At 39.1% G+C, this 144179-nt stretch overlaps 3 protein-coding genes and 1 non-coding gene across 11 annotated transcripts; 3 read left to right on the forward strand and 1 right to left on the reverse strand.

Moving 5' to 3' along the window:
* The first annotated feature begins 9394 nt into the window (after positions 1-9394).
* LOC131245868 (NAC domain-containing protein 21/22-like) lies at positions 9395-16353 on the forward strand. 2 transcript variants are annotated; one of them, XM_058245609.1, is made up of 3 exons: positions 9395-9565; positions 12515-12780; positions 15547-16353. In XM_058245609.1, the coding sequence occupies exons 1-3, from the start codon at positions 9397-9399 to the stop codon at positions 15967-15969; spliced, it is 858 nt and encodes a 285-aa protein (XP_058101592.1). In that variant the 5' UTR covers positions 9395-9396; the 3' UTR covers positions 15970-16353. The 2 variants fall into 2 exon arrangements, with proteins under 2 accessions (XP_058101592.1, XP_058101594.1); XM_058245611.1 differs by having other exon boundaries at positions 12515-12824; positions 15547-15906.
* An 18017-nt stretch (positions 16354-34370) lies between these two features.
* On the forward strand, positions 34371-47387 carry LOC131247005 (uncharacterized). The gene is made up of 6 exons (XM_058247452.1): positions 34371-34407; positions 45758-46019; positions 46199-46290; positions 46382-46593; positions 46720-46823; positions 47294-47387. Exons 1-6 carry the CDS (start codon positions 34371-34373, stop codon positions 47385-47387), a joined length of 801 nt encoding a protein of 266 aa, XP_058103435.1.
* Positions 43429-77407, forward strand: LOC131245869 (putative lysine-specific demethylase JMJ16). 7 transcript variants are annotated; one of them, XM_058245614.1, is made up of 15 exons: positions 43429-43809; positions 43905-43957; positions 56471-56628; positions 57090-57256; positions 57450-57754; positions 58044-58115; positions 58321-58398; positions 58517-59044; positions 59157-59384; positions 60585-60746; positions 61320-61688; positions 62251-63784; positions 63891-63994; positions 76087-76284; positions 76610-77407. In XM_058245614.1, exons 5-15 carry the CDS (start codon positions 57455-57457, stop codon positions 76952-76954), a joined length of 3918 nt encoding a protein of 1305 aa, XP_058101597.1. In that variant the 5' UTR covers positions 43429-43809; positions 43905-43957; positions 56471-56628; positions 57090-57256; positions 57450-57454; the 3' UTR covers positions 76955-77407. The 7 variants fall into 7 exon arrangements, with proteins under 7 accessions (XP_058101597.1, XP_058101596.1, XP_058101595.1 ...); XM_058245613.1 differs by having other exon boundaries at positions 43429-43957; positions 56471-56637; XM_058245612.1 differs by having other exon boundaries at positions 43429-43957; positions 57090-57247.
* A 61605-nt stretch (positions 77408-139012) lies between these two features.
* On the reverse strand, positions 139013-139119 carry LOC131247637 (small nucleolar RNA R71). Its single transcript, XR_009171913.1, has one exon. It is a non-coding gene; the product is annotated as a small nucleolar RNA R71 (small nucleolar RNA).
* Positions 139120-144179: the final 5060 nt, after the last annotated feature.

Consider the following 144179-nt stretch of genomic DNA (forward strand, 5'->3'; position numbering starts at 1 on the left):
ATTTATCACGATATTCACCACCATGATCAGAACTTACGACTTTAATCTTACTATCGAGTTGATTTTCAACTTCGACTTTATAGATTTTAAAAGCATTCAAGGCATCCAAATTTTCATTTATAAGTAGAGGTGTACACGAACCGAGCTAGCTCGGTTAGCTCTCTCGACTCGACTCAAAAAAGCTCGATTTAACTCGGTTCGAGGCTGAGTTCAAGCCGAGGCGAGCTGATTTTTTAAGCTCAAAAATGAGTTTGAGCCGAGTTCGAGCTGGCCCCAGCTCGACTTGACTCGGATCAAACTAGTTTAGTGACTCGGTAACTTTGATATTGATGTTGCTCACCAAGTGTTTGATGAAATGACTCAACGAAGTGTGGCTGGTGGCAAGGAATGTATGTATATGAAACCAATACTCTTTTTTTTTTATGTTGCTTAGAAGGTGTTTGATAAAATACCTATAAAACCATTGTTGTTTTCTTAAATACAGTGAGATTTTGAAGGTGTAGTCCAGGTGTTTGTGAAAATATTGCACAGGTGAACTTGACTCGATCTTGGCTCGAACTGGCCCGAACTATTGACCAAACCGAGCCGAGCCGGCCAGTCAGGCTCGAGGACCGAGCCGAGTTCGAGTTGAGGTCAACTAGTGGCCGAGCCGAGTCGAGCTAAGGCCAGCTCGACTCAGTTCGATTCGATGTACACCCCTATTTATAAGATAAATGTATCCAAAACGAAAATAGTCATCTATAAAAGTGATAAACTATTTATTTCCACTCCAAGATGATGTAGAGAATGGCCCATAAATGTCTATGTGTATCACCTCTAAGAGTCCTATACTCCTTATTATATGTTTCTTTCTAGGTTTGGTTTTTTACACTTAATACAATCAACACATATCTTATAGTTAGAGAAGTCTAGATAATGAAGAATCCCTTCCCGCATTAACTCGTTTGATCTCTCACGAGAGATATGGCCTATTCATTTGTACCACAATATGGAGAAGTTTTCATAGCCTATTCTTTTTTTAGATCATACTTTATTTCTATGCAGGGTATTTACATTATAGATGTGTGAGACATTCAAGTCTAGTTGGTATTGGTTGTTCACTATAAAGCTAGTATCAACAATAATTAAATAAAAGTAAATTCTCAACATTTTGTTATCAAATTTAAGCAAATAACCAAATTTGTTCAAATAAAAAATAGAAACCAAATTATGCCTTATAGAAGGCATATAAAATATATCTATTAGATCCAATAAATTACCAAACTTTAACCTAAGCCTACATACTCTCACTACCTCCACATCTACTTTAATATCATTACCTACATATACTGAGTGTTTTACATCAATTGGTGGCATGCTCTGTAACAAGTCCTATACAGAAGTACATATATGAATTGATGTTCCTGATTCTATCAAGAATCTACCAATACATTAGATAGATTAAATTCAAAATAGATCATGATAGAATTATTACCATTCCTTATGAGTCATTGCTTGTACTTGATGCAATTTTTCTTTTGATGATGCAATATTTTGTAGAAGAAACAATTATTCTTTTGAGCCCGCTTATGACTCAATCCACTCTCAGGTAGATTGTCATTCAGAAAACCTGGAGGACCTAAGGATCCATTATCAGAACCATGTTTCCTTTCCATTATATCCACGCTCATGTCCTGAGGTTACAAGATTAACATTTTGTGTCTTGCCTAGCACCTTGAGCCTTTTCTCCTCTTGGAAGCATTGAGAAAACAGTTCATCTAACGTTTATTATCTTTTTTATATTATAGTTCACAAGGAACGTATTGTATTGAGGATGTAAGTTGTTTATGACTAAGTGAACCAATTAGTCATCTTTAATTTTCAGGCCTAAAGAGTGGGTCTTAGATACCAATTCGATTTGCTCTATAATATATTCATGAATGTTTTGTTTTCCATCATAGGATGGGCGGTTTGGTTTGTTCAGTAAGAAACCCACTTTAGTCTTATTTAATTTCTTGAATCGATTTTCTATTTTGGTTAGGAAAATTTTGTCCTTATCCAAATTAGGCATAACACCCCTCATTGTCTCAAAAATCGAGGGCTTCATAATTTTGAGACATATATTGTTGGATTTGGACCATGCCTCATAACGATTAACATTTGATTCAGTAGCATTTTTAGATGGTTTTGGAGGTTTTGATTTTTTCAAGACAAGGTGTAGCTGTTAGCATTCCAGTACTATTTCTGTTGACTATTTCCATTGAATATAATTTTACCCGGTTAAGGCAGGAACATGATGCATTTGAGTTAGAATTGTGACTAGTCAAAAAATTATATTCTCACATAAGCAAATTGTTTACATAAAACCATTCATGAATAACTAAATATCAGACAATTTATCAATTCAATTGATTGACATATTTAATTGAATTACCCAGGATAAAGATGGGCCCAACTAATTAATCTTGATGAAAATCAACCACATTATCATCACTTCTCCTGTGGAAGGTAGTTATAACATGCAAGTGAGCCTCTCAACTTTACACTACCATCACTGCTCACTCCATACCATTTACGTCCCCGCTAAACAGTAATTGTCTGCATTTTCGTCACCATCCACATTGAATGTAAATGCAATTTCATGCAATCCTTTAACTTAATCCCAATATTACAAGTCCATATCTATGAAAATCTTCACTAATTGAGGTCGCTATGGTGGCTAACACAACCAAATCCAATTCCATGAATTTGGACTTAGGATTATAATTTTAATTCTACCCTCAATAGATTATCTATAAATTAGTTTGATTTAGCCCAGTAAGTAGGTGACATTGGCCGTTGAAAGACGGGTAGTATATGAGGTGAAACAAATGACCAGATTTCACTACCCATTCCAATAGTTCATGTTAGCTTTTAAAATGGGTATTGGGCTAAAAAATGGGCATCATGAGAACTTAAGACATATGATTTGTACATCATCCTTGGGTACTCCAAATTTGGTCAAAATACTTACAAGATGGGCAGTTTAGATTGAACATTTAGTTTGATTCAAATGGATGGTTAGATCTTACATACATGAGGTCCATACTATAGTGTATCCACACCCTTGATTGCCCACCTAGTGAATGGTTCAGATGGGATGCCCACATAGTACATAATGTATGGATTAGATCTATCAGCCAATACCCATAAAATTGGATACAACGTTAACTTTAAGTGGGCTTTTGGTCCATCATCGTTGCACAAGATCATGCCCATCAAAACTTTAAAAGGGTATGTGCCTACCGATGGTCGAAGCCCATTCCAAGACGCTGACCTAGCATAGGCACCAAAATATGGCCCATGGCAACAAGGACTTAACCCTCTGTAAAACTAATAGTCCACAAACCCACTAGAGATCAGAAAAGGGGCCACTGCCCTAAAAGGTTTCTCCCCCTTTTTTATAAATATGTTGGTCCTAAAAAGGCTATCGATATAAACGGGTTTAGAAACCTTAGTCATTTTGCGCTGGTTGCCAGCAACACCGTTGCTCACAATTAGACATTGGAATCGACAGGGAAGGTCGATTATGTTACTGTTATAGGTGACGGGAGATCCAAATGACGATGAAGTCGTAAGGGAGAAGCATGTCATGCTACAAAATAAAGGAATTTTAGGGAAAACCCTAACTTTAACAGCAATGAAACCCTTGCCCTCTTCACAGAAGGTCGATCATCGACCAAAATCTAGGAGGAGAGAAGAAACTAGCTTCTAAAGCTACAACGGACGATTCTGATTTTGGCTTCCACAACCCTCAATCTCTATCATCAATAAATTTGATCGTAGCGAAGCATCCTTTGAATGTTTGAGCAAAGACAGGAGGGTTGTCGATTATAATGCATATTATGCTACAATTATCGTTAATGGTCATTAACCTACACAACCACGACTAGGGCTTTAGAAACCTCTGTCTTCTCTAGTCGATAGGGCAAATCCCAACTTGGATCGACGAAAATGAGCGCTCTCTCAGGTCTGAATACCACCTTAGCACCTCCTGGTTCCTTCTTCCCTCTTTTTTTTTAAAATTTTTTTTATATTAATGGATTTTAAAACCCCTATTTTGGAAAGGGGAGAACAAAGCAAGGATCTTGATGTAATTGATATGCCAGAAATGACCACTTAATCCTTATCTAATTGGGAAAAAAAACTTGGCAATAATGACAGTCAATGCCATTGTGGTGCTGGACACCGGAAAAGGGTGCGGAATCGCACCCCATGGCCGGATCTAAGTCTAGATATACAGAGTTCGGTTTAATACCAACTGTTTAATTGTAATTTGTGAAATTGAAAGTACCATAGTGATTCAGAGATGAGGATGGATAAATCCAAACTGAAATTTCCTGATTAGGATGCCATATTTGGATTTCGAGTTGTCAAGATCCTTCACGCCTTACACCCTTTGGAGACGCACCAAGATGGTAACAAAGGCTTCGACGTGTGTAGGCTTGGGGACCCAACCCTGTTTTTATATTTACTTTGGGTGAGGAGTTTGTAACCCATCAACACTCCTCCCTTTTAGGCTCCACACGAATTTAGGATTCTTAGTCCATTTAAAACACAGTGCACATAACACAGTTATATTGCACCACTGTATGCAATTTTAGATTAATCACAACTTTAATGGGGTCCACCGGTATGCCCGATCACATATCCAACTCTTAGGGAGATCCAGACCATTGATTAATAAGCCCCACCTTATAGAGGTCTTACATAGTATTTATTTATTTTCCATCAAGGCATGAGCCCAAAAATGCGGCAAATTTAATTCTCAAGTGAACCACACTCTAGAGAAATAAGGGTGATTGAGTGCCCATCATTAAAAACTTCCTACGGCCCACTGTGTGGACGCTGGAGGGCAAATTTCCAAGGGGATGAGAGATCAACTCTCAATTTTCCAATGGTTGCCTCGCTTGAGAGCTTTCGTAAAAGGGGTAAAATGGTATAATATTTGGCCAGAGTCACCACTAACCAATTATTACGACTCTATAGTTAGTTAGACCTCATAGAAATGCTTAAGATTAAGGACTCGAAGATCCTTAACCTTAAGATGATTCGTGAGTTTATGTTCCAGAGATTCCAAATAAGGACCGCAATTATAGAGAGGAAAAGTGTTAGGCACCCACTCTGTCCGTATTGACGTACGGTCTTTACTTCACAAGATCTGACTAATTTCTAAGGAATAAGGTTAATTCTCATGTGCAAAAAATGTAATGCATGCAATGGTAGTAATGATTGACTGATCCGAATTTTTGATGGGTAGGATCCGACTATATCAGCAAGTCAAAGAACATACGTTCGAAACGATCAAGTGCAGGGTGCAAAGTATGTATGTATGTATGAGATGCTTGATGCTGTATAAATGTTTATGATAAAACGATGACTAACCGGTTAAGGTTTCTGATGGACTTGCTCCGATTATATCGGCAAGCCTCAGATCATACGCCCGCTAGTCGGATATGAGAAAACGATGGAATGCAATGTATATGCTAAAACGATGGTTAACTGGTTAAAGTTTCTAGTGGGCAAGATCCCATTATATCGGCAAGCCTCAGAGCTTATGTCCACCAGTTATATGCGAGAAAATGATGAAATACACTATAATGCTAATTTATATGAGGAGCAAGGGGGTTAAGAAGGGAATAAATGTTGCACAATGCTAATATTTGGGTTTGATGAAACTGATAGAAGCTTGAATGGTTGGATAAACGGTAGTGTCGCAAGGCTAAATTGAGTGACTCATATTTGAACTTAAGTGGCTCAAGAGGCTTGGACTCTAGTTAGGCTAGACTAAACTAGGGCTAGGCTCTCTCTCTCTCTCTCTCTCTCTCTCTCTCTCTCTCCTTGGTGGAGGGATGCTTCCCTGAAAGCCTAATGCTTTTAGGTATAGTCGGTGTCTCGAAATGAGAAGAGGAGGGGGCTATTTATAGCCTCCAACCTAGTTTTCTTGTAATTTCTAGTAATCCTAGGCGCAAAAGGTGGTTAAAGGGCTGGAATTAGAGATTGCCATATATATAACATCATCTTATGGGTTGGATGAGGTGGTAAAATGGTAATTTTGAGTACGGAGATGGGCATCAGAATAAAATACTTCAACTGCATACTTGAGGCTTGAAAAATGAGAGTTCCACATGCTTGAGGGATGTTTCCCCATAGAGGGGGAGTGTCATGTGGCCGGTGGCAACCTGGCTGCCGCCGATCCCCACTTAGACTCCCTGCTTTGACAGGCAGCATCCTTTAAGCGTGTAGAGGCCTGTTATAAAAGTTGTTGATTTGAGGTTTTGTATATTTCTCCAATTAAACTTGCTTTTTGGCTTGGGTTCGAGTTTAGTTTTGAGCTTAATCAGGTGATTTGACTGGGTTATTAGGTTGGGTAGGCTGACCGGGTGAGTTAACTCGCCGAGCCAACTTGAAGCTCTAGGGTTTTAGGTTCTTAGGGTTCAGGGATAGGCTGACTGGGTTGAATGAGCTGAGTTTATTGTTTAGAACTAGGGTTCCTAGGGTTTAGGCTTCTAAGGTTAGTGTTTAGGAGGCACATGCATGAAGGGAAAACATAAATATCAGCTTGATTCAAAACTTTTGTGCCTTAAAGAAGTTTTTAATGGGGGTGTCCAATCAGTACTATTTTATGTTGTATGGTCCACTTGAGCTTTGTATCAACTTTATTTTTAAACTCATGCTATCAAATTATTTGAAAAAATGATAAACAACATGGATAAAACACATATATTATGATGGGGCCCACAATGCTCCAAGTGTTACTAAAAGCATCATCAATAGGCAATTTGCATTTGCACATTCCTAGAGTAGATTAGGTGTGGCCCTTACCATGAGCCCACCTTGATGTATGTATTCTGTATCCACATCATCTATCCGTTTTGTCATATAATTTTGAAACTCCTCAGAGTCTACCACTGAGGTAAGGACTCAAACCCTTATTTGACATTGTATGTATTAAAGTAGGTATTGTGTTCTAATCTTACGGGCAGTAAATATGGCTCCATAATATATTCTCCCACAAGATCAGGAATATCAAGTTGGCTCGAGACTAAGAAATCAAGCTCAACCTATTTATGGTGTGAGTGTACCTCCACCTTTGCCTAGTCTATTCATGTGTGGAATTTTACCCCATGTGTGGGAGAGTCTTAAAGTCCTTTAGTGATATACCATGTGGAGGAGTGTTAAGTCCCTTGATATACATCCCTTGATACACATTGATATGAAACCTTTGCCGGCTCAAACCTATAGGGCAAGTGGTGATTTGACACAATTACTATTATCTTTATGGTATGGTCCACAAAATGATTTGGTAAAATAATGGATAGATTGTCATCCTCCGACAGCCCGGGCTTTTATAGCGAGCGCTGATTCAAAGTTGGAGTGTTAAAATCACTTGATATACTTTAATATACCATTCTCTAATGGCTATATACAGAGTAAGTGGTTATTTGATAAGGAGTGATAAAGGCACTTTATATACATCAATACACCATCATCTGATGGTTTCACCTTTATCCTCGTAATGATTTGGGCTTTTAAAGCAAGTGGTGATTTGACACGGTTAATACTATTACGGTATGGTCCACAAGATGATGTGATAAAAATACAAAAGGCCTGGATATAGCATACATACATCAAAGCCAGCTGAAAAGGGCGGGCTGCACCTAATCTGCTGCCCCTTCCACCCCACCAGATGGATGACTCAGATCGTCTCACGAAGTCATGAAGTGGAATAATCTCACTGGCTGGAGATTCTTCCTATGCATATGCATGCAAGCTAGAAACCGCTTTCATGGAGGTCTCTTTTTTTATTTCCTTTGACTAGTCAGATTTTTGTCATGCGGCTCATCCGTCGTGGAAACATTACAGATGAACGGTTTAGATCAGCACTTGGCGGGGTGAGCCCTTAATTAGCATTTCGAGGGACAAAAATCCAAATTTCAAATTTATTTCTCATGATTGCTTTGCCTAATTGATAATATGATATCTATCATCTCCACCCACTTGATGACGTGCCAACGTCTGAAAAATCTGATCCTGTATAAGCTGGGCCTCACCTGGTGAAAAAATCAGGTCAGTGTTGCATCATGAAGGTTATCCGGGTTGACAATATGGCTTATCTAATTATCAGGTGGGCCCTCCGTGAAATCAACTGATGAACGTACCAGCTGAGCCATCACACCAGTGTGGCCCACCTTTTGTGTGTGTTGGCCTGATTTTACTTGTAACCTCTTACACGGTTCTGATTCCTCATGAACTACAAACATGACATGGAGACGGAGACGGATTGGCTACTCCCCCTGACACCAGCCCCGTGGCTGATGGTCGGTGCTCTGTGGGCCCCACCATGATGTATGTGTTTCATCCATTCAGTTAATCCATTTTTACAGATCATTTTATATCTTGATACAAAAAATTATAGGGAAATAAATCTTATGTGGGCCACACCACAGGAGAAAAATAATGAATGGATATTCGCCATTAAAATCCTCCTAAGGCCCACTGTACTGTTTATTTGACATCCAATATGTTGATTTGGTCATAAAGACCCAGATGAAGGGAAAAAATAAATATCAGCTTAATCAAAAACTTTTATGGCCCCCAAAACGTTTTTAATGGTCAAAATTTATTCATCACTGTTTCCTGTAATGTGGTCCACTTGAGATTGAAATATACTTCATTTCTTTTCCCATGTCATAAAATGATATATAAAAATAGATGGACGGCATGGATGGCACACATACATCATGGTGGGCCCCACAGAGCACCGACCACCAGCCAATGGCTGGTGTCAGGGGGAGTAGCCAATCCGTTCCCCATGGAGACGCGTCGCTCGGATGTCATCTGTCAGATGATGTGTGAAGATTACGGGCAAGACTCCTGTGATAGTTCACCACCATTTTGAGAACAGTGGTGGTAACGATTTACAGCTATCCAGACCATTCAAATTGCAGGCCACGTAGGGCATGCTCATCCACAGTTGAGACAGCTACTCGATGGTCTGGATTTCTATTCAACTACGTCATTTATATGCTCGGATGATCACCACCACTTTTTTAAAATGGTGCTAGACTAACATGGGAGCCTGTTCTGATGATTAGAGAGATTTCTTGTGACCATGGTTTTCCTTGAGCCTTTGGATTAGATGAACATCTTGCCGGGAATTCTGATCTGTGCTCCGTAAATGTAGGGCTGAGATTATAAAATGGCATCTGCCACAACCTAACTAGCTACTCTTCCGTATAATTACCCAAGTTCCAAGTTCGGAACTGCTTGTTTTTATCCAACTCAGTCCCAGAACCCCTCTTGTTTTTATCCAACTCAGTCCCAGAACCTTTTCTCTCTCTCTCTCTCTCTCTCTCTCTCTCTCTCAAAACACAGATGGGATTGAGGGATGTAGAGGCCACACTCCCCCCAGGATTTAGGTTCTATCCAAGTGATGAGGAATTGGTTTGCCACTATCTACGTAAAAAAGTTGCTAACGAGAGAAGCTCACACGGGACTATGGTGGTGGTGGACTTGCACACGTGTGAGCCTTGGCAGCTACCTGGTGAGTAGCCATTAGTTCCCCCACTTATTATTATTTTAAAAATATATATATTTATGTTCTTCCCTTCTTTCTTTTTTTTCCTATTTCAATTTGTTTTTCCTTTAGAATTCAGAAATTTAATAGGTCATAACGGAGCACTGACTTGCAAGATGGACCATCCATCAAGTGGCCTGAAAATCAGCCTCTTGGGTTGTTTGTGGATGTTGAATATAGACCATTGGTCTTTTTCTTTTTTTTTCCTTTCTTCCTCCCACTGCATGTTTTTTTAACACAGTGCTTATATTTATAGCATAATCACATTAATTCATTTATCATTATTTTTTAATTATTATAAATTGAGAATTTTAACATATTTTTATATACTTAGTTAAAGAGTCAATTAAAATATTGTCTCTAAATTTAAGTAATTTTGGACAAATTTTATCCATAAGATTAAAAGTAAGAAACAACGTAAACTTTTGATTTTGAAAGAAAAATGAAATATCTCTCCATCTTCAACCAACGTTAGTGATGTCATTTCAAGACTTTCATGAAAATAGCCCACTATTACGTTCTCTTTTTTGTATGTAGCTTTTAAAAAAATAATAAGAATGGTGGAAAGAAAACATGAGTAGACGTTAGCGAATGGTGGAAAGAATACACAGCTGGTGGAAAGAACACACCACTGGACTAATGGATCCATTCAATAAATAAAGGTGGGATATACATATTCCATTACAACTTTTAGTTATAACAAAGATTTGAATTTAAACATATGATGATATCTACTTAATTATTTGGAGTAGATGTGGAGAAGAAAATGGGGTTATGTTAACATAGCTAGCACTAGCAGAAATTACTAGGGAGATGATAATTAAATAAGGCTTTGTTAGTCTACCTGCAATATTGCCGGTATGATATTCACTTTCTACACCTGTTGCACCCTTGAATGTTAGGTTATCAGCTTAAAAATAAGGCAGATCGAAAACTCAAGTAGCTAGGCTACATGAAATACAATCTGTTGCACCCTCGAACGTTAGGTTGCCAGCTTAAAAATAAGGCAAATAAAAAAGTAAAGTAGGCTACATGAAATACAATCTCTTTAGGTGTATAACCATGCATTTCTCGCCTACTCTTCCACTCTCCTCTTCCCATATAGGTTACACATGCCATGCTCCATAGTTTTTATTAAAATAAATAATCTTTTATTTCTAATATTCCCTCCTAATTTCACCACCTCACCCTCCACATGCATGTTTGATGCTCAACCCAAAGGACATAGCTTTGCTCTTTTGGATTGCAATTTGTACTAGTAGGACATGGTTAAAGGAATCAAACCGTTGATTTGATGGGCTTCATAGTACATGGCATGTGATTAAAATCTTTCAAATTTGGATAATGTTGATATATGATATTTGGCTTTCTTTGGTCTAATGGAATGGTTGCTATGTCTTCTTTCTAAATATTTCTTGGCCACCTAGTGAGAGTTTGAAGATTTCCCATGTAGGGGTTTTTCGGTGCATGGACCACTTACATTAGGTTCTATTATACGAATGGTTTGGATCATGGAGTTGGCCACACTTGTAGAAACTAAATTCTCCAATGGCACTAATATATATACAAGAGCCCTGCCTCACATGGATTACTACATGGAACATGATGTGCGGTTAGATCTTTGCACGATTCTAACAAGTGGACAATTGGTTCATTGATGTAGGATATTTGGCTCATCATGTCTCCTGCGGTTTGCTAAGTTCACATGCGTGTAAGGTGATTAGCGTACATGCAATAGGATTACTATTGACATTCTTAGTATGAAACATTACTAGTTTGTGGGAACACTACTCCCTAGTTTTCAAGAGAATCAAAACCAATCACAAACATGGTTTGAGTGAATGGGGCCCACATGACAATTAGTATAGACTATTTCGTTATCAACGTCAGACGACACACATGTCAGAGATTTTGGGAAGCGGATTGTGTGGTGTGCCACACACCACTGACATCCATGGTGTGTTGACGTCACCAAGTTCTGTGGGTCCCACCATGATGTATGTGTTATATCCAAACCGTCCATTCATTTGGAGAGATCATTTTAAGTAATTAATCCAAAAATGAGGTAGACCCAAATCTCAAGTGGACCACACCACAGAAAGAAGTGGTGATTGAACGCTTACCATTGAAAACTTCTCAGGGGCTACAGTAGTTTCGATCAATCTGATTTTTTTTTCATTCATCTAGGTTTGTGTGACCTTATTAACAGGTTGGATGGAAAATAAACATCACGCTGTGCTCTAGGAAGGTTTCAAGGTGGCATCATTATCCACACTGCTTTCAGTGATGTGGTCCACTTAAGCTTTGGGTCTACCTTATTTTTATCCTCACGACCTAAAATGATCTTGTAAAATGGATGAACGGTATGGATATAACACATACATCATGATGGGCCCACTGAAATTGGTGACGTCAACACAAGGTTGGTGGTGTGAGTCACACCACACAATCTGCTTCTGAGATCTAAGCCATTCATATACTGCGAACATGCCTTGAACCAGAAGTAATATGGTTTTGCGAAATCATACATATCACAATTGTACGGAGAAATTGACAGCTAGCGGTCACCACACATGACAGCTAGCATAGAATGTTTCATCAGCACCATCAGACGACACACACGTTTGAGATTTAGGCCATTCCAGAAGTAATGTTTTTGCTCAATCATACATATATATCACACTTCTACAAGGAAATCTAACCGTTATAAAAGAAGTCCAACGGTCAATATTCAACGTACTTGTGTGGCCTTCAATAACTATTTTGTCCCATGCAATCCGCTGTGATTTCCATATTTTGAACAATGCTTATATCTCAGTACAATCTCAACCATGCATTCATGCAACTTACATCTTTTTGATGAAATCAATGCACGAGACATGAGTATTTCATTTTCGTGATTTGGCGTGAATCCAGATGTAGCTAAACTCGGTGGGAATGAATGGTACTTCTTCAGCTTTAGGGACCGGAAATACGCCACCGGCGTGCGTGCGAATCGAGCCACGACGTCCGGATACTGGAAAGCCACCGGAAAAGATAGGCCGGTGATCGATCCGACCACACGGGAGGTCGCCGGCATGCGAAAGACTCTGGTTTTCTACCGTGAAAGAGCTCCAAACGGGATAAAGACGGATTGGGTCATGCACGAATTCCGGCTAGAAAGCCCCCACGCACCTCCTAAGGTTTCCTCACTTGATAATCCGTGCATGTCCACGACATCCATGTGGTAATTACCATTTGTTCGAGCTATGTGGAGCCCACCTGTTATGTTTATGTTGAATCTGAACCGTTCATTAGGTGAGAATCCTCATGGGTACCGTACATCCAAGAATTATTCATACTAAAACTCAGGTGGGTCACACCGTAGAGAGCAATGTATGATCATGCTGACAAATTATATATTCATTCATTTCTGTGGCCCACCTAAGTTTTGGAATTATCATGCACCTGATTACTAGTTTGGATGACATACATACAACACGGTGGACCCCACGTTCCATCTTGAAACTTATATACAGTGGGTGTCTTCTCCCACGTGTCCCCCATTGTTCCTTTGGTGTGGACCACCTAAGTTACTGCGGTGATGCACTTACATATCACGGTGGGCTCCGCACAGCCCGCACGTATGGGTAATTCCAAATGCACTCGCATACTCTTTTTTTCTTTTGGGCATATGGCATGTTAAATGCACGACCTGATGAATGGTTCGGATCTCTGATATCCCTGCCATCCAATGGTGGAATGGGTCCGCGCGTGCATGGTAACTCTGATGCCGGGCTGGTATTCTATGGAAACCCTGATTTGGCCCATTACACGGGCGCTCGCTGAATCTGCTTGGCCCTTCTGCCCCATCATGTGTTGATCCAGACCGTTCATCTTGAAGGACCTACAGTGCGTGATCACAATTGTAATTCTTGGCCGTTCATGCAATGGTTATTTAGAAACTAAACTTCTGGGTTGTTTCCAAGTCATTTTGTATGGATTATAACAACTCAGTGATTTTTCCTTCTTTTCATTTAGACCTCCTAGATGAACGGTCTCGATTATTACATAGATGGATGGATGGGGCGCATGCAAGCCTTCCTATCAGACGTCCACTTGGACCGAATTTTGCTAGTGTCGACCATCCTCACCAATCATCTAAGTGGTCCTTTCTGTTTTTAGTCCACCTCAATCAGAAATACCTACCATTCACACGATGGTGTTGAAATATGGACCACTATTTCTAAACATACTTTATATGGACGCTGGAGATCTCTGATCAGCCAGATTTTTCCCATATGGCCCATGATAGTAGGACCAAGAAGATGAACGGTCTGATTCACCATATGGCCAGCCACAAGATTCGAGCAACGGTAGCAAACCATTCTTGGATTTCAAGGTCTTTATTAATTACTAAAATGATTGGCTACCTGATCAACATTCACGTGTACGCTGTGATGGTCAGAACCGTCACATATATACAGTAACGGTCACAACAATCAAAGTATAGTCTTTTCTGTGGGCTGTACAGTGTCATTCATGATGTAGACCGTTTCAATCAACAGACCATCTCAACAAGTGGGCCCCAATGCAGCGACATATACAAAACGAACTATTTATACAAGTGGTCCGGTAGTGTTTATATTCGATCTTTGTGCGGTCCACTCTGACATTGTCAGACATTCATTCCATTCATAGTGTGTGGTCTGAGTTCTCCCTAGAATCCAAAAATCAGGTTGTCAAAAGATTAAGTGGGCCACATCATATGTGAAAACGTAAAATCATGAGTAAAACCTCCTTTGCTCTAATGGAACACATCTGATGAATGGATTGGAATTGGATGGCATATGCACGTAAATCACGCCGGTCCCTGTCATATGGCCCACCTAAGTTTCCGTCTGGGCTGATTTTTGGTACGGCCTTAAATGAAGGTTTAAAATGCCATTTTATAAATGTAAAATCCACTCTGTCAATCAGCTTCCATTCCCTTCCCTGGATTAAAAACTCGGGATGGATCCACAGATAAGATGATCCAAACCATACAGTGGTAATGAAATATATTGAATTAGATTTGCTCGTGGGGCCATCATACGGTCTATATTTCACCAAACCCATTAATTAAGTCACCGCATGGTTGATGCGGAGTGCACCTTGATGTATGCATTGTATATTTACAATGTTTTATTGACTTATTTTATAGCATGAATCCAAAAATGAAGCAAGTATAAATTTAAGGTAGACTACACTATAGGAAACTATGGTAAATGACTATTAAAAATACTTTACAAGTCACAAAAGTTGTGGATAAAACTAATATTGGTGTATTCCCTTCGTCTAAGTTTGTGTGACCTTATCAACAATTTGGATGGTAAATAATCATTTTTATGGCGCGTTCTAGAAATTTTTAACGGTGACGACTTTCAATGACTATGGTTTCTTGTGGTGTGGTCCACCTGAGATTTGTATCTACTTTTGGGCTGGTGCTGTTAAGATGTGTTGACAAAATGGATGAAGAACATAGATATACATAACACATATATTCACCCCACGGTCGGAGAGAAACAAAAATTAGCCTGATAAAAATCTTAGGTGATCCACACCATGTGAACCTAGAGCTGTTTTGGGAGCAATATTATATTGTTGTTGTAGCCCATTTGAGTTTTTAATTAAGTTTATCTTCTGTTTATACAATTCAAAGAGTGCAGAGTGGATTTTACATATGCAACATGGTGGGCCCCATGGAGCCAAGGTGTTTGCACAGGCAACATGGTGGGTCCCATGGAACTTAGGTGTTTTACACACCGGTATTGTAGACAGTTCTGGTCCCTACCTGATGCATCGGAGTGGATGTCCGACACACATCATGTGGGGCCCATCAATCTTTATCTCTCTGTCATCTCTGACTACTCTGCATCCATTTAGCCGTTCTTCGTATAGTTGCTAATCTGTCTTACAATGGTGGACAGGAGGATTGGGTGTTATGTAGAGTATTACACAAAAGCAAAGGAGAGCCGTCCAAATTCAGCCTTGAAAATGAACATGACAACATTGGGTGCTCCTCTCCATACATGGAGTCATCTCCTCCGTCCATTGGCCAAAGCATATTACACGGGTATGATCAAGATCAAAACAGGTTATTCATCAATGGCCCACATTATGATCAAGATCAAAGTACACTACTAAATTCAAGTGTTCTGCCCTTCAATTTCCTCGACTTCCCTCATGGAGTGGATGATACTCAACCAATCATGGGAACGAGTGACAGAGTTGTAGATGATTATGGATTTCTATTGGATATGGGTCCAATCTATCAAAACTTGGGGGTTGGTGGGTCCCAAAATTCAGAAGAGGAGGGGTTTGAGAATGTTAAAAATAAGGGCCTCCTTTAGAAAGTGCATTTGCTTCACACGCTAAAACAACGCACACATGTGTGAGATCCCAGCCGTGCATTATTCAGTCAGTGTCAATTCCATATCTCCAAAAATCAGGCCTACTTGATCATTAGGTGGACTGAGCGTGAGCAGTTCAAAGATAATGTGACCGTGTGGCCCCACCTGATGATCACGTATGCCTTATATATGAGAAACCACATGTCCCCTGTAAGGATCGCCTGACCAAAGGCTCAGATCTTGCACACGTGTGCTTGTGTCTGCATGTAAGATCATGAAATTCTATTCTTTTGTAGATTTGGATTGTAGAGGTGAGAAGTCACGGTGGTGTACAATATCTCAAAGGTTGGTGGTTAAATTAATACAAGATTTTAAATGTTCGAACGTCTTATTTGGACCTTTATAATAGTCCGTAGTACTACCTTAAATAATAGTGTGCAGAACCTGTGATGTGGTTGGTTCAATGGGTCCGGACCACCCAGTTGGGTCATTAGGCGTGTATCATCAAGGGTCGGGTTCAGGCCACGATTCTTGGACCCTTTTGTCACGTGGGTCAGGCCTAAAACTTCGGGCATGGTTAGGAATTTGGCATGCTGGGTCAATATCAATGGTCCATCTTATAAGTTATGCTGGGCTGGAGCATATATCATCGTCATCATTATCATCATTAATGGTATCTTTGTGATACTTATTGTGTCATTGAATGTCTAAGTATTTTAACGTCCAACAAACTGGAAGAGAAAAATCACACTCAAGTGAAATTTTAGAACCTTAGAATACCCCTCTCCAAATGGCCAATTTACAGGGGATTTGTCTCCTTGGAATAATGGGGACTTGTGGAAAACACATTTCTAGGTAATACAATTTTATCTATGGGTTCCAGGTACCAAAAAAGCATGACTGGAGAAGAGAGTGAAGAGGACTTTTAACCTTCTTAAAAATATTTTCAATTGTTAGAAATTCCTTTTTCAAAATTTTATAGTACATTTTCAGGAATGTGAACTATAAAGATGATAAATTTTGAAATTTAGGACCTATTTGTATGGAAACGTAAATTGGGGAATGTAACTGTATCAACGGGGAATATACCTATTTAGAATGGAATGAATGCATAAAGGCCGTATTTCTATAGTAAGTTATTGCTTATGATTCAAGTAGTTTATTTTAATTTTTGCTTATTCAACGAACAAGTATATTTAGTAAATAATATATCTATTAATGAAAATATAAAAACATATGTTTGGTTTTTAACATTACATAAGTACTTGTCCCTAAAGTTTGTTTGGTCCATTGTTAATATCTATTATTCATCATATATTGCAACCTTTGATGTGAACCATGTATCGTGTTGGGGCCACCTTGGTCCTATCTTCAATTTGAACTACCTATTGCATGGGGCCTACCTTCAATGTGGACCATCTAGATTGTGAGGCTCACCCTCGATGTGGTCTATCCATCAAGTGTGGCCCATGGTGGATGTGGACCATCCATTTTATTTGGACCGTCCATCCTATGAGGCCTACCTTGGATATGGGCCATCTATCATGTTGGACATTGGATTTAGGTTGTCCATCTTGAGGGCCCACCTTTAATGTGGACCGTCCATCATGCAGGCCCAACTTTGAAGTGGGTCGTTGATCATGCAAAGCCTGCCTTAGATGTGGGCCATTAATTGTTAGGGGCCGCCAACCTTCAATGTGGACCATTAGTATGTAGGGCCCACGTTAATATGGGTAATCCATCATGTGGGGCCTGCCTTCAATATCCATCATCCATCATGTGGGGCCTACCTTCGTTGTAGTTCGCCCATCATGCGGGGCCCACCTTGATGTGGGTAATCCATTATATGGGACCCACCTTCAATATCCATTGTCTATCAAGTGGGGCTTTCATTGGATGTGGGCTATTCATCATTAGGACTCGATCATTGATGTGGACCACCCATTGCGTGGTGCCCATCTTAACATGGGTTATCCATTGTGCGGGTCCACCATTAATGTTAGTTGTCCCTCATGTGGGGCCCACCTTAAATGTCCATTGCCCATCATGTGGAGCCCATCTTTAATGTAGACAGCTCAATGTATGGAGCCCACCATTAATGTTAGTTATCCATCATATGGGTCCCACCTTCAATGTCCACTGCCCATCATGTGGAGTCCATCTTTGATATGGACAGCTCAATGTATGGGCCCTACCTTTGAAGTGGGTTGTCCATCATATGGTGCCCACTTTAGATGGGGGCCATTTATCATTATGAGGCAACCTTTGATGTGGACCATATATTACGTGGGCAATGTGGATCGTCCATCATGTGGGGCCACCTTGGATGTGGTTCCATTGTGTGGGCCCCACTTTCAATGTGTATTGTCCATCATGTAAAGCCTCCCATCTATCCCACATAATATAAATGGAAAAATAAAAGAGTAAAACATTGAGAGGCAAAAAATAAATAAATAAATAGTAACTTTTATGGCACCAGCTACTTTACAACAGTGCTTACTAAACCAGCTATAAAAAATAAATAAAAAGTAACACATCAGCTCACGGTAGTTAAAAATGGTACTTATTGCGTAGTATCCAAACGGCCGAAGTGTTTGCATTTGCTCTTTATTCTCAACAGGAGAGTTCAATCTTTTATTTTTTTTCAGAAATTAAAATGACAGGAAAAAATTTTCTCTTTAATGTGCTATTCTTAATGGAAAAGTTTCAAGGAAAAAAAGCCTCCCTTTAGAGGATTGTAAATCAAACAGATGCAAATGCAATGGAAGATATTTTTAAGGTGTTTTTCTTTTTAATAAAACAAATAAGTACAAAAGATTTACTTTTCTAATGTTGTTTTTTCCATGAACTCTGGCTTATATCACATCATTTCTTTTCTTTATATTCCCTTAATTCACCTTTGATTTAAATAGGCCCTGGACTCTCATGGGAATACAAATTCAACCCCTCAGTAATGGAATCCATCGATCTATACCATTTCAAATTATTGAACTTGGCCCACTTCAAATTCGTCCATGCCTAACTCATGCTTCATAATTTTGGGTTAGGCTCAGCATCGCCCAAGCAACTAAAACCCTTAGTCCCTGGGCCTTTCTTGACAATCGGGCCGTTCGACAAGTGGGCCTCACTAGTACCCTAGGTGCACAAAGTGGGACATGGACTGCATGTTGATATTGTCATTGTAATTTGCTTTTGGTCAGTGGTCTATGGGTTTCACTATCACGTATGTGTTTTATCTTCGTTGTACATTCATCATTATTATTATTATTTCAGTTCATCTTAGGACGAGCCTAAAAAATAAGGTATTCCAGATGTCAGGTGAACTATATCACAAAAATACTTATGAGTTACAAAAGTATCGGATGATGCTGATATTTATGTTTTCCCTCCTTCTAAGTCTAGTCTGTGTACCTAATCACGGCAAATGAAAATTTATGTTGAGCTTAGAAAGTTTTAATGGTTGGCGTTTAATGACAGTTGTTTTCCTATGGTGTGGTCCACTTGAGATTTGGATTTACCTATTCTTGGGATATGCCTTATGATGATGATCCGAAATAGATGGACGGCATGGATTTTTTAAAAAAAATTGTTGTTGGGCCCACAGCGCACCGTCCAGTACATATTTATGGTGGTGTCGGCATGCAATCCGCATCAGCCTTTGGTGCGACTAGCAACGCATCCGATGAAAAAAGAAAGGGTTTTCCAATCACGAAGGTTTGCCCGTTCAATACGAGGCCCACCTTCTCGAGAGTCCAGCCGAAAGGAACCATAGTCCATGCAAGGTGGGACCCCGGATTACTGTGATGTGTGTGACTACATCCACGCCGTCCATCCGTATTGAAAGCTCATCTTAGTTCATGATAAAAAATGAAGCAGATACAAATCTCAGGTGGACCGTAATACATGAAACAGTGGTAATTGACCATTATAAATTTCTCGTGGGATAGAAAAGTTTTGGATCAAGCTGATATATGTGTCTCCTCTTCATCCAGATCTTTTTGACTTATCAACATATTGGATGGAAAATAAACAGTCCGGTGGGCCCATGAAGTTTTTAATGGTGGGGATTCAATCACTACTGTTTCCTATGGTATAGTCCACATAAGATTTTGATGTACTTTATTTCAGGGTTTATAACTTAAAATGAGCTTTCAAAACGGTTGGACAGTGTCGATATAAGGTACACATCACAGTGGGCCCCACAGTCAGGGTCCCACCTGCCTCGGTGGATGTGGGCGCGTACTGGACACTGACAAGGTCAGTAGCCAAATGGCTACTGAATTGATGTCACCAAGCTCAATGGGCCACCATAATGCATGTGTTATATCTATACTGTCCAACCATTTTTAGAGATCATTTTATGGCATTAGAAAGAGAATGAGATAGATCTAAAGTTCAAATGGACCCACCACATCAAACCATGGGAGCAGCCACACCCACTGTTGAAACATTTATAGGGCCTACCGTGATGTATTTTTGAGATCCAAGCTATTTATAAGTTAACACAGAGATAAATGAAGTAAAAACAAAAATATTAGCTTGATTGGAAACTACTGTAACCCGTAAGAAGTTTCGAACACTAGATGTCACTATCCCTACTATTTTCTACAGTGGGTCCACTTGAACTTTAGATCTATCTCATTCTCTTTGTCATGCCATAAAACGATCTCCAAAAATGGTTGGACGGTATGGATGCAACACATATATCATTAGCGATTTGGCTACCGACCTTGTCAATATCCAATCCGCGCCCGGTAGATGTGTTGTCTCACGCCTAATCCGCTCCCGTTACCCGCCACTTCATCGGACACCACGTTTGCTTACGGAAAAGAAAATTAGCTAATGTTCAGTCCATACCATCCAACTTCAAGCACCAAACATAACGCATCACACGTGGCAAAGCATCACATGTGTGAAAGATCCCTGGCATTCAACAACAACACCCTACAATGCATTTGTTATGTCCTTGAAATCAATCCAGTCCACTCAAACAAGTTAAGTAGGACATGCACATTAAATGTATACCGTTGGTTATCCTTTATTAACAGCCCATTTATTAGTACATGTGTAGCCCATTTGATAAACTGATAAGCAAATATTCCTGGATCTTGAAAACACACAATATTAATTAATCTATGAACGTCCAGGATCCTACATATATGTTAAAATTTGGCACGTGTGGTGCATCTGTCTTTGGCGCTTGAAGATGGCGTGCCTGCAAACAGTACCCGTTTAAGAAATATTGAATATCGTACGCTGCGATGCACGTGGGGGCACGCGACTTGCCTGTCCCCGGCCACAGGAAGTTCCTGTGGTCGAAAGCTATGTGGGGCCTCCAGAGATGCACGTGACAAATCCTACAGAGATGCACGTGACAAATCCAATCTGTCCATCAGTTTCTAAATACTACAATAGAACATGACAGATCAGAAATATTCAAAAATCAGGTGGACCACACCACACGAAACTTCAAGGAATGAACGTCCACCATTGGACACTTTCTGGGGGCCGCAGAAATTTATTATTATTATTATTAAAAATTATATTTGTGGCTAAAGTTTTTCTGAGATTTAATAACCCTATGAACGGTTTGGGTGGTATATAAACATCATGGTCGGCTCCTGGAATGTTTCAATGGTGGACGTTTCTATTCTCACTGTTTCGTGTGGTGTGGTCCACTAGTTTTTTGGATCTTTTTGATTTTGGAATTCCTATCCTATTATCGTATTTTGAAACTAATGGACGGAGTGGATTTTTCACGGGAATTTCTCTGTACCCCCACATAGCTTCTGACCACGGGAACTTCGTGTGCCACCGGCACAGGCAACTCGTGTCCGGGAAAAGGGTCATAAATTTCAAACTAGTTCTAGCGGTTCGGGGCATTTAAGGAATAGATGCTACAGTTGGAGTTGAGAAATCTGGAGCCCGATCTGGGCATTTTCGGAATATGCTATTTTTATTTGAAAATTTTACAATATGATACCTTACTAATACATTATTTACATGCGATACCTTATTTTAAAAAGTTTTCAGTAACCTACCTATTAATTAAAGTAATTATCATTGGAGGTTAGATTTTTTTAACAGAAGTTGGGTCGGGCTGCTAGCAAAGGTCATCAGCTTGGGTGGGGCCCACCATGATGTTTATGCGAAATTGACTGTGCGCATCAGGCGCGTTGTACCATGATAGGCGAGAGGTTAAAAAAATAGCCTCATCTAGGATTTAGGTGGGCCACAGGGATGGAAACAATGCACATGGCAATGCTCTCCCACTTAACTATCCTTTGGTGTGGCCCGCCTAAATTTTGGTGTGCATTTAATGGCTGAAGTAGTTGTCATATAATTATTATGGTGGGCTACGTAAACATCAAGGGTGGACGTCTTTCTTCCACCGAAATTATAGGTTAGCTTGATTTTTTTAATCATATGTTTAATGTGGGAGTACACATCTAAATAGTCGGATAGATTTCACATATCCACTATGGTCACCCCTTAAAAAATCAATGGTTGGCAACCATCCCCTACCTGTCTCTAAATTTTAAACCATAAATTTAAAGATTATATATATATATATTTGTAGAGATGCCACCCTTGATTTTTGACTGGGTCACCTTGATGTGTATGCCCGATCCACTTTGACCATTAATGAACATGTAATCCCATATTAAGCCAAGGAAAAAGTCAGGGACATGTGATTTAAGTCGGCCACGCCAAAGGAAATGGTTAGGAGATAAACATCCACCCTTGATTTTTACAAGGCCCATTGTAATGATTATGTAACATTTACTCCAACCATTAAATTGCACACCAAAATTTAGGTTAGGGCCCAAAATCAGACAAACTTGTAATTCAAGTGGGCCACAAGAGGGAAGAAGTTTAAAGGGTGAGCATCGCCGTACATATTGCTACCAATCGTGATGCCCAGGGAATTTATATTTTACCAAATAATGCCAAAGTGACTAAGAAGTTCCTGGAGGGTGTTTTTAGAGGGATGGTATTTAAAAAATAAAATAAAATTATACACACACACACACATACACGGAAACGCTCACCTGCGAACTAGTTAGTACGTACTACATATGAACTTTTTTGAGAACCCATCATACGTGATGTGGATCCAAAATCTGAACCGTTCATGTGAAGCAGCACCTCGTGAAACCCCCCAGGACCAAGTTTTACTTTGATCTAAAACTTTGATGGGCCATGAAAAATGAAAACAGTTTCCTCCCTTGATTTGTATTTCTCTTTGCTATGGCCCACCAGAATTTTAGATCAGGGTGAAATTTTGTTACATGGTGTTTCATGGGATTCCGCATCACATGGACCGTTCAAATTAGACACCCATGACACGTGTGCAAAGGTGCGCACGTGCGTAGGTGCGCAGGGGAGCATGACTCTCTCTCTCTCTCTCTCTCTATATATATATATATATATATATATATATATATATATATATATATATAAAGCAAAAGGTAAAATAAAATGAAGCTCACATTTATTTATTTTTTTCTTTAAAAGATGGTGAATGTTAAGACTTAAAGGGCCAAATTGTCTATACATCCAAACCTTCAAACAAGTGCACCATGATAACATCAAGTCAATTAGATTACCAAATGGGTTATGCTTGAATTCAAATATTTTGAGCCTCAAAATTAGTTCTGACATATTTTAGGTTCATTTAATAAAAATATTGGCCTGCATCTGTTAGACAGGCTGGATGTGAGATACATGCCAAGTGAGCTGACAATTTTTTATTTTTAATTTTAATTTTTCACTTTGCTGTGAAGAAAAAGCAAAGGACATTAAAATAATTTTTACTCTTAAAAAGCACCAGCAGGGAGTACGGCGCCAACATCAATAGCTCCTAGTGCAAAAATCAACCCGATCTACTATTTAGATGGGCGACAACGGTAGTTTGAATTAGATAATCCATCGTTTCCTTCTATGTAACCAATCCGATGAGTGGATCCTGTTGATTTTTTTCAACAGGTGATCTTCAAGGTGAGTGTGTTGCAAAAAATATTGATTTTTAATAAAATATATTTTAATAATAAAATAATATATAATATATAAAAAGTTATTTAGAAAAACACCGTTTTGTGGGTTTTTGGGAATAGTCCCACATTGGAAAAAGAGGAGAAGAAAAAATGGTTTATATGAGAATGGTAGAGTATTATAATATTTACCCATATAGTCCAAAGGAGAATGGACTTGCATGTTCCAGTACGTAACACTGGCGTACTTTGCACTTCGCATGTCCGCATCATGTCACAAAGGGTCACTCCTTCGCGACCATGAGTGAACCGGAGCGAGACGTGTGCAAGTCGCAGTGCGACTAAGTGGCTAAGACAGGTGACTGATTGGCAGAGAGACTAGAGGACTGGGAGAGATATCCCTCAGTATATATAGGGGACTGAAAAGAGTTGTTGCAACAGAAACCATAACAGTTGTGCCATTAGTGTAGAGACCAGCTGTAACTACTGCATGGCTAGCCCAATAGCTAGAAAACGACTAGCTGTTGTCTCACAACAGTCAGCATGCAGCAGATTAATAGTCATGCATAACAGTAAAAAACGGCCATAAAACGGCTAGTTTTCCAACAGCCAGAAATGGCTTAATGGAATTTATGTCTCTGGACCATAACCCCTAGCCACCATAGCCTATAAAAGGAGGGTTTGGATGGGTTTCCAAACCATCTCTCAACCCACTCCAGCAGACTCATACGAATTGAGATAGTCATCACTCATCTCTTATACTCTAGTGATTCTAGTAAGATAGCAAGGGTTGAACCTTTGCTTGAAGAACAGACCAACGGTGTGGTCTAGAACGGTTCAACTGAACCAGTGGCTGAAGAACTGACCAGTGTAACGATCTTCTAAAATCACATATTCTCTTCTCTTTTCTTTTTTGGGATTTTTTCTATATTGTAATTCTGTCAGATAGTGTGTACAAGAGTTCCATTTGGTGGGCCTTCGTGTTTGCTGAACGCAGACCCACACCAGGCTCGTCGTATCCTAGAAGCGATTTGCCTGTAACCTATCAGCATACTCAATCCATTTGAGTAGGGGCAAATAACGCTTTAAGGACAGCGTTTCAGACGTGCTTCAACCTGTCCTTATTCAACCTTATTTTATTTTTCGGTTTCCATTTTATATAGAAATTATATTAATCTGTATAATTTTCAACAGAGTGCACCTTTTTGGGCCGGTTGGATCTCATCCAACTATGACCCATTGGCGCCTATATGCTATTTGGTAAAATTCAAATTCTTGAGGAATTTTGTGGTAAAAAATCCTTTTAAAAATAATATATTAATGATATAATAATTTGTAATTTTTTTTTAATTTTTAATTTTTTTAAAATTTTTAAATCACACATTTAACTATTGTTAGGTGGGCAGATCACAAACATAAAAATGTATTATATCTGTTGGGGACAAAAGATACAGAGTTCGGAGACTCGGACTTAATGCCTCGGGTCGCCAAAGGATGTGTCAGATCCGAGGCATGGTTCACTAAACCGAGACAGAAGTTAAGTTGGTTCGGACGACACATCAGCGATCCGGGCATGCATCGGGCCAATCTTCTTATCGGATCGGCCAACGCAAGATAGAGCCTCATCCCGAATATCTCGGGATAAGATCCCCGACCCCGAAGCTCACGGGATCGGACGAAGACTGGAGATAGGCACGATCCTTTCTCCGTGATTCCAGGAGAGGATCCTGCACACGATATCAGGAAAAGAATCCTCGTACGATTAAAGGCTCCTGCAGCTATAAAAGAGGAACCTCCATCGTCTTGTGAGGTAAGGCTAAGATTCTTTCTCAAAACCCCTCAATACATTTAGACCCAGAATCCAGGCCTGACTTTGGCATCGGAGGGTCCCCTCTAGCCATGGTCTCCTTTGTCCTCTTCCTGTGTATACGAAGGTCTAAGAGGACGAACCAGATTTTTGCATCAATTGTAACCATTGTAATAACCGTACAAAAAGCCATCTCATATTTCTATATTGAATTCCATGGTGATGACTAAAAGGACCTCAGAAGAAGAGATCGCGATTACAGGGCCAGCGTCCCCGCAGCCCAGAACCCACCTAACAACCGCCAACGAGGAGCGACCAGAACAAGCAACAATCAGCGGGGACGCAACGATGGGCGGTTGGACCAGGAGGTTCAAGAAATTCGGTCTGATATGAATATGATGAAGCAGATGCTGGAACGAATGTATCAGCAGCAAATGCAGCCACTCCCGCATCCTCAAGGGGAGACAGCGCACGTACCGACTGCGGCGGTTGATCCTCAACCTTCCGCGCCGCAGTCTTTCCGGCCGAACCAACCCCAAGGCGAGTCAGAACCATCTCCAGCGCAGTCGGCCAATGCTTCCCTGCCCCCGACCGATCTTCGACACGAGATAGAGCGAAGAAGGCGCAACCGCCCTCCCATGGAAGGCACGGCCGAGAGCAGTGAACCTTGGAAAGCCGATATTCAAAATTTTAAAAGAGAAGTGTGGGAAGAAATGGCGAAAGAGATGGCAGACATGAAGCATGGCCGGAATATGTATTCGACCAGATTCGAAGCAAAGGCGTCCCCCTTTGTGGACTTGGTAATGAAGGCTCGGTTGCCCGAGAGGTTTCGATTACCTCAAATCACTCCTTTCACCAGCAAGACCGACCCGACGGAGCATATCGAATGCTTCAGAACCTATATGGAGCTCCACGATGCCTCGAATGCAGTAATGTGTCGGGCCTTTTCTCTTACACTGACCGATGTAGCTCGACTGTGGTTCAAACAGTTGAAACCAAAGTCCATCAGCTCATTCGTTGAGCTGAGCGACGCCTTCCTCACCAACTTCATCGGTGGAAAAAAGAAATTGAAGCCCCCTGTACATCTGAACAACATAGTTCAAAAGCAGGGAGAGCTATTGAAAGATTATATCAAGTGTTTCAATTTCGAATCCCTTCAGGTTCGAAAATATTCAGAAGAAACGACTCTCAATGCGCTCATGCAAGGAGTTAGAGATAAGTCATTCCTGGCATCTCTAGACAAAACTCCGCCCGATACTCTGGCAGAATTTATGGCACGGTCGGATAAGTATGCAAACGCCGAAGAAACGCGAATTCTGCGTGAAACTAAAACTTTGGTCAAAGAGTCGGCCAAAAAGGAAGCCGACTCGGCCGGAGGAAGGAAACGCAAGGATGATCAAGCGCATGATGAGCGAAGGTCAGGCAAACGACCAGATCGAAGATTTTTCACATATATCCCCCTGAACAAGACTCAGGAACAGGTATTGATGGAAATCAAAAGCGAAGGCTTTGTCAACTGGCCCAGTAAGCTCAGGAGTAATCCTAATCGGCGGGACAAGGATAAATACTGCAATTGTTACCGTGATCACGGGCATAACACAAGTGATTGCCGTCACCTAAAGGAAGAGATCGAACGACTCATTAAGGACGGCCGACTTAAAGAACATGTGGTTAAAGCTGGGGTAGCTGAGGGACGTCCGACCGAGAGTCAGCCTATGGAAGAAATCCGGACAATTATCGGCGGTCCGCAAGGTGGGGGCGACTCAAACAATGCTCGAAGGAATCATGCGAGAAAACTTAGTCAGCCTAAGTCCGAACTTATGATTATAGATCGGCCCCTAAAGGAGAAGAAAAGGGAAAGATATTGCATTTCATTCACAAAGGAAGATGCCTGAGGTATCTATCACCCCCATGATGACGCATTGATTGTCACCCTGACTATCGCTAACCGAAAAGTGTTCCGGATACTCGTCGATATGGGGTCATCTGCAGACGTGCTGTTTACTCAGGCGTTCGACAAAATGGGGATCGGACGATCCATGCTACGCCCAGTTCGGACCCCGTTGATCGGTTTTTTCGGAGGACAAGTACTGCCCGAAGGGATTGTCTCGTTACCACTCACTGCTAGTAGTGTCCCACATCAGGCGACGATGATGGTCGAATTCTTAGTCGTCGATCAACCCTCAGTATACAACGCAATACTCGGCCGACCTTTATTGAGTCTCCTCCAGGCCGTGGTATCCACATACCATCTTTCACTGAAATTCTCGACTGAGTCGGGAGTAGGAGTTGTCAAAGGAGACCAGCAAGATGTGAGGCGTTGTTACATGATAGCTGTAAAGGGAACCGCCGACAAAAGTCCGATCAACATATCAACGATCGAATCATTGGACCCTCGGGGCGAGAGTCATGAACGAGGGCAGCCGGTCGAAGACCTTATCTCAGTCCCGACGGTACGAATCAGATGGATCCAAGACGGTACGAATTGGCTCATCCTTACAGTCCCCCTTGAAAGAAAAGCTGATAGCCCTGCTCCGTAGGTACGCCGACGTATTTGCCTGGTGTCATGAAGATATGCCCGAGATTGACCCCTCCGTGATGACTCACCGACTCAACATCGATCCGTCATATCGACCGATCCGACAAGCGACGACCGCTCGGCCTCGAACGATACGCCATCATTGAAGAAGAAGTCAACAAACTCCTCCGGGCTAATTTCATAGAGGAAATACACTATCCGAATGGGTCACGAATGCCGTGCTTGTAAAAAAATCCAACGGAAGTGGCGAGTCCGTATTGACTATACCGACTTAAATAAAGCTTGCCCGAAGGATAGCTTTCCGCTCCCAAGGATAGACCAGCTAGTAGATAGTACCGCCGGACATGAGCTCCTCAGCTTCATGGATGCATATTCGGGGTATAATCAAATTGTAATGCATCAAACAGATAAATCAAAAACTACCTTTGTCACCGACAAAGGCCTTTACTGTTACCGAGTGATACCATTTGGTCTGAAGAATGCCGGCGCAACTTATCAAAGATTAGTTAACAAAATCTTTGCTCGGCTTATAGGCCAAACCATGGAAGTATACATTGACGACATGCTCGTCAAAAGTATACACGCGGCAGATCATGTGAATGATTTGGAAGAAATGTTTCTCATCCTACGGAAGTTTCGGATGAAGCTGAATCCGAGTAAATGTGCTTTTGGAAAGTTCCTCGATTTCTTGGTTAGTCAGCGAGGAATAGAGGCAAACCCTGAGAAGATAAAGGCTTTGATTGATATGGAATCCCCTAAAACCATTAAGGACATCCAAAGGTTGACTGGACGAGTCGCAGCACTTAATCGGTTCCTGTCCAGAGCCACGGACAAATGTCTCCCTTTCTTCAAACAGTTGAAAGGAAGACAAACAATGGGTTGGACGGAAGAATGTGAAGCGGCATTCCAACAATTAAAATCATATCTCGGTTCTCCACCTCTCTTATTAAAATCCGAATCAGGGGAGTCCCTGCTCCTTTACCTAGTAGCATCCGAGGCAGCGGTTAGCTCGGCTTTGATACGAGAATCCGAAGGAAAGCAACTGCCGGTTTATTACGTCAGCAAAGCATTATTGCCAGCAGAAACGAGATACCCAAGCTTGGAAAAAGTGGCCTTGGCTTTAATAACTTCCTCTCGCCGACTCAGGCCGTATTTCCATGCTCATACCATCATCGTGATGACCGATCTTCCGCTTCACCAGGTATTGCAGAAACCAGAAGCTTCCGGCCGACTCACGAAGTGGGCTATCGAACTGAGTGAGTTTGACATTCAATACAGACCGAAGGCAGCAATCAAAGGGCAAGCCGTAGCTAATTTTATTGCCGAGGGAACACCACCAACCGAACTTCCGGTCAACGATATGCCCCTGACCCTACCCTGCCCTATTCCCTGGAAACTGTTTGTCATTCGACGCCTGCATCGACTCCCCCACTCGACACGTGGTGCACGTCGACTGACGACAATAATGCCCTTGCTACGTGTCCAACCCTTATTGGCGGGGTGAGCGATGTGACGGCTGTCGGCGCATACGATGTCAGAAACTGAACCGTTTCCCGTCAAAGGCGACGCAGATTGCATTAAATGACTACTTATTGTCTCGGACTAAGTTATGAACTGACTCAAAACTCGCTACTCCTAAGTGTCATATGAAACACACGGAGTAAGGGGGCTTACTGTTGGGGACAAAAGATACAGAGTTCGGAGACTCGGACTTAATGCCTCGGGTCGCCAAAGGATGTGTCAGATCCGAGGCATGGTTCACTAAATCGAGACAGAAGTTAAGTCGGTTCGGATGACACATCAGCGATCCGAGCATGCATCGAGCCGATCTTCTTATCGGATCGGCCAGCGCAAGATAGAGCCTCATCCCGAATATCTCGGGATAAGATCCCCGACCCCGAAGCTCACGGGATCGGACGAAGACTGGAGATAGGCACGATCCTTTCTCCGTGATTCCAGGAGAGGATCCCGCACACGATATCAGGAAAAGAATCCTCGTACGATTAAAGGCTCCTGCAGCTATAAAAGAGGAACCTCCATCGTCTTGTGAGGTAAGGCTAAGATTCTTTCTCAAAACCCCTCAATACATTTAGACCCAGAATCCAGGCCTGACTTTGGCATCGGAGGGTCCCCTGCTCAAGCCAGGGTCTCCTTTGTCCTCTTTCCGTGCAGGTATACGAAGGTCTAAGAGGACGAACCAGATTTTTACATCAACAATATCCATGCTATCCATATGCTTTATTGGGCTAATACCCTAAAAATGGCAAATCCAGAGTTTAAGTGGACCACAATATAGGTGGTGAAATCCCGCAACGGCAAATCTAGAGCTTTATTGGATCCTTACTCTTGCTCCGGTGGTAGATTCTCAGGAGTTTCAACACCCGGTCAAGGGTTCGAGCATCCATAGGTGGTGAAATCCCACTATAGTGTGAGTGTGTGGGGGTGTGTGTGCATGTGTTAAAAAAATTATAAAAAAATTATAAAAATTATAAAAAAAAAAAAGTGGACCACACTATAGGAAACAATGAGATAATGAACCCACCCTTGAAACCTTCTTAGGGCCCACCATGATATTTATTTGCCATCCAACTTATTTATAAGGTCACTAAATGTGGATGAAGGAAAAACAGAAATATCAGCTTCATTCAAAACTTCTACAACACATAAAGAAGTTTTTAATACTGGCATTCAATCCACGGTTTCCTAGTTGTGGTCCACTTGAGCTTTGAATCTATTTTATTTTTTATTTCTAAAATGACCCAGCAAAACTGATAGACAGAGTGGATATAACAGAAACAAAAGGTTGGCCCCACATAGCTTAATGCTGAAGGAATCCTAGGCACTGCAGGCAATCAGTGTCCCTGTCATTAGTGCCCACATGCAATGTGTATACCACATCCAAGTATCCTACCCACACAAAAGCTTGGCCCCAACATGAATATCACTTGGTGCAAAAATCAACCCGATCTACTGGTTAGATGAGCGACAACGATAGTTTGAATTAGATCAGTGGCTATCCATCGCGTGACCCGTCTGTTATGCATGGCTTTAAAATTAATTGGATTCCCACGTGTGGGGAATAAATAATCCATTCAACCCACTCTTCTTGGCCCACCTTGCAAATCATCCAGTCGAGAGCTAGTTAAGAAAATTAAAGAATTTATAATTTCTATAAAATGATTAAACCGAAAAAATCAAGACAAGCTGAAGCATGCATGATTAAGATGTACTTAAAATGTTATTTGCCATTTCTCAATCATTGAGAATGTTGATAGGTTCCAAGCAAACAGCTTCTAGGATACGACAAGCTTGGGTGTGGATTTACATTCAACAAATACGAAGAACCACGAATGGAACTTTGTACACAAATTTCTGGCAGATAAATAAAAAGAAAATACCTCAGGTTCAAAAAGAGAATTAGAAAATTGTAGACCACTGTATTGGTCAATTTCTTGAGATCTTCTAAATAAGGTTCGTATGAACCTTGTTGACTGCTTAGAGTACACTTGTTTCTCATCTCTTTGGTTCGTATGTGAGTATAGTTCGAGTGTTTGTGATGGTTTGTTGAACCATCCATGCACTGTTTATATAGACTAGGGTGGCTGACCATTTTGGTCCAGGGTCATTAACTAATGTGACCGTTTTCTAGCTGTTGGTGAGAAACTAGCTGTTATTGACAGTTATTTACCATTGTGCATGTAGGATAATCGTTGCCGCATGCTAGCTGTTTAGACTCACTGGCTAGCCGTTTTATAATTGTTGGGCTAGCCACATGCAGCAGTTTCTGCATGCGCCACTAGCGCCTCTATAGTCACATTGCCTCACATACACATGCCCTCGCACCAAGCCTAAGCCCAGGTATTCTAGTGCTTCGCACTAGAACACATAAGCCCCGATACTCCATGGATCAACCAAAAAAATATAATAGTACTCCACACCTCACATATAAACTCTATTTTTTCTTATCTCCTTTCTGATATGGGAATATTCCCAAAAACACCAAAATGCGAATTATTTTTCAAAAAACACTTATACTTATGTATTTTTATTTATTTAAAATATTTTTAATCAATATTTTTTACAACAAAGCTGCAAAGGTACATGATAACAACTACATTGAGAAAATATGTTTAGTAATCAATTTGAATCATCCATTCAGGTGGACACGGCCAGGTTTGATTGTTGTTATATGGCATCAATTTGGTCTGGCAATGTTAAGCATTTGATCTACTAAAAAAAAAAACTTACGATGAAAGGCCGAAGTTTGGACGGTTGAGACCCTTAACGTTTTTGTATGTTGGGATACAAAAATTTTCTTTTGACCGTCTATTGTGTTTATACTTGGCCTAATATATATAGCTCAAATTAATGATCGAGAAGCCACCACGTATTTGCACACTTGTACAGAAGTTAGAGAGAGACATACTCTCATTGAGAAGAGATTGCATGTACCTGTTTACTAAGGACACATATCTTACCAACAAGGCCAGACATCCAGAGATGTATGCACGGCCTGAACTTAAAAGGTGGTTTTTCTATCTCATGACACATGGCATGCTCAACTCCTAGCATGTGCAAGAAGTTTTGTCAAAGACCTATTGTTACTAGACTCTCGCAAAACCAGTTAGCCCACAACATGGGCATTCCAAGACTCTAATTCGAAGAGAGATGGATCCAGAGAATATCCGAGAACCTCCAGAAGTCACAAAAAACCTAGGCAAATAAAAAGAAGTTGTTCGAAGATAGAAAGATCATCGTTCACGGTAACACAACAATTGAAGGACTCCAAAACCAAATAGGTCACATTATTGAAAAGGCTATTACCTAATCACAAAAGTTATAAAAGCTCATGCACGACCACCATCTCTATAAAAACTATAAAAGCAACATATGAAGAAGAGACCTCACACCAATTGAACCACACACAAACCTTCCATCTCTACGTTGCCTATCTCTTTTTTCCCTCATAGACGCTTATTGTTATTGGTTTAATTCTAGTTTTTTTCCAACGTTATACTATAGCAAGTTCGGAGTGTTTAGTTTAGTTTAATTTCTTAGGTTAATTTTTGTTATAGTCCACGTATAGCTATGGTTCTTTAATAGTTTAGTTTAAATATCCATGACCACATCATTGGATCCTTTGATTACTAAGTTCTCATTTGGTAAATCTTTGATCGGCTGTCTAATATTTTTCACGACTATCTAATGATTGTCTAGGTCTAGAGTACCCTCAAAACCACGGTCTTTTTTCCAGCATAAATCTGTTGGACAAGGCCAGTGGGGCCCACTGGTGGGCAATCACTAGCAAGTGGGTCCCATGAGGCTAGGCCTCTTCCGTTAGAAGTTAGATTTCAAATTCAATTTTGAATGCGGATTTAGATGAGGAGCTAGAGATAAGACCGGATAATTTCTGATCTCATCCAAACTCCCCATCCATTCCTATAAATAGGATGAGGCTCTCTCATGAAAGAATTATTAAGAAATAACGAGAGTAAAAAAGAGAAAAGTGGTGTATTGAAATTTATCCGTTTAGCTTGTCCTTGTGACAATCTAAGCTATAGATCGTAATCCGAGGCCATCTATACCGTAGAATCAGAGGGGTGATTAGACCCATCTGCTCTGGTAGTGCTTAGCGGACTGCTAGATCTTGACCATTCATCTTCGACTTTGTGGAGGTTCCATATTATGTAGACCGTCAGATTTTGAGGGCTTACTCTTCCGCACAGACTTTCAGTGGTATCAGAGCAACTCAACGATGGATCTCCGATTTATTGTTTTCATCACCAAAGGTCAGTGGCCCTTTTTTATTATATTATATATTTTATTTTAATTATACATCGATCATTTATATATTCATTAGTTAGGATAGAGAGAAATGTTCTCCCTTAGATTACTAGCGAGGCGAAAAAGAAAACGATAGCTTCCATTTTCAGGAAAATGCCGTATGCAAGCATCCACTATGCTAAGGATCGTGTGTTCACACGTACATGAAATCAAGAGAAAATAGTTGGATTTCTTCAGATTTCCTGCCCGCACATGATGGATGGCTCAGATCATAGGAATGGATTATGGTGTTGGGACACAGGCGATCGAACAAGGTTCGTTTGTTTAAACGTCATCTTAGCGGGAAAAGAAATGGGAGGAAGAATCCTCCCTTCTTTGAAAATTATCAGGTCAAACCCGATTGACCGAGCTCTTCAGTTCGATACTTCATGTGTGAACATGTACTGGTGCACACACATGTTAAAGGTGGGGTCCATTGTGATGCTTAGTGAAATCTACTCCATCCATTCACTTCGAAGGTCCCAATTAGGGCCTCTGACCAAAGATCAGGTGGGCCATACCAAGTGATTTCATGCTCGATTATCGATTTCCACAACCCGATGATTGAACTTCTTCTAGGTTTAATTAACACCAACCCACAGGGTTTTAGGGTTCAAGGACTATCTACATAATGATTAGTAGTGAGATTTAAGGCCTGGAAGTGAGTTCTTACAATCTTAGTTGCGTTTACTCCCAGCTTAGTCTTGAAGTTAATGAACAATGGATTTGGCGATTTGAGCCCCACAAATGATGTTTTCTAAGATCCACACCATCTAAGAGGTTCTATGGATTTAAATAGTAGATCTGACAGATATGAGGTAGCTCCAATGCTCGAGTGGGCCACAATTATTGGTTTTAATGCATTTACTGATAGTTTTCGACAAACCAGTGGTCGGATCTTTATCAGAGCCCATCATCAATGTTCCTAAGTGTTCCCATGTTGGTATGGATAGAATTTATCCGTTGATTTCATAATTTAATAACCTGATAGTGTGATCAAATGATGGATCGCCATACTTGAGCGTTATAGACCTGATGAATGGGGAATATGATGAATTGGGCTTTGATATCAAAGATGGAGGGTTAGATTTATCTAACAAAGACATTGAATTTTAAGAATAAGTTTCTCTGATGATGTGGGGGTCCATCTTGAAAATCAATCTCGGATAGATGACTTGATCAATGGATGAAAAGTGTTATTGACAATTAGATTGATGCATGATTGGGTTTATAGGCCGATCTAAACTCGGGTGGGTCATAAATCAAGAATAGTGGAGAAAATATTATCATGGAAATCTTCATGAGGTCCATCTCAATGGATGTCTTGAATCATCCTAATAGGCTGAGGATTTCGTTTTAATTGGATCAAATATTAAGGCCTTAAGTGGCCCACCTTTTAAGTGATTTAGATTTATTAAAGGTTGGTTGTCAGGTTAAGTATCTAAGAGTAAATGGTGAAAAAATGTCACTTTTCAATTTTGACAATTAAGATTGTAACTTTACAAATTATCAAATGATAGATCGTGGCATTTTTTACACACACATAACCTAATTAGATCTCCTTAATAACACCTGAGTAAGGAAAAGTACAGGGTGTTACAATGTCATATTTGAAGAAATATGTTTGGTAAGGATTTACCTATATGTTTTCTATCCTCTTGGTTGTTGTCCCAACTAAGTATTTTCCTTGTTTTCTAATTTAGAGGGGCAATTTATTTTATCGACTCCCTCATATGATTATTCATTTTTTGGAGGATTTGATAACTTATTCTTTTCCGGTGATCGTCTAAGAGGAATTTCTCTTTGATATGTTAATTTCTCAGTTATAATATATTTGCTTATTTTAGTTTGGTACTGAGGTGGACTGGGGCCTTTTAGAGATCAGGCATTCAAATTTCGAGTACCCCATATCTCCATAAGCATAACACGCATAAGAGGCTCTTGATCTACTTACAGAAGCAGATGAGCTGTTTTATTTAAATCATTAAAGGACTAGAGGTAGATATAAAAGTGTGACTATTAATGTCAAAACCTCTCTTATTTGTTAGTGTACTTATTTTTTAGTCATGTGAGTCTGTGTGTCAGGGAGTCAGTTGAGCCCTTAGAAGTTGAAGACCAAAGACACATAGAACATTAAGGAAGTGAAGAACAAGTAAATTGAGATGTCTTGTTGACCCTAACCTTATACTCAAAACAATCTAGCTTCTAAATGATTCATTCCTTAATAGAAAAATTTTTAATTGATCATCCATCAGCCTTAAGAGCTTATGTAAAACATGATAAATATGCTTATAGAGGTGCAAAGCTATTGTAAACCAAACTACCCAAAACAACATATTTTCGAGCAAAGCTCGATCAACCTTGATCAATCGAAGGTAAACCTCGATTGATCAAACATGGCCAAAACTGTCCAATGATTTTTCTAGCTTATTTCGATGAAGTTCGATCAATTGATGGCCCTCGGTTGATCGATCGAGAATATCGTTATTTTGCCCGTTTTATAGCTATTGCAAATCAAAATCTATATAAGTGACATTCAGGCATTAGGCATGATAATGGATTTTTGGTGCAATAGAAGCCTATATAATTCCTTATTCATATCTTCTCATCATAAGCTTCCAAAGATATAAGTCATCTTCTTGAGCTTTACTACTCCAATGGGGATTCCAATATCCATAATGAAAATGAACTTCATTCCCACCATTTTCTAAAGATTAGACACTCAAGCTATAGGTATATCCTTGTATAAATCTTCTAGAAGACCCATTTAAGTGAATCCACTTTTAAAATCAATTATCCATTAGTTGTAGAAGATTCTACCATCTTCCTATTACCTTGGTCACCTCATTAGAGCATTTCATGTAAAGTGTTTATTCATAAAGCTGAACCATCAGCATTAACGAATGTGGGAGCAATTGAGAAGCGAATTCAAGTACGAGAGAGCATTGAAGAAATATCTTAAGATGATGCATCGACGTGGCTCAATCCGGCAAGTAAAGTTGTTAATTTAGAGTTAATACACTCTTTCCTTGTTTAAGATTAAGTGTAAGAGTTTGTGACCCAAACTCGAATATATTTTTGTGTAGGACCTAAGCTCTTTTGTAGGGCCGAATTCATCAGACACAAGTGTGTATGTGTTAGTCTCCCTGGGGTGCCTGATTGAACCTTAAGGTTGATAACCCCAAGTATAGGGATGCGATGCAGTAATAACTTGGTAAGACCGAGGACGATCCACAGGGGATTTGGTGAGAATACACTAAGAACTTAAATTAAGAGAAACAGTTGGTCTGAGTTTTTAATCCAGTAGAATAGAAGAGTTATAAAATAATTATAAAAAAGACTAAGGATCCATGAATCCCCAATCAACAGATTTTGAATTTATCTTCTCACGTAAATAACTCTACTAGAATTGGATTCCAATCCGTTCTAATAAGAAGATAGCATAGTAATATTAATCAAAATACCCAACATAGATTAGAATCATGACAGGCTTGATCTCTCATAAAGATATAGGTAATCACATAAAAGAAATTTAAAAGCATCTAATGTATCTGAAGGCAACAATAGATCAAACAACTTTACAGATTGATTTCTTTCTCAATCTAAGAATTCAATCACATCCAATCACAATTCAACATAAAAAATCTTAACTTTCATTGAAAAATAAATTAACTATCAAATATCTATTAAAATGTTCATCCCTTAAGCTTAGCTAAAAGATTATTTAAGCATGACTAACATCTTAAAAAAAAACTAGTAAAATAAAATATAATCGAAAGGATTGAGAAGGAAGGATGATTCTAAAGAAGCTTTGTCACTCCTAGGTCTCTCCCCCAAACTCTAATTCATCCTTATATTAGCTTAAAACACAAATTTAAATATGACAAGTTCACACCGACTTGGTACCGACTTCAAGTTTATAAACTTATGTTATGTTTCGGTTGCACCGACAGTCACCTTCGGTCACACCGAAGTCGCATAAAGTCCAACTAAATATACCTTCGGCTGCAACCAAATTTCTCCAAATTAGGTCTGAAGTCTCTGCCTCCCTTAGGTCGTACCGAACTCTCCTTCAGTGGCACCGAACATGACTTTGGTAAGACCTTAATGTTGAGCTAAATTATTTATAAATATCACAGTTTCTTGTTGGACTGTTTTGTGCACTTCCGGTCGGACCGAACTAATGTCAGGTGAGACCAAACAATTTTTTATTTATGCTATTACATTTTGTGATTTTTCAGTCATTTCATCATCGTTTGTACTTAATTTTCTTGGATCTTGGCCATGTGAATTCTTCATTAATGACCTCCAAATATCTAAGACTTCTTCTTAAGCATGATTTTGTCTTTATTTTCCGAATTACCTCGCATATATAAAATATATGCAATTAAGTACTTTAAATGCATAGAAACTAATGCAATTAAGATGATAAATATGCAATATTTAGATATTGTCAAAGCCTCCAGTGAAAGTGTATGTAGGGCCTTAGATTAGGACCGCTAGTGGTTATTGGTTAGCCGATAGAAAACCAACTAAAGTCTCTTATTGAAACCACAAACACTGATAAAAACGTGTTCCTCCGATACGGGAATATATGTGCGTCTAGGTCCTTGTGTAGGGCTTTAAAGGTTAGGGGTAGTGTTCAAAGTATCGGTATTGTTATAAGTTTCGCTAGGTAGGGATATAGAAATAATATCGATATCACTAATAATATCATTGATAACTAGAAATGCGGGGAAACATGGGGAAAACGGTGGAATTTTTAGCAAAACTTCGGGAGATGTTAAAATGTATACATTTGCATATTTAGAAATTAAAAAAATTACAAAAAGAATGTGTATATAACAAGTTTTCATTTAATGAGGGCTTAAAAGCATGTCTTGTTGTAAGAAATTAGTCCAACCATCCCATTCGTCCTATTTAACCATCCAAACATCCATCGATGTTGCAAAATGTTAACAACACATGATATTTTATCAAAAAATCATCAACAATTGGAAATGAAATGAAAGATCGTGGTCTCAATATCACGCTTGTCGCGATATCAATAATATCGAGATATTATCAATATTATCAATGACAAATTGAACACTACATACAATACAACCATGTGCTCACGAAAAAAATTATTATTTTTCCTAATAAACAAAAATTTAAGGATATCAATACATTGACGATATTATTAAAATATCATCGATACACTTATGATACAAGCATTACCTAGAATTTACATAGTAAAAAATATTGGCAATACATTAGTGGTATTGATATATTGATAATACAAGCGGCACCTAGAATTTACATAATTGAAATTATTGGCGATTACATTAGCGATATTGATATGTTGGTGATACTTAGCGATACATTGCCAATACCTGAAATCTCTGATACCACCGGTGTTATCAATATCACTACCTGTGTTATCGGTATCACTGAGCTAAAAATAAATATAATATCGGAGATATTTAGATAATATTAGATATAATTCGAACACTAGTTAGAGGTGAACTTATTGAAAACTTATAGGATAGTGAATACCAATACATTCGAGGGGAGTGCGTCCGGTAGGAGTAGAGTAAGAAAATCGAATCATTATACATGCTTGCCTTTGTGACTGTCAATTAAGCACAATTCTACTTATGCTTATGTGATTATTTAGTTAAACTATATGATTGCTTGAATTGGATTATATGTTAGACACTTAACTAGTAAGCAAACAAAAGCTCACTATCTATTATAGACTAGTTGTTTAAATTGTTATATATTTTATAGTCTATGTGATTAGACGCACTTTGGATTGGAAGCCTTAGTATTAATTTTCCTTATTAGATGTAATTGATAAATTGTATTAATTAGGCAAATTTTTTTAAAGTGGTCTTATTCACCCCCTTAAGACTTACTTGTGATTATAAGCTCCACAAAGCTTCTGCACACGTCATGATACACAATCCATGCAATTTCAATTGGTATCGGAGAAGGTTGCTCTTAAAGAGTGTAATTACTTATAGTGAAATTCGAAGGAGCTTTATAATTATGTCATTCATGAGGGGAATGTTATCAAATGACCACCTTATTTTGATGGGTGTAACTATGTGCTAGGATGATGGTATTCTTGAGATCCTCCAATCCTATGGTTTGGGTTATCGTTGAACAAGGATTGACAATACTCATAAAATAAGTCATGATTGATGGTAGATTTGCGAGAGAACTGTTAGGTTAGAAAATTAATATCAACTTTAGTGTTTTTCTACGACATTGGATTGCTTCTACAAGTATGATATAAACTCTTAAAGTTTAGATTCCTTTAGAAATACAATCTAAACTCTTAAAGTTTATATTCCTTTAGAAATATGGTGTCTTGTTATTCAGAAATCCTGAATGATGAGATTTGTTGGTTATATATATATAATTCCACTACGCTTTCGGTTGAATTTTGTAACAACCCTAGTCCAGCCTAACCCTTTAAAATGAGAGCTAGAGTATAGCTTTAGGCATGGGCTAAAGCAAACCTTGGAACAACCCTAGACTAGCTCACTATAACTCCGACTTTGGAGTACTCATTCCCCTTACACAAGTGATTACTTGAAGTTTTTATTTTACACATAATTGGCTCATTGTAAAGGTGAAATCAATTGATATTTCCCATACATGTAGTTGTGGTTATACATTAGAGATATTATCACCCCGAGGAAATTTTAAAATTACATTATAATGTTATACTTTTATACATTAAATTCACATTAGCTATCCTTTCTTCATGAGAATATAGCTTTAAAAGTTTTATATAAAAGTAAATAACTTGGAGATCATCATTAAAAGGAAGATAGCCTTTCTTCCATACCTTTTAACATTATATGGACAACGCGTAATGACAAATCTAGACAATTTTTAATCCTGAGAGATTTTAAAAATTTGAGGGTTTTCTTGAAATATAATAAGAAAATCACCCAACATAAAAAAGTTTAAAAGTTTAATTGTATAAAAATAAATAAATTTATATATATATATATATATATATATATATAAAGAAATTCTCTCAAAGGTTTTTTATTTTATTTTATTTTTTTGTAATTTTTTCATGATTATATATCCTGATAAAATATATGATATTTGAAAATCTATGGATATTTTAAAATCCCATGATATTGAAACTATCATTTGTTGTTTTCTTTGGTGACATTGCGAGATTATCAATATCTCAGGCGATATTTGTCACACTTTCCAGAACCCTCTTCGATTGGTACTATCTCACAAAGCGGATTAGGTGAGGCCCGGCCTCACCCAAGATGGTGGGGTCATTACCGTGGGATTGCCATGGACAGACGTTGACGTATGTATTATGTATCCACACCATCCATCCATTTTTCTAGATCATTTTAGGGCATTATTCTAAAATTTAAGCAGATCCAATTATTAGGTGGACAATATGATAATAAATAGTGGTGATTGACTGTACTATCATTAAAAACTTCTTAATATTTCTGTGATGTTAATTTACCATCCAATTTGTTGATAAGGTCACATAAGCCCTGGATGAAGGGAAAAAACAAATGTAAGATTGATCCAAAACCTTTTGTGGCTCATTAATGGTCAACCACTACTATTTCTTATGGCATGGTCATCTCATAATTGGCTATGCTTCTTTTTTGGTGTATCGCCCTAAAATGATATGGAAAAACGGATGGACAGTGTGGATACATAATACATACATCAAGGTGGGCCCATGGTGACCCACCGTAATGGCCACACCGTCTTGGGTGAGGTCGATAGGATGATCCTAACCTTTTGATTGTGGCTGTAAATAGGCGGTTAAGATTAGAGATACAACAATCGTTGGTATTCAACAAGTAGAGACAATATTTGCAGCTAAGATTTCGATCCGCAAATGGTCCATCCGGGTCCAAATTACCGAACCATGGACAATAGTCCCTGAACTGAGCATGAGCTTAATTCCTCTGCTGCCCCTGGCTATCTCAATAATTACCAAATTACCTCACTGGGTATAAGTAGGGGTGCACACGGGTTAGTTCGGTCCGGTTTTGGGGTGAAATCGGAACCGAACCGTTCCTAACGATTCTGCAAATATTGGAGCCGGAACCGGACCGTTAGCATCCTAGAACCGAACCGGAACTGAACCTTGAAACGGTTCGGTCCCGGATCAGATCCACGGTTATGGGCTTTTAAAAATCCAGCACAGTTAGGTGATTTGAAAAAAAAAAAAACAAAACAAAAAAGAAGATGAAACAAAAGAAAAAGAATAATCTGCCCTAATAGCAAAAAAAGGCTAGGATCTTCCACTTGAAAGATGGGTTAGAAAACTTCAACCAAGCTTTTTAGAGTTGTACATTTGTTTCTCGTGGAAGCTCTGTTGCTTCTCCATCATTTTGACCAACAAAAAAGGACTACCTAAGAATGGGATTCCGCTGGAGGTGGCAGTGAAAACCCAGATTTTTTTTGAAGAAATGAATCCAGAGCATGGTAATCAATGCTTATGATGAACAAAACAAAATTGAATAGGTATGGGCTCAAAATTGATGGTTTTCAGGAACACACAGATCTAAATTCACTAACTACAGGTCAAAAATGATAAAAATTAAAAGAAAACAAAAATACCTTCTTTCTCCTTTCAAAGAGAGAACCCTATTCCAATATCAAAACACCGTGTTTCTGTATTCATTCTCGGAACTCATAAATTACCGTGCTATCTCACAAAAGCCCCAAAATCAACCACTTTCACAATCTCAGTCCTGTTTAAAATATTGAAGCAGAGGAATTATAAAATATATATAGAAATACCCAATTGCCTCGAAATCCTAGTTTCCAGATTCGTAGCTCGGAACCCATGTTTCAATGGAATTCTAAATATAGAAATTGCAACAGGCAACAATGATTTTAAAGCAGAATTGAGAAAACAAAAAACCCATTTTTTTTTTTTATGAATTTCCAAAACTAGCTAATATAATTGTAGCTAACCCTTGGTAGTTCAGAGGAAAATATAATACTGCAACATTTATGACCAAATTATAGTTCAAAGAAGAAAGTAAAGACTACGGTTCTACGGTTCGGATCAACGGTTCAGTTCGGTTCTACAGGACCTTAAACCGAAATTGATCCGTAATCAACAGTTTTCAAATTTTGGGAATCGGAACCGGACCGTTAGTACCCTTGAACCGGACCAAACCGAACCGATCCCATGGTTCCGGTTCGGTTACACGGTTCCACGGTTATATGTGCACCCGTACGTATAAGAAATAAAGGAGACAAATTTCAAAAGGGTAGATGAAACAGAAATAAAAGAGACAACATGATCTATGTACGCTGGAACGTACCAGAAAACAGTTTTACAGTTTTACCCTTTGTAGGGGTACCTTTTTTACCGGTTAGGGTTTGAAATCTTCTCGTTTTCTCCTTCTCTTTTTGGAAAATTCCCAATATCCCCACTCAAAGATTCCCTTTTACGCTTGCTCAGTTGTCAACTGGGTTGTAATTCTTTCTTCCTTCAAGGGCATCTTTTGCCCTTCATTTCTTTCATTGTCTCCTTGGAATTCTTGGAATGAGCTGAGGGTGGTTTTGGAAGAAGGGTGGTTTTGTTCCCAACCCATGGATTTTTGGGTACCCACAAAACCACTTTTGCTCCAAAACCAGCGGTTTTGTTTGGTGCTATCTTTTGAAACCAGGTTAGGGTTAGATCTGTTGGAATTATTTTGTTTTGACCTTTTTTTTTTTTTTTTAAATTTTTGGTAATTTTTTGGGCTTGGGTTTTTCCGAGTAGTCAATGAATTCAGCTGATTTGGGCCAATTCCAGAATTGTGTCAGCAGTCTTATGTAAGTCAAATGATCTGATCACATATGTTGAAAATTTTTAATTATTATTTATAACATCTGTTTGATTATGGATTTTTTTTTGGTGTCGATTGGATCGATGGTTTTGATATTTAGTGCGAGGAGATGTGGTATGTTGTGTTGTGTTGAAGGTTTATGTTGTTATGATGAGAATTTTATTTATGAAATCAGATGTTGATTGGGATTTGTTAGGTGGAAATTTGATTTGGGTTTGTAGGATTTTTTTGGGCGTTGATGCGCGTGCTTGTCTATTAAATTGTATTTTGGGGGGTTTCTTTAGTAGCTTGTGGCGTTTGGGCGCTTTCCTTAGAAACATGGTCTAATTTTAGGGCCTTTTTAATTTTTATTTTTATTTTCCAATAAATGAGAATATGTTATATTGGTGTAATTTTGGAGAGTTTCGGGTGTATTAAGGCGTGTTTGGTTGCACAAAATATCATGAAATTTCATGATCAATTGGTCTAATTTGGTGTAAATTTTGATGCTGTTTCTTGAAATTTGGTGTGACTTATGGTGATAAAGTCGATCCATATTTATGATTTTTAGGAGGAAATATGATATGGGTGGGGGATATTTTTGTTGTCGTCTTGTAGATGTTATATTTCTTAACTAATTTGGTTTTGGTTTTGAAACTCTGCCCAATGAGATGTGCTAGCTGGTACTGAGCCCAGGCAAAGGAGTAGGTTTGGGGGTTGATCGAGTTATAGAACCATTACGGAATGAGCCCTGAGAATTCCTGTTCTGTTTATGACTCGACTCCAAACCGTTAGGACAATGTGATGATGAAGAATTTGGTTTTGGTCTGGTATGTTTAATAGTGAGTTATAGAACCATTATGGAATGAGCCCTGAGAATTCCTGTTCTGTTTATGACTCGACTCCAAACCGTTAGGACAATGCGATGATGAAGAATTTGGTTTTGGTCTGGTATGTTTAATAGTTATTGGGCTACTTGGCTTTGGCAATGAGGAACATGATTGATAAAATCAGTAAATTTATTACAGACGCTACCATTCAAAAGAAAAAATAAAACGAAAAATTGTGCGCTTCTTGGAGAATTTTGGATGCAGATGTTGACATGTAAATTAATATTCATATTAGAGGGATTCATTATGTGTAGCATCATTTAGAAAATTTCTTTGATAGAATCAATGGCGATTATCACTCGTTGTGAGGAAACATGGTATGCTGGCAGTTTAATTTTATATATTTTGTACTGGCTTAGGTGTTAGTATTTGTTGATTATTTCCAATTTAGAGAGTAGTTTTTGTAGTTAGTTGGGTTGACAACTTTTGCAGCATTAAATATCTTAATAAAATTAGCGATATTTAGGTCTGTTACTAGGAAATTTGGTTTGGATGCTGTTAGGAGGAATTTGGGTGTGAATGTTGATATATTGGTATCCTTGCAATTCAGGAGGAATCTTTGTTGTGTATAATGTGCATGAGAATACATTTTTATTATGAGCAGAATTTTATCGACGATTTTTTTTTTTAAATCCTCAGGATGCATAGTGTTGAAACATCACTTGGGTAGGAAGAATTTTTGGATGGTCTTTACAATTTTTGTTGATTTATTTGCATTCTCAACTTTGGACTTTTGAGTTGTTGACCCTTGAGGAGGTAGGGGGCTTGGAAGTTCCTTTCACCTGGAGGAAGTTAAGTAGGTTGTGTAGAACCTAGGGGAGGATACCGATTGTCCTTTTCCAATCCTTTTGGGAAATTATTCATAACGACCCCTTTGCATTTTTTTGTTGTTGTTGTTGTTGAATTTGCTGTTTCAGCAACCCTTAATCAAGAGTTAGAGTGTACCTTTTTTGCCTTTATTCCAAAATTTCATGGTGCTGATGACGTGAAGAATTTCAAGCCCATTAGTTTGTCAGGAAGCCTTTGCAAGATTTTAGCGAAGGTTTTGAGTAAGAGGTTGAGAGTTCTATCCAAAGTTATCTCCCTCTATCAAAGTGCTTTTGTTTTGGGGAGACGGATCTTGGCTAGTTTGCTAGTTGCTCATGAATGCCTTGATTCCTGTTCGAAAGATGGGATAAAGTGAATAGTTTGTAAATTGGATATGGAGAAAGCTTACGAACATGTTTGTTGGGCCTTTCTGGATTATTTGCTAGGGAGGATGGGATTCGGGTTGGTGTAGAGAAAGTGGATTTACGGATGTGTATTGTCTGCTAAATTCTCTACCTTGTTGAATGGTTTGGCTTTTTTAAATCTTATAGAAGTCTTCAGCAAGGGGACCCTCTATCACCCTTTCTCTTTGTTATCATCACCGAAGCCTTAAGCAGATTGTTGTTGAATGGTCAATTTGCTGGTCTCTTTTTTGGTTCTCCTTAGAGGCTTTCTGTAGCTGATTTTACACTTGCAATTTGCCGATGATACTGTTCTCTTTTGTAATGCTGTAGACTTGGCGGTGGCTAACTTGAGACTGATTGTTGGGTGGTTTGAGGTAACCTCTAAGCTTAAGGTCAATGTTAATAAATCGGAAATTTTGGGTATCCATACCCCTTTGGAAGATCTTGTTGCTCTAGTCAATATTTTCGGGTGCAAGGTTGGTTCTTTCCCTTCTACTTATTTATGGTGTTTGGGGAAGCCCCCAAAGAGTCTTTGGGACAAGGTTATAGAGCTTATGGATCAGAAACGTAGCCCCTGGAAAGGTAAATTGATATCTCTGGGAGGTAGGTTGTCTTTGATCAAATCTTTTTTGTCTAGTCTGCCTCTTTACTTCTTCTCTTTGTTTCAGTGTTCGAAGTCTGTGTTAAAGCAAATTGATAAATTAAGGAGGGATTTCCTATGGGAAGGAGGATTCTCTAAAGGTAAATTCCATCTCTTCTTAATTGGTCTGAGGTTTGCAAGCCTCTTGATTAAGGAAAAGCTGGCATTAGTAATCCGGACTTGGTTAATTCCTCCTTGTCTTGGCAAATGGGTCTAGAGTTTTGGGGTGGAATTCTCCTCCTTGTGGAGACAAATCTTAGCTGTGAAGTATGGCCTGTCTCCCATGGGCTGGTAGATTAAGAAGTCTTCCATTTATCGCTTCTCTTTTCTTTGGAAAGGCATTTCAAAGATTGCCCCGAAGTTGGAAGAAGGTTTGGGCCTTGTGTTGGGTGATGGAACTAGAATTCGTTTTTGGGAGGATATCTAGATTGGGGATTCCCCTCTCTGGACCCTATTCTTGTCCCTAGCTGTCGCTTGTATTACGGGAAATGTCTCGGTGGCCAGCTGCTGGTCTAGTGAGGGGGGCTTGGTTTCCTCCCTGTCGTAGGAATTTGATTGATATTGAGTTTGGAGATCTAATGTCTTTACTTTCTCGGTTATAGGGAGTGCACCTATCTCCGAATGTTGCTGACTCTTTGTGTTGGCATTTCGGAAAGTCTGGAGTCTTCATCGTTAGAGTGTTCTATTCCCGATTGACTTAGAACTTGCGATCGAGTCTGCTTCACACACCTTTGTCTTCTGGAGATACAGGGCACCTGTGAAAGCAGCGGCATTTGCCTAGTTGGCAGGAAGAAATAGAATTCTAACAATCGACATCCTTTAGAGGCGAAATATTATCCTCTCGAATGCTTGCATCATGTGTTTAGAGGTAGGGGAGAATGTTAATTGTTTGTTTCTGCACTGCAACTTTGCAAGGATTGTCTGGTTTGAGATCTTCAGCAAGGCTTGCATCTCCTGGGTTGTGCCAAGATTGATTGAAGGTTTTTTAAGAGCGTGGCATGGTGACATCGGGGGAAGTTTAGGCAATCGCAAGTGCAGATTGGCTCTTCTGGTGGTCCTATGGGCTATTTGGCTTGAGAGAAACAACCAGACTTTCAATAATCTTGTTAGGAAGCTGTGGGTGTTCCAAGGAGGGTTTCTTTTAGTATTGTTGAATGGTCTGCTTAGTCTTTTGGGTTGGCTTGCTGGGTTTCTAGGTGCTTGGGGGTGTTTTGTGCCCCTTTTTTTCCATCTCCTTTTTTGTGTTTAGTTCTTGTGGTTTTTTTTTTTTTTTTTGAGGTGGTTTGCATAGTTCTTTCCCAACTCTTTGTATCTTCTTTTGTTTCTTTTTGGCTTCGGCCTTAATAACGTTTGCTTATCTTTTGAAAAAAAAGTGTGTTGGTTGGTTTGCAATGATAAAAAAGAATAGTAAGTACCATCTCTCTTCAGGAATAACTTCAAAAAAAAGTATGGTTATTCATCAAATTATGACACTAAAAATTATTAAGGATAAGTCCTATTTGCTAAACTTTCTCCTCAAACATGGTGTGACAATCCATTTTTTTTTTTCCCTCATTGCATTTGAATCAAAGGAAGAATAGAAGAAAGATCACCCAATCCTACAATCACAAGATATGGAGTAGGTTCTATATTGGTGTTCATTTCCATCACAATGAGCTTATCTGTCATTAACCCCCTCCTTTTAAATTGGTAACAATCATTCCCTTAAAGACGAAAAAGGTAGCAGATCTTGTTGAACTACATGTGTGTTGTTTGTGAAGGAAATAAGGGTTTACCCCTTTTTCAATAATTTTTGGGATAACTGCTAACAAAAGAAGAAAAAGAAAAAAAGGATAGTGTTAACGCATTACGATGTGGACCATATAGCTGTACGACCCACCTAATGGACGTGGATGTGGGCTGCCCTTTTGTACAACCCACCTAGCTTCTCTCTTTTACGGTTAGTGTTTCTATTGGATTAGAACACTGGTTTGGGACGTGTTTGGAATATGGATATTATTGGTGAGGGTATTTTTGTACGTTTGGTTTTTATTATTAATATAAAGGGGAAGAGTGGGGACGTCTAACACTAATTCTTTTTCTCTTCTCTCAACTCTCTTTTTTCTTTTTCGCTTTCTCTCTCATTAATCTATGTATTAGAGCATCCTTATTGCTGATCTAATCGATCTTTCTCCCGTCTATCTATAAATTTTTTTCCTTATTTTATTTTTTGGTTTCTCTCACCCCTCCCATGTTGAAAGTCTTTTAAGAAACTTAGGGTTTCTTTTTGTTGTTCCGGGCTTTTGTAATGGTCTGTGTGTGAGAGGGGACGAAGTGTTCACGATCATCACGTCTCGTGTGTGGGACGTGTGGATGTGTGGGCTAATTGCCTTCGTCGGATGCCGTGTTCCTGATCATCGATCCTTGTGATTGGTTGGACCCATTTTGGCTGGTTATTCTCTTCAAGTGTGGTGTGCATATAATAAGAAGCGTACAAGTTGGGTATTCATTTATTGTGAAGGGTCAACCTGCGTTTGTATAAGCTTCTAGTATTTATTTCAATGGAAATGAAGAGTTATTTAAGAACTGGATTCATAAATCCATCTGATTTTTAGGGGTCCAAATAACCCTTATTAAATTAAATAGAACAAACTATCTTTAGTGGTCCAAATCCATCCAAGTGTTTTTAAGTACCGAGGGCAAATTAAAATATTTGACCAGTGAGAAGCTAACCAGTGAGAAGCTTGATGAGAGTGCTAGTACACATGATTAATGCGTTCAAGAGAATGCTTGGATTATGATGTGGTTGTGGAATAGCATGGAACCATTCATTTGCGCGAATGTGATGTTTTCAGATATTGCAAAGGACGCGTGGGATGCATTATGAGGGATGTATTCATCTGACAAAAATATCTCTCATATGTGTTAGTTATTTGAAGAAATATTTGAGCTTCAACAAGGAGAAATTTTTGGGCGAATACTATTCAAAATTTAATGGAATGTAGGAGGAGCTGAATGTGTATCAATCTTTTACTACTAATTTAGAGCAGCAACCTTGGCAATGAGAGGAGTTTTGTGTGGCCAAGTTTTATTTGGTCTCAAACATGAATATGCTAGTTTGTGCACAAATTTTGGTAAGCAAGGATGTGCCATTTCTGGATGAGGTATATGCTCACCTTGAACATGTATCTTTCAGCTTTACAAGTGGAGCAAATGATGGCTCTGTTTTAACATTTTTTACTAGTCAAGGTCGAGGTGGTGGCAAAGGTAATCAAGGTGGTCATGGTAGAGGTCGTGGACTTAGAAAGTGTTCCGTTGTGGGCTTATGAATTATTCTGTTGAAAAATATTGGCATCTTCATTGAAAACCAACATGGGCTAATCGGGCATCTCATGTTGGAGAGTGCAGTGAGTCTTATCCAGCTGGTTCCACATCTACAAATCAATAACCATGGATGTTTGGGGAGACGATTATGCTTATAAAAAACGAGCATTCCTAGTTATTGACAAATCTATAGCATTAGTCTGTTCTTGCTACTTTTACAACTACTTCCACTCCTACGGCTACATTTGTGATCTCGGGTATAGCCTATTTAGGATCTAATTCCCTGCTCCATGATTTATTGACTCTGGCTCATCTAACATGTGATAGGTGAGTTCTGTGGGTTTTTCTCTATTAATATGGTGTTAATGGGTTCATATGTCACTTTGACAGATGGTAACCAATCCAAAGTATGTGGAATAGGTACTGTTCATCCAAATTCTTCCCTTTCATTATCATCCGTCTTTTATGTCCCTAAATTCCCTTTAAGTCTTTTGTTTATTAGCAAGCTTACTAAATCTATTTGTGTCATGTTCCGATTTTGCCAGGGAATATATGTTTCATTCCCAAGGTGTCCCGTATCGGTATCGGTTGGCGTAACGGTGACCTCCAAAACCGATACGGATACGGGGGCGTAACGGTGATACGGGGGCGTAACGGCCCGTAACGGCGCAAATTTTTTTTTTTGCCAAAAAAATATGAAAAAATATGGATTAAATCCGAAATATTCTAAGCATTCCAAATATGCATTTATTTATAAATTGGAACATGTTTATGGTGGTGTAACGGTCCACTCTTTAGTGAGAAGTTGTATCGGACCGTCTGATGAATTTATGAACCAGATAACCTGAATTTGACTACAAAATTCATATATTTAATTTTCTAACTATCTACTATCAATGATAGATATATTAGAATGAATGTAATATGAAAATATCTTACATTTAGGTGTTTGCAATTATTTTTGAGGGCCAAAATTCATGCGTAAATAGAAAAAAAATATAAAATGGCACCCCAAATATGTAAAATGCACATTAACATGTTCTACTATGATTAACACATCATATGGCATCATTAAAACAGCAAAAGAATCATTAAAAAATGATTTTTCGAATTTTCAAGAAAGGGCCGAAATAAATACGTAAATAGAAAAAAATATAAAATGGCACCCCAAGTCTGTAAAATGCATATTAACATGTTCTACTATGATTAACACATCATATGGCATCATTAAAACAGCAAAAGAATCATTAAAAATTATTTTTTGAATTTTCAAACAAAGGGCCAAAATACATGCTTAAATAGAAAAAATATAAAAAATATATAAAATGGAACCCCAAATCTGTAAAATGCACATTAACATGTTCTACTATGATTAACACATCATATGACATCATTAAAACAGCAAAAGAATCATTTAAAAATGGTTTTGAATTTTCAAAAAAGGGCCAAAATAAATGCGTAAATAGAAAAAAATAGTAAAAAAATATAAAATGGCACCCCAAATCTGTAAAATGCACATTAACATGTTCTACTATGATTAATACGTCAAATGGCATGATTAAAACAGCAAAACAACCATTAAAAACTGATTTTTCTAAAAAAAAGGGGCCAAAATTCATGCGTAAATAGAAAAAATATTAAAAAATTATTAAATGGCACCCCAAATCTGTAAAATGCACATTAACATGTTCTATTATGATTAACACATCATATGACATGATTAAAACAGCAAAATATATTAAAAAAAGTATAAATACCTATTTTTGACGAATTTCTGAAAAATGGCCCACCGAGCTTTGATTCAAAAAAATCTATAATATAATGTGTTTTTCTATCAAATACCTAGCTAAGGTTGGTCGAAATTAGTAGTAGAAGGAGTTAGAAACAGTTTGGAAGCAAGAGGTTTCAAAAAAACAGCAAAAACAAAGCTAAAAAAAAAAAAAGAAAAAAAGTTACCGTTTCGGGCCCGTAACGGGCCGTTACGCCCGTAACGGGCCGTTACGCCCGTATCGGTCCCGTATCGGCCGATACGGGTACAAAAAATCGTATCGGCCGATACGGCCCCGAAACGGGTAACGGTTCGCACCGTTACCGTTACGTATCGGCCGTATCGGCTAGGTATTTGAGATAAAAACAGGTATCTTACATCAAACATCAAACATCATATGCTCACACCCCACAACAAAACGGTGTTAGCGGAATGGAAAAATTGTCACCTGCTTGAGGTGATTTGTGCTTTATTAATTCACATGGAGCTTCCCATAAGTTTTTGGTGTGATACAGTACTTACGGGCGTTTTTTGCGTAAATCAAATGCCCTTGAGTGTTTGAATGGGTCAATCTCCTCATGAAGTTTTACTTTCAGAAATTCTGTTGGTTTCTTTGCCTCCCAAAGTTGGATTTGTATGCTTTATTCACCAATTAGAGTTAGGCCATGAAATATTATATACCAAAGCCTATAAATGTATTTTTCTTAGGCACTCTCAGACACAAAGAGGTTATCTTTGTTACAGTCCTTCACTTACAATAAAAAATGTGTAGATGTTACACGTTTCGAGTCCATTCTATCTTCTCAAAAGACAATAAATCTCTTAATGTGAAAGCTGTTCATGTACCTATTGCCATTAAAGAAGATATCATCCAAGCTCCTCCCACTAGTAACTCATCCATTCCCGCCGTGCCTCAGCTGAAAGCCTACTCACAACGAAAATGGGAAGATAGTGCGACCAATCGTGATGTGCTATCCACCATATCTTCTTCTGAGCCTAGTGATCTAGTGAGTTTTCTAGATAGGTCTGATGTTCCTATTGCCTTGAGAAAATGTAAGCGCAATCATCCTATCTCCACATGTCTCTTTACAATGCTCATCTTCCACTTTTTGTAGATTTGTCCTATACTTGTCCTCTTACTTTATTCCCAACGTGGTGTGCCAAAACGGTTACGTATCAGCCATAACGGCGGATACGTAACGGTAGCGGTGGGAACCGTTACGCGTTTCGGGGTTGTATCAACCGTTACCCGATTTTGTACCCGTATTGGCCGATACGGGCCCGTTAAGGGGCGTAACGGCCGTTGCGTAACTTTTTTTTTTTCCATTTTAAGCTCTGTTTTTGCTGTTTTTTTTTGAAACCTCTTGATTCCAAACTGTTTCTCACTCCTTCTACTACTAATTTCGACCAACCTTGGCTAGGTATTTGAGATAAAAACACATTATATTACGGATTTTCTTGAATCAAAGCTCGGTGGGCCATTTTTCAGAAATTCGTCAAAAATAGGTATTCATACTTTTTCTTATATAATGTTTTGCTGTTTTAATCATGCCATATGATGTGTTAATCATAGTAGAACATGTTAATGTACATTTTACAGATTTGGGGTGCCATTTAATAATTTTTTAATATTTTTTTCTATTTACGTATGAATTTTGGCCCATTTTTTTAAAATTCGAAAAATCAATTTTTAATGGTTGTTTTGCTGTTTTAATCATGCCATTTGATGTGTTAATCATAGTAGAACATGTTAATGTGCATTTTACAGATTTGGGGTGCCATTTTATATATTTTTATATTTTTTTCTATTTACGCATTTATTTTGGCCCTTTTTTTGAAAACTCGAAAATCATTTTTGAATGATTCTTTTGCTGTTTTAATGATGCCATGTGATGTGTTAATCATAGTAGAACATGTTAATGTGCATTTTACAGATTTGGGGTGCCATTTTATATTTTTTTATTTTTTTCTATTTACGCATTTATTTCGGCCCTTTTTTGAAAATTTGAAAAATCATTTTTTAATGATTCTTTTGCTGTTTTAATGATGCCATATGATGTGTTAATCATAGTAGAACATGTTAATGTGCATTTTACATATTTGGGGTGCCATTTTATATATATTTTTTATATTTTTTTCTATTTACGCATTTATTTCGGCCCTTTTTTTGAAAATTCAAAAAATGATTTTTTAATGATTCTTTTGCTGTTTTAATGATGCCATATGATGTGTTAATCATAATAGAACATGTTAATGTGCATTTTACATATTTGGGGTGCCATTTTATATATATATTTTTCTATTTACGCATGAATTTTGGCCCTAAAAAATAATTACAAACACTTAAATGTAAGATATTTTCATATTACATTCATTCTAATATATCTATCATTGATAGTAGATAGTTAGAAAATTAAATATATGAATTTTGAAGTCAAATTCAGGTTATCTGGTTCATAAATTCATCAGACAGTCCGATACAACTTCTCACCAAAGAGTGGACCGTTACACCACCATAAACATGTTCCAATTTATAAATGAATGCATATTTGGAATGCTTAGAATATTCCGGATTTAATCCATATTTTTTCATATTTTTTTGCGGAAAATTTTTTTTTGCGCCGTTACGGGCCGTTACGCCCCCGTATCCGTATTGGTTTCAGAGGGCACCGTTACACCAATCGATACTGATACAGGACACCTTGATTCCCAAGTCATATTGAAAATAATTTTACATAAGGAGTGGATGTAGGTAATGGAAGAGGAAATGGTTGTTCTTTATTGGAATAACACTTGGGAGCTAACTAGTCTACGTGCAGTAAATGTATTATTCGTTGTAAATGGTGTACACCATTAAGATTCATCCTGATGGTACGATTGAATGTTTAAAAAATCACTTAGTTGCTAAAGGATATACTCAGACCTTTGGTGTTGATTATATTGAGACATTCTCTCATATTGCCAAGTTGAACTCCATTTGTGTTATCCTCTCCGTGACTGTTAATTTTGGGTGTCCCCTTTTTCAACTTGATGTAAAAGTTGTCTTTCTTCATGTTGCTCTTATCAATGAGGTATATATGGAGCAACCACCGGAATTTGTTACTTGAGGGAATAAGAAAGGGTGTGTAAACTGCGCAAAGTGATTTATGGATTGAAGCAGTCACCATGTGCATGGTTTGATAAATTCAGTAAAGTTGTGTTGAACTATGGTTTGTTCGAAGTCATGTTGATCATTCCGTCTTTGTATGGAAAGGCACCTCAGGTCTTATTGTATTAATGGTTTATGTTGATGATATCGTTGTTACAGGAAGTTACACTACGAGGATTGAGGAGCTTTAGAAGCATCTTCCAAAGCATTTTCTCACAAAAGATCTTGGTCATCTTTTATACTTTCTTGGTATAGAAGTTACTAAATCTAAGGAGGGAATTAATTTGTTTCAACAGAAATACGTTCTGGATTTGTTTATGGAGACAAGTTTTCTTGGTATTAAGTCAGTTGATATACCAATGAATCCGAATCACAAACTTGTTGGTAATCAAGGAGATGTAGTTAAACTCAGGAAAGTATAGAAGATTAGTAGAGAAACTTATCTATTCAACTATCACTCGGTCATGCATATCTCATGCTGTCCTATGAGTGTGGTGAGCTATTTTAGGAGCTCTGAGGATACCTTGCATGGATGCAGTTGTTCGGATTCTGTGACATCTTCAAGAAGCAGCATGACAAGAAAGTTTGTATAGATTGAACAATTATCTTCAAATCATAGGCTGCTATGATGCATACTGGGTTGGTTCTTTAACAGATAGGCAATCTACAATTGGGTACTGCACTTTTGTGGGAGGAAATCTAATCACGTGGAAGAGTAAGAAGTAGAGAGTTGTGGCCCAATCAAGCGTTGATATAGAATATAGAGCATACTTGGAAGTTAAATGTGGATCAAGAAACTGTTGTAGGAAATGAGGCCTGGGTAAATCTACTTGTGTAGTTGTTTTGTGATAATTAGGTCGCATCACACATTGCAAGAAATTTGGTCCATCATAAAAGAACTAAACATATCGATGTCGACTGTCACTTGCCGCTGTGTTCACCATGACCCTTCCTCACATTCAGTCTACATGCATATACTCCAAGCTTGGCATTAACAACATCTATGCTCCAACTTAAGGAGAATTTTTAATGCATGTGGATGTGGGCTGTATAGCTAATATGATCCACCTAATGGAGTGGATGTGGGTCGTCCCATGGTACTACCCACCTGGTTTTATTCTCATTTATATTTAGTGTTTATATTGGATTATGACATTGGTTTTGGGCTTGTTTGGAATATGAACATTATTACCGAGGGTATTTTTGTACTTTTTAGTTTTTTTTTATTAATATATAAGAGGGAGAGTGGGGACGTCCAACCCTAACTCTTTTTGCTCTCCTCCTCCTCCTCCCCTCCCCTCTCTCTCTATCTTCTTCTCCTCTCCTCTTCTTCCTTCTTTAATCTATGATTTGACCGATGGATATTAAAAAAAAGTTTTTTATTTTTTCAATAATATTCAATTCCATGCAAAATCTTACATGAAAATCATAGCACATATCTTTATTTTTCGCCTAAATATTTGGCCTTTCTCCTGATCACAATTCTTTTATATGGTACTTTCTCACAAATATTTCTGGGTAGTTCTCATTCTGCTTTGTTTTTTCGTCGTCTCATTGCAGATGAATCTCCAGTACATGATGTCTTAGATATCCACTTGGCATCTCTGGTGGAAGAAGTCATTTGTATTCATAGAGAAAACTTACCCATCCTTGAACTGGAGCTCGAATGTAGTGTTGATGGACACTGCATGTACTTGTTACTGCCAGATAGTTCTATGGTGAGAGTGGTAACTGCTCTGCTAGTCTAAGTCATATTTCTTGACACATTCTTTAGTTGTTTCATTGTTGAGGGAATAGATCAACCCCCCCCCCCACCCCAATCTCTTTTTGCTCTCCTCTCTCTCTCTCTCTCTCTCTCTCTCTCTCTCTCTCTCTGAAAGGTAACATAATTTTCTCCTCTCTCTCTCTCTCTTTTCTTCTTCTTCTTCTCCTCTCCTCTTCTTCCTTCTTTAATCTATGGTTTGACAAATAGAAATTAAAAAAAAAAAAGATTTTTTTTTTTATATTCAATAATATTCCATTCCATGCAAAATCTTACATGAAAATCATAGCTCATATCTTTATTTTTCCCCTAAATATTTGGCCTTTCCCCTGATGACAATTCTTTTATATGGCAATTTCTCACAAATATTTCTGGGTAGTTCTCATTCTGCTTTGTTTTTTCGTCGTCACATTGCAGATGAATCTCTAGTACATGATGTTTTAGATTTCCACCTGGCATCTCTGGCGGAAGAAGTCATTTGTATTCATAGAGAAAACTTACCCATCCTTGAACTGGAGCTCGAATGCAGTGTTGATGGACACTGCATGTACTTGTTACCGCCGGATAGTTCTATGGTGAGAATGGTAACTGCTCTGCTAGTCTAAGTCATATTTTTCGACACATTCTGTAGTTGTTTCATTGCTCAGGGAATAGATCACCCCCTCTCCCTCCGGCTGGTTTCTTTTGCTTAATAATTCACTGCTATCATTCACAAAAAGAATGTTCTGGCTTCATGTGTTCTCCTATTTACATTATGATGTTCGTTTTGCTTCTTAGTATTGATGGGGTCAGAATGCATAGGAGCTCGTTCAAAAGAAGACACAGCTGAAATACCTTTAGTTCCACCTGGCTTCATTTCGCTGACATCCTTCACGTTGAAGAGGGTCAATGACGATGTTACGATGAGTAATCGCATGGCCTCTGCTGGTGCTTCTGATTCACGCCAGGCACAAATGGACAGCGAGCTGCACATCAGTGATGATGCAAAGCTTACGAGGTCCCTTAGGCGTAGACCGTGGATAAACTACGGTGTATTTGATAATAGCTCGGAGGAAGAATCAGACTCTGAACAGTTAGATCAAGTCAGTAAAATTTTCTTTTCATTGTTATCTAGTCCATCCTTGGCTTTATGGCTCGTAGTATCTTGTTATTTCTTTTTTCTTGGAGGACAGGCTCTATTTCACATATGGCAGTGTTGCTGGAGGCACTTCTTGGTCATATGTATTTACACTGAATGATTTGGGGTGTATGGTTGCACCAAATATCTTGAAATTTCATAATATCATGAAATTTCGCAATATTTGGTACAACCAAAATGACCCATAACTATGTTATGGATGTACCATCTCTGATAATGTCCTTCTGTTGCAGGGTTTCTCTTCAATACGTCGCCTACCAAAAGGGGTTATTCGTGGATGCATAGAATGCAGCAACTGCCAAAAGGTTTTAAATAGTTTTAGTAATATGGTGGTTTGTTGAGTTTCTCCTATTTGCTACTTTTTTGTATCTTGATGGAATATCATGATCTGGGCTCTCCCATTTTGTTGGGTTTATGTATCTTGATGCAATATTGTGATATTTGGGTTACTATCTTTTCTTACATTTATGAATTTGATGTACTTAACTGATGATTGGAGTCTTGAAACAGGTCATAGCAAGGTGGCAACCGAAAAACGCATGCAGGCCCATCCTCGATGACGCTCCTGTATTTCACCCAACTGAAGAGGTTTTTTCTTGTACATTTACTTGATGTTTATCTTTTTAATGATTGATATCTTATTTCTTGGATATGATTTGCTTGTGAGAAAATTTTATTTTAAAAGATTCTTGAAATTTGATTCTAGGAGTTTGAAGATGCTCTCAAGTACATTGCGAGTATTCGCCAGAGCGCAGAGCCATACGGTATTTGCCGCATTGTTCCCCCTCCATCTTGGAAGCCTCCTTGCCCTCTCAAGGAAAGGGATATGTGGGAAAATTCAAGATTTGCTACTCGTATCCAACGGGTTGACAAGCTTCAAAATCGGAGTTCAATGAGAAAGATGTACAGATACTATATTAATATGAATAGGAAAAGAAGACGCTTGAAACTGGGAAATGAGTCCAGGACTAGTAATGGAGATATTGCAGAAACTAATGAACTTGGGAACCTTGACTTCAATGAGAGGTTTGGGTTTGAACCAGGTCCACTAATTACTTTGGAAGCTTTTCAAAAGTATGCAGATGATTTCAAGGAGCAGTATTTTTGCACGAAGGATGTGGATGCGGATTCAAGATCTAACCAGAATGAGTTTCAAAAGCACCAGGAACCAACAGTGGAGAATATTGAAGGTGAATATTGGCGGCTGGTTGAGAAGCCGACTGAAGAGATTGAGGTATGGTGGGAGTAAGTCAATAGGACCCATCCAAAAGACTCATATTTACTTTTCCTTCTCCTTTCTTTTCATCTCCCATAGTAGCTGAGGTTATTCTGCCATGCTTTTGCAGGTGCTTTATGGGGCTGATATTGAAACTAGAGTCTTTGGTAGTGGGTTTCCTAAGGCATCCTCTGTGCCAATGAAGTCTGATGCTGAAGACCGATATGTGAAGTCAGGTTGGAACTTAAATAATTTCTCAAGGCTCCCTGGCTCTGTTCTCTCCTTTGAGAGTGGAGACATTTCTGGTGTTCTAGTGCCTTGGCTATACGTAGGGATGTGCTTTTCATCATTTTGTTGGGTAAGATCTTAGCTAGTTAAGAAGGCTACCTTTCCTATTAAGACCTTGTAATTTATGGTGCCATAGATTTCTTCTCCCTCCTCTCTCTTCAATGAAATTGTATTACCTTCCATAAAAAAAATCCTATGAAGAATTAGTTTGTTTGTAGATTATCTATGGATTCATGGAATATCTGTTGCTGATCTAGATCCAATAGGGCTGAGATAAGAGTTCCAAATCCTACACCCCACAAACATGCCAATGTGGGACACGTAAGTGATCTCCTGGCCATTCAACAGCTGGATATATGGTGGGTCATATGCGTGATTGATCATTTTGTTTCACTGCGTATTTTTGCATATATGTGTGACCCACTGATGTATGGATTATTTTGGGCCCCATCACAATCAGTGGTGCCCACCAGATGAACAATCTGGATCTCCCATCTGGTGAAATTTAGATGTCGAAGGATCATAAACGGGCAATCCCAGCCTCTCCTGGAATAGGGGCTATTGTGAGAGACGGTAATAATGGCTTGATTCACCTCATTTTCTTGGTGCTGGTGGGCATGGTGTTTCTCGTAGCACGGAGCTTGAGTCTGGCAAAAGCTGAAAATTTAATATTTAAAGAAAAATTTTCAGGTCTCTAATTGTCAAAAGTTACTTCTTTAAGTTGTAGTCCAGCAAAGCTGGAATTTTGATATTTAAAGAAAATTTTTCGAGGCCTCTAATTGTTGGAAGTTACTTCTTTAATGCCTCGCCTTGGGTGGAATGAGGTACACTAGTGTTTTTAAGGAATGGTTCGCGATAATGAGTTCAAGAGCCTTCTGTTGGGGTTATAAATCTCCTTTAGGCAGGTAGAGATGGCAACTCCCTCGAGGATGTTTTAAGCAAAAGGGTGTTTTCAGACCTTTATGTGACTTGACAGCATTTTTCCATCACCATATTGGATGTTTATACTGTTTCTTTCATCTTCCTGCAATAGATCTTTTAGATATTGATAAAATAAAAAACCTGGATTTTGCACTTGTCTTCGGCATTGGCATGTGTGGGTGGACTGGGTTTGAATTCATACTAAGCCGAGTAGCCATCAGATTTATCACGTGCTCTAGTTGTTGTAGATGAGACTTGCTTATTATCTCTTAATGCAGGTCCAAAGTTGCAGTTTCTTGTTGTGTATGCTTATGGTTATTGATATAAATACTTTTTTTTTGGGTAACAGCATGTTGAGGACCACCACCTGTATTCATTGAATTACATGCACTGGGGTGCTCCAAAAATGTGGTATGGAGTTCCTGGAAAAGATGCCTTGAAGTTGGAAGCTGCTATGAAAAAGTATATGCCAGACTTATTTGAAGAACAACCTGACTTGCTCCATAAACTTGTAAGTGATGAATTGCCTTGCATCTTTTACCCCCTGTAACAGCAATGCTTCATTTTGTAGAAAAATTGCTGTTTTGGCATGTGTGTATTGGACACATCTCCAACATCTGATCGAAGCTGGATTTACGTGTGCTTATGTCAGTTTGTTATATGATCCTCTACCAGAGGGATACGCATAGCACCCTTGAGTCGTCAGTCTGTACAAGTGGGCTCTTGGTTTGATGTTTCAAACCGTTGATATAATGGGCCTAAACATATGGACAGTGCCGATGGGATAATCCTAACCTTCTCGTCGGTGACCTGTAGATAAGAAACAAGCCACAATTACAGTCTACATTCCATGGCCACAGCAACAGTCTACATTCAATGGCTAACAATTGGATGGCTAGGGTCTTTCAGCCTTGAAGATATTTAGGGCATGGTCTATCCAATCGTAGGGTGGATCAGTTCTGCTGTCACCATCATCAAAGCGTGAGCCCCAGTTGTACAGGTGTAAAACCCGAGGATTCCATGCATATCCTAAGGTATACCTACAGGGATTATTTTATGATCTTTCATGATTTTTTTCTGGTAGGTCACGCAATTGTCACCTTCCATATTGAAGTCTGAGGGAGTACCCGTATATCGGTGTGTTCAGCATCCCGGGGAGTTTGTCCTGACATTCCCGCGAGCATATCATTCTGGGTTCAATTGCGGCTTTAATTGTGCAGAGGCTGTAAATGTAGCTCCAGTGGACTGGTTGCCTCATGGGCAGAGTGCCATAGAGCTTTATCGTGATCAGGGGCGTAAGACGACTGTATCCCACGACAAGTTGTTGCTAGGTGCAGCCAGGGAAGCAGTTAGGGCACATTGGGAACTTTTGTTACTTAGGAAGAACACCTTAGATAACTTAAGATGGAAAGATGTCTGTGGAAAGGATGGGATCTTAGCAAAGGCACTTAAGGTAAACTCTAAATGGCATTTTACCGGTCCCAAACTTTTTTTTTTTTTTTTCTTATGTGGGTAGTTATAAGAAAGTAACTTGTAAGTAACATCGAGGAATTATATGATCCTTGACCCAAGGATATCTGAGGTTTCCTTTTTTTTTAAATAAAAATTATTATTATTATTATTTTTTAATGAGTGGTAATGTTGTTTCTGTGATCTAGGCTGTTTCTCTGATGGTTCCCACCATGGACAGACCATGCCCTGTGATTTGGGGATCCTAGTTATCCTATCTTTGGCCTTTTCAGTTGAATGTGGACTGTTGTTGTATTTCTTTTCTTCAGTCTATTTGCAGGCCATCAAACAAAGGGCTTATGACTGTTCCATTGAGATTTCTTGGGGATGATCCATCCATTTTGTGGGGGGCCATCAGATTGACAGGCTGGATCAACCAATCACTTTACTGCTTGTACAAACTGAGTACTTGAGAGTGCTATGCATATCATTGGGTCAAAGATCCTATAACTTGATGGTAATTGGAAAAATCTCGTTGCCTTTTGACTAGTGTTTCTCTTGCATAGATGCGTGTTGACATGGAGCGTGCGAGAAGGGAATATCTCTGCAGTCCTTCACAATCGAGGAAAATGGATGTCAGTTTCGATGCAACCAGTGAGAGGGAATGCAGCGTTTGTCTCTATGATCTGCACCTCTCTGCAGCAGGATGCCAGTGTTCTCCAGACAGATTCACGTGCTTGAATCATGCGAAGAAGCTGTGTTCATGTGGTTGGAGCGAACGGTTTTTCCTCTTCCGCTATGAAATTAGTGAGTTAAATATGCTAGTCGAAGCTCTGGGTGGGAAATTAAGTGCAATATACAGATGGGCTCATCTAGATCTTGGACTAGCTTTAAGCTCCTATGTCACCAAAGATAAATCACAAGAACCCCAGTCCATCAGTAAACCGTCCTTGGAAAGAACAAAACAAAATGAGCATGGATCACTAAATGTAGTTAGTTCAAGTACTGTTGCCAAGATTTCCCCATTATGTCAAGAGACCAACGGATCCATGTCGAGAATAACCTCTTTTCAAGAACCAAAGGAGAGAGAATGGATAGCACCAAATGGTATTGATCCTACTGGCAGCGAAGCCGATCCCTCTGCAGTGCAGAAGTTAAATCCATCATCAGCTACGTTGGCTTCTGAAGACGGAAGGAGTGTTCATATGGACAAGAGGACAGAAATAGTATATTCGGAAGGCCGAATTTTACAGCTTAGACCCTTACCCAAACCAGAAATAGGAGATTGCACCCTTCAGCTGAGCGAAGGGTATGCAGTTCCACATTCGAATTTGCCAACCTTGCCAGCTTGCCAGCTTTCTCAAGAAGACATGTCATACACTGAGCCCTCAGAAAGCACCTCTAGTGAACAGAACTCTCTCGGGTGTTTTAAGTCGGTTCCTAAGGGTAAGCCCCCTTCAAGCAACTTGAATACAATAGAAACAAAGACAAACAGAATTTCGTCCGTGGAAGACAGTGGTGTCATAATTCTTAGTGACGATGAAGATGAAGATGCACATGGGTCTTTCATGGGGAGAAAAATGGATGAATCTGCTGTAACAAATTTGGAAACTTCTACAAGGTTGGTGAATTGTGACATCAAGGTAGTTCCCTGTAATTATCCAAAGGATCCAGTTTCGGATGCCCCCGAGAGAGGTGATGTTAGTTTGCTCACGGTTAAAGAAAAGGAGGGCCTTCTCTCTCATTCGGTTCGTGTAAAAATTGAAGACCACGGAAAAGATGAAAATCGTGTTCAGTTCAACTTTATGATGCCGAATGACACGAGTCACCCGCAGAATCCTCAACCACTTGGGATTGCAAAACCAAACAATGAGGATAAAGATGAGAAACCCGTGTTGGGTTCTGGTCTGATACTAAAGGACAGAGCACAGCAGCCCATTGCAGGAAGCACACCAAATAATCATGACAGATATTGTCGCCAGAAGGGTCCTCGCATTGCAAAGGTGGTGCGGAGAATCAACTACACCGTGGAGCCTCTGGAATATGGCATCGTGTTTTCTGGGATGTTGTGGTCTAACAGCCAGGCCATATTCCCCAAGGGTATGTCGCATCCAATTTATGCTCCATAAATTGCATTTTTCAAAGCTGATGTTTCCATCCAAGGGAAATTCTGTAATGATTTCGTCTTTTATTCTTCTAATGGCAGGGTTTAGAAGTCGAGTTAGGTACTTAAGCGTGCTAGATCCAACGAAAATGTGTTACTATATCTCAGAAATCCTGGATGCAGGACTGCTTGGACCTCTATTTATGGTAATTGAATTTTCTCCTGTTACTGGATTTGCTATATATGGAGGATCTGTCGCTGATTCTTTTTGTTTTTTTAATTATCTTATGACCAAAATCTATCTTTGATTTCTGATAATTCTTAATTGGTATTCCAAGTTCTTAATGCAACACTTTGGGCCTTAGAAGCTTCTCTGTGCGTTAGTGCAATTTAGAATATCGAGGTGCTCCAGTGGTACTGGTACCACTGTGACCTTGTACTGGTATGGCCATATGTGGGGCCCAGTGATGTGTTCGTGGAATCCAACCTGTCCATCAGATATGTCACTTCAAAAAACCCACAGCTCCCTAAAAATCAGCCTGATCCAAAAACAAAGGTGGGCCGTAGCACATGAAACATGTTGAGGGGGAACACCCACTGTTGATTAGAGTGGGGAGCCTACCGTGTTGTATATATAGAATCCAGGCTGTTCAGACCCTTCGCTTAGGCCAGATGAAGGGATGAAGGGTCAGGCCTAAAATCAGGCTTATTTTATGACTCAGGTGTGCCCCTGTGAAATTCAAGGGTGGGGGTTCCGTCGAAGCCAAGAGGGCTCCATTAAAAAAAAAAAAAGAATCCTCGCACAGAAAGACTTTTAGCCTTTAATTTAAGGCTATTGGTACTTTCTAAAGCTATTAGTACTTTCGAAGGCTATTGGAGTATATTGCAGGGCGGTTAACCCATAAAAAGAAATTCTTTGCGGGAATAAACAAACTCAACTAACAGATACACAGCTCGTTCCCTTTGCTGTGGCCCACTTCAGTTTGGATCAGCTGAGTATTGGGCCTCAGGGGTTTTTTTAAGGTGACCCATCTGATGATGGGTTGGATGGTGCGAAACACATTGCATGGGCCCCAATCTGGTGGGAACCCCGTTAAGGTTGTGGTGGTCAGTGTTTGAGTTATCGGCGAGAAATCGATAATATCGCCGATATTATCGGTGTCGCCAGACCTGCGATACCGAAACCCCAATATTTCGTTTCTCTTCTAGATGTCGCCGATATTTTCGATATTATCGGCGATATTTTCGGATCACTGGCCAAATCAGCCAACTCCCCTATAGATTTCGATAAAATAGGCAAAACAAATGCCGTGTTTTCGGCGACATTAGGCGACGACCCTCTTATTCGGAAAAAAATATAGAAAAAGAAGAAGAAGAAGAAGAAGAAGAAGCTCTCTTACCTTTTTACTCACGTGGTCAACAGCGCCGGATCTTTAGAAGAACGAAAAACCTAAAATCCCCTTTTTCCTTCGAATGGAATAGCTTTGAAAGGAAACTGGATTCTACCTAGGCTTACGGGGATTTGAAAAAAAAAATCGAAATTTGGGGAGAGATTTTTGGGAGCTTTAAAATCGCCATGGTCGGGGGTCGGTTTATCAAAAAACAGGGGAGTGGAATGGGTGGTGTACACACAGTAGCTGTATAGCTGCTGTAGGTACGTGGCGTGCGCAGACGAGCACTAACCCTCCTCGAGCTCCGAGTTGTACGAACGGTTCAAAGGAGATTAAAGTTACGTGGGCCCCACAGTGATGTATTTATTATATCTACACCGTTCATCTATTTTTAGAGATTATTTTAGGGCATTATCCAGAAAATGAATCATATCCAAAGATCATGTGGACCACACCACAAATAGCAGCGGAGATAATGATTTTCACCATTAAACAATTCGTTGGGCCACCATAACGTTCTGTAGGCCCCACCATGATGTATGTATTGTATCATTACCGTCCATCTATTTTTCGAGACAATTTTAGAGTATGAGATCAAAAATGAGGTATATCCCAATCTCAAGTGGACCACATTACAGGAATAATGTAGACCATTAAAAACCTTTTGGGACCTATAAAAGTATTGGATCAAGCTAATATTTGATTTTTGCCCCCATCTAGGTCTGTATGACGTAATCATACAGATTGAATATCAAATAAATAGTACAGTGGGCCATAGGAGGATTTTAACGGTGGATATCCAATCATTATTGTTTTCATGTGGTATGGTTCATTAGAGATTTGGATCTGACTCATTCTTTATCTATTACGTTAAAATGATATTTTCCAATGGTTGGACGGTGTGGATACGAAACATAAACCATGGTGGGCCAGATAACAGCTACACGTCACTACGGTGGCAAGTCTTGCCGCTCAACCTGTCGTACCTGAGCCGCGTCCCTACCGACTCGAGTACATATGTGTTTGCGTACTGAGTAAATTTTATGGGGTCCACCATGATTTACATATTTTATCCACTCCGTCCATCCATTTTAACAAATAATTTGAGGGCTTTAGCCCAAAAACTAATTATATCCAAATCTCAAGTGGACCTCACCACGGAAACAGTGTGAATTGAAATTATAACATCTAAAATTCCATGAGGCCTAAGAAAATCTGGATCAATATATTATTTGTGTTTTTCCTTCATCCATGTCTTTGTGACCTTATGGACAGGTTAGATGACAAATAAACATCACTGTAGGCCCTACCAGGGTTTCAACTCTGAAAATCATTATTACCAATGTTTCATGTGGTGTGGTCCACTTGAACTTTGGACATGCTTCAAATTTCGAAACAACTATTAAAATGAGCTGAAAAAATGGATGGCCCGCATGGATAACCCGCGCACATTCATAGTGGGCCACAGTACTACTCTCAACGGCCATAAGATCTGAACAATGATTACGAGTCACCTTGTCATTCTATGTAGGGATGAAATGTGGCCATAAATGTCTATTTTTTTAAAATGCATTTACTTTTGCATGTCTTAATTATTATAAGCTTCCATTTGTATTACATAAACTCATTTTGGTTATTATTTGAGTAATTTCTTACGACAACGCGTGCCTTTTGGCCCCCATTAAATGGAAACTTCTTATTTAATGTATTCTTTTTGTAATTTTTTCATTTCTAAATATGTAAATATGTGTATTTAGACATGTCATGAAGTTTCACTGAAAAATTCCACCATTTTCTCCATGTTTCCCCCTTTTACCCTGCATTTCCAGTTATCGGCGATATTATCGGCGATAACGATATTATATCTTTATCTCTGGCCAGCGAAACTTGTAGCGATACCGACAACTCGAACACTGGTGGTGGTATCCATACCACTGGAATGTGCCCCCTTAGAATATGGTTGGTTTAGCCATTCTTATTTTTCAGATGTGATTTTCCAATCCCACTTGCATCTGTACCCTGCCCTTACATGTGCGTCTACATACACCAACATGGCTCATGTGCATGAGATCTGAAGTGTCCGTTTGATGGGGTGTGTAGAGCTCCCTCTCACAAGAATCGGGCACCCAGAAGTGTTACGTTAATTGTGGACTGCAGACAACATTTTTTGTTTTTGAAAGAAAGGATGATTTATAAAAAGGTGTCGAGATGCCACTCGAAAGCTTACAACCCTATCAAGCAATAAGCAAAGTACTATCTTTCAAAGACGCAATATAGGAAGCCCACTTGGCTACAAAAGATTTCACTCCACGGATAACAAAACAAACATCATTCACAGTATTGTTGAAACATCTCCCATTCCTTTCTCCCCATGCAGCCCAGAATGCCACCAAGATCGACAGACGCCGCTGCACCTGAACATTCTTATGAAGGCAAACCCCAGGGCCTGCTTCCAATGAACTATCCACCAAGACGGGCGTGGACCATTGCAGCTTGAACAAAGAGAGAATAGAAACCCAATCCCCCACGTAAAAGGACAGTGAATGAACAAATTATCAACCGTCTCATCACTACCCATACAAAAGACGCAAGTGTTCGGGATCATTATTCCTCTTTTGTGAAGATTATCAGTGGCCAAGATCCTCTTTCTATCAACGAGCCATGCAAAAGCCACATGGCCGTTGTTTTGTAAATTGAGGCCTACATCTCGTGATGCAAGACATTAAAAATAACTATGATATGCAAGATCTCAGGCCTTAGATCAAAACTAATTCAGAAACATTCACATAAAATTTCCACATCCCACACAAAAGTTGAAGCATTCAAGCAAGGGGAATCTGTGCGGGTCCAGGCCTACACATGTTAGGGCTGGATCAATAGAAATTATAAGCCAAGCGATACTCAAAGGGAGGTAAAACTCATCCACACATGCACAGTAATCAGTTCTTAATCTAAGAGATTCACCAGTTTCAATTCAAAGAATACTAGGATTAGAAAAGGGGCAAACAAATTGAAAATAATGCAATTTAGGGTTAGGGTTATGGAAAATAGGTATGAGAGATAAATAGGCGGAAATTTTGAACCTGGTGACAGTCCACGCGCGCGGACAGCGGGCTAGGCTTGACGCACGTGCACAGGGGCCTGGCCACACGTGCGAGGGGGCCCCGAATGCGGAAAACGCCTCCTTGGCTCTGGTTGGCCAGGGGAGGGCTTCAAAACCCTCGAGTTTCATGTTGATTGGATGCGCGATATGTGCGTGGTGCTCCGCTGAAGTTTCAGCCCTCCTGCAGGGACAGATTCTAGAAATCGGTGTAGGAAGAACTGCTGCAAAAGTTGACGGATTCGAAGCGAGGATGATTGTAGAAGATGAGAAGAATGGGTGATAGGAGATATGAGCGGATCGGGATAGATGTGGCTTCGCACCACGGTAGTTAGCTCTTCGTAGAATGGAGGGCTTCACACCCAATTGGATTTCCACAACTCAAGAACTCAGAGGAGTAGAAAAACGCAAGAATTTTTATTAATCTTCAATGAGGATAAACAACCTAGAAGGAGTGCCTATTTATAAGAAAACCCTATATCTCAAAACTCGCACCATGTGCGCAACTTATTTCTTGGCGATGAAGTAAACAAAAACAGTAACTAATCAAAATAATATAAACCGTCCATGATATTCTAAATAATAATAATAAGCAAAACCTAAAATATGAGATTAATTAGACTAGTGGGCCACGATCATGAGAACCCGTGATGGGCTTTACTTGACTATCGGGCCCACTCTAACGAACAAAAACTCAGTTTTCAAACTAGGAGGCCCTCCCTGGACGTTGTCATTGAACCAGATCGACGGTGGGGCCCTCCTCCTTGTGTACGTGCGCAGGGGGGGCAACGTGTGAGTGTGCGTGATGTCCCCATCAACTCTCCCTGACTGCGAAGATTTCGCTATTGGCGAAACAAAACTCCTGAACCGTTCTAGGATGTCAGTATCAAGTCTCTGAAGCTCTTCCTCAGTGAGCCACGTGCAGTCTGAAGCTGGGCATGACTTCCATTTAACCAGGTACTTCTGAAACCCACCGTTTGACGTTGATACTATCTTATGGTCTAGAATATTCTTTATTTTCTCTCTAGGTGTGTGAAGGTTATGTATGGGAGGTAGAGGCTGGGAAGAAAAGTCGGGAAGATGCCATGTATCAAGGGACAGATCTGGGGAATCAGGATGGGTGGGCGAAAGGCCGGACAAAGTATCAGTGGTCCCTTGAAAAGCAACTAGATCCTCCATATTGAATGCGGAACTAATTCCCATGGAAGGTGGAAGATCTACCATATACGCATTGAGACCGTTTCGTTTTATAATTTTGTAGGGTCCAGCGCTACGCGCGTGTAATTTACCAACGACCCACTAAGGATACTGCTCGGGCCTAATGCGGACCATCACAGAGTTCTCTACATTGAATTCCTTGAAACGTTTATGCTGGTCTGCAGAAAATTTGTAATATTCATTACTAGTAGTGATCTTTCGTCTGATTTTTTGATGCAATGAATGAATGTGATGCACAAAAGACTTCACAGACTCTGATGGCCTATGAGACGGTGACATAAGGACAAGATCAATAGGCTTTCTAGGCTTATAACCAGTGACGACTTCAAAAGGACTTAGACCTATGGACTTATTGACAGAACTATTGAATGCAAACTCGGCTATAGGTAGTACGGTGTCCCATGTCCTGGTGTGCTCCCCCACTAAACATTTGAGCAAACTCCCTAGGCTCCTATTGACCACCTCAGTCTGACCATCGGTTTGAGGGTGGTAAGCAGAAGAAAATTGGAGCCTCGTGTTCATCATGTGCCATAGTGTCTTCCAAAAGTAACTCATGAATCGCATGTCCTGGTCAGACACTATGGTTTTTGGTAACCCATGCAGTTTAACGACCTCACTAAAGAACAACTTGGCAACATGAGATGCGTCGGAGGTCTTAGAACAAGGAATGAAGTGGGCCATTTTAGAGAAGCGGTCCACGACAACAAATATGGAATCGTGTTTCCGAATAGTATTGGGAAGTCCAAGCACGAAGTCCATACTGATGTCTTGCCAAGGGATGAATGGGACTGGCAAATGTGTGTATAATCCTGTGTTTTGTTTCCTTTGCTTTGCCATTTTACAAGTACGACACCGTCCTTTAATTTTGGCCACGTCTTGCTTGAGGCTTGGCCAATGAAACCTATCCTCCACTAGGGCGATGGTCTTGTTTCGACCGAAATGACCTGCAACCCCTCTTGAATGTAACTCCCAGACAAGAAAATCGCGGAGTGAGGTGCGTGGTATGCATAAGCGGTCACTCCTAAACAAATACCCGTCTAAAATCAAGTACTCACTGCTAGCTCCTGACGGACTCTCTAACAATGATGCGTACACAACTCCAAAATCTGGACACTCAAAATAATTTGTTTTGATGCACTCAAGGCCCGTAACTTTGACACTCGTGTAATTGAGTAACGCGACTCGACGACTCAACGCGTCGACAGACTTATTCTCTACACCGGCATTGTGCTTAAGCACAAAAGTGTAGTCTTGAAGGAATTGAACCCACTTGGCGTGCCTAGGGTTTAATTTCTTCTGAGAGTTCAGATATCTCAAGGCTCGTGATCTGATAATAAGACGAATTCTTACGGCAATAGGTAATGACGCTAATGGCGCAGTGATTGCACTACCACATAGAACTTTGTCATAGGTGGAATATTTTGCTTCGCCTCATTCAGTTTCTCACTATAAAAGGCGACAGGGTGCCCTTCCTGACTAAGCACGCCTATGCCGACTCCTGACGCATCACATGCGACTTCAAAGGCTTTTGAAAAATCCGGAAGTCACGTGACTGGAGCTTCGGTCATCTTGACCTTTATCTCCTTGAAGGCCTTCGAGGCTGCCTTTGTCCATTAAAACTCTCATTTTTTAATGCAATCCGTGATGGGAGCCATAATGGAACTGAAACCTCGAATGAACTGCCTATAGAAGGTGGCTAAGCCGTGAAAGTTGCGCACCTCATGAATATTGCGGGGTTCAGGCCAATTGACTATGGCCTTGACCTTCTCGGGATCCGCCGATACTCCCTCAGCTGACATAATAAAACCTAAGAAGATAACACTACTAGACAAAAAAGCACACTTCTTTAGGTTGGCGTACAATTTCTCGGCCCTAAGGATCCCACAAACCTGCCTCAAATGGTTGAGGTGTTGCTCCTTGGTCATGCTATAAATTAAGATATCGTCAAAGTATACGACCAGGAACTTCCCCATGAAGGGCCTCAACACTTGGGTCATCACACGTATGAAAGTGCTTAGGGTGTTAGTTAACCCAAAAGGGATAACTAGCCACTCGTATAGCCCATTATTCGTCTTGAAGGCCGTCTTCCACTAAGCACCAAGGCGTACATGGATTTGGTGATAACCACTTTCGAGGTCAATTTTTGAGAAGATAATAGCATTGACCATCACATTCAACATGTCATCAAGACGCGGTATGAGAAACCGATACTTGACTATGATTTTGTTGATGACCCTACTATCAACACACATCCTCCATGTGCCATCCTTTGTAGGTGTAATAAGGGCAGGTATGGCACACGGACTCATGCTCTCTCGAATGAAACCCTTCTCCAGGAGTTCGTCAATCTGTCTCTTCAACTCAGCGTGCTCCTTTTGGTTCATTCTGTAATGCGGGAAGTTTGGTAGAGTCGCCCTAGGGATTAAATCAATGGCATGTCGTATATCCCTCATAAGGGGAAGCTCATTCGGTAGATCATCAGGAAAGACATCACGAAACTCATGCACTACCTGAATGGCCTCAGTGGGTAACTCTACACTAGCCTCTGGTACACTCTCCCTAGCCACAAGGGCGTATACCATCGAGTCCACCTCCGTTTCTCATTCAAAGTCTTTGACATTTAGAATATGGAGTAGGTTGGACTTGGACTTCGACTCCTTCAGTTCTTTTGAGCCGCTCGCACCACTCTGTGTGGTGGACTCCCTTCCAGTTGTGTTCTTGTGTGGCAGTGGATTTAGCTTGACCTTCTTGCCCTCGAACCAGAATGTACACACATTTGAACGACCAAATATGGTAATATCCCTGTCATAGAGCCACGGTCTACCCAGAATGATATGACCAACATCCATGGGAACAACATCACACCAAAATGTGTCTTTATATGATCTAAACTGAATAGGAACAAGACAACGGTGTGAGACTGGAATGGACATTTCATCAACCCAGGAGACTCTATAGGGTTGAGGATGAGCTTCCAGTTTTAAGCCCAAACGACTCAGTGCTAGTCGATGCCATGTTGGCACAACTACTACTATCCACGATCATCTTACAGCTCTTTTCCCCACACTTTGCATAAGTATAGAAGATTGTGTTGTGGCGCTAATCGTCGGTATTCTTGGCTTGAGCAAAGGCGCAACGAACAACTGCGAGGGTCGCAGACTCTTGCGCTCCCTCTTCCTCATCACTAGGGGTTTCTACTGACTCATATTCTTCCTCCTCACCGTCACTCTCTAGGGGTATTACTATTTGCCCATCAATAAAGAATACTTTGGTGCCCTCTCTCGTGCCGCACTGGTGGGCAAAGTGATCAAACCCCTGACACAAAAAACACCTAGTGGCCCTACTTCCACGTGAACTAGACCCGGCAATTTCTTTACCTTTATCGTCATTGGGCCTGGGCTGAAAACTGTTGGAAGGTTTGTTTTGGTACCTAGTATTAGGTTTAACCCCAGAGGGGGTTGACCTTAGCACTAGGATCGCGAAAGTCAAACCGCCTTCCCACAGATGCCTTGAGGTATTGCTCGACGTCTAACACTACTTGATACAACTGTTCAATAGTGTTTGTCTTTGGCGAGCAATTCTCTCCTAATGTTAGGACGGAGGCCCGTTTTAAAACGAGTAAGGGTGAGTACGGGGTCTTCATCAATCTCGCAATGGGTCAAGTACTCTTCAAACTTCTCAATATATTCAGCAACACTCATGGAACCCTATCGAAGAGATTGCCATTCCTCAATCAACCGTAGGTGATAAGAGAAAGGGAGATACTTCTCCTTAAACGTTTTCTTCATTTCTCCCTAATGGACTATTGGGAGCTCCCTTGCTTTTTCTTTCTTTAGCTCTACCGTCGCCCAAAACCTCTTTGTTTGGCCCACAAGCTTCATCTTGGCGAATCGGACTCGACGAGCATCCGACATGTCGTACCACTCAAAATAGTGGTCCATATCCGCCAACCAATCTAAAAAGGCTTTAGGGTCCAAGTGGCCATCAAACGTAGGGGCATCTACTCTAACTCCCTTGAGGAGTTGCACATCTGGGTCATATTGATCATGATGTCCCTCGCGGTGTGGGTGCACAGGTGCGCGCCCATGACCAATTCCTTGACCGCCTCCATTCCTTGGTCTAACCTCATGACCACCTGCCTGAGATTGGACATCTTCCCCAATAGTGGGGTTTGCTCCAAGGGAGGTCTCTAGTTGGGTAATGCTTTCATTAAATTAATCAACGCGTTGGTCCATACGTTGTTCCAAGCGCTTACTCAAAGACTCAACCTGCTGGGTTAACTTGTTCACTGATTCTTGCAATTGTTCCATGTTTAGTATAGGGTGCAAACCAAAACTATAACTCGTACGTGTGGGCATACAATTACTAACTCAACCTAAGGACCTTCTACTACTGCTATATGCGTCTAAAAGAAACTAAATGATCCTATGGGACTTTATATGGGAAAAACCACACAACGTCACTAAAACTCAGCAATATAGCTATTAAAATAAAGGGATAACAGAAAATTCCAACAATGTGAGTTGCTAACTTTCTGTTAACAGAAATTTCAACAACTTATATCAGGATTTATGGATCTGATACCAAATTTGATGCAGGACATGAAAAATAACTATGATATGCAAAATCTTAGGCCTTAGATCAAAACTAATTCAGAAACATTCACATAAAATTTCCACATCCCACACAAAAGTTGAAACATTCAAGGGGAATCTGTGCGGGTCCAGGCCTACATATGTTAGGGCTGGATCAATAGAAATTATAAGCCAAACGATACTCAAAGGGAGGTAAAACTCATCCACACATGCACAGTAATCAGTTCTTAATCCAAGAGATTCACCAGTTTCAATTCAGAGAACCTTAGGATTAGAAAAGGGGCAAACAAATTGAAAATAATGCAATTTAGAGTTATGGTTATGGAAAATAGGTATGAGAGAGATAAATAGGCAGAAATTCTGAACCTGGTGACAGTCCACGTGCGTGGACAGCGGGCTAAGCCTAATGCACATGATTAGGGGCCTGGTCGCATATGCGAGGAGGCCCCGAATGCAGAAAACGCCTCCTTGGCTCTGGTTGGCTAGGGGAGGGCTTCAAAACCCCCGAGTTTCGTGTCGATCAGATGCGTGGTCTGTGTGTGGTGCTCCGCCGAAGTTTCAGCCCTCCTGCAGGGCCAGATTCTGAAAATCGGTTGTAGGGAGAAGAATTGCCGCAAAAGCTGACGAATTCGAAGTGAGGATGGTAGTAGAAGGTGAAAAGAATGGGTGATAGGAGATAGAGGCGGATCGGGATAGATGTGGCTTCGCACCACGGTAGTTAGCCCTTTCGATGAAGAGAGGGCTTTGCACCCAATTGGATTTCCATAACTCAAGAACTCAGAAGAGTAGAAAAATGCAGGAATTTTTATTAATCTTCAATGAGGAAAAAAACCTACAAAGGGTGCCTATTTATAAGAAAACCCAATGCCTCAAAACTCGCACCATGTGCGCAACCTATTACTTGGCAATGAAGTAAACAAAAACAAAAACTAATCAAAATAATCTAAACCGTACATGATATTTTAAATAACAATAATAAGCAAAACCTAAAATATGAGATTAATTAGACTAGTGGGCCACGATCATGAGAACCCATGATGGGCTGTACTTGATTATCGGGCCCACTTTAATGAACCAAAACTTAGTCTTCTAACTAGGAGGCCCTCCCTGGACGTCGTCATCGAACCAGATCGACGGTGGGGCCCTCCTCCTCCTTGCATACGTGCGTAGGGAGGGCGGCGTGTGTGTGCGAGTGCGCGTGATGTCCCCATCATCTCGGGCAAAAGGATCTTACATGTTGGGGTTGACCTGAATGGTGGGCTTGATCTCGCGCATTAGGATGGCACATGCGGTGGCATGTGTTGGACTGTGTTGTACACGAGTGTGGGGTGCATTTTTGTGCATGTTATTCTATGAAGTGTGAACTGAACCTAGTGGACATTCCAGATCAATTGATTGGACTGTCCACGTATCCCATACTATAGGTACATTATAATTTACTATGCTCTAGGAGCACCAGGCCATTTCTCATGCATGTGTTATGACGTTTGCTGACTCAATAATCTTAAGATTTCGGCCCCTTTGTATGCACTGCCACATCTACCAACATGGTATTTGTGTGGGACATCCAAGCATCTATCAATTTTTAGCTATCCACCTGTTTTTGACACTGTTGACCGCCTGATTCGTTTGGCCAGGACACGTGCACAATGGGACCCAACTGATAGTCAGTTCAAATCTTTCACAGGTTCCATCTGGCACATGTGCAGATGTAGTTGGGCTGGGATCTACCAGCTTGTTGAATTAGAAAACACTGCATATCTATATGCGTATAGATCTTGCTATTTACATTTTCATTGGTTGATATGGTTCATTCTGGCCTATTGTACAATCTGATCTCCAGAAATTCTCTCCCATGTGTTGAATTGAATCCTATACTTTAATCTGGTATTTGTGAAGATTGTAGATATGGTAGAGATATCAAAGTGTCTAACTCTGTTTGCGCCAAAGTGTCTAACTTCATTTGTTGTGTTTATCTTTGTGGGTTTTTTCAGGTGAAGGTAGAGCAATGCCCAAGTGAGGTATTCATACATGTCTCAGCTGCCAAATGCTGGGATATGGTGAGGGAGAGAGTGAATCATGAGATAAGGAGGCAACATAGCCTCGGGAGATTGACCCTTCCCCCTTTACAGCCTCCAGGATCCCTTGATGGCCTCGAAATGTTTGGCTTCTCTTCACCCACAATCATTCAGGTAAATGTTCCTACTGCTCTTAGCTTAGTGGGAGACTTCTTATCTTGTTCAGATTCAGTCATGGGCTTGAGACCTTGAGCATTCGAAACTTGCAAAAGCTGGGATTGGAGTCATGAGACTTTTTCTTTTCTTTTCTTGAAAACCCAAAAAATTTCGCTACCAAAATCCCACTCCATGCTTATCACATTGATATGAGAGAAAAAGAAGAAAAAAAGAAGACATGTGACCTGCCCACAATCGATCTTCATTACGATTTCCTGATGATTTTGGTTGTCTCAGTGAGAGGAAGAAATTCATACTTAGACGCGTTTCTTGATTTTAACAGGGTATAGAGGCTATTGATTGCAATCGTGTCTGTATAGAATACTGGAAATCAAGGCCCGAAACCCAGAACCCGCAACCCTCTTCTCTACCTAGAAATGCCACCGGGGATACTGAAAGCAGGATCAAGGAGGAAATGAGTGATGATCGGGAGGTTAATGATGCAGAAAACCGAATGCTCAATGGGACCGATATGGTTCTCCGAGGCTTGTTCAAGAAGGCAGACCCTGAAGAGCTACACTCTTTGTGTGGCCTTCTGACTAGCGATAATTTGTGCTCAAAACAGGCGTTGATTCGGCTCCTTGATGAAGAGATTCAGAGCCGCCCGCAACCGAAGCTCCCCTCTTGAGTGATGAGACTCCCTTATGTTGGGATTCTGGCCGTTGAAAACTTTTTCTATGCGGGCGCACTGAGTGGGTTGGTTTAGGGTCTGTTGGGATGCTCCATTTCATCGGATTGCAATAAGTCCACTGAAGAAGCAATCACCAAAATGGGTGTGGCACCCATTTTAATTCATAATGACAACCAGAATGTTAGTCACAACCATGCATTTCGTGATGGGCTTGAAATTACCACCGTGGTAAGTTGGAGGCTTATTGCGGTTCATTTCTATTGGGTATCCAAACATGCCTAATCCCACTCTTCCATGAATTTTGTATTAGTGCATGTAGTAGATGTTGGTAAGTCTGGTAGATCAGCCCATTGTAAATCAATCATACAAATTGAGAATTAGAGTTGATAGAAATGTAACAGTGGCTCCGCCCATTTTTTCTAATAAAAGATTTTTAAGGTGCCACATCTATCACTGGATTAGTCGTCCTTATTGGTATTGCAGTCTTGTAATTCTCAGATGATATGGTGCAGTGGTTGTAATGTGGGAGCAAGCTTTTGATTAAATATTATACAATGCTTTCAGTTTGTACTGGTGGGGTCTATGATTCAGTTATCCAAGCTTTTGATAGAGTGGGATCAATGTGGATGGGCCTTGCACCAAAATTCCCAGAAAGATCCTAGAAATGAATTGTTTGAATATTTTTAGTTGAGTGTGGGCTGTTGATGTATTTTCTTTTTTAACTGCTGGAGGCATATTGAAGGGTTGGGATCTTCTTTTTCAACTGTTTTGACCACCAAACAATGGGCCCCACTTGTACAAACAGGAAGTCCAACTTATGTCTAGATGTTCCTTGTTAGGAAATTATAAGAAAGGATCTAGTTGTGGCTGGATGGAAGAATCCAAAATACGGATTAGGAAAACCCTAATCCGCATTTTAAAGAAATTTTAAAGAAATGCAAAACTGTAGAATCCAACAGTTATTACATTGTTTGATTTGGAGAATACTTTAATATAGAAATATGAGAAGGTCATTGGTTAAATAGTGGGAGTTGCCTTTTATAACAGGAAAATTGACATTGGTTCTTTTGGGAAATGGTTTTATAGGCCTATTTGATCAGGGATAAATTGGTAGAAGCGAACAATTTCCCTTGGATTTTGATATATTCCTTTGTTTGGACTAACATAATAAGAGAAGAAAATCCATCTACTTTCTTTAACAAGGGACTATAACTCTTTTTTTTCTTGCTTAAGTTAAATGGTAGAAAAATGAGGTTTTCCTCATATGTGATATTTGGAATAGCAAAATACAAGGACAAGCAATTTCCTTTCGAAAGTTGCAATCCAACAATGAAAAATGCAGAGGGAAAGCACTTGCCTTCATAGTTTTTTTAGCAAATTAAACTAATGTCAGCTTACCATCTATTTATGTTGTAATATCACTTTCCTTTACGTTCCTCTACTTTAAAGAAAAAGGATTTCCCCCTCCTAACTAGTTTTTCAAACAAACTATCACATTGGGGGAGTTTGTGTTATTTTCCAGTTTTAACTTCCAAAAAGGCCATTGTATGCAATGTCAAGGTGAAGGGAGTTTGTGTTCTTTTCCATAGTTTTACCTTCCCAAAAGGCCCTAGTATACAATGTCAAGCTGAAGGTTCATATGGTAAGTTCGGGCTCGGGCCCTTAGCACAAGTAGGGCTCCTTTGCGTCAGTGAAAAAAAATAAAAATTGCTGGGTCCATGGTTCTTTCATAAATATTGGTGGTGGCTTTAATTTAATATGAACCATTGCTATGCTTACCTTCTTAATTTTACCTCTGTTGGAGACTTAGGGACTTCCAATTTCGGAATTTTTTGTGCATAGAGGACTTGAAGGGTTGAATCTTTACTTGACTTAGTATTTGATAAATAAAAATACTTATAGAAGTCAATATATAAGAGATTTTACCACCTAGTTCCTCTGGATTTCAGAATTTACCAAGTAGTAGCTCCAAGGAACCCAAATTCCCGGGTTGTGGCTTTGGCAAGGAGAAATTACACAATTGCCTTTGTTTATTTTGTTGTTGTTGTTGTTGTGAGCATACCTGGTATGTGTCTGACATATAATCACTACAACAGATGCACTGCACCATGGTTATTATACGAACAAAAATATGGTTAATCCAATTATAAGGTGGGCCAAACCATAAAAAATAATATACACCACTCAAAGATATACAAATTCAAGTGTAGTACATCTGATGATTCACCAGCCAAGATTTTTGGTTCATGTAATCACCATAGTATATTCAGGGAATGGTGGCCCACCTCAACACTTAATACTGAAGGCCTGAGTCTAGCCCAAGCCTAGCACGGGCTTAGCACAATACTCTCAAGCCTGGCTCAAAAAATTAGTTGGGCTTAGGCCCAATTTACTGGGCCTGCTTTAGGTTTGAGAGGAAGTTGCAGTCTTCACTCGAATACTACAGTGGAAGTGTGTTGAATCATGACCAGAAGACTGATATATTTTCCACTTGAAGGTTCCTAATCCATCCTTGAGCAGGCAGGTCACATGCATTTTAGGGACGGGAATGAAACTGATAATCTACATTGAAGATAGATGGATTACCAAACCAGAGGGTTGGAATGAAATATTTGTAGGATATAAGACATACATACAAAGTCGGGTTGGACCGCCTGGTTCAAGCTAAAATGACTTTAGCTAAAGCCCAATCGAAAAATTGATCACGTCATGCATGTCAGGCCCTGACCCATCACAGCCCAAGATAGTACGTCCAAGCCCGGCCAAAAGCCGGTTAGGATATACCTACGCGGGCTCAATCATTAATCGGACTCAAATTAATACCTGAGCCACACCCACTTAGCTAGTCCTACCTGTTTCAGGTCGGTCCAGGCTCGGGGCCCATTTCCATCTCCAGTAACTGTTGCTGTATTTCTTTGGCAACCGTTTCTTTATGGACCACCTATTGAGAGTCTAGAACTTTTCCATCTGGAAAATTTTGGAGCACGGACCAATGACTGCTGGGCACATTGTGTTGACGGTTTGGATCACTGAAGAATGGGTCCCACTTGTACAAATTGAAAACTTGAATGGCATTGGAGAATCTCTAGGCCCATCACTGATCATCTCCGAAGGGGCTTTTTTGTTGTAACCGTCTATTTTCTAAGTGATAGATCGGATGTTTAGTTGCAACTAGTAGAGGTGATTCTTTGAGAACCACAAGCAGTCCAAGGTGGGGCCTATTAATTGGATGGTCTATGTTGATTATTGGACCTATTTCATCACAAAATTTCAGTTTTGTAGCTGCTAATTAACAGGAAAAAAAATTTGGTTGGATCAAATTAACTGTTCATGCTGATGAAATGGACATCCACGTGTCCTAGTGTAACTAGCTGAATTTGATCTCTTCTTATAGGCGAAGATGGTATGTAGTCCGTTCAAATTGTGGCCCAAATTGATCCAAAGCAATGGCTCCTAATGCTGAAAATTGATGATACCATGGCCCCTGAGTCAGCAGCCAAAGTGGGCCGGGCTGTGCTGAGCCCAGACAGACTTCTAAATAAGCCTCTTTCACTTACGGGTCGTTTGGCAGCCCGGAATTGAGAGTAGTGTACTTCGAATCCAATGGTCACCTTTTTACATTTGGCAGCCAAGTATTTGGAGGCAAATAGGAGGTATTCAAAATACATAGTTTTGGCTTGTTGTGAAATTTCCTCTTTTGTTGTGATTTGGATATAATTCCATTGAAATACCTTTTTTGCTCCCTTTTAAAGGTTATAGAGTTTCACCTGTAACAAAAGTGTTGTTAGGCTGTTAATTCGCTATACACGTGGCAGGTTGATGATAAAAATAAAAGTAAAAACCTAATGATTGGCTGCAACATTAAAATCACATCAATAGAATAATCCAAAGGTGGTAATCTAAATGAACAGTTAAAAAATGTTGATAAATCCCTCATATGTGATCCTTACGTTTATTGATCACCCGAGGATAGTTATTTCCTCATTTTTTGCCACAATACATATTTCAATGTGTTTATTACAATCATTCTATCAAATATCATACATGTATACTAATTTGAGATATTAAAGTTGATTTATTAATCAAATTCATGTCTCATGAACATACTAAAGAATTCCAATGCATTTCAAATCTCAAAAAGAAGGTTTGGATTCTAGTGCATTCCTACCAAATATAACTAGGGATTCATATAATCACATTGATTCCAATGTAATTGTGATTTGGATTGGAATGCATTTCAAATACAAGCTCCCAAATAAGCGATTGAAGACTTTAAATTTCTCAAATACACTTGGTCATTTTGGGCTGTGAAAAATAATTTGTGGGATTGGAATTTTTATATATATCTACACACACACACACACACAGAGACACACACACACACACACATGCGTATGTATGTACATGAATGGGGCACCCCATGAAATTTCCAGGGCCCAACTTTTAGCCTGATGCAAAACTCTATTGGACCGTGGTAAAGAGAGAAGCAAATTAGAAGAGGTAACTATTTCCTTTTGCTATGGCCTACCAGAATTTTGGATCAGTTTGAAAGTTGGGCCTTTGGGGTTTCATTGGGTGCCGCATCAAAAAGTGCTAGCGAGTTCTCATGAGAATCGGGAACCCATGTGAGTGCGTGTGTGTGTGTATTCATTGTAAGGAGTGTTTTTGGCATGTTTTCACATGATTTTAGATGGTATGGCCCACCTGAGTTCTGGCTGATTTTTGGGATATCCCATAATTTAGAGGGGACCTATCAAATGCACAGTGTTGATGGTCGACACGCATCACGGTGGGGCCCACACAGCTCGACCTCATGGGAGCTTATCGTGAGGTCAAGCACATAGTTCCTTTTCCCTATATACACACACACACACACACACACACACACGTGCGCGTATGCATGTACATGAATGGGGCACCTCATAAAATCTCTAGGGTCCAACTTTTAGCTTGATGTAAGACTCTATTGGACCGTGGTAAAGAGAGAAGCAAATTAAGGGAGGTAACTGTTTCCTTTTGCCATAGCCCACCAGAATTTTGGATCAGTTTGAAAGTTGGGCCTTGGGGGTTTCATTGGGTGCCACATCACATGGACTGTTCATATTTCAAGGTTACATCACGTATCAAAAAGTGCTCACGAGTTCTCATGAGAGTCGGGAACCCATGTGAGTGTGTGTGTGTGTGTGTGTGTGTGTAGAGTCATGCTCACGTGCACACTTACGCACGTGCGCACCTTCACACATGTGTCATGGGTGTCGAATCCGAATGGTCCATAAGATGCAGAATCCCATGAAACCTTAGGAGGTGAATTTTCACCCTGATCTAAGATTCTGGTGGGACATAGCAAAGAGAAATTCAAATCAAGGGAAGAAACTGTTTGCATTTTTCATGGCCCACCAAAGTTTTGGATCAAAGTAAAAATTCGTACCAGGGGGTTTCATGAGGTTCTGCTTCATGTGGACCGTTCAGATTTGCGAGATTCATCAGATATGATGAGTTCTCAAAAAAGTTCGTATGTACTACGTACGAACTGGTTCGCAGGTGAGCGTTTATATATATATATATATATTCATTGTAAGGAGAAAGGTTATGGAGCTATTCTTCATAGGGAATGCCTTCTTTAATTTTTTTTGTTTTCTTGAAAAATCAACAAACTTATTTTCCAACTTTCCCTCTAATTATGAGGTTTTTTCACTATTGAAGGAAGGCATTATTAAGCCATGTGTTGTTGGGGTCCCTTCTCATGTGGAGGTGGCACCCACGTGTGGGCTTAAGTAGTCTTTTATTGTAAAATGTGTGAGGGTATTTTGGCCTTTTGGCCAAGCAAAGTAAATAGAGAAAATTTACCTTTTTTAAAAGAGACTTTAACAACATCTGGGGTTTTTCTTTCTTGGAAAAAAAAGAAGAGAGAAAATGAGGTTTTGTAGAAGAAAACAATTAAAAGCCTTCTACCACCGAAATCTTCGCATCCAGGTTCATAAAGCTCCATCTACAATACCGTTTTCTTTGATTGTCTTCTCCAAGGGTTGTGTTAGGGGTTTGTACAATCCATAGTGAGAGAACTTTTTTCTTATATTGTTGCTTGAAATCCACCCTTAGGTGATGTATTTGGATATCCAAGAGAGGTTGGTCTCTTGATGATTGTACTTCCATTATCTCTAATATAGTAAATTTGTTCGGACTAAGTGACGCAGGAGAGGATGTGATGAGGTCGATCACCATCTTCTTCGATCGATAAATACCTTGAATCCACAAGGTGCTCTTGAATCTACAAAAGAAAATCTCAAATCCACGAGAAGAAATAGAATTTTTAAAAAGATTTAATTAATTGATTGAATAAATAAAAATGAGTTTAATTCCCTTTAAATAACCTTAAACAAACCCTAAAAACGTAATTAAAGAGTTCTAATAAAATAAGGAAACAAATTCTAAACATGTGTAAATTTCCACCATTTGTCGACCTGTCATTGACAAGTCGAAATAATAAAAAAGTGTCCAGAGATTTAAATCGAAAATTCTGTGATTTTTGACCCGTTGACTCATTTTGTCGACCTGTCAAATAGTTCTATCAAACAATATTTTGACCTGTCTAAACCGACAAAAATCAGCCAGACAAGTAATATGGAATTTCTGGTGGAATTTCGACCCGTCAACCACAAAGTTCGACCAGTCGAACTATGTTGAGTGTTGTCGATCCTTCTTGGCTTCTTTTCTTCAGTTCATCCTAGCCATGAACGAATCCATGATCCGTTCTACATTTGTCCCCTTCACTTTAAAAGAACTCATCCTCGTGTTATCCTCCGGATTCGGCTTATGATACTCGTACAGGTCCACTACGTTGAACGTGCGTGAGATATACTTATTTTCAGAAAGATCAACAATATAAGCATTATCATTGATCTTATGGAAGATAGGCACTGGTCCAATCTTCTTATTCTTCAACTTATTATACGTCTCAGTAATAAATCTCTCTTTGCACAGATCAACCATCACGTTATCGTCCAAATTGATTACCTTCATATGTCAATGCGTGTCAACCTTTTCCTTGTAATTGTCATTGGATGCCTTTAATTGGTCATAAACATCAACGTGTACACTTATGATTCGGTCCGCCATATGTTCTACGACAACGCTCATACCCGAGAGTTTGGGCAAAGGAACCAAATCGAGAGTATGTCGAGGCACTCGTCCGTATACAATTTCAAATGAAGATTTGCCGGTGGAACAGTTTAGCATGTTATTGAACGTGAATTCTGCCTGAGCCAAGGTCAAGTCCCATTGTTTGGGTTGATCTCCCAAGATGTACCGTATAAGGTTTCCAAGTGTACGATTCACTACCTCGATCTACCAATCAATTTGCAGATGATATGCAAACTGTAGTTTGGTGTCAAATCGTCGCCATAGTCTTCCAAAAGTGACTGAGGAACTTAGTATCACAATCTGAGGTGATGGATTTTAGGACCCTATGTAGCCGAACAACTTCTCAAAAAAATAGATTTGCAACATGCACTGCGTCTTTCTTGCATGGTATGAAACATGCCATCTTAGAAAATCTATCGACCACGACAAACATTGAGTCCACACCACGTTGGGTCCGTGGGAGTCCTAGCACAAAATTCATAGATAAATCCTTTCAAGGGCCGTTAGGGAAAGGTAATGGAGTGTATAGGCTAGTGTTCTGTGACCATCTTTTAGATGCTTGATATGTGTGGCACCGCTGTATCGCCTTTCTTATATCTCATTTTAGCTGTGTGCAATAATAACGTTCTTCCACCAGAGCTATTGTCTTGTCTCGCCCTAGATGACCGCCAAGGCCACCTTCATGTAGCTCTTGGATGATGTGGTCTCACAACAAACTCTGTGGAATGCACAACTGATTTCCCTTGAAGAGAAATCTATCATGAATACGAAGGTCGTTGGTCTGACCTTTCTGGCATTTAATCCACCTGTCCTTGAAGTCGTCGTCGTCGGCATATAGGTCTTTGAGGCATTCAAATCTAACAACCTCATTGCTCATGGTGAGTAACTAGGTTGCACGTCGGCTAAGCACATCAGCCACCTTATTCTGTTGCTCAAACTTATGCTTCAATGCAAATGTGAATTCCTACAAGATTGAAATCCACATAGCATGCATACGATTAATGTTAGCTTGACTATTTATGAATTTGAGAGCTTGATGGTCTGTATAAAGAATGAACTTCCTTTGAATCAAGTAATGTCACCAATGTCGTAATGCCTGAACCACTGCGTATAATTCGAGCTCATACGTCGACCACTTTTTACGTGAATCATTGAGCTTCTCGCTATAGAAGGCTATCTGCCTACCTTCTTATGACAAAACTCCCCTAATTCCAACATAGGAAGCATCGCATTCGACCTCAAATAATTTGTCGAAGCTGGGAAGTATGAGAATTGGGGTTGTGGACAGTTTGTACTTGATTTCAACAAAGCTCCTATCAGTTTCGTCAGTCCACTAAAATGTGACTTTTTTATACAATCTGTAATCGACGAGACTATGGTGCTGGAATTCTTCACAACAGGCTCTCAGTCAAAAAGATATATTTTTTTAAGATTGAGATAGAACTTGTTCTTGGTGAGTACTTGAAGGACCTGTTTGAGATGTTTCATATGACTTGCTTCATCCTGGCTATATATCAAAATGTCATTGAAGCAGACCACCATGAACTACCCAATGAATGATTTTAGAACTTGGTTCATCAATCTCATGAATGTAATAGGCACGTTTGAAAAATTAAAGGGCATGACCAACCATTCATATAGTCCCTCATTAGTCTTAAAAGCTGTCTTTGACTCATCGCCCAACCGTATTCAGATTTATGGTACCCGATCCTTAAAACTAATTTAGCAAATAATTTTACACCCTCTAGCATGTCCAACATATCGTTTAACTATGGTATGGGAAACTTGTACTTTATGGTAATCTTATTGATCGCCCGACTATCGACACACATGCACTAAATCCCATCTTTCTTAAGAGTTAATAGGGCTGGAACGACGCATGGGCTCATGCTTTCTTAAATTAGACACAGATCAATTCCTCTACTTGTCTTTACAAGATATCACACTCCTTCGAACTCATCCGATATTGAGAACGATTGGGTAAGTTAGACCCAAGGATAAGGTCGATATGGTGCTGAATATCTTACATGGGAGGCGGTCCATTGGGAAGGTTATCGGATGAATTTTTTTTGAATTCATGTAACAAGGGTTTTAGTTTCTCGGGAATGTTGATAGGCTCAATTTTTTTCTCTTTTATAATTAATACATAGATGTGTCCCGTCTTGATGGATTCCTCCACAAAGTCTCATATGGTTAGGAGAGATCGCTCTTCTACTTTAGAATTTTCGGGTGGCTCGTTTGGGTCCATAGGAGATAGTATGGTTTTACGACAGTCCTTGTTGAAAATGTACATATTATCTCATCCTCTATGAGTGGCATCACAATCGTATTGTCATGGTCAACCGAGTAGAATATGACGGGTCTCCATGTCAATAATGTCACATACAATTTGATCTTTATAATACTTGCCAGTTGAAAAAGATATAGTGCATTTTTCAGTTACCTTTGCCTCACAGACTTTCTTAATCCACCTGATCATATACATGGAGGGATGATGCTCCATTTTCACCTGAAATTTCTCCACCATGTCCTCAGAGATGATGTTCTCGCTACTCCTACTGTCGATGATCACATTGTAGACTTTTTGATTCACCGTACACCTTGTTCGGAATATGTTGTGTGTCTGTGGGTGTACCTCTTTCCTTGGTGCATACAATACCTGCCTCACAACTAGCATTTTACCATAATCATGCAGAACCCAATTTGCTTAATCGGTTTCATCATCTATGGTGTGTCCCAATTTATCATCTTTCGAGTCTTCTTCTGTGTTCTCAACGCCACCATCATTAATGGTGAGGTTTGCCACTTGTCGCTGAGGGCAAGTGTTTAATAAGTAACCCGGTTGGCCACATCGATAGCATTGGTCAAGCTGTGGCCGACTATAGGGGTTCGAGATCTTACTTGGACGAACAATAATGGTTGTTGATCTTTGAGGACTTACTTATCTACTTCCCGTCTCTCGGTTCACGGGTGTAGGTGGCTGAGGTCGTCCTCCTAGAGGTTGTTTCCCATTGGCTTATCTTTCCCTTTGGTTTGTAGAGCTCCTTGTCAAGTACCTGCTGCAGCTATCCTGGTAGTAGGATAGGTTCGAGTGTTAGTGCACACGAGTTGCGCTTTTGCTCGGGTGGCTAGCTTGATCACTTCATTCATTGTCCAAACGGGTTTCATTTGAACCTGATCGACCATAACACGTAATTCGCTGTTGAATCGGGCGATTTGTTGTGATTTAGTTTCAATCAAATCATTTCATGCTGCCAAGTGGTAGAATTCTTTTGCGTAATTCCTCACCAACTGACTACCTTGCCTACAATTTTGATATTGTTGAAATATTTCTAATCATAGTCGTTGGGGAGGAATCACACGCACAACAATTGATTCATCCATTGCCATGTGCAGATTGGTGCTTTAATCTGTCTTGTCCATGCGATCTAAAGTTGCTCCCACCAAGCTAAAGCTCCGCCTTTCAACTTATAAGCCACAAGCTTAACCTTCTTCTATTCAACGACATCCATGTAATCGAAGAAGTGTTTGACTTCAGTAGCCAATCGAGGAAGTCTTCAATGTGGAGTTGGTCGTTAAAGCTAGGGAGATCGACTTTCATCTTGAAGTCTCGATCCGTCTGATCTCTAGGATGTTGGAGGATCATGTCATTAATCTCCTCATCGCTAGATCTCACCTCCTCAAGCATGATTATGCGATTTACTACCGGCATCACCCTGCGATCAACGCGATTACGAATTTCAGCACCTATCGGGGGTGGGTCTTCGCCACGAACATGGAGTTACCTTAGAGCCTCCGTCATGTGATTGATGACATCCTGCATCTCTTATATGACTTGTTGATTCTTTCGCTACACCGCTTAGAAAGCCGCAACTGTTAAAGGAAAATTCCCTGGAGCACTATCTATGAGAATATTTCCTGGCTTGTTGTTAGAAGCCATAAATTCGAGAAAAAACCTTTCTCTGATACCAACTGACGTAGGGGAGGATGTGATAAGGTCGATCATATATCATCTTCCTCGATCGATAAATACCTTAAATCTATAAGAGAAAATCTCGAATTCACAACAAGAAATAAAATATCTAAGAAGTTTTAATTGATAGATTGAATGAATAAAAATGAGTTTAACGCCCTTTAAATGACCCTAAACAAACCTTAAAAACATAATCAAAGAGTTCTAATCAAATAAGGAAACAAATTCCAAAAAGCGTGTAAATTTTCATCATCTGTCGACCCGTCGTCGACCTGTCGAGTCGACATGTCGAAACAACCAAAAAGTGTCTAGAGATTTAAATAGGAAATTATGTAATTTTTGACCCGTCGACCTATTTTGTCAACCTGTCGAACAACATTTCGACCTGTCTAATTGACCTATGAACAATATTTCGACTTGTCTAAACTGGCAGAAATCAGCCAACAACAATCTAAAATTTCTGGTGAAATTTCGACCTGTCGACCACAAAGGTCAACCGGTCAAACTATGTTGAGTGTGGTCTATCCTTCTTGGCTTCTTTTCATCGGTCCATCTTAGCCATGAACGAATCCGCGACCCGTTTTACATCACTAAGTTCCGTGGTTTTTCCCTTCACATTGAAGGGTTTTTTACATAAAAAATCTTGGTGTCTCTTGTATCCTACACATTTGATGATTTGCTTGTTTGTGTTAGAAGTGATTAGAATCGATTAAATCTTCTATATAATTAATCCCATTGATTTGCATATAAAGGGAAAAGGTGTGTGATTTCCCAATATATGCACCACACGTACCAATGTCCCACCCATGCTAATCTGCCACATGAGCCACCGTACTTTTTTTTCCTTGCACCATGCATGTGCCCCTTTGCCACACGTGCTAACACCCATTTTTACCTACACTATATGAGCAACTCCTCACATGTGCCACCACTCATCTTTATGCATACCATACGTGTGCCAGATGTCCTAATGTGTTGGGACATGCCCTACAATTCAGATCCAAGTACCCTAAATGTGTTACATGTGCCTCCAACCAACATGAAGTGCCTCACATTTGGCAATGTACCACTTAAGCCAACACCCCTTCAAGTGTTTTGCATGTGCTAGACGAAATAACCATCATGCAAATTTCCTCGATTTTGCTTTTTGTCTTTCCAAATAAAAATATTGAAAATAGTCCTCATTACTCTCGAAAGCCTTGAGCTGAGTTGACAAACCATCGATTCCATATCAAATGGAAGAAAAGAAAATAAGTTTACTTTATTTCATTTGGATGAAGAAAAAAGAAGAAGATTTAATTGAATCATCATTGTACTTTTTCATAATTTTAATTCTTAGACACTTGTACCTTGAATAAGAATTCAAATTTAAAATCCTTCTCATTAAAATTATTATTGAATAATTATTAATTTTTCTTTCTTTTGCCTTGAATTTCCACATGTCCGAACATGTTCTTAGCGAGAAACAAAACAGTTAAAGCACGATTTTCTTTCCCACAGTTATCTCTGGAAATAAGGCTTACAAAGAAATAATATTTACTGTGTGTGATGGGGATTTTCTCCTCATGGCTTGACCAGTTGAGTGCCCCGCACGACCGGTTGAGGGTGGTGCTCGACTCAAAGTCCAGTGTGTTAATTCTTCCGCGCTGCTCGACCGGTCGAGGGTCCACTTGACCAATCGAGGTTACGCAGATTCATGTCCGGATTTTGTGCGAACTGCGTAAATTTGAAGCGGTTTTCAAAGAGGTGCGGAAGGAAGTTGCCTAAACTATAAATAGAGGTCCCTAGGGCTTTTCTAGGGTATGCAAGAGAATTTTCTAAAGCTTTACAACGGTTTGCTAAAGGGTTTAAGGCTATCAAAGGGTGATAGAAAGAGAAAAAGAGAGAGGAAGCTTGTAGAAGGGAGGTTATGCTCGTAGAAGTGATCTACTGTGCAATCGACGTCTCAACGCTTCTACGTCCTCGTGATCGGTGAAATCTCTCCATTTTTCTTTATTCTCTTATTGTTTATCCGCTCCTGCGTAAGTAAAGAAGGTTTGATCCAAGTGAGGTGTGCTTGTGATCGGTTGTAACGTTCTACTCATAGTGAATTGTTGATGTGGACAAGGTCCCTTGGTTTTTACCTCTTTGAGGGTTTTCTACATAAATATCTCTTGTGTCGTATGGTTTATGCTTTGTAACATTCCCCAACAAAGTGGTATCAAAGCGTTCAGGTTGGTTGAACCAAGTGGGATTGGTTTTGAATTATGGAAGGTGGCTCATCAAGGATGATCAGTCTCAATAGTTCTAACTGGACCATATGGAAGACTAAGATGGAGGACTTGCTTTATTATAAGAACTTGTATGCTCTAATCTTAGACACATTAGCAAAACAAAAGATATGACAGATGATGATTGGAAGAAATTGGACTAAAAGCCCGTGGGGTTTATTAGACAATGGCTAGACGATTCTGTATTCCACCATGTGTTTACGGAGACCTCAGCTGCTAGCCTATGATTAAAACTGAAAAGGCTGTATGAGAGGAAGACAATCGGCAATAAAATTTTTCTGATAAGACGACTTGTGAATCTTAAGTTCAAAGATGGTGGTTCTGTGGCTGAGCACATGAATGAAGTCAGCAATATATTGAACCAGCTCTCCGTTATGAAGATGGTCTTATACGATGAATTACAGGCTTTACTATTGCTTAGCTCATTGCCTGATAGTTGGGAGACATTGCTGGTGTCTCTGAGTAACTCCACGCCAGACGGAAAGGTGTCTATGGAATAAGTAACTAGTTGTCTCTTTAATGAGGAGATAGGGAGGAAATCTCAGGGGTCTACTCAACAAGAGGCCCTTGTGACACAAGATCGAGGGAGAGAAATGGAAATGGTGGAAAGGCTCAAGATAAATTAAGAGGCAAGTCGAGTATCAGGAAGGATATTGAATGCTGAAATTGTGGCAAGAAGGACCACTACAAGCATGAATGTCATAAGAAGAAGAATGATACGAAAGGAAAATGAAAAGAGAAAGAAGATGAATCAGATTCCACTGCGGTCGCTTCAGATGACGACGTTTTAGTTATTGTTTCAGTAGATTGCGATGTTTGTCTCACGGCTACGAGTCAGGACATTGACTGGGTGATAGACTTGGGAGCCTCGTTTCATGTGACTCCATGCAGAGACTTCTTCACAAGCTACAAGTCAGGTGACTTTGAGACTGAAGATGAGAAATTCTAGCATATCGAAGATCGTAGGGATTTGTGATATTTATGTGAAAACCGATGTGGGCTGCACATTGGTTCTCAGGGATGTTAGGCATATCCTAGACTTTCGCCTCAATTTAATGTTGATGGAAGGTGGATGATGATGGATATGAAAGCTGATTTGTTGGTGGGCGCTGGAAGCTCATCAAGGGTTTGTTGATGGCAGCCAGAGGAAAGAAGTGTTACACCCTTTACAAGGCAAGTGTCAGTGTGTGCAAGGATGGATTGAACGTAGTGGAAGATTCAGCTATTGACATGTGGCACAGACATCTAGGCCACATGAGTGAAAAAGGGCTTCAGCTACTAGCAAGGAAGCGGCTCCTTCCAGATATGACAGGTATACATCTTAAAACCTATATAAATTGTTTATCAGGGAAACAACATAGAGTTTCATTTGTTAAAACTGCTTCTCATGTTAATAAAATACATGCATTAGATTTGGTTTATTTTGATGTTTGTGGTCCTATGAGGAGAAAAACTTTGAGTGGGCCATTGTATTTTGTCACTTTTATGGATGATGCATCTAAGAGGGTTTGAGTTTATGCTTTGAAATCCAAGGACAAGGTCTTTGGTGTGTTTAAATTGTTTCATGCTATGGTCGAGAGAGAAAAAGACAAGTAGATCATTAAAGTGCATCCGCACTGACAATGGTGGTGAATACATTGGTGACTTTCATGAGTATTATAAGTCCCTGGGATACGACATGAACAGACGGTTCCCAAGGGCTCCTAGCATAATAGTGTGGCTGAGCGAATGAATTGCACCATTGTAGAGAGAATCAAATGCATATTATCCCATGTGAAGTTGCCCAAGACGTTCTGGGGAGAAGCAATGCGCATACTAGTATATTTGATAAACATGTCTCCATCGGCCAAGTTGAATGGAGAAGTACTTGAGAAGGTGTGGACTGGACAAGATCCATCGTACAGTCATCTCAGGGTGTTTGGATGCAAGGCATCCGTTCATGTACCAAAGGACGAGAGGTCTAAGTTCGATATGAAGATCATGCATTGTGTGTTCTTGGGGTACGGTGATGAAAAGTTTGGCTACAGATTGTGGGATCCGATTGAGAAGAAGCTTGTCAGGAGTAGAGATGTGGTTTTCTTTGAAGATCAATGTATTGAATAAATTTGTAGGCCAGAAAAGACGCAGCCTAGTTCAAGAGAGCTAGAGGATATGAATCTGGTTATTCCTCCGTGGTGCTTGATGACAGGGGAGTACAACAAGGTGCAGAGGGTGAGGGATTTCCTACAGAAGATGGATCGGGGGAGTAGCCCCCACTTGATCCACCTGTTGAGCCATAGGTGAGGAAGTCATATAGGGACAGACAACCATCCAAGAGGTACTTGCCGTATGAGTATATTATGCTCATTGATGGGGGAGAGCCAGAAGATTATTCTGAGGCCATAGCTGATGAGCATAAGGGGGAGTGGTTGAAAGCTATGCAAGAGGAGATAAAATCCTTGCATAAGAACCACACCTATGATATGGTGAAATTGCCTAAGGGCAAGAAATCTCTTAGCAACAAGTGGGTGTTCAGAAAGAAGATTGAGCAGAAGAATTCACAAATAAGGTTCAAGGCCAAACTTGTGGTGAAATGGTTTGGTCAGAAGAAATGTATAGACTTCTAAGAGATATTCTCACTAGTGGTGAAGATGAGATCCATACGGGTGTTGGTTGGGTTGGCGGCTAGCATGGATCTAGAGATAGAATAGTTAGATTTTAAAACTATCTTTTTCCATGGTGACCTAGAAGAAGAGATCTACATGCACCAATCAAAAGGGTTTGAAGTTAAGGGCAAAGAGCATATGGTGTGTAGGCTAAGGAAGAGCTTGTATGGGCTGAAACAAGCTCCACGATAATGATAAAAGAAGTTCGACTCGTTCATGTTAGAGCATGTATATGATAGAACGGAGTTGGACCACTGTGTATTCACGGGCAAGTTCTCAGATGGTGATTTCTTAGTTCTGCTATTATATGATGATGACATCTCATCATGGAAAAAGACATCAAGAAGATTGACAAGTTAAAACAGAAGTTGGGCAAGGCGTTTGCGATGAAAGACTTAGGTCCGGTTAAACAGATCCTAGGAATGGAGATAACCCATGACAGAAGCAGTAGAAAGCTTTGGTTGTCACAAGAGCGGTATATTGAGAAAGTCCTAGAGCGGTTCAATATGAATGTAACGAAGCTGGTCAGTACTCCACTGGATGGTCACTTCAGATTGAGCGACAAGAAGTGTCCCAAGATGAAGGCAGAGGTGAATTAGATGCAGAAGATACCCTACGCATCAACGGAAGGAAGTTTGATGTATGCTATAGTGTGTACGCGCCCAGACATACTATATGCGGTTGGTGTTGTCAGCCGGTATCTTGCCAATCCTGACAAAGAACATTGGGTAGCGGTGAAATGGATACTGCGGTATCTAAGAGGCTCATCCAGGTTGAGCCTATGCTATGGTGACGGAAAACCTGTGTTAAAAGGTTACACAAATGTAGATATAGCAGATGACATAGACTCCGGGAAGTCTATATCGGGATTCATGTTCACATTTGCAGGGGGAACAGTCTCTTGGTAGATCAAGCTATAGAAGGTCATAGCATTGTCGACGACAAAGGCCGAGTATATTGTAGTCACAGAAGCATGTGAAGAGGTGCTTTGGATGAAGAGGTTCATACAGTAACTTAGCCTAAAGCAAGAGCAGCACGTGGTCTATTGCGATAGTCAAAGTACTATACACTTGATCAAGAATCCAAGTCAACACTCCAAGTCGAAGCACATAGAGATTTGGTATCACTGGATTATGAATATTTTGAAACAGAAGGTTTTATAGCTTGAAAAGTTCCACACGGACGATAATGGGTCAGGCATGATGACCAAGGCTTTCCTCAAGGGCAAGTTTAAGGTTTGTAGAAACTGGGGTAGCTTGAAGAAAGTGAATTCCTCTTGAGTCGAAAAGGGAGAGATTTGATGAGGATTTTCTCCTCATGGCTCTACCGGTCGAGTGCCTCGCACGACTGGTCGAGGGTGGTGCTCGACCAGTTGAGTGATGCTCGACTCAAAGTCCAGCGACCAATTGTGTTAATTCTTCCGCGCTGCTCAACCAGTCGAGGAGTCTGCTCAACCAGTCGAGGACCTTACTCGACCAGTCGCGGTTACGCAGATTCATGTCTGGATTTTGTGCGAACTGCGTAAATTTGAGGCGGTTTTCAAATAGGTGCGGAAGGAAGTTTCCTAAACTATAAATAGGAGTCCCTAGGGCTTTTTTAGGGTATACAAGAGAGTTTTCTAAAACTTTACAAGGATTTGCTAAAGAGTTTAGGGCTATCAAAGAGTGAGAGAAAGAGAAAAAGAGAGAGATGAAGCTTGTGGAAGGAAGGTTACGCTCGTAGAGGTGATCTACTGTGCAATCGACGTCTCAGCGCTTCTACGTCCTCGTGATTGGTGAGATCTCTCCGTTTTTCTTTATTCTCTTATTGTTTATCCGCTTCTGCCTTAGCGAAGAAGGTTTGATCCAAGCGAGGTATGCTTGTGATCGGTTGTAACGTTCTACTTCATAGTGGATTGTTGATCTGGACAAGGTCCAGTGATTTTTACCTCTTTGAGGGTTTTCCACGTAAAAATCTCTTGTGTCATGTGGTTTATGCTTTGATCTATTTCATTGCTTTATTATCTTATAATTCTAGCGTATTTGGGAGGCTAGATCCTAAGGTTGTGCAACAGCCCCCAACAATATGCTTTTCAAGAATTTTGGATTACAGAAAAATTATGAAAATTTAATTTTTTTTTTCATTTATATGATTTTATTGAATTGCTTGGATAGTAAAGTAGATAGTGAATTTCATGAAGTAGGTTGTTAGTTTCCTTCTAACTTGAATTATCTAAAATAAGTTATCATGTGATTATTGTCTAATAAATATGAAAATTTTTAATAAAATATTAACTTTCTTTTAATTTTTCCTTGGACGAATACTCTTGTTTTTTTAAAAATTATAAGCTCAGTACTATGGCAGCACAAGCACTCCACGTGGCACATGTATCCACCATCCATCCACGTGTTGGGTCTTGGATTCTTTTGGAGAAGGGCTTTCTACCATGGTGATGAAGGTAACAGCACTCAGCTCCAATGCTTTTCTTAAGTGCTCTTACTCACACAACTGTTAATGAATGAGCAAGAGTCCAAGATCCAGAGCCGCTCATCTTGGGCCTAATGATCATCTGAGCACGACACATGATTACAAAATAAATGAAAGGTTAAAAAGTAATATATGTACCTGTGGCCCACCTGATGATCACAGCGTCCCGACACATGGAATCTCCACGGTGTGGATTACCTGATAAACTGCTCCCTTCTTACACACGTGTTACAGTTTTCCACGTGTGAAGCGAGCGTAATGCACGCATACCATTACTCCAATGCGAGCGGATTCGGTTAGACCCCGGCCTCACCAAAGATGGTGCGGCCCTCACCGTGTGGTTACCTCCTTTCAAAGTGAAATTTTGGCCCGGTGGGTTTCATGAGCTGCCCGTTTCACGTGTACCGTTTAGATTTTGAAATCACATTATGTATAATGAGTTTTCAAAAAAGTTGGCACGAGTTCCATGTAAACGGACGGGCGAGATATATATATATATATATATATATATATATATATATATATATATATATATATATATATGAAGGAGATCTAATAATTAGGTGGACTATACCATAAGAAACATTGGTGATGAACCGTCCGCCATTAAAATCTTCTTAGGGCCATTATAGTGTTTATTTACAATCCAATCTGTTGATAAGGTCACATAAACCTGTACGAAGGGAAGAAACAAATATTAGCTTGATCTAAAACTTTTGTAGCCCATTAATGGTTAATCAGTATTGTTTCTTATGGTATAGTCTACCTGATGATTGGATCTACTTCATTTTTAGAATTATGCCCTAAAATGATCCGTGAAAACAGATGGACAGTGTGGATACATAATACATGCATCAAGATGGACCCCATGGTAACCTCGTGTTAAGGGTCGCACTGTATTGGGTGAGGCTAGGGTCTCACTTTATCCACTCCCTACGCCAATGGGGCACTCATTGCCTCTATGGACTTCCCCGAATGAATGGCCCTCGTACAATCTAGGTTGACTTGAAGAGTTACTCGCATGGGAATCCTCCACGACACCTGTTTTAGTGGTGGGGTCCACCAGTTATACATGCCAAATCCACTCCGTCCATCAAGTTCTATCCTAGATTCTATGCCTTGGGAATAAAATAAGTCAGATCTATAATTTATGTGGGCCACACCAAGGGAAATGATGGGAATAGGATGGCAACCATATGTTTGTGTGTGGGGTCACCATGGTGTGTATCTTTCATCAAACCCGTTAATCAGGTCCAAATCACCAGGATAAAGTGAATTTACAAAAATTATCATGATCCAGAACTCAGATGGCCGTACCACGTGAACTTATTGGTTTTAGTATCAAGTTTACATTATTCCCATTGATATGGCCAACAGGAGGATTTTATGAAGCTGAAATTTTGCATATACAGTTAAAATACAAGTTCTCACCTGATGGACGGAGTGGATTTCACATATACAATATGGTTGGAAACACAGAGCTTGGGTGTTTCAGGCATGCGATTCCGGTCCGAGTTACTCTCGCACTAGGACCAGGATGACCTCTACGGTCTGCATGCATCCTCTCGCTGCAATGGGGTGTGACCAAATGCAGTACTCATATCTGGCCATTTTTTATTTTTATTATTTTTATTTTTTTATTTAAGGTATTCCTTTTACTATAATATGCATGATGCGTAGTACGCCATGTACTCGCAATTTTAGCCTTTTCATGTTGTGTGGGGCCACTTAAGTACCGAATCCTAAAGTCAAATTATTGGACGCAGTTTGGCTAGTGACCCCAACATCTACGTGGGCCCTACCATGATGCATGTGTTTTATCTACACTATCCATCCATTTTTGCCACCTCATTTTAGGGCATGAGATAAAAAATAAGTCAGATGCAAATATCAGGTGGACCAAACTAGAGGAAACAGTGGGGATTGAATGGTCACTGTTGTGTTTTTTTTTTTTGAGCTGCAGAAGTTTTGTATCAAGATGATATTTGTGTTTTCCCTTCATCTAGTTCCGTGTGACCTTATCAACAGGTTGGATAACAAATAAACATCACAATGGGCCTTATGAAGTTTTTAATGGTGGATGTTCAAACAATTCTGTTTCCCGTTGTGTTTTCCACCTGAGATTTGGATCTACCTCATTGATGTTCTCATACCTAAAATGAGATAGCAAAATGAATAGACAGCCTTGGATAAAACACATGCATCATGGTGGGTCCCATACAGAGCTTTGACACCAGCTAGGTGGCTGGTGTTGGGGTCACTGGTTAAACCGAGTCCCTAATTATTGGTTGAAACTTTAGCTCCATGTCTAAGAAAGAAGTCATGGATTGGAGAATTTATTTCGCCCCCTTTGTTTAAATGACATCAGACATAATGTTTGGAATTGAAAATTTCATTGTTTGGTAGAACAGAATTCCTGGAATCCACAAACCTACATATGTGAAATGAGAGATTTTTCACACATAAGACAACATTGACCTGGAGAGAGAGAGAGAGAGAGAGAGAGAGAGGCATCGAAAATAACTTTTCATTATTATTATTATTAAATTTTTTTATTGTTTTTTTCCTGGTAAGTATGCTGAGGGACAAGGATTAGGTACTTCCTCGGGGCTCCCTACACCTCTGGCTTGGTGGGATTTGATCGGACATCATTTTGTTAGAAATGAAACCCAATCGAGTATACATTTGCTAAAGAACCTTCAAACATGTTTTGCATTGGTTTCATATCTGATGGTGGCCTGCCCTATAATCAAGTCCTGCTACGTTAGAGGTGAAGAGAGCTCGGTCCAAGTAGAAACAATATCATTTTCTTAATAATTGCATAACATGACACTTCAACTCCTCAAGTGGCTTGAATGATGAATAGTGTTATTATTATCATAGAAGGTTGAACATTGATTTAGATTGTCCATCATGTTGTGTCCACAATTGATAATCCCTCCCAAAAAAATCTTTAATTAATGATAATCCTAGCCAACCATTCAATAGCTAGAAAACTATAAGATTCATACCATTTGTTCTCGAAAACATTAAAAAATATTAATTTGGACCATCCACCCATCATGGCCCTACCTCTGATTGTTGCTTTCTCAAAAATAAATTTAATGGATGATCCTAACCATTCAATTAATGGATACGGACATGGGTGGTCTATATTGGTTATACTAGAAAAGGTGCAGTCATGAATCTTGACCTTCATTCATCTAGAACCTTAAAAAACTCATCCCTCTAAAAAATCACGTTGGTCAATGTTCCTAACCATCCAATCAATGAATATGAAAGTAGACATTACATTGTTTATGCTAGAAAAGGTCGAACGTTTTGTGTAGATCATTCATTATCTTGGCCATGCCTTTTATTAATCATCCCTCTCAAGAATCCCTTTGATCATATGCTATACTGTCAATTAGTGGCTAACATCGATGATCCATATTAAGTATACTAGAAATTAATGGTTTGATCATTGATCTTGATCACCCATCATGTGGTCCCACTCCCACCTTTGATTACCATTCCCTCCAAAAAAATCACTTGGTCAAATGATCGTAACCATTCAATCAACAGTAGAGGAAATGGGCGGCTCATATTGATTATATTAGAATGGCCTCATCATATTGATTATCAAACAATTGCGATTTTGTGACCAGTTTGATTTTTAGCAATGGAGCATTATTAGGCTAACAAAATGAGTGGCATGGATATTGTCCATGTATGCCACAAATTATAATCATACGGAGCACTACGGCATATGGAAAAAGGGATGCAAGTTCCTAGATTTGACATAGCACATTTTAAGTGAAATTTAAGCTACTTTCATTTTGAAACTTCCAATGAGGAGGAATTTGAATTTTTGGGAATGTGTTCACACATCAAGATCTTTGGAAAATTCCAAGATCTTAATATTCTAGAAGCAAAAGATCCTAATATCCAAATAGCCATAGAGCTTTGAGAGGAGAAAGTAAGCAATCTATATCCATGTACAAAGCTGATGCATGATGAGGATCAAGTACATTCCTAAGACACATAGATCGAAAGAAACCCAAGGAGAAATCGACAAAATTCAGCATAGTTTAATCGAGTCGATAGGTTGAAATTTTGCTTGGAATTTTGGATCACTTGCTAGCTGATTTCTGTCAGTTGAGGCAGGTCAAAATATTGTTTGACAAGTCAAAATATTGTTCCAAATTGGTTGGTGGCTAATTTCTATCAGCTTGGGAGGTTGACAAGTCGAAAGATCAGCTCGATAGGTCAAAAATCACAGAATTTTCAATTTAAATCTTTAGACACTTTTTGATTGTTTCGATCTGTCGACTCAATTGGTAAACAAATGGTGAAAATTACATGTTTTTCAAAAATAGTTTTCTTATTTGATTAAGGCTCTCTTACATACGATTTTAGGGTTTGTTTAGGATTATTTAAGGCATATTAAACTCATTTTTATGATAAGCTCTCAATTAAAACTTTTTAGAAATTCTATTTCTTCTCATGGATTCGAGATTTTCTCCTGTGGATTCAAGAGCACCTTGTAGATTCAAGGTATATATTGATTAAGGAAGCCGGTGCTTGACCTCATCATGTCCTCCCCTGCATCAATTGGTATTAGAGCAAGGTTTTCTCCTCAGATCTGTAGCTTTTAATAACAGGTCGGGCAACATTCTCATAGACGGTGCTCCAGAAAATTTTCGTTTAACAGCGGCAGCTTTTAAAGCGGGGTAACGGGAGAATTAGCAAGTTATGCAAGTGCTGCAGGCTTCCATCGATCGCATGACAGAGGCCTTAGGATACTTCTGTATTCATGGCGGTGATTTGCCCCTGGTAGGCGCCAAACTTCATGATCGTGTTAATCGTAGGGTGATGCTGGTGGTGAATTGTAGAATCGCACCCGAGAAGGTAGGATCTAACGACATGATTCCCCAACATCCCGGTCGAGGCATTGATTGGGTAGATCGAATGGATCGAGACTTCTGGATGAAAGTCGACCTTCCTAGCTTCAACGACCAACTCCATATTAAGAACTTCTTCGATTGGCTGCTTAATGTCGAACGCTTCTTCGACTACATGGATATCGCTGAAGAGAAGAAGGTTAAGCTTGTGGCTTATAAGTTGAAGAGCAAATCTTGGGTTTGATAAGAACAACTTTAGATTTAGCAGATAAGACAAATGAATGTGCCAATTCGTACATGGTAGTGTATAAAGCAATTGTTGCGCATGCGATTTTTCCCTCGAGATTACTCCAGCCTTTATTCTTATAAATAAAGTCTTTGTTCCCTCACCTACACTTCTACAGAAAACCTCTTCTCTTATCTCAATTTTCTACAAGGGTGTAAGGTGCAAAAGATAAAATTTTATCCTTGTTCGTTGACATTAGACATGAGTTTCCATTTAGGTATATGATTTAAATTAAGTATGAAATTTGATATTATCATAACGGGGATCCTTAAGTCAATGTATTGAATTGAATTCTTTAAAAATTCCTTTTGTCCATTATATGAAGGACAATAAATTTTAATATCTTATTAAATTGTCCAAAGCGATTAAGCTGATTGGTTATAAATATATATTTAAAGTCTAACAAAACTTTAAGGTAATATCAAAATATATAAAGCTAGATTAGTTGCTAGATGTTTTAACTAGCCGGAAAGTATTGATTTTAAGTAGACTTTCTCTCCAGTATCAAGAAAAGAGTTGCGCTACTTATAACATGCATATGATTTCGCGCTTGTAAAAAAAAAAAATCGATCCTTTGAAATTAATTAAATACCAAAATACAGAGTTTGCTTTAAAATTTTTAGTTTACAAGTTAAGGAGTAAATCATGAAACTACTGAGAATTTTATATGACAATTTAGCTGTACTTAAATTCTTAAATAACATCAAGAATTTATATAAGACAAAATATATTGACTTAAAGTACCTCATTGTGAAAGAAATGGTACAAAATCATCAAGTGTTTGTAAAATTCATCGGCATGAAGTAAATGATAGTCCACTCAGTACAAGTCTTCCTATCATGCTATTTAAGGAGCATATGAATTCTATAGGAGTTATCGATCCAACAAATGTATTGTTCAGTAAAAATTTAGTTTGATTATTTTTATATACAAACATTTAGATATTGCATTTATTTATTAGTGATGATTTTATTTGACATTTTATTTCTTGTTAATCTTTTGCTATGTATGTATATTATAAGTAAGTGAAATTTTAAAATCTCATTGGAGACATATACAGCTCTTAACAAATACGGTAAGAGAACTTAAGGATAAGCACATTTGTTCACATTGGGCATATAATTTTCATAATAGACTTTCATGTATTTGATATATGTTACTGAGATTATTGGTATTCGTAACTGTAATTCGTCTCATTACAAAAAAATTAAACATTATGTGATCGCTGTAATCCAATATTAATTAGTAGTCTTGATGGATGAGATCTAAAAAGCATTGCTAATATTATCTGGCAATAGCAATTTTAAATTTTAATAGGTATTCATTAAGGGGTTTCAATATATGTATGTACACACACACACACCCCACATGATCAATGGCTTGAGTCTGCATGTTGGATTATTTAAACTAAGCTCACTGATGGGCTCCATAGATGTTGTGATCAGTTTAGATACATAAGGGGTGGTGTGATTAGGCTATATTACGTATGCACAATATTTTAAAGAGACAAAGGGGAAGGCACCTGGAATAGTAGTAGTTATGATGAGTTGAACCACTCCAACTCATTCTTTTATGGTCCTCTCAATTACACACACATATAAAATTTCTTCTCTCATTTCATTTTTTTACAAGGATGTATATGGAAGATTAAGTTTCACCATCGTCCATCCACATTATACATGACTTCCCATTTGGATATGTGATTTATATTTAACTATGAAATTTGAGATTATTGGAACAAGTATGGCCTAATGTAATGAATTTGATTTTCAAAAAATCTCTTTTGTTTCGCTCAGTTTCACCATAAAAATCTAATAAATTCAGGCTAAAGTTTTTTATTTGACTCTTTAGAAGTTATTACGTTTTCAAAAGGCCACTTTTCAAACCTCTTTAAGAGTTGACTACAAAATTCAGGAATTTTTAATGGTTTCCACTGATCATATTTCAAATGGTTCTCGTCTCTCTTTATCATCTAAGTAGAAAATCTAATTTGTAGGCATGGGATTTAGATTTCGCATATTGAAAATTTAAGTTGCCAAACATTGTGGGTGGAATGAATAATTATGAGCAATCTCAAAATCAGATGACTGCTTAGGCTTTAAAATAAAAAATAGAATACAAGAAAAAGAAAAAATAAGTTCAATCAGAGGCATTTTTAAATCTGGGTGGTTATATCTAAATACAGTAAAATAGTGGTTTTATCCAATTAAATAATAGTTTGGAGGGTCTTAAAAACACGTATGCCACATCTATGCTGGATGCAACCAATGGGGGCATCTAAGATAATCAGATTTGCATATTTTACAACCATGAATCATTTACGGTGGGGCCCACAATAAGGACTGTTCATAATGGACGACGTGGGCCCACCCCGACATATCCGTCTTGCTAGCTCATTTTTAGATCGCATGAATCCAAATTGAAGCATATCCAAAGTTGAAGTGCAACACCCCATCAGGGGAAGTGGGGATAATGACATCCACCATTGAAACTTTCCTTGGTACCTAGATGAATTCAAAACAAAAATATGCATTTGATCAAAGCTTACGTGACCCTAGGGAGTTTTCAAGAGTGGGCATTCATTCTCCCATGAGATTTTGATATGCTTCAACCTCTAAAATGAGCTAGTAAAAGGGATGGACCACGGGGATAAAACATATGTCATGGTGGCCCCACGGAGCCGACATTTTAAACTCAGGTCCTAAAATGTGCTGGCAGAAGGGATGGATAGTGTGGATAAAACATGTATGCGGTGTTGACATCACCAAGTTCTGTTGGCGCACCATGATGTATGTGTTATATTTTCATTGTCCATTCATTTTTTGAGATCATTTTAGGGCATAGCCCAAAATGAGCCAGATTCAAAGCTCAAGTGGACCACACGACATAAAGCAGTGGGGATAATAATGAACGATGTCGAAACCTTTCTAGGGCCCACCATGATGTTTATTAGCCATCACTACTTTCTGTGATGTGTTCCACTTGAGCTTTGGACCTAGGTCAATTTTAGACCATGTCCTAAAATGATCCCACGGAGTGGATGAATGGTGTAGATATAACAAATAAATCCTGTTGAGGTCCACGACACTTAGGTGACATCAATACCTTCCACGTACATCGTGGTGGCCCCACAGAGCCCTAACATGATGTAACTACATAGTGCTGGGTCACCATGCAGGAAGCGGATTGGCTGATGTACCGCACACTAACGCGGATTGGATACTGATAGGCTCACTATTGAAGTGACGTCACCAAGTTCTGTGGGCCCACCATGATGTATGTGTTGTATTCCCACCGTCCATACATTTGGAGATATCATTTTAGGATATGGCCCAAAGAACAAGGTAGATCCAAGGCTGAGGTGGACTCCACCACAGAAAACAATGGTGAGAGTGTCACCCACCTTTGAAACCTTTAAAAGGTCCACCATGATTTTTATTTGAGATTAAATCTGTTTATGTTTTAATGCAGACATTAAAGGGAAAACACAAATATTAGCTTAATCGAAAACTTTTGTGGCCCTTAGAACTTTTTAATGGTGGGCGTCGCGCACCCCACTATTGTCTGTGATGGGGTCCTCTAGAGCTTTGGATTTGACTCATTCTTTGGATCATGCCCTAATATGATCTCTCCAAATGGATGGGTGATGTAGATACAAAACATACATCATGGTGTGGCCCAGATAACTTGGGGACGTAACTTCCGTAGCCAGTGTGGCTTCTCAACCTGTAAGTAGCTAATCCGCCCCCCACACTAATTAGGTACGTGTCGTGGGGAGCGGATTGCGTAGCGACTAGCGAGTAGCTCACTACGTGCACCATGATTTATGTATTTTATCAGCTCCGTCCCTCTATTTTATCAGATATTTAAGGATTGATTCTAAAATTGAGGCATATCCGATGCTCAAATAGACCACACCACAGGAAACAATTGAATTGATTGTCTACTGTTGAAAAATTCTTGAGGGCTATAGAAGTTTTGGATCAAGCTCATATTTGTGTTTTCTATTCATCCATGTTTGTATGATCTTACAAACAGGTTGGTTTACAAATAAACGTCACTGTGGGGTCTAAAAAGGTTTCATAGGTGAAATCATTATCCCCACTATTTCCAATGGTATGATCCACTTAATCTTTGAATATGCTTCAATTTTGGGCTCAACCCCTTAAATTAGATGAAGCAATGGAAAAACGGATGGACAGAGTGGTCCACGTACATTCAGAGTTTACTCAGTACGAGATGAACGAACTGAGTTACTTAGCACGGATTTCCTGCCTTTTGCTGGGATTTTGGGTGGGGCCTACTGCGACGTTTGTGAGAAATCAAACATGTTCATTCGTTTTTCAACCACATTTTAAGACATGCTACCAAAAATGAGGAGGATCCAAAACTCCAATGGGCCATAGGAGATGAAACAGTAGGGAAAGGAATGCCCACAGTTGAAACCTTCCTAGGCTCCACCTTGCTGTTTATATGCCACCTAAACTGTTTATAAGGTCATTTTCACTCAGATAATGTGAAAACACCAAAAAATTAGACCGTTGCAAAACTTTCATGGCCATATAAATGTTTCAACGGTGGTCACTAAATCTCCCCTGTTTCCTCTCGTGTGGCTCACTTGAGTTCTGAATCCTTCTTAATTTTGGTCTCACGAAATACAATGAGCTTCAAAAGTGAACAGAGGGGTTAGATTTCTCACAAACATTTAAGTAGGCCCCACATAGAATCCTTGCGCAGGAACTTCAGCAGGAAATCTGCGTCGAGACAAAAGCTTACGCTCCTCGAGCTCTGAGTTGCGAAGGGTTTCAAGGGAGATCAAAGTTACATGAGCCGACAATGATGTATTATTATATTTACACCGTTCATCTGTTTTCGAGCTTTTAAAACAAAGATGAATCGTATCCAAAGTTAATTGTTTTGTTGTAGTTGGGATTGCATACTGAGTCACTGAGTATGCTTTTACCGTATGTATTGAGTAAACTCAGTTAGGCCTACAGTGAATGTATGTGGGTTATCCATATCGTCCATCCGTGTTTTCAGCTCATTTTAGTAGTTAAGTTCAAAATGTAAGTATGCCCAAAGCTCAAGTGTACCACACCACAAGAAACAGTGGGAATAATGGCTTCCACCAGTGAAACCTTGTTAGGGCACACAGTGTTGTTTATTTGTCATCCAACCTATTCATAAGATCATATAGATATGGATGAAGGAAAAATATAAATATCAGCTTGATTCAAAACTTCTGTGGGTCTCAAGATATTTTCAACGGTAGAATTTCAATTCACACTATTTCCCATGGTGAGGTTTACTTGAGAGTTAGACATACTTCATTTTAGTACTTAAGCCCTCAAATTATATGTTAAAATGGATGGAAGGAATAGATAAAATATTTAAATCATGATGGACCCCCACAGAGTTTCCTCAATGCCCAATCTGCGTCCCCTTATTGAGCCCAGCATAGCGTGTTTTTTACATCCAATATGTGTATAAGGACACACATACCTAAATGAAGAAAAAAGAAATATTATATTAATCTGTCACACAACCTAAATTAAAAAAAATATATATTATATTAATCAGTCACACATACCTAAATGAAGAAAAAACAAATATTATATTAAAAATTAAAAAAATATATATATTATATTAATCGGTCACACATACCTAAATGAAGAAAAAACAAATATTATATTAATCGGTCACACAGACGTAAAAGAAGGGAAAACAAATATTATATTAATCCAAAACTCGGTGACTCTAAAATGGTTTCAATGGTAAACGTTCAATCCCCACTAGTTTTTGCAGTGTAGTCCATTTGATCTTTTGATCTGTCTTATTTTTTGGGTTAACCTTTAAGACAAGCTCTCCAAATGGATGGACTGTTTGGATATAACACAAACCTCATGATGGGACCCACAGAACTTCGTGACGTCAACACATCAGCCTAGTCGGTGGTGTGTGGTACACCAGCCAGCCCGCTTCCCGTTCTGAACCTATGTTCCTCACGGGTGAGAGGTCATCCATCATTTAATGATAGACGCATCCCTATCATACCATTTCCCGTTCCCCAACTTACCGAATATCCCGTCGTAACGCCGTGAAGAGAGAATTGAAGGCGTCATGCGTGAGAACATGAATAGCATATCTATGCGCCAGTTTGTATACATAGGACTCATGGTTTTTGAATCCAGACCGTTGATCAGTAGGAACTCATAGTACTTGGGTACTGTTAAAAAAGATCCATGATCAAACTATTCTAGCTCTTGTACGAGTAGCCTTGAAACCGTCAGGTAGAGAAAAAAATCAATGATCCGAACAGCATCTACAAATGATCATCAGAGCCATTGCCTATCCATGGTCAGGCCCATCGTATCGATGGTATGGATCATCTAAAGGTGGTTACAAATTACACAAAATAGATACATCAAGACCGTATAATTCCTCTGCCCTCAAATACTTAAAGAGGTGGCTAACAGGAAAATACCTTATCCATAGTTCAAGTGGTAGACTGAGTGAAGATATCTCCTTTCAAAATTCTTGGTGTCGATTCCCTGGTAGGGGTGGCTAACAGTGAAGTGTGAACTGACAATGGACGGCTAGGCCACTAGCTAACCCGAGCTTGACCTCGACTCGTATTTCATCAAATAGTCCGTAAGCAACATCAAAATCAAAATACATAGATAGTTCGTCCTTGCTCTTGCTCCATCGGTGGACTCCTAAGAGTTTCAACACCTGGTCAAGGGTTCAAGTACTCATAGGTGGTGAAATCCCACTACGGTGTGAGTGCGTGCATATGTTAAAAAAAAAAAACATACATGGATAGTTTTATCATGTAATGATTATTATTATTATTATTTATTTATTTATTTATTTTTATTTTTTTGTGATTTGTTTCGTATCCATACCTTCCTCACCACCAATTAATCTTACAAAAAATGTACATATCCGAAGCAACATTTCGTTGAATCATTTCATCAAACACTTGGTGAGCAACATCAATATCAAAATAGTCGATTCGAGCTCGGACAAGTTCGAACTCGCTTGAAATTTTTTCGAGCTCCAAAAAGCAGCTCGACTCGGCTCATACTTAGTTTCAAACCAAGTCGATTCAAGCTTTTTTGTAATACTCTGAAAATCAGGCATCCGAGTAGATAGACTCCGATCCTGAGTTTCTAGGTGTTAATCAAATGAAAATGTACGTGTGGCCTCGTTTAGATTCACATCAGTTCTACACACGAACAATCAGAGTAGCGCAATTTAAATTTGTGGATCCAAAGCCAGGTAGAGATAACAAAAATAAATAAATATGGGGCCGACAGTAAATATACAATTAAAATATGGTGTTCGTCCAAATGAGAATTATACAAATCACAATAATTGCAATAAGAACAGAAGAACAGCTACCAAGCGGGAAGAAGCTAGAGATCTACTAGGCGCCCCGAGCGCACCACCGAATGGTCCTATTATTGAGTTATTTGCATATGTCAAATAGAAGGCGTCAAACGCTAACATAGTGAAGAAATATCCCTAAGATTGTTACTTACGATATTTTAGTGATTAGCAGGTTTACAACAAATATATATATTAATACATATTATACACTCAAGCATGTTATCTCTAATGTACAATTATTAAACAAGTTACACATGTTACCAACATAATCAGCGTAGTTAATGATAAACAAGAAATCAAATAATTCCTAAATATACTTGTTAAAAATGTATATGAAGATATGACATAATACATGCCCTTTCCAAACAACATTCCCTCAACATGCGACTCCGACCACCTGGTTTGTAAATGACAATACTTCTTCAACATGCGACTTCAACGCTTGTTTCGCCACATTCTAAACTAATGCGATGCGGTGAATGATTATGTTAGCCGAGTAATTATTAAGTTTAATTCATCCAGCATATTGGCGAAGATAAGATACTGACGTTATATCATGAGTCCTTATCTGGATCACATGGTTCGTTGCCGCATGTAGCGACTTCTTACCAGTGTCCCTTGATCCAACTTTAGGTATCACCCGTTTATCTCACAAATCAACAATTTTGAGGGTACGGTATGATACCTAAATGTATGAGAATCAATCCTAGTGTGAGTCGTTACCCAATACCGGGTATAATCACTCAGTTCTGAGGTGCGGACTTGTCAAATAAAACCAAAACACATAAAGGAGAGGGCTCGTCACCCAATTCCATTCACGCCTGAGTCGTTCGAATGGTGCTCTGGCACGTAATTATCGGCTCGGTAATTTGACGGGGGCCGTTCGAATAATGGTCTTTCACATCCATCAGTGCTCACTTGTCACTATGGGGAGGCTCGTCACCCCAGCATAGGCCGATAGCTCGGACACGGTGTCTCATACCACTATGCCTGACACATGAGTCTTAGTTGCTCACTGGTCACTATGGGGAGACTCGTCACCCCAGCGTAGGCCGACAGTTCCAACACGGTGTCCCATACCACCATGCCCAGCTCATGAGTTTTAGTAGGATCGTAACAGTAACGGTTATAAGTAGGTTAAATCAATGGTAATGGTGGTATCCTAGATTCTATTGAATGTTATACAATTACCAAGTACAAAAATGATCGAGCTTGCATTAGACTGATGTGAACGACTATGGAAGACTTTGGGCAAACTGACATTGGGTGCCAAGTGTTCCATGTAGCTCCAACTACTGTCGATCGTCCGTGTTCAACTCTGGTGTCACGTCTCGAACTCAGAAACTGGGCTCACAAAATTTTTGATCTCCGAATTCGGCGCCGACAACCTCCGTAGAATCCCATTCTCGGCACCTGACACCTATTTACCAGGTTCCGATCCTGGGATTCTATAAGAAGGATTTCTAATATTAATTTAATTCGTAATGAGTATAACCACAAGCATAACCCACGAACAACAACCATAAGAACACCATCACAAAATCCACTAATATATTCTGAAAGGGAAATACATAAATCGAAAATCAAGCTCCAAAAGATCGCTGCATGCTCCAAGCTCAACACTGCTGCACCCTAACATCACCTGCACGCATCTATCGTGCATAAGCTTATAGAAAGCTTAGAGGGTGGTGTAAGTGTGTGCACAAGGTAAGTGCCAAGTATTCAATACAATGCCATCATCATACAAACCGAAAATACTGGTAATCTGTAAATCATACAATATCGGAATAAGTAGAAATACTGACAAGATTATGAATTATCTGAGTAAGTAGAAATACTGACAAGAGCAGGAATTATTAGAGTAAACAAAAATACTAACAAGATCATAAATCATACGATAACAGAGTAAGCGAAAATACTGAATAGTCCATGAGTCAAACCATATCAATGTACACAACACAGGTCAGCTATACAAATGAGGAGCCAAATATCAGATGCCGATGATACAACGCAATCTACAATTCTTGATGAGTTTACGTATTGCATCAGCCGTACCTAGACCATATAAATGCAGAAACACAGTAATTCAAAATACTATAAGCCACGGATGTAATGCAATATGCGGTGCGAATGGAATGACCATGCTGAAGTGTGAAGTCGGGATGATAGTACGTAGTATTGCAGGCTACGGGGTCCACCATAAGGGACTTCTATCCAAACAGGTCCCATACCTAAATTTGGATAGTCAGACTTAATGTGGTAAACTCCTGATCTCAGGTTAGTCGCGCGTCCCAACCAAAATCCTGGCTATTAGGAAGGCACACGTAACAAATAGTTACATACCACCAACCCGAGTAGATAGTGAATGAATGAATGTATGAATGAGTATGCAACTCCTGCTCACTAAATCCACATATCAATACAGTTCATCTCTGGGATCATCACCAGGGTTTTGTACACTCCAAATGGCACTGTCTCTCTCCTAGCAGCACAGTCCAAGTGAGCGTAAGAAATCTCACTATCCGCCTGGCCAATAGTCTGTCAATACCTATCCGGCACATCGAGAGCGGACCCATTCACGAGCTGGTTAAACTCAGCCTAGTATTGCCCTCTACCCTCGGGCGGGTAAGGCCACACCCCCTCCCAACCGACCACGACACAATGGGAGACGCGGCCTCCTGGTATTCAACACTCGGGCGCTCATGTATCCACTCGGTCTCGACGTTGGGGCGTCTCTTGGCCACAGAGGTTTAGGGATTTTCACCCAGGGACATCTATGGCGCCCGTATGCTAGAACTAAATATTTTTGGTGTCCCATTTGGCCATTCACGATATGCCTGTGGAGGCTACGGCCCTGATGTCGCTAGGGCGTACAGTAATCATAATGCGAGATGCATGAGTCATACAATCCAGTCATGCACCAATCCTGCGCATATCGCGTGCTCATATGAGATAACCTCCGCCTATCAGGGAGTCTCATAACAACATGCTCAATGACATATGTAATGATCAACCACATCTCATAACAAACATGCAGATGATGCGTATGGGCATGTATCATGATGCTATGCTGTCACATACTCATAACTGGTTTCAACAACCGGCATCGACAATTGACCTCGACAATGTGGACATTTAACCAACATTACCCCCAATGAATGGCCCATATAGGGCCAAACATATAATGGGCCCACAGCCTCACACAAAGGCCTGATATACAACATAGTGGGTCTTACTCAAGGGACACATATACACAACAGGCGGGCCCTGCTCATGGGCCTAACATACATCACAATGGGCTCCTTCGCCTGGCCCCCAAATGCATCACAATGGGCCTCATCACCTAAGCCTCAATATACATCACATTGGGCCTTAAATACGGGCTGGATACACATCACAATGGGCCTTAAATACGGGCTGGATACACATCACAATGGGCCTTAAATACGGGTCGGATACACATCACATTGGCCTCGATAATCAGAATCGGCAAGCAGCCACGATAATCGAAATCGATAATCGGCCACGATAATTGGCCTCGATCAGTAATCAACCTCGATAATCGAAATTGGCAATCAGCCACGACAATCGGGATCAGCAATCGGTTACGATAATCGGAATTGATCGATAATCAGAATCGACAAATCGGTCACGTCAATCGGGATCGATTGATAATCAGAATCGACAAATCGGTCACGTCAATCGGGATCGATCGATAATCAGAATCGGCAAATCGATCACGATAATGGAAATTGATCAATAATCAGAATCGGCAAATTGGTCACGTCGATCGAAATCGGCAATCGGTCACGATAATCGGAATTGATCGATAATCAGAATCGGCAAATCGGTCATGTCGATCGAAATCGGCAATCAGTCACGACAATCGGGATCAATCGATAATCAGAATTGGCAAGTCAGTCACGTCAATCGGGATCGATCGATAATCGGGATCGGCAAATCGTCCACGACTATCGGAATCGGCCTCGATGATCGGTCGATCAAGGCTTAAGGGGAGGTCACAATGTGGACATTAAACCATCATTGCCCATCAATGTACTCATTTAACCAACATTACTCCCAAATGGTAGCCCTCATAGGGCCAAACATATAGTGTGCCCACGGCCTCGCACCAGGGCCTAATATACATCATCATAGGTCTCAATTGCATCAAATGGGCCGATCAAATGGGTTGAATCAAATAAGCCGAATCAAATGGGCCGATTCAAATGGGCCGGTACAAATGGGCCGAATCAAATGGGCCGATCAAATGGGCTGAATCAATTGGGTCAGTCGAAGGGGCCGAGTCGAATACATCATGCATTCATTGCAAGGAATCATTATGGTGCATAAAAAAATGAGTCATATCCAAAGGATCATATGGACCATGCCACAAATGACAATGGTGACAATGATTTCCATCGTTATATTTCTGGTGGGCCCACCATAGTATTTATTTTCCATCCATACTGTTCATAAGGTCACAAGGACCTGAACAGGGAAGGAAAATAAATATTATATTGAATCAAAACTTCTGTAACCCAAAGGGGTTTCAAGGGTGGGCATTCAACACCACTGTTTTCTGTAGGATTGTCCACTTGATATTAGATCTGTCTTATTTTAGTCTCAAGCCCAAGGATGAGTTCACCAATTGTATAGACGGTTTGGAAAAAACACACATGGCATGGTGGGCCACGTCCAATCTAATGGACGGCTTGGATATAGACTACATACATCAAAAAGAAAGGGGGGTCCACCATCCCGCCATATGAACAGTGTGGATAAGACCCATACATCACGTGTGACCCCTCAAAATTGGATGGACGGTAAGGATACGGCACACACATCATGGTGGGGCCGCATGCACATCAAATGGATGGATGGCAAGGATACATCATGGTGGGCTCCACCCGTAAGATGGATGGATGGCTTGGATGTCATGGCTGCTGCACCGTCCAGCAACTGGACAGTGCAGATGTAACATACATCATAATGTGGTCCACCTTAACATATATAATATAATATATTATATTATCATATCATATAATATATTATATTATATTACATTATATTATAATCTGACATAAAGAAAAACCACCGTCCAGAGAGTGATGATCTGGACGGTGCAGATCTGATGCTTATATCGTGGTGGGTCCACACATGTGACTCACCTCTCATTCATATATACTATATTATATATATATATATATATATATATATATAATATAGTACACCATCATGTAATATAATATAATATAATATAATATAATATAATTTAATATGTGCAGGAATCATGAAAAGCCACCGTCCAGGCCCCTGCATGCTCTGGACGGTGTTGATCTTATGCATAAATCACGGTGGGTCCACACGTGGGAGTGGCCCACCATGCATTTATTATTAATATAAAATATTGTATTATATGATAATATATATCATATATATGTATGCATACATGGAGTATCAACGTTCGACGGGCAGTCTGATGAATGGACGGTCTGGATGGGCGGTTGGATAAACCGTATACAGCAGGTGGGGGTCCGCGGTCACCAAATGAGTGAACGGTTGGATGGCATATGTAAATTCATGAAAGGCCCACCGTCCAGCCATCTGGACGGTGGGATACAAAACATACATTAGGGTGGGTCTGGATGACCTGCTGACGTCCTCAGCAGTGGACCCATGTATCTTGGTGGCGTTAATACACCAGCCATGTGCTGGTGTGCGGTACCCCGCAAAACTGCTGGATAGGTGGGTCCCACGTGGGGCCCACCATAATATTTATTTTCCATCCAATCAGTTGAGAAGGTCATACAGACTCGGATTGAAGAGGAAAAAAAAATTTCATAATGATCCAAAACTTCTGCCAACCCAAAAAGGGCTTCAATGACAGACGTACAACCCTCACTGTTTCTTGTAATGTGGGCCACCTGAGCCCCTCATATAGCTGATTTTTGGGGGGCCCAGTGTCCCAAAAGGGGACCTACCAAATGCACGGCGATGATGATCAGCACACATCATGGTGGGGCCCACAGTTGGGACCGTGGGTCCCTGCCCGCTGTCAACCGCAGCGTCCAGCTGTTGCAACAGCAGCAGCAACGCCAGCTACTTTGATTTTTTTTTTGAAAATAGTAATTTCATGGTTTTTCTGATGTGGGGTCCGCATCAGGAGAATCCGACCCGGCGGTTGGGTTCTATGGCTCAAGACAGCTTGAATGAGCCTAATATTCGATGTGTTTTGGTGTATAGAAATATCAAAGTGGGTTTTAACGGTAAAAACTACTGTTTTCCACGCTATGGCTTGACAGAAAATCGGATTGGCTTCATATATCGGCTCAACGCCTAAAATGAGCTTGGAAATGGAATGGACGGCTTGGATTTGATTCATATATCAAAGTGGGGCCTACATGAACAGCCCACCCAAGGCTTAGAATTAAGCTGATATTTTTGTTTTCATTGCTGGACGGTTTGTTTTCATTGCTGGATGGTATACACACCGTCAGTTCACACTTCACTAAGCAGCCACGTCCAGCGTCCTGGACGCTGGACGGTTTGGGTAACACACACACGCATATATATATAGCCCCACCTATGGGCGTGCTACAGGTGGGCCACCAAGTGGTTGGATGGTGTAGATAAGACACATCAAGGTGGGATCCATCATCACATAAAAATTAAAAAGAGAGGGAGAGAAAGAAGCACCCACCTCTCATTCTTCTTCCTCCCTAGCCTTCCAATGCTCCAAAAGTGTTCCTTTAACGGTGGAGATGATGATCCAAGGGTGGAGATGAGAGATAGGGTGATAGGGAGTGGGCCACACATGGCTCTTCTCATGGAGAGCTTGGACATTTTCTCTCCTTGGGAGTTGCTTGGGAGGGTGAGAAATGAGAGAGAGAGAGAGAGAGAGAGAGAGAGAGAGAGAGAGAGAGAGAGAGAGGAGTGGTGATGGAGTGGAAAGGGATGAGGTCTTTTGACTTTTGTAAGAAAAGAATGGGCTAAGCATGGGTTGCATTGACCTTGGGTAAGAAAAGGTAAGGGTGAGTGATGGCTTGTGATGGGATGTACTTGACTTATGATTGATGGATTGATGTGACATTTGATGTGATTGATAGGACTTTCTCTTGGGAATTGCAACGGGTGGCGTTTTTCTCGTACTGAACGCGAGCCTACATCTTCTGGCTCGGGTATTGCCTCGGCGCGTAATACATGGCGTCGGAACTGCGGCGACGGCGCGGTTGCAATGGTGCAAGTTTCGAGTCGAGCCGACTCTGATATATAAGACACGACTCAGGATTGCGCGCAAATGCCGGTAACAGATCGCGGGTCGTCGGAATTCGACCGAGATGGCCGCGGAAGCCTAGGGAACGGTACGATCTAAGATGCGGGCCTTACATCTGGTCGGCCGTATAAGCCTGGGATAGCCTCCCTAAAGTGGGCTATCCATATATTTAGATAATTTGCAAAGCTCGGTCCACCACCACAATACAATTCAATAATCTTAGTATTTCCAAGCATTCAACATTCAAAAATTTTATAATATTAAGAGTTTCATGTTATTTAAGCATTTTATTGAGCATGTTAGTAACCAATTAGTAAATAAATGCATTTGATTATTCTAAAATATCAAGTAGAAACTTGGGGGTAGATCTTCACCTTTGAGTTAAAATCCAGTACTCGAATGTGGCCATAGCGTCGAAAATTTGGGAAAACAGTCCAAACCTAAATTAAAGTATAAGACTATTATTAATGACGTGGATTTATTCATAATTAAATATTAAACAAAGAATTATGGCTAACTAACTTAAATTGATTAATCCGTCAACTCGGTTTGACGAATAGGGACTCGAAATCACCGCACAACCTAAACTGTAATGGAATGGGGCTCGATTACGGCTCTCGCAAGAGTATGGACCGCTCCAATTGATAATTGTGATTTAAAACCCTAACATACTCAATCCTAATATTAGGAGTCGTTTGGCACCGTGGATTGGAGGGGGTTTCCAATCCACGGTGAGAGCTTGGATTACACCTAAAATCATTCAATAGTTGCATGTGTAACATGTATGTCACTGTACACTATCATTCTATTGGGCACATGGCCCACTAATGATGATCAACACCGTCCAAACATTGTTCACATAAATCAGTACCGTCCAAATATTGTCCATATTAATAAACGATTAAAAATCATTGCTTAGCCACTCAGACATGATCTTGTGCTTGCGGTCCATCTAAGACTTGGAATTTCATCATTTTCAGGCAAATCATATATTTCAGCAGGCTTATCACAACCATAGTGTCAAAAATTATATATCTCACTAATTAGGGATATTAAAGTTGATTTAGTAATTAAATTCAAACCCCTGTGAATATACCATGCATTGGTATTTTTGAATTAAAGTTGATTCATATTCCATGGTGCCAAACACACCGGGAGGATTACCAATCCAGGGGGTTTCCAATCCTAAGGGTTCCGAATCTACGCTTCCAAATAGGCCATTAGGGTTTGCAAGAATCGACGGAAACAAAAAAAAGGGATTTCTAACCCTAAGGGCTCAAAATGAAAAAAATGAAAGAAAAAGATGGAAAGACATGTAAGGAAACCTCTTACCTAGCAAGTGAGTGGAGAATCTGACCCAAAATCTTCAGATTTCATCTGTGGAAGACATGAGATCGGGAATAGAGACAAGGTCTTGCACGAATCTGGCAAGTACGGGAATTGGATGGCATGATCCGGCCGCCAGGGGTGCATGCAAGGTGGTGGTTCTCACTTTCTCTCTCTTCTCTAGCAGTTGAGAGAGAGAAGGGTTGGAGCTTATATGGGTGAGATTATTTTAGCTGGCCCCAAGATTTGAAAATTTTCAAAAATGATCAAATGAGGCTTGATTTGGATTATAGGGGTTGCTCTGATGCCCCCGGCTATGAAATTTATAGGATGGGTGGTCCATGGCCCGATGAAGGGTTGAGTAAAGTTTGATTGAAAATGGATTCGAGATTTTGCCGGAATGGCCCAGTTTATGATTAATGGTCACCATTCCATGATCAATGATCAGATTTTGTAGACGTGGTCCTAAATTTATTTCCAGATCAATGGCCAGATATGGGACGTTACATTTTTCAAATCAAATCGAGCAAGTTAACTCATCTAACTCAGTTCATGTACAGCTCTACTCTCAACCTGCTCATCCGGTAAAGTGAAACAACAAAACTCATGCTACTCCTGAACTCAGGTGGGCCACACCACGTGAATACATACATTTTAGGCGTGAATGAGCATTTCTCCGTGTTGTGTACCACCTGAGTTTTGGATCAAGATAATTATTAGGATGTACCGTGAATATGAGGAGACGCACCAGATGTACGGCCTGGATTCAACTACATACACATGACGGGTGGGACCCACACAGCACGGAAGGAACGATTATAGGGCCGTATTCCGTCGAGAAGAGGACCCACAAGAAGGATGGCTGGGATCAACGTAAAGACGTTCACGTGTGCTGTCGAGATGAGGGAACCGATGCCTTTTGTGGAAAGGGACAAGTCACAGGCACATGAAACGGGAGCAATGTATCGCCGAAACGAAGAACTGAAGGGTCGTCTGATGCGTTACAGATTAGTACAGCTGTACTTCTCTCCTGCTTTAAATGGACAGCTACTGGAACTAGCACTTCATCACTGTAGCGTACCGTTATTGCATGCAGAATGTATCGCCGTAGATTCTGTAGGTAATAAACCTGAAAAAACATAAATGTAACTTTTGATGATTCTTTAACGGAAGAGGATGGGTTGGTACAACAGCTGCCATTAAACTGGTTGGATGGACTTATAGTGTGAAGACTAGTGCTGATGTGAATTGATGATGGACAATTAACCACTTGGTGTAAAGTTTTTAGAGTAAGTGATCAATTGTCCTTATTGAAATTGGTATTGGAGATGGAGGTCCTCCGTTCGAGATTTTTCACCGGGGTGATTAATGTAGGGAGATTTTCATATCGTTTCTAGCGGAGTAGTTTGTGGGATGAAGTAGCACACTTGAGGTGGATATCCTGTAAAGTTGAACCCATGAATTTAGCGCAAATGAGGAGGAACCCATCGATTTGAAATTTATGAGGAGCGTTCGGCCAATGACCTAACCCATGAATGTAGAGCGTGGGTTATGAGATAAATAGATTAATTCACCATACTCTATCGATTCGAACTTTTATGAATGTTAATGTTATGAATGGATTATTAACAAAAGAAGTGAAAATATTTAAATGTTATGAATGGATAATTAACCAAAGAAATGAAAATATTTGAATATATGACTGTCAACGTGGTGATGATGTAGAATACATTTAAATTATATCTCTTAACAATTGTATGATGAGTGCATTCATGTACACTTAGGGTGTGTTTAGTAAAACTTAAATTTGTAATTTATTACTGGAAACTGTCATTTTCACTTATTTTGGTAATACACCCTTTGGTTATCAAAAGACATTTAGTGCTTAATTGAAAAAAAATCACTTATAATTTAAGTTTTTTTTTTTTTTTTTCGTCAACACAACTTGTCTTAAAACTTTGGAATGTGGAAAGTTATTTCCTTTAAATATTTTCTTGAATTTTGACAAAAATATCCCTGTCAACTTTGAAGTTTGATAAAATTATCCTTAAAGATATTCAAAACATTGTAGGATTAAGTTATTTTCTTCCTTTGATTTGAAAATGAGATTTTTATCTTTTTCGTTTTTTAAACCTTTGTATAACCCACCATGATATTTATTTTCCATACATACTTTTCATAAGTTTACAGGGACCTAATGAAAGGAAAACATACATATCAAATTGATCTACAACTTCTATGGTCCCCAAATGTTTAAAAAGATAGACGTCCAATTCTTTTGCTCTATGCAGAGTCTGCTTAAAATTTGAATTTGTCCTCCCCAAATTGACAGATGGTTTGGACATAACACATATATGTCATGGTAGCCCCACAAAGCATGATGTTTCCAGGGAAAAAAAATAAAAAAATTCTATGTTTCCAGGGGAAAAAAAAATAAAATAAATTTCTTGGTAGTGCGTTGCATAACAATCCGGACAAGGATTGCTTAGTTGCGCATGGCTATGGATGGTGCTTTGTTGGACCCACCATGATGTATGTATTTTATCTATGACCATCCATTTTCAATTATTATTTTAGATCATGAAGCCAAAAATGAGGTAGATCTAAATCTCACGTGGGCCACACCATAGGAAACAGTGGTGATTGAACACATACCATTAAAACTTCCTATGGCCCACTGTAATGCCTATTTGCCATCCAATTTGTTGACTAGGTCACACAGACATGCATGAAGGGAAAAGAAAAAATATTAACTTGATCCAAAAATTTTGTGGCCCCAAGAAAATTTTAATCGTGGGCATTCAATCACCACTGTTTCTCATAGTGTGGTTGGCCTAAGATTTGAATCTTCCTATATTTTAGTTTCATGCCCTAAAATAATGTTGAAAAATGGATAAACGGTGCAGATAAAAATAAATTATGGTGGGCAAATAGAGCACCGTCCAGTAGCAAGTCGTTACTAGCAGGCAGTCTGTGTCCGTGAAACCCTTGAGTAGATTAGGTGATAACCGGAATCTGTGTTATGTCCAAACCATCCGTCAATTTGGTGAGGACAAATTCAAATTTAAAGCGAACTCGGCATATAGCAAAAGAATCGGACGTTTATCTTTTTAAACATTTTGGAGACCATAGAAGTTAAATGGATCCTTACTCTTGCTCTAGTAGTAGACTCTGAGGAGTTTCAATACCTAACACCTAGTCAAGGGTTCGAGCATCCATAGGTGGTGAAATCCCACTATGGCGTGAGTGTGTGGGGGTGTGTGTGCGTGTATAAAAAAAAAGAAAAGAAAAAAGTGATAACCGGAATCCAGTGGTGGGTGGGACCCTGACTGTGTGGCTCATAGTGATGTATGTGACTTAAATCCACACCTTCCAACCATTTTGAAAGCTCATTTTAAGGCACGATACTGAAAAATGAAGCTGACTAAAATCTTAGGTGGACCACACCACAGGAAACGGTCATAATTGAATCCCCACCATTAAAATTTTAATTAATTCCACTAGAATTATTATTTTCCATCCAACTTGTTGATAAGGTAAAAAACACCTAGACGAAGAGAACAAACAAATATCATCTTGATCCACAGCTTTTGTGGCCCACAAGAAGTTTTTAATGGTCCATCACCATTATTTCCCGTGCCATGGTCCATTTGGAATTTGGAATTGCTTTATTTTTTGGATCATACCTTAAAGCCAGCTATCAAACGGAGAGAGACAGCGTGGATGTAGTGATATACATCACAATGGGCTCTACAGTTAGGGGTCCCACCAACCCGGGTGGATCCGGAAACGGATTGGTTACCCCCTCTGCCACCAGCACGGTGGCTGATGGTCGGTGCTATGTGAGCCCCAACATGATGTATTTATTTCATCCATTCGGTTCACCCGTTTTTTAAGATCGTTTGAAGGCTTGATCCCAAAAATGAAAAGGATATAAATCTCAGATGGACCACACCACAGGAAAACAATAGTGATTGGATATCCACCATTAAAATCCTCCTAAGGCCCACTGTACTGTTTATTTGACATACAATCTGTTGATTACGTCATAAAGACCCAGATGAAGGGAAAAAAACAAAGATCAGCTTGATCCATAACTCTTATTGCCACAAAAAGTTTTTAATGGTAGATGTTCATTCAACACTGTTTCCTGTAATGTGGTCCACTTAGATTGATATATACCTCATTTTTTTATCTCATTCCATAAAATGATCTAGAAAAATATATGAATAGCGTGGATGAAACACATACATCATTGTGGGGCCCATGGAGCACCAACCGCCAGCCATTGGCTGATGGCAGGGGAAGTAGCCAATCCGTTTCTGGTGGATCCAGGGTCTCACCTAATCCGCTCGCGTGAAGATTGGGTCTTGCGATCGCCTGGACGCTAATCCGTCTAGGCAGAGCTCTGCAGGCCCCACCGTGATGTATGGGTTTTATCCATACCATCCATCCATTTTAAAAGATTATTTTAAGCTAAGAATCCAAAAATGAGACAGATCCAAAGCTCAAGTTGCCCAAGCCCAATGAAGCAGTGGGAAGGGAAACGTCCACCAATGAAACCTTCATGTCAATGATGCTTATATGGCATCCAAACCGTTCAGGGGGTAATTATCACTCAGATAAACTATAGGCACAAATATCATATTGATATAAAACTTCTGTCACCCAAAAATATCGTACTAATTAATACAAAACTTCGGTCACCTTAGGCGTTTAATCCCCACGTTTCATATGGTATGGCTCACTCTAGTTTTGGATCTGCCTGAATTTTAGATTCTTGTCCTATCGTGGACATGCAAAGGAGATGGACGTAGGGAGTGGATTTGCGATGTGCACTGTGGGCCCCACAGCCCTAGGCACCGGAATATCTGATGCCGGTGTCACCGGCAAGCTGCAGATTGGGTAGCTAGAGACCAACGGTCTTTTCATGGGAACTGTGGGGCCCACCATGATGTATATGTTTTATCTAGGACGTCCATCTATTTTGACAAATAATTTTAGAGCCTGAGCCAAAAAATGAGGCGCATTTAAAGCCGCTAATGGACCACATCAGAGGAAGTAGTGGGGATTAAAAGCTTATCATTAAAAACTTCATGGGGTGGTCATAAGTTTTGGATCAAGATATATAAGCTGTGTGGGCCCCACCATGATGTATGTCGAACATCAACACAGTGCATTTGATGAGTCTCCTTTAAATGATGGGATATCCCAAAAATCAGTTGTATACGGAACTCCGGTGGGCCATACCAGCTAAAATCACATGAAGACATGCCTAAAACATATAAAAACACTTGGTGGGGCCCACCTGAAATTCAGATGGTTCTAAAACTTGCTCTGACCCCTCATCCAAGTGGGACACACATAATGAATGGGATGGATTTGTGAACCAATTCTTAGTTAGCCCAACAAATGATTATAAATGTTTTAATGGAGGGCCGACTGAGAAAACTTATGCTAGCTAAACCAGAAGTTAGGCTGGCCGAATTCCAAGCAAAATAAGTATAAAAACTCAATTTTAAACATTTTTGAAAGCACCTAGTATTAAGGTCTTTTTAGGGTTTTATACTACCTGAGATATATCAAATATTTGTTCTTCTTTATCTTGAAGTAAGTCTTGAACTATATCTTGACTTTTGAGTTTGATCTTATCTTGAAATTTAGTCGATGTTTAGCTTAATCTTCTCTTGATTGTGGACAGGTCTTGAGCTTAATCTTCTCTTGATCTTGAGCTTGATCTTTTCTTGATCATGGATCGGTCTTGAAGATCTATTGTCAAGCTATTTTAGCTATATGAAATTTGACAACAAAAGTATGCTAAAACATTTTAGCACTTACAATCTCCCCATTTGTAAATTTCGTGACAAAACAATTATCATTACAAAAATGAAAATAATGAAGTCTTGTAATCTGAAGAAATCTTGTAATAAGATCTTCTGGAAAGCTATGAAGCTCTTAACTGGTACTCCCCCTCAAATAGCACTTCCCCTGTATTGTGAAACATAGCATTACACAGCATTCCATTGCATTCCACACACACTTATATATAGCATTCCATAACATTTTCCATTTTCCATAGCATTCATGCATTCCTTCTATATTATCCCTTATACTATAACATATTCATTATAAATCATTATCAATCATGCTAAATCTCCCCTCTTTTGTCACAAGTTAACAAAGGAAGAATGAGATAAATACTAATTAGGCATATATAGATTTTGAATACCAAGAAATACGTAGAAGCAAGCATATGGAAGTACTAAAGTCAGGAAAACATATGAAATTTAAAGTTTAATGGTTAAGCAAGTGTTAAGGGAAATTATCCAAATACTAAGACATAAGAGCAAAGTTAAGTTACATAACCAACATAAGTTTTAAAAGAAAAGAAACTGTCTCAATCTAACCCAGAGGAAGAAGGAGTAGGCATCGATGGATCACGTTGGCTCAAATTCCTGGTGATACGATGGAAGTACTTCTTTATGTACTTCATTGAAGACTTGTAGGTTTGAACCAAAGATTCCTGTGATACATACAAAGCTTCAACCTTCTCCTCTGAGGCTTTAAGAAGCTCATCAACCTGGGAGGGCTGGTAGTCTGAATCATCTGGATCATTATGTCTTCCATAATAGTGTTTACTGCTGGCTGTGCTCACTCCTCTTCTTCTTGTCCAGGAAGAGGTTTAAGATTCATCATATTCAGATTTGAGTTATTGAACGAGAGAATTTAAATTTCGATGCCTCAAATGACGAAATTTGAACATTGTAATGAAACGCAAGACATGTTATAAGATAGGCAAAAGGAATCAAACCGTGGGGGATGCAAGCAAAACAAAAAAATGATATAGCAAATTAAAGATGGTAAACAGACATGCATACTAGAGACAATAGTACTAGACACAACTGAATGAAAGACTCTAACCATGAAGGGGGTAAGATTAGTCTTATTCCCGGCTCGAGGATAGACGTTGGATGTGAAAATACGATGCAAAACTTAATATTTGGGGAGCATCTGATTTGCGAGGAGGGCATTACCCGACCGCCATTTTGCATTAAAGCGACATAGTTTATGGGTTATTGCTTGTTTTTTAGAATTGGATATTTTTTTTCTGATAATGTGGCAACAGGTATGCCATCATTCGCAACATTGATTTCCATAAATGCCGAAATAACTTGCGGCTAACTTGGAATGTCTTTTTAACAAATTTAATTGTGAATGACAAATCATCAAGGGAGACCTCACAAATTGATGCATACAGTTCTTACACAATGTAGCGGTAGGCTGATCCACCCCATCCTAAAATGCTTTCCCAACTGACTTCAGAGAGTATATGAACTAGACCAAAATGAGCAATATGGTCTAAGTTTACTGATTTTTCTATGATAATATTTCTAGTGCAGAAATCCCGAATGTACTCCGGATCCTCTTCCGACGCTCGTAGGGTTCTCACACCAATAGGAGTTGATTGAGAAGAAGAACTAGCACGATTTTTGCATGCTGTTTTCTTAGATCAATACTCCATATTAGTTTGCATAAGATAAAGATCAAAGAAAATTAGAGGAAAAAGAGTAGATCAGATTTTTATGAAAACCCACACCAAATAGGGTTTCAAATGATGAATACACTACTTAAATGTGATTTACTAGCAAAAGATTACAAAATACTAGAAAAACTTTGATTGAAAATCACTTACAAGTAAGATTGGAAGATGGGTTAGTCGAATGGGGGACCGGCTAGCCGAGGAAGAAGATATGAAATGAATAGGATTTGGGATTTTCCCCCATTTGAGGTGAAATCCGTGCAATGATCTTTAGCTAGCTTGAGCATGTGCTCAACTGGTCGAAAAACTCAAAAATTTACAATTTTTATGATAATTTTATTTTAAAATTTATTATCATTTTATTATTCAATATAAACATAAACATAAACATAAATGCATAAAAGGTAATAAAATAATTATTTAATAGTACACAAACTAATATCATGCTTTAGGTTAAAAAATCTAGCTTTGTCAAGAGGCTTAGTCAGTATGTCTGCAAGCTGCTTCTCAGTTTGAATGTATTCAAGCACGATAAACTTGTCTTCAACCAATTTTCGAATATAATGGTATTGTATGTCGATATGTTTCGTACGAAAATGTTGGATTGGATTTTTGGAGATATTAATTACGCTTGAATTATCGCAATACAAAGTCATTTTATCATGTGTAATTTCACAATCAGCTAGCATTCTTTTCATCCAAACTAGCCGAGTGCAAGCATTTCGTGCTGTAATGTATTCAGCTTCAGTTGTAGAGAGAAAAACTGAATTTTTTCTTGCTGAGCTAATATACTAAGCAGTTTTCTACGTAGAAACATCTACCACTAGTAGATTTTCTATCATTAATATTTCTTGCCTAGTCTACATCAGTACATCTGGTAATTTGTACAGATGTATCATGCGGATACCATAGTCTTAAGTTCGCAGAACTTGTGACATATCTAATTATCTGTTTAACAACAGTTAAATGTGATTCTTTAGGATTAGATTGATATCTAACACATATTCCAACACTAAAAGCAATATTAGGTTTACTAGCAGTTAAGTACAAAAGACTACCAATCATGCTTCGGTACAGACGAGAGTCTACACTTTTACCCTATTCATCTTTTGAGAGTTTAAGGATCGTACTCATTGGAGTATCGAAATTTTTACCATTATTAAAACTAAACTTTTTTACAAGGTTCAATGCATATTTGATCTATGAGATGAACATTCCATCTTTAAGTTATTTCACTTGTAATCCAAGAAAATAGTTTAATTTGCCGACCATACTCATTTCAAACTTGGATTTCATTAGATATGCAAACTCAATAGATAAGTTAGCGCATGTAGATCCATAAATGATATCGACAACATAGATCTGAACTATCAGAATATGATTGTTATGTTCCTTGTCGAATAAGGTTTTATCAACACTACCCATGATAAAATTATGAATGACTAAAAGTTTAGTTAATTTTTCATACCATGCTCTGAGAGCTTGTTTCAAACCGTAAAGAGCCTTTTTAAGATGATAGATATGTTTTGGAAGTTTGGGATCTTCAAAACCCTTTGGTTGTTTAACACATAATTCCTCATTCAAATCACCATTTAAAAATGCACCTTTAATATTCATTTGATAAATTTTAAATTTTTTATAGCATGCAATCGAAATAAATAATCTTGTATAAGCGTAACTGGTGCAAAAGTTCTATTGTAATTAATACCTTCTAATTTAGTGTACGCTTATACAACCAATCGTGTCCTATTTCTGATAATATTTGTAAGACCCGTATCCCAGTCCGTATCGTTCCATAGGCTTTCGTAGTCCTTCTGGTCGAATTCTGACAACTCTCGACCCGTATCCGACATTTGCGCACTATCCTAAGCCGGGTCTCGCATACTGAAGTCGGTTCGAACTGAAACTTGTACCTTAGCGACTGCGCTGTCACCGTGGTTCTAATGCTAGACTCGTGCACCGATCCGATACCTAGGCCAGGAGATGTGGGCCTGTATTCATTTTAAAGAAACGCCGCACGTTACGAATTTTGAGAGAATTTCTACAATGTCCCATCAATCAATCAATTACTCATGTCAAGTACAAGTCAAGTACAAGCCATACCCAAGTACAAGCAACCCATCTCTCTTTTCCATAAGTCAACTCTCTCTCTCCCCTCACCATTCCTCTTTTTACAAAAATTCAAACTCACCCATACCTCTTCATTACAACCACCACATCACTCATCTCTTTAATATATTTTTTCTCTCTTTCCCTCATTCTATCTCTAATCTCCCAAGCTCCATACCTCCAAGCCTTCCCAAGCAATTCCAAGAGCAACAAGTGTGGCCCATTTTTTCGCTGTCTCATCTCTCATCCCCACCATCAAGACTCCATCATCCACAGTTAAAAGTCAAGCATAAGAGCATACAAGCCTAAGGGAGCTGGGAGAAGGCCTAGAGGTGAGTGATCCACCGTTATTTCTCATATTTTTGGGCCACATGTGGTGGGACCCGTTTGATATATGAATGTAAGAAATGGAGGGCCCATAGTGGTGGGGTCCCTCCTCTCTATCTCACCGTATCTCTCTCTCCCTCTCTCTCTATCCATTTTGATGTAGTGGGCCCCACTAATTCATGTTCTATCTGCACCGTCCATCGTGGACGGTGGGACTCCACCATGTAGTACACACACCTAGATTCATAGCTTAACTGGCAGACTGAGTGGAGATACCTCGTTTCAGCACTAGAGGTCTTGGTGTTGATCCCTATCAAGGGCGGCTAGCATGGTGTGTGTACTGACGTCACCAAGCTGGTGAATATGGGCCCCACCACATGATGCATGTGTTGCATCAAAACCGTCCATCCAGCGTCCAGAGGGTCTGGATGCTGGCACTTTTACACCCTCACACACACACGCTTATATATATGTAATATATATGATATATTATTATATAATATAATATATTATATTAAATGATATGGTGGGCCACTCCTATGTGGGACCCACCTTTAAATTGTAAGGAGATCTGCATCGTCTAGTGGGTCTGGACGGTGCCATGGAGCCTGATATATGTGTTTTATCCACGTCGTCCACACCAAAGGACGGTGGGACCCCCACACGTGGGACTGCTGCACATGTGCAGTATGGACGTGGATTACAAGGGAATTTGAATCCAATGTGCCAAATACAGCCAAAGGATTCTAAATGCCAGTGCATTTCAAAAAATAATAATAATAATAATAATCATAATAATAATAATAATAATATATAATAATAATAATAATAATAATAATAAAATCTATTTATATATATATTAATCTGTGGTGGGTCCCACGTGGGTACTCACCTGATTGAGGAGGGATTGACTGGCTTATCAGATACCAGCAGGTCCTGTGGATCCCATGCTGGATGGGTCCATCTGCACCGTCCACTCCGTGTACCCCATCGTGATGCATGTATTTTTTCATGTCCGTCCATCATCAGGACATGGACCCCACCATGGCAATGTGTGGGGCCCACCTTGACCTGGTAAGTTTCATCCACATCGTCCAACCGTTTGGCAGCTCGTTTAAGGCTTGACACTAAAGTGGAGCACACTGCTCAAACAGTGGAATGGAATGCCTACCATTAAAACCCCTTTTGGGTTACAAAAGTTTTGAACCGACATGATATTTGTTTCCTCACTGTTCAGGTCTTTATGACCTTGTTTAGGTCTTTATGACCTTATGAACAGTCTAGATGGAAGATAAATGCTATGGTGGGCCCTCTAAATTCTAATTGTGGAAATCATTATCACCACTATTATGTGTAGTATGGTCCAGATGATCCTTTGCGTATGATTCATTTTTTTATTATATACATAATGCTTTAAAATGACCTCTAACAATGGATGAATGACCCATTCAAATCGGCCCATTGATTCGGTCCATTTGATTCGGCCCTTTTGATCAGCCCATTTGATTTAGCCCCTTTGATCGGCCCAATCGATTCGGCCCATTTGTACCGTCCCATTTGAATCGACCCATTGATTCAGCCTATTTGATTGATTCGACCCATTTGATTGATTCGGCCAATTTGATGTAATTGAGGCCCATGATGATGCATATTAAGCCCTTGTGCTAGGCCGTGGACCCTTATCCGGTTGACCCTATGAGCGACATTCCTTGGGAGCAATGTTGGTTAAAGCTCCACATTGATAAGCATTGATGGTTGGACGTCCACATTGTGACCTTCCCTTAGGCCTTGTTAGGCCCATCCTTATCATTCTCTAGTGGGTTAATCCAAATGCTTGGGCCCCATTGATTTTAATTGATTTATCATCGGCCGTCCATCTATGGACCCAGCCTTACGTCAAGGTCAATCATCGATGCCGATTGCCAATACCGGCTACCGTTGCCGATTATGAGTTTACAATAGCATAGCATCATGATATATGTCCATACGCATCATCCGTATGTTTGTTATGAGATGTGATTGGTCATTTCATATGCCATAGTGTAGGTGGTTTATGGGACTCCCTGATAGCGGAGTTATCCCACATGAGCGCACGGTATATGTAGGATTGATGCATGATTGGACTGCATGACTCATGCACCTTGCATTATGTGATTGTGATTATTATATGGCCTAGCGACATCAGGGCCATAGCCCCCACAAACACATCGTGGATGACTGGATTGGATACCGAAAATACTGTTTCTAGCATCGGGGTGCCATAGATGTCCTTGGGTGAAAATCTTTAAACCCGATGGTACCAGAGGATGAATCCAACGTCGAGACCGAGTGGATACATGAGCATGCGAGGGCCATATACCAGTAGGCCGCATCTCCCACTGTGTCGTGGTCGGTTGGAAAGGGGTGTGACCTTACCTGCCTGAGTGAGAGGGCAATTTCTAGGTTGAGTTTGACCAGCTTGAGGAATGAGTCCGCTATCAACGAGCCGGCCCAAATTGGTAGACGGATAGTGAGGTCTTTTCCACTCTCCCAGTTGTGCGTTCGGATAGGGGCGGTAAGCTGGCGTAGAGTGTACTAGACCCCAGTGATTATGCAGAATGAGAACTGTACTAATATTTGATGAGTTGTATGAGGATTTGGATGTGGATTGGCATGCTTGACTTGTATCGTGCATCGCATGGCCTTGATATGGTCAATATCATTTATATTCTGCACCGCATAGCCTTGGTACGGCTGATTGCATTCGTATACCCATCAACACGATTCCATATTACTCTGACCTTGCATTCTGAGCACGCTTATACTGCATACACACTTACACCACCCTCTAAGCTTTCTATAAGCTTATGCATAATTGATGCGTGCAGGTGACGCCAGGATGCAGCTGTAATATAGTAACAACAGGAGCGTACAGCCGAGCTTCTAAAATTTTTGTTACTTCCATTATATTGTATTTCCCTTTCATACGCACTGTACTCAAAGTTTTTGATCATAGTGAATTTTGTGATAGTGTTCTTCTGGTTATTGTTCGTGGTTTATGCTTATGGTTATACTTATACTGAATCAAAATCATGCTTGAAATCCTCCTTATAGGATCCTAGGATTAGAACCTGGTGTATAGATGCCGGGAGCCGAGAATGGGGTACTACGGAGGCTGTCGGCGCCGGATTCGGCGATCGGGAATTTTGTGAGCCCGGTTTCCGAGTTTGGGGTGTGACAATATTCCCCATTTCATCAGTTTTATTTTTAAAAATCCATTTGGTTCCAATCACATGTTTATTAGTAGATTTGGAAATCAAATACCATACATCATTTCTAATGAATTGATTTAATTCTTCTTGCATGACATTTATCCAACTTTTATTAATAAGTGCTTCATTTACATTAGCCAGTTCAATATGGGAAGTAAAACAGACATGGTTACATATATTTTCTAGTTGTCTTTTTGTTTGAACGCCAGTGTGATGGTTACCAAGTATTTGATTAGTTAGATGGTCTTTGACTAATCTTAACTCAATATTATCTGATTTAGATAAAGAGTCAGGTACAATAATCACATTGACATCATCATCATCATCATCTTTATTGGGACTGGGTGTGATCTTTTAATCATTTATTATAACATTTATAGATTCTTGTATCACCCCGGTTCTTTTGTTAAGAATAAGGTATGCTCGACTATTTAAAGAATAACCAAGGAATATTTCCTCATCGCTCTTGGTTTCAAAATTTCTCAGAATTTCTCGGTCACGTAAAATAAAACATTTACTTTCAAAAGTTTAAAAATATTTAACTGTGAACTTTTTATTAAACCATAATTCATAAGTTCTTTTGTTTTTAGCTTTTCTAATATAAACACGATTTAGTATATAGTGTGCAGTACTAACAGCTTTAACCCATAAAATTTTTGGTAGATTCATGCTATTTAGCATTACACTAGCCATCTCTTGAAGAATTCTATTTTTTTCTCTCAACTATTTCATTTTGTTGAGGTGTTTTTAGAGTAGAGAATTCATGCGATATGCCATGATCATTATAGTATTTTTCAAAATTGTTATTTTCAAATTTGGTACCATGATCACTTCTAATTTTGACCACGAATCTCTATTTTTTGGTTTGGATACACTTAAAAATTTTTCTAACTTCATCAAGATTATTTGATTTTTCTCTTAAAAAGGCTACCCACGTATATCTGGTGTAGTCATCAACTATAACATGAAAATACTTCTTTCCACCTCTACTCTCTATTCTAGTTGGTCCGACTAAATCCATGTGGAGAAGTTCTAGAGGTTTACCCGTGGCTAAGGAGTTAACTTTCTTGTGACTACTCCTAATTTGCTTAGCAATTTGATATGCTCCACAAACTTTTTCTGTCTTTTTCAGTTTGGGTAAGCCACGTAAGTGATCTCTTTTGCTTAATTTATATAGATCTCTATACTTCACATGTCTAAGACATTTATGTCATAGTTCAGTCTTGTCTGTTTGGACCATGTAACATGAATGGTTTGTAGAGCAAGAGTAATCAATTATATAACAATTTTCAGAAGTCCTGCGACCATTTAATATTATACTACCTTTCTCATTTATAATCTCATATCCGTGATATGAAATTTCACATTGTTCTTATTATTATAGATCTGAGATATGCTCAAAAGATTCTGTTTTAATTCTTCAATATAAAGTACATTTTCAAAGAGAGGCAAGTTAGGAAGTTGTACATTACCTTGACCAATTATTTTATAGTTGCTCCCATCTTCGAAAGTGACTGAGCCACCATTTACTTCATTGATATTTGTGAATATCGCTTTGTCACCTGTCATGTGTCTCGAACATCCACTATCCAGGTACTATCTTGAGTAGCTAATGGCTTTGAAAGCTGTGTGGGCAACAAGACACTTAACCTTTGGAACCTATTTCATTACGGATCTAGGGTCAGGAGTATCTCTTATTTTTTCGTCGTATTTGGGAGTTATGATTTCTCCTTTTTCTTTAAACTCCTGTATTACCTGAGTTGGATTTCAGAAGCTCTTTAAGCAAGTCCACAATTTTTCAATTAAGAGTGGTTTATTATTCCTTTGATGTTTATAGCTGATGATATTATTATCTATTTTAGAGACTTGAAAAGTTTTTGAGTTTTTGAAATCATTACAATTTGAATATCTTAGAGTCTTTCCTTTAAAGTTCGAAGATTCTCCTCTTACAAAGATAGGAGCAGAATCTTTGATTTTCAAAGAGTTATTTTTAATATAACCCAGACCAAACTTGTCACCACATCACCTCGATGAGGTTAACAATTTTTCAAGCTTTTGGTCACTAAAAGCATATTTCCAAGTGTCCTTTGAACTCTGAAGGGAAAAAACTTCAAGTTTTAGTTTACATTTTCTGTTTTGAGTTTTTGCAATTCAGAAGATTTAAAACTTAAATCTAATTTTGTTTTTTCAAAGCAATCAAAAAAATGAGATTTTTCTAAAACTGTTTTTTCAAGTTCTACTTTTAGTTTAGTGTTCACAACCTCAAGTGTAGGGTCATGATGTAATAATCTCGGTAAGACCAAGGTTGAATCCAAAGGGACTGAAATTTGTACGTTTCTGAAATTAACTAGAAGTAGAACTAGAAGAAGATGTGAGACTAATTCCGAAGATTTGAGAGAGTAATTGTAAATATAGTAATTAAAACTAAAAATTTAAAGATGGGAACTAGGGTGCCAACAATCTACTTGTAGTGATCAGGGAGCCCTCTTGCTTGATTTAAGTAACATAATTAGAATTAGAGTCCTATCCTATCCAATTAGAAAATATATAAATAAAATCAAATCTAAACTTCTATTAACCTAATTCTCAATGAAGGAGAACTATGATAATTGACATGGATTCTATCACCATATCATGCCTAGGAGATAATGGTAAATAACATGATTTACCAATCCCATAATCTCAAAGTAGGAGAATTGTGAATATTAGGAAGGATTCCATCACCCTACCATGCCCAAGGGATGATGGTGAACCACAAGACTTACTAATTTCACATTCTCAAATCAGGAAAAGAAGATTCTTAAAGCTATTGCAGATCTACTGTAATTTGAGTCACAATAAACCATTAAAAACTGAAAGTATTCTTTAAATATCAAATTAGAATCCATGGAGTTTAATATAAATATGAATCAAAGCAATAGAAACATCCCATCATGCTACAAGCTTCACCTCTTAGACCTAGCTAAGAGATTTAGCCAACCATAGACATGATTGGACCAAAGTCTCTTAAGAAAAACAATGAAAACAACTAAGGAAGAAGAAGAAAAACTCTTGGCGATGACTTCTCTACCCTTTTGCTCCACTCCTCAAACCTTATAAGATGCTATGAACATCCTAGGGAGTCATATTTATAGTTGTAGAACTCTAACTTTCGCACCTAGTTGGAAAACTCTAGAAACCGCCTCAAATTTATGCAGTTTTCTAAAATAGACTTTATTCTACGTAGTTTTTCAAAATAGACTTCACTCTGTGCAATTTCACAAAATGACTCAGAGTTTCATAATATGCTTTTTCAGGATGATTTTAGGATTCATTTTCTTCACTTCAAAATTTTAATTCTCTTCATTCCTTACTTAGTTTTCTTGGATCTTTAGTATGTGAATTCTTCAATCTTGGTCTCCTAAGATCTATCCCTTGGCTTGGTGATTCTTAAGCATTAAATCCATGCTTTTAACACCCTTTCAATACAAGCTCTTAAATTCACCTTATAACACAAACATGAGTAAAATAGAACATTAAGCATTATCATGTTCATAAAACCAAGATATAAATGGGGGATAATATGCAATATTTGACCCTCAACATTTAGCATAATTTGCTTTTTAAATTGTCAACTTGACAGCAATTTTACAACTCTCTCTGTATAGGGCATTGTAGGCATCTTGAAGATCTCTTCATTTTCAAGGTCACTTCTTAAAGTTTTATAATCAGACATATCATAGCTGTTTGAAGAAGTAATTCTGGCTATTATCATAAAGGCTTTTAACTCATTTGCATTTTCGTGTTTTGATTCATTAGATTCATAAGAAGTTTTAGAATAAGATAATTCATCTCAAGTAGCTATCATGCCATTTCTTTTAAATTTATCCTTTTTAGGACATTTATTAGCCAAGTGCCCATATTCATGATAGTTGAAACATTGACTGTCTTTTGTTTTAGATTTTCAAGAATTTGATTTTCCTTTTCTTTTATCAGATGGTTTATGAAAATATGTTCTTTTCTTGTTTTTGAAAATTCTGTAAAATTTCATTGCTAACATCATCATATCATCTTCATTTTCTTCAAAATCAGAATTAACATTACTTTCTTTTGAATTAGATTTAGAGGATTTAAGAGTAATTGACTTAACTTTAGGAGATTTGAAATTCAATTCATAAGTTTGAAGAGAACTAACTAACTCATCAACTTTCATAACATCTATATCCCTTAACTCCTGTATAGTAGTAACCTTTGAATTGAACCTATTAAGTAGTGATCACAGTATTTTTGCACAAATGTTGCTTTCTTTTGAATTAGATTTAGAGGATTTAAGGGCAATGGACTAAACTTTAGGAGCTTTGAAAATTTAGCTCATAAGTTTGAAGAGAACTAACTAATTCCTTAACTTTCATAACATCTATATCCCTTAACTCCTGTATAGCAGTAACCTTTGAATTGAACCTATCAGGTAGTGATCACAGTATTTTTGTGCAAACTTTGCTTTTAGGGATTCTATCTCTAAGACCCCACATGGAATTCACTATATCATTCAGTTTCATATAGAAGTCCATAAAAGACTCATTTTCTTCCATATGAATCTCCTTAATTTTGGTTGTGAGGATTTGTATTTTTAATTTTTTAACAATATTAGTTTCTTCATGTGTCATTTCGAGAATGTCCCATGCTTGCTTAGTTGTATCCCATGAAATAATTCTTTTGAATTCATCAAGCAATAGAGCACGAGTTATTACATTTAAAGCTTTTGTATTTGCACTGCTTTCACTTTTTTGAATCGTACTCTAAAAAGTAAATGTGGTTTCTTTCATTAATTTGATTCCATCATCAGCAGTTACTTCTATCATAAGAGGGATTCATTTAGTCAAAGTGGCTTGCCACACATTTCCATATAAGGATTTAAGGAAAATCCTCATCATGGCTGGATCTAGATCAAGGATGTTTTTTTTTTTTTTTTATATAAAAGAGCAACCCTCTTTGATACCACTTGAAAAGGAGAGCTTAAGATGTCCTAGAAGGGGGGGGGAATAGAACTATGCCAAATAATCGAAATAAGTACTAAATATGTAAATAAATCCAAGATCTCAATTGCTTAAGTATTAAAACGTTGATTCTAAATAATTCGTAGGACAACCTTCACCTAAAGTTTTAGGCAAGACAACCTTATTTCATGAATTTCTTTAAAATCAAAATCTTAAACTTGCAAGAGTAAATAAAAATAAAATAATTAGGGGGGGTGTGAATTGAACTATGCCAAATAATAGAAATAAGTACTAAATATGTAAATAAATCTAAGATCTCAATTGCTTAAGTATTAAAATGTTGATTCCAAATAATTTGTAGGACAACTTTCACCTAAAGTTTTAGGCAGGACAACCTTATTTCACGAATTTCAAATCTTAAACTTGTAAGAGTAAATAAAAATAAAATATTACAACATTCACTACTCATCATAAAATTAAATACAACCATTCACCACATAAAAAAAAAAGGCATTCACCACATAACACAGAGGATTATAGTGGTTCAGTGCTTTAAAAATAGCCACACCAACTCCACTCCCAAAATTACTCTCTATGTAATTTTAGCTTTCACTATGAAAAAAGTTTTCCCAGGCTTATCTTAAAACCTGATATAATTCTTGTGATTTTCACGGGCTATTACAATCAAACCCCTCATTAAAATTTTCAGGCTATCTCATACAAAACCTAAATTGAGATTTTAACTGGCTATCTCAGAAAAACCAAACAGAGTTTAGAGAGTATACTTATCTTCATCATAGAAGACGTATCAAAAGCTTGTAGCCGAAGAACTGCTTTCTTGAATGTAGATTGTTCTTTGTTCAGTCAGATAGAAAGGGTCTAGGTTTCTATTGATTTTAATTAAGTTCAAACCAATGGCTACTTCAATCAATTCTCTTAAATCTCAAAACAATAGTATAGTTTACTCTCTTTAGAATTAAACTAGAAAGATCTGAGATTAAGAAAATTGAATAAAAAACTATATAAATTAAATTTACAAATACCATTTAAATAACTTGCTAATAACTTGAGCTTCTCTCTCTTGCAGAAGGATTTTAATAATTTACTTGTGTTATTCTGAACGAGAGAAGAACTCAATTTATAGGTAAAGAAGTTGAATCTTTGGCTAGCCCGAGGCAGTCTTTGACTAGCCCGAGTAGACCGGATTCAGTTCAACAGACTTCGGATCCCGCGGGATAAGATTTATCCAAAATTCGGCTGGCCGAACAACCCAGTTCGGCTAGCTAAATTTGACCTTCGGCTAGCTGAATTCCCGCGAATTCGAAATGTTGAAGTTGCTGGAATTTGACCCGAAGATTCTCGGGCTAGCTAAACCAAAACTCGGGCTAGCCGAATTTGCAATCAAAATTAGTTGTTGCCTCGGGCTTCTTAGGCTATCTGAGAAAACTTAGGCTAGTTGAACCAAAAGTTAGGCTGGCCGAATTCCAAGTAAAATAAGCATAAAAACCCAATTTTAAACATTTTTGAAAGTACCTAGTCCTAAGGTCTTTCTAGGGTTTTATATTACCTGAGATATATCAAATATTTGTTCTTCTTTGTTTTGAAGTAATGTTGAGGGTCAAATATTACATATTATCCCCCATTTATATCTTAGTTTTATAAATATGATAATGCTTAATTTCTATTTTACTCATGATTGTGTTGCAAGATGAATTTAAGAACTTGGATTGAAAAGGGTGCTAAAAGCATGGATTTAATGCTTAAGAATCACCAAGGCAAGGGATGGATCTTAGAAGACCAAGATTGAAGAATTCATATGCTAAAAATCTAAGAAAACCAAGTGAGGAATGAAGAGAATTAAAGATTTGAAGTGAAGAAAAGAAATCCTAAAATCGTTCTGGAAAAGCATATTCTGAAACTCTGGGTCATTCTGTGAAATTACGCAAAGTAAAGTCTATTTTGGAAAACTGCGTAGAGTGAAGTTTATTTTAGCAAACTGTGTAAATTTTATGCGGTTTCTAGAGTTTTTCAACTAGGTACGAAAGTTGAAGTTCTACAACTATAAATAGGACTCTCTATGATGTTCCTAGGAAAGATTTTTTTTTCTTCTTCCTTAGTTGTTTTCATGTTTTTCTTAAGAGACTTTGGTCCAATCATGTCTATGGTTGGATAAACCTCTTAACAAGGGCTAAGTGGTGAATCTTGTAGCATGATGGGATGTTTCTATTGCTTTGATTCATGTTTATGTTAAACTCTGTGGATTCTAATTTGATATTTAAAGAATACTTTCAGTTTTTAATGGTTTATTGCGACTTAAATTACAGTAGATCTGCAATAGCTTTGAGTATCTTCTTTTCCTGATTTAAGAATGTGAAATTAGTAAGTCCCGTTGTTTACCATCGTCCCTTGGGTATGGTAGGGTGATGGAATCCTTCCTAATATTTACAATTCTCTTGCTTTAAGATTATGAGATTGGTAAATCCTGTTGTTTGCCATTGTTTCCTGGGCATGATTTGGTGATGGAATCCGTGCCAATTATCATAGTTCTCATTCATCGAGAATTAGGTCAATGGAGGTTCATATTTAGTTTTATTGATATATTTTCTAATTGGATAAGATAGGACTCCAATTCTGATTATGTTACTTAAATCAAGTATGAGAGCTCCCTGATCACTATAAGTAGATCCTTGGAAACCCTAATTCCCACCTTTAAATTCTTAGTTTTAATTACTTAATTCACAATTACTCTCTCAATCACTTCAGAATTAGTTTTACATCTTCTTTTAGTTCTACTTCTAGTTAATTTTAGAAAACCACAAGATCAGTCCCTGTGGATTTGACCTCGGTCTTACCGAGATTATTACTATATCGCGACCCTACACTTGACACCGTTGCTGGGAACTAACAGTTGCTTTTTTTAAAAAAAAGATGAACTAGTTTTAGAATTAGTTTAATATTAGGGTTTTTCTACTTTCTATTTTTAGGTTGGGGTTTTTCTGAATTATTTTAGAAATTAACTTAGTTTTCTATTTCTAGGTTTAAAAACTTTCCTTTTCTGTTTTTAGAAACTAATTTACTTTCTAATTTTAGGATAGAAACTTTCCTAATTTGTTTTTAGAAACTTTCTTAATCTGATTTTCGAAACTAATTTCCTTTCCTTTTTCTTTTTTAAAAACTAATTTACTTTCCTTTTTCTTTTTTAGAAACTAACTTACTTTCTATTTTTAGAAACTTTCCTTTTTTATTTTTTAGAAACCAGGTTGCTTTCTTAGTTTTTTTTTTTTTTTTTTTTAAGAAACTAACTCACTTTTCTTTTTCTAGGTTTAGAAACTTTCCTAATTTGTTTTTAGAAACTTTCCTTTTTCATATTTGGAAACTAGGTTGTTTTTTTAGAAACTTTCCTAATTTGTTTTTAGAAACTAAGTTATCTTTATATTTTTAGAAACTTTCTATCTTTTTAGAAACTAATTTATTTTCTTTTTTCTTTGGCAGGATCCTAACGTAGAAACTTCTAATTTGTTAACTCCTTTCTAATTCTCTCTATTTTTATTTCTAGATTTCTACTTTCCTTTTTCTTTTTAGGTTTAGGTTAGATTTTGAAATTGAGGGCTGAGAGTGTTTCATGCTCAAGTGGGTCCGTGACAACATTCGACGTCTCTTGAGTGAAGGAGGATTGGTTGAGGAGTTATCTATCCATCACAGGATTAGACACCACTCGAGATCCATAGAGTTAACCGAAGTTATGACTGCAAATCAATTGGCCAATCAACCTCCAAATCCACCCCAACCTGGGGTGGAGGAAATCCACAATGAGATCGAGGTGCATTGAGCACCCCCGCCTCGTACTTTATGAGACTATTTACAATTGGTGGGGGTGAGCACCCCTTCCTATATGGTTTTTTCAAAAAATACAGGAAACATAGACATCAAGCTAGGAATGATCCAACTCCTTCCAAAGTTCCTTAAGCTTGAATATAAAAATCCATATTTACACTTGAAAGAGTTTGATGAGATCATAGCTACTTTATACTTTCTTAATGTGTCTAAGGACATAATCCGGCTGAAAATCTTCCCTTTCTCCCTGAAAGAAAAGGCTAAGACATGGTTACATTTACTACGTCCACGATCTATTGGTAGATGGAATGACATGACAAGGGAGTTGATAAAGAAATTCTTCTTATATCATAAAACGAACACCATCAGAAAGTCGATCATGAACTTCGCCCAAGGGGAAGATGAAACATTCTTCTAATGTTGGGAGTGGTTCAAGGATCTTGTCAGTTCATGCCCACAACATGGTTTTGAAATGTGACACATAACAAATTTCTTCTATGAAGGACTAACATCTTCCATGCGCCAAGTTGTTGAGACAATGTGCAATGGGGAATTCCTGAACAAAGATTTTGATGAAGTGTGGGATTACTTTGATAAACTTACTAAAACTGCACAATCATGAGACATCTCTCCAAGAACGAGCATCATGTCTAAGCCTACTCAATCAAAGGAGAGAGGTAGAATATATCTTTTGAAAGAGGAAGATGATTTTAACGCTAAAGTGGCTAGTCTCACAAGGAAACTTGAGGCCATGAAATGTAGGAAGGATAAGAATAAGGAAGTTTTCTGCGTATTTGTGCTTGTAACATTCATACAATTGAAAATTTTCCAACAATACATGTGTTTCAAGAAATATTGAATGAGCAATCAATTGCCGTAAATAACTACCAAAGGCCTTTCAAGGGACTCACTTCAAACACATACAATTCCCGCTAGATAAATCATCTGAAATTCAGTTGGAGAAATGGACAATCTGTTACACCTCAAGGAATCCCTAATCAATTCTTAAATCAAAGGAAATCTCAAGAGGAATTGGTTCAAAATCCTTAAGAGCTCATCCAACAAAGTATTCTTCAAGCCTCACAAGAACTCACAAAGGCTATACAAAAGATAGACTCACGCGTTACAGTTATGGAAAAAGGGATGCTTCCAGCCTAACCTATCCCCATTCCTAAACCGCAATACGGAGTTAGTGAACCAAGCTATTCAAATCCAATGGAACTAGCTAAGTCTATCACCACTCTTAGGAGTGGGAAGATAATTGAAAAATTTATTCTGATAAGGGCTGAGAAGCTTAAGGACCCGGATGTAGATGAGACTGATAGACCTAGCAATGTTCCACATGAGATAGAATCGGAACTTAAAAAAAAACTAATTGCTCCATTTCCGCAATGGTTGATATCACAAAAATCTCTCTCTGACTCTTAGGATATTCTAGAGGTGCTTAAGCAAGTGAAGGTCAACATTTCTCTACTGAATGCCGTAAAACAGATACCTTCATATGCCAAATTTCTGAAAGATTTATGTACAACCAAAAGATGGTAAAACATTCAAAAGAAAATCTTCTTATCAGAAAAAGTGAGTGCCATCTTAAAGCAAGATGTGCCACAGAAGTACAAAGATCCTAGTGTAATTGGTAATTACCGGATTGAGCATGCACTTCTTAACTTAGCAGCGAGCGTAAATCTGATCCCATACTCGGTCTATGAAGAATTGGGTCTAGGTGAATTAAAACCCACCCGGACCACATTACAACTGGCCAATCGCTCAGTTCGTGTGCTGAGAGGGATAATTGAAGATGTATTGGTCTAGGTTGATAAATTCTACTATCCAATAGATTTTATCATCCTAGATACTCAACCCATCATGGATATAAGCACTCGAATTCCTGTCATCCTTGGTCGCCCATTCCTTGCTATATCAAATGCAATCATCAATTGTAGGAATGAAATTATGAATTTTTGTTTTGGGAATATGACATTAGAGCTCAATATCTTTTTCAATATGAGCAAATAAGTAGAGGATGGTGACGATGCCCACGATGTTAACTTGATTGATTCTTTTGTGGAAGATAGAACTCTGATGACCTTATCCTCTGACCCTCTAGAGATGTGCTTGGCCCACTCTCATGATTTAGATGATGATATGATTAGGGAGACGGATGCCATGTTTGATACTGTGTCGGTACTTAAAAGTTAACCAGCAGAGGCCATAATTTGAAGAATTACTCCAAACGGATATAATGCCTCTACCGTCTAACCTCAAGGCACCGAAGCTTGACCTAAAACCTTTAACCTTTGATTTGAAATACGTCTATTTAGGTTAAGATGAGACATACCTGGTGGTGATTTCTTCTTGCCTTGAGCGAGAATAGGAGAGTATGCTTATTTTTACTCCCATTGAGCACAAAGGAGCCCTTGGATGGTCGATTGCGAACCTTAAGGGAATTGACCATTTGATTTGTACTAATCGCATTTATCTAGAGGATAATGCGAAACCTCCTGGCAACCACAACATAGATTAAATCCAAACATGAAGGAAGTGGTTAAGGCCGAGTTTCTTAAGTTATTGTATGTGAGTATCATATACCATATATCTAATAACCAATGGGTGAGTCTAACATAGGTGGTTCCTAAGAAGTTTGGAATCACCATCGTAGCCAATGGCGACAATGAACATGTGCCAACTAGAGCTACTACTGGTTGGAGAATGTGCATTGATTATAGGAAATTGAATATCGTTACAAGGAAGGACCACTTTCCTTGCCCTTTATTGATCAAATCTTAGAAAGGCTAGCTGGTCATTTCTATTACTGTTTCCTTGACGGATATTCGGGCTATAACTAGATAGAGATAGCCCCTGAAGATCAGGAAAAGACCACATTCATATGTCCCTTTGCTATTTTTGCTTACCAAAGGATGCCATTTGGACTGTGTAATGCCCCCACCACTTTTCAGTAATACATGCTGAGTATTTTTTTGACATGGTGGGGCAATATTTAAAGGTCTTCATGGATGACTTATCTGTCTTTGGTCCATCCTTCAGCGATTGTTTGGAGAATCTTAAATATGTGCTGAAGCAATGTGAGGAAAAGAATTTGGTACTAAATTTGGAGAAGTGCCATTTCATGGTTCGTAAGGGGATATTCCTTGGACATATCATCTTATCCAAAGGAATTGAGGTAGATAAGGCTAAGATTGATCTTATCTCTAACTTACCTCCACCCAATAACATACGAGACATTTGATCCTTTTTAGGACACGCCAGATTTTACAAGAAATTCATAAAGGACTTTAGTCACCTCTCTCATCTTTTATGCAATCTACTTCAGAAGGATGTACCATATGAGTAGACTGAGCAATGCCTGGAAGCTTTTTCTAAGCTCAGGGGCATGTTAACCATTGCACCTATTATGCAGCCACCTGACTGGAGCATTCCTTTTGAAATTATGTGTGACGCATCCGATTATGCTCTTAGGGTAGTGTTAGGCCAAAGAAAAGAGAAGAAGCCCTATGTTATACATTACACAAGTAGAACTTTAAATCCTGCCTAAGTGATTACACAACTACGGAGAAGGAACTTTTAGTTGTAGTATTCGCTTTGGACAAATTTAAGTCCTACTTGATCGGATCCAAGATCATCATCTACACAGATCATGCAGTGCTTAAGTATCTTCTTTCTAAGAATGATACTAAGCCCCGCTTGATAAGATGGATCCTCCTACTCCAAGAATTTGATTTGAAAATAAAAGATAAGAAGGGAGTATAGAACGTAGTGGCTGACCATCTTTCCCACCTTAACCTTTCTAATTCCTTTGAGACGATGAATATAAATGACATGTTCCCTAATTAATGACTATTTAAAGTCTCCCATTCACCTTGGTTTGTGGATATTGCTAATTATCTTGCCACAGGTTTCATGCCGACATATTGGACTGCGTAAGATAAGAAGAAATTTTTCGTTGAGGTACGCAAATTCTTCTGGGATGATTCATATTTGTTAAAATATTGCCTAGACCAAATCTTAAGGAGATGTGTTGTCATGCCCCAAAGTCGGTAACTAGAATCAGAAGGAACCCGATAGCTGGTTCTGGCTGTAACAGCCTCCATAATACCCCATTCTCGGCTCCTAAAGCAGGTTTCGATTCTGGATCCTACAAGGAGGATTTTCATAATCACATATCCATTCCAATACGAGCATACCCAAGATCACATCAAGTAAATCTCAGAAATAATAAAGGGACACATTACAAAATCCATTAAAAAATTTAAACTTTAGATACAAGGCTGAAAGGAAATACATCAGATGACAAAAGAAGGGAAGAAGATCTACAACACTGGGTCCTCGACTCAACTCCTATCCAAGCTCCGCCACTACGATGCCGACTTAGGATCTCCTACACGCTTCAATCGTGCATACACTATGCCAAAATCACGAATTTGCGACGGACCAAATCCATTGTAAAGCCAAATAAATGACGGATTTCGTCCGTCGTTGTTTACTGGGTCATTTTTTTTTCCGACGGATAAAATCTGTCATTTGATCTCCAATGGATAAGTCTGTCGCAGATTACCGACGGATAAGATCTGTCGTAAAAAATAAAAATCATTCTCTAAAATTCAAAAAACCCACCTGAAATATTCATCATTAAAAATATTGGCGACGGATAACGTCCGTCACTAATATGAGGAGAGCAACGGACTCAAATCCATCGTTGATTTTCAACGTGTTCAGAAATTAGCAACGGATTTGGTCCGTCACTAAAATATCTGTGAAAAAAAAATATATCATCAAATTTTATTTATTTATTTATTTATTTATTTTTTGAATCATACATCTGATAGTCATTCAAAAAATAATTTATACGCTTGTTTAATAAGAATTCTATTAACAAAATAAATCCTATTCACATGATTGTTTAATAAGAATTATATTCATCAAACTAAAAAGTTCAAAGTATACTGAAAATAAAAACTCCCTGCCAAAGCATTATATGATACCTCATATGACAAATACATGCACATAAATGGGATCCACTAAATATGATACCTCATATGACAAATACCTTGTATGACAAATATAACCATTGACTTGCAAAAGCCTATAACTCCCCAATGAAATCTAATATATACTTGTATACTTCTAGGAGACGGGAGCTTTTGCTCGGACACTTCTTCTAGCTTGAATCCACAGCTGTCTACCATGGGAACATATTCATCAAACTCTGAGAACCCTGCCCTTCCAACTATTTTAACCTGTATATTGATGAAAACAAATCATAATAGGTATGAGTATCTCGAATCCTTGATATCTTTCTTTTGATGTTTCCTACTTTATACTTCAAACATTGACAATGTAGATATAGATTTCTATAGATACTTTAAATTTACAATTTTCATGTGATAATAATGGTTTTCACTAAATAATGAATCTGTATCTCTGTGTATCCATCTTTTCTACACTGATGCATTGGAGACCTTGTATCTGGTCATTTCTTGATGCAAATAGCTCAGGATGATTAAGAGTCT

This window comes from Magnolia sinica, chromosome 5 (assembly GCF_029962835.1).
Source record: "Magnolia sinica isolate HGM2019 chromosome 5, MsV1, whole genome shotgun sequence".
Taxonomy (NCBI): domain Eukaryota; kingdom Viridiplantae; phylum Streptophyta; class Magnoliopsida; order Magnoliales; family Magnoliaceae; genus Magnolia; species Magnolia sinica.

Bases quoted from the DNA above. Each gene is read 5' to 3' on its own strand.
- LOC131245869 (XM_058245613.1), top strand. From the start codon at position 57,455: ATGGGGTCAGAATGCATAGGAGCTCGTTCAAAAGAAGACACAGCTGAA. The intron at 61,689-62,250 runs GTAAACTCTAAA...TCTCTTGCATAG, and splicing joins TCTTAGCAAAGGCACTTAAG to ATGCGTGTTGACATGGAGCG. The intron at 76,285-76,609 runs GTAAATGTTCCT...TGATTTTAACAG, and splicing joins CTTCACCCACAATCATTCAG to GGTATAGAGGCTATTGATTG.
- LOC131247005 (XM_058247452.1), top strand. From the start codon at position 34,371: ATGGATTATGGTGTTGGGACACAGGCGATCGAACAAG. The intron at 34,408-45,757 runs GTTCGTTTGTTT...TTGCTGTTTCAG, and splicing joins GACACAGGCGATCGAACAAG to CAACCCTTAATCAAGAGTTA. The intron at 46,824-47,293 runs GTTTGCAAGCCT...TCTCGGTTATAG, and splicing joins CTCTTCTTAATTGGTCTGAG to GGAGTGCACCTATCTCCGAA.
- LOC131245868 (XM_058245609.1), top strand. From the start codon at position 9,397: ATGGGATTGAGGGATGTAGAGGCCACACTCCCCCCAGGATTTAGGTTC. The intron at 9,566-12,514 runs GTGAGTAGCCAT...GCGTGAATCCAG, and splicing joins TGAGCCTTGGCAGCTACCTG to ATGTAGCTAAACTCGGTGGG. The intron at 12,781-15,546 runs GTTTCCTCACTT...AATGGTGGACAG, and splicing joins GCCCCCACGCACCTCCTAAG to GAGGATTGGGTGTTATGTAG.